General features: G+C 34.9%; 2 protein-coding genes across 3 annotated transcripts; both read right to left on the minus strand.

Annotated features, from left to right (window-relative positions):
• Nucleotides 1-423: 423 nt before the first annotated feature.
• Nucleotides 424-16,473, minus strand: Polr1f (RNA polymerase I subunit F). The gene is made up of 4 exons (XM_076835251.2): nucleotides 16,201-16,473; nucleotides 13,894-14,035; nucleotides 2,847-3,055; nucleotides 424-2,414 (listed from the first exon to the last, which is right to left on the minus strand). The coding sequence occupies exons 1-4, from the start codon at nucleotides 16,452-16,454 to the stop codon at nucleotides 2,006-2,008; spliced, it is 1,014 nt and encodes a 337-aa protein (XP_076691366.1). The 5' UTR covers nucleotides 16,455-16,473; the 3' UTR covers nucleotides 424-2,005.
• Nucleotides 16,474-36,839: 20,366 nt separating this feature from the next.
• Tmem196 (transmembrane protein 196) lies at nucleotides 36,840-98,606 on the minus strand. Of its 2 annotated transcripts, none has more exons than XM_076863265.2 (4): nucleotides 98,460-98,606; nucleotides 43,299-43,355; nucleotides 40,158-40,412; nucleotides 36,840-36,899 (listed from the first exon to the last, which is right to left on the minus strand). In XM_076863265.2, exons 1-4 carry the CDS (start codon nucleotides 98,604-98,606, stop codon nucleotides 36,840-36,842), a joined length of 519 nt encoding a protein of 172 aa, XP_076719380.1. The 2 variants fall into 2 exon arrangements, with proteins under 2 accessions (XP_076719380.1, XP_076719372.1); XM_076863257.2 differs by having other exon boundaries at nucleotides 98,442-98,606.
• Nucleotides 98,607-144,179: the final 45,573 nt, after the last annotated feature.

Below are 144,179 nucleotides of genomic sequence, written 5' to 3' on the forward strand. Positions count from 1 at the left end.
CTAGTGGAATTTTTGGATCTTCTAGGTATAGAATCGTGTCATCAGTAATATTTCTTTCTCTAATGTTCTGTAGTTTTCATTGTAGAGGTCTTTCACCTCTTTTGTTACATTGATTCCCATTATTTAATTAATTTATTTATTTACTTGAGGCTATTGTGATTGTGAATGGAGTAGTTTTCCTAATTTCTCTTCAGTGAATTCATCACTGATGTATAGGAATGCATTTGATTTATGGGTGTTGATTTTATATCCTGCTACTTTGCTGAATTCATTTATTAGTTTTAGAAGTTTTCTAGTGGAATTTTTGGATCTTCTAGGTATAGAATCATGTCATTCAACCAATATTTCCTTTTAAACAGTATTGTCCAAAACCAATGTGAGCCTCATGAGCAATCTTTGTAGAAAAATAAAATGCAAACAGGCTGAAATTAACATTTTATTTAACCCATTAAACCAAAAATATTTTAATTTTACTAATATAAAAATAGATATAGTTTACATCCCAATTTTGATGATATATATTTGATACTGATAATATATTTCAATTTGGATTAGTCACATTTCAAGGGCTAATGCATCTCAACTGTAATGAAAGACATTGTCTTGCACCTTTCCATTGTCTGGCACATCTACTTGTAGACAACATATTGTGAGCTGTCTGTTACTTGCCAAACTCTATCTTATTCTTATAGATTAGACAGTTCACTAGCAGAATTTACTCATTATCAGATATTAAATTGATAATTGTGAGCCTAGCACTATGTCCAGTACCAGAGGAATGGCAACAAAATGGCTGATATGGAGGAGTCAACTGAACCATTTGACTGTATGCAGATACTAACACAAGCAATAGGAGTGGTCAAGTTTTTGCTTCATAGCATTTGACACAATTAGTAATGTTCTGTATTTCCTTACTAATACTGTTTGTGTGCATCTGTTTCTCCTATGACATTCCATGAGGGAAGGAACTACATTTATTTACCTTGTTTTCCATTATAGCACTGGTAAAATAAATGCACAGACACATACTGATTATCAGCCTCAACCAGTTCTCATTTCATTACTGTTTTCCAGTAAGTCACAAAACATCAACATCTTCTTAATCTCCTCTTTAAAACAATTCTTATGGCCTACTCCAACAAATAAAAAGTAATCAAGAAATTTGCCAGTGGTCAGTATTGTATTTATCCTATCTTCATCTACTTTCTTCCTCCAACACAAGTGAGGCACAAATAAACAAGTACAAGGTAAGAGCACTTTCCATCAATTTTCAGAATTTAAAACACATATACCTCAAAGGAGAGTGTAGTAAATACTGTTATGTACCAGTCGACAGTGGCATGGTACTCAAGGGTTCTAGAGATTTCAGAAGCTCCTTTGGCAAATATTTTTTTTTAATTAAACAACAGAAATACTAACAGCTATGATTAAAGAAAACAAAATAAGCAAAATAGCATAAAATGACTAAAGGTGACACCTATTATCAGAGCAGGGGGAAATCCCAAACTTGTTCCTTAATGATAGCAATAACACTATACTATAGAGTACTTCTGCTAATCTTCAGCATGCAAAGAAAATTTTATGTGGAAAGTTAACATCTGGAAGAATGCAAGAGTTGAGAATGAGAGTAGCTCTTACCATTTTATTCTGTCTACAATAAAATGGCAATGTAATAACATGGGTCTTATCCAAATTAGCCAGTTAGCACAAAAACCCTCCAATTCCTAATCAAGTGTTCCCTGTTTTATAAATTACTGGTATCCATATGCCTTTTTATTTTATAGTACTGGGGATTAAACCCAGGAGCACTATCTAGCACTGAGCTACATCCCCAGCTCTTTTTGAGACAAAGTCTCACTAAGTTGCCCAGACTGACCTCTCAGCTTCCTGGGTAGTTGGGATTACAAATGTGTGCCACCACACCCAGCACAACATAAACATTTTTCAAAACATGTACTTATCTATTGTGTATAAGTCCTTTATCAACTATCCTATTTAAAATGCACTAATTACTTTTTTGTTTCTTCTTAGGTGAGCATTCCAGAACTGGTGTAAGTTCAGCCTCTTCACTATGTTTTCTTTTCTTTTTTTTCTTTTTATGGTCACTTTGGTAACCACTGGAGTCACTGCACTGAAAAATAGGATCCTGATCTTCCTGGTGCTTCTTCTTCTTCTTTTTCTTTTTCTTTGGCTCTTCCTCACAGAGGCCATTCATGTCATTACTAACCTGTAGCTCTTCCTCTTCCTTTGGAGTGATACCTGTAAAATCTGCTGGCTCTGTGGCACCATCATTTACTTCATAAATTTCTGGATTTTTCTTTTTCTTTTTCTTTTTCTTTGGAATTTTTTCAACAGATTCTTCAGTTAGAGTTTCTGTTACTTCTTCAGAAACATCAGGGTGCTTGGACTGCAAACTATAAATAAACATTAAAACAATAAATAGCACTAAGCAAAAATAAAGGAACAAAATGATATCAAGGATAGCTCAGTATGTAAAAATTTCCTAAATGAAAGCAGCATAGGATACATAACTATGGTGTAAATTTCATATATTCTCTTTTTTTATCCTGTAGCTTATTAAAACTTAAATTCAGTGCTGATAGCAATAATACTGTACTATAACTTCATAAATTTCATTATTTATTGTTTAATTCTTTGTTTCTATACTACTCCAGAAGTCAAAAACTGGCTTCCAAATTTTGGTTTGGTTCAGTTCAGAAAAATTAGGCCATTGAACATTAAACCCAGAATTGTCAAATCAAGGACAATAAAAGAAAAAAATACTTTCAATATATATCAAAGCAATAGAGTTTCCCACTTTAACTGTGTTTCAAATATGAACTTACCAGGCAATATTTATTTTTCCTCGAATGCAAAATACTCCAGCAGCATCTGAGTCTAAACGAAATACTTCAAATTCTAATTCATCACCCACGTTTATCTCCAGGGTTTGCCACTGCTCAACTGACATCTGTTCAGGTTTAGGGATTGAGGCATTAAAACACCCATGTACCAAACAGCCAATGTGGCTAGAAGACACTTTATTAACTGTACCCTGGGAAGAAGGAAGAAAGGACATAACATCAAGAAGACATCCAAAGAGTTAAAAGGTGAGTCAAAATTTCTAGGCTTTAAACTCACTTCAAAGAAAAAATATCAAATTGATGGTATAATTTAATATGGGAAGTTTACCTCAATTACAACTTACCATATGCCATACCAAAACAATATTAGAGGTTTTAGAAAGCAAAAATTACATGTCAATTGTCTAAAAGAATAAACAACTAATCAACTAATCCACCCAGCCTCCACTGCAGGATTCTCTACAGAGTAGATTTCTCTATAACCACATGAAAACCAAGCAGAAAATACTCCGATATGATGATGTATTTATGAAAAGATCTCAAGACAGGAATCATGTTTTTTATAAGTAGGATCGACATGATATTTCTGTGAACAGACTAAATTTCAAAGTGCACTCTTTAATGATTCAATTTAGCATGATACAAGCAGTTCTATTAGAAGAAAGTTTTCTCTCTATATGTAGATCTTGGGTATGGTTTTATTGGCTAAATCACAAAAATGTTTAACTTGTGTTATATGATTTTTGAGCTTTAAATTAAACTTCATAAAACATTTTCTTTTTTTTTAAATTTTTTTAGTTGCCAGTGGATTTTTTATTTTATTTATTTATATGTGGTGGTAAGGATCGAACCCAGGGCCTCACACATGCCAAAGCGCTCTACCACTGAGCCACAACCCCAGTCCCTCATACAATATTTTCTACTTTCCCCCAGGAATCAACATATACAAAGACTATGAATGAAAACCCTAAAAATATTTTTTAAAAATTCACATTTTCTAAGCTGGGCACTGTAGCGCATGTCTGTAATCCCAGCAGCTAGGGAGGTAGAGACAGGTTGATTACAAGTTCAAAGCCTCAGCAAAAGCGAGGTGCTAAGCAACTTAATGAGACCCTGTTTCTAAATAAAACACAGAATAGGGATGGGGATGTGGTCAAGTGCCCCTGAGTTCAATCCGTGGTAGAACTACCCCAAAATTCACAATCTCTGAAATACAGAACTGTAAATAATATGGCTATATATTCAACACCATTTAGCATCAAACTATGGTACATCCATAGAATGGAATATAGTCACATGCCATCCATGGGCTGTGTGTGAGCTGCTCTGCATCAAAGCATACTGAATAGGAGAATCTGGTGTCTGGGAATGACCAGTGGACATTTCCTCTGGTTGACTGTCCTCACTCACTGTGATCCCTATTCAAGCTCTGCCACAGGTCCCACACAGCCCCTCTGAGATAGATGTGACCTGCTGACTGCAAGACTCCACCCTTAAACCTTATCCCTGCCTTTGATGTACCCCCTTAAATAAACCACTGGAGCTATCTACTTTTCGTTGAGTTCTAGCTCCCCTACATGTGGACTAAATCTATCAGGGGCTCCATTTATGAAAATAAATTTCTGACTCTTTGTCTTTTGTTTTTCACTAATTATTCTAGACTTTAATTTCTGAGGTGGCTTATACCCTCCTCGGCAAGAAGTACAACCCCCCCACATTGAGATGCTGGCCATTACCCCTTAGAATATTATTCAACAATAAAAAGCAATGAGCTATCAAGTGAAAAACTGGAGAGGAAACTTACATGCATGTTGCTAAATGAAGAAGTCATTTTGAAAATTGTGATTCCAAATATATGACACTCTTGGAAAGGCAATGAGACAGTGGTTTCTGGGGAATAGTAGGGAGCATGGGAGAGGTAAACAAGGGAAGCCCAGGATTTCTAGGGCAGTGAAACTACCCTGTATGATACCAAATAAATACCAAAATACATCTGGCAAAACTTATGGTTTGTATAACATAAAAAGTGAACTCTACAGACTTTATTGGAGAGTAAGATCCTCTGGCAATTTCTCTCCATAGATGAACCAAGCTGAAAAGCTGTTCCTGAATCAAACTAAGTTCACAAGAGCTAGGGAAATCAGGCAACCATAGTGCCTGCTTTTAGTATAACAAAAATATATTGAAGAAGGTTGGAAGTTAAGAGTTGTATGAGAGAAGCCTCCCAGTGGGGGAGGGGGGGAGAATTAAGTGCACGTCTTAGTTGAAACCCAGTGCTGGCAAAGCCCCATGACCCCTACAGCCAGGCCAACACCTGTGGACTGAGCTACTGGAAGTGCCTTAGGCTGGTGGCAAAGAGACTGCCTCACCCCTAACATCCAAACTTGGATAGCACAGTGGGAAGCTGGGCAGAAAAGCTGGCACAAGGCTCTCTCTCAGTCCAGTGCCAGACCCAGTTCCATAAGAGGTCCAGTGCCAGGGGAAGACATGTGGTCCCCATTTATCAAACTTCTAGCAAGCATCACCACTGGTCCATTGAAGTAGCAAATGAAGATTGTGTTCACAGGGCAAAGCTCATAAAGCCCCTAAGCCAGCCCTCACATCAGGCAGAGATCTGTGTGCCAGTGGGACAGACTCAAATTTCAGCCACTTCAGCCTCATAGTGGACTTTGAGAATACCTACCCACCTCTAAAGACTGAAGAATCCCACGGCTGTGAGACACTGGTGACACAACTTAGCACCAACCTTGCTGTCTAGACTACCCATCTTTCATTGAAAACTTCCCAAACCTAGAAAAGGATAAACAATATCCAGGTATAGGAAGGTCAAAGGTTATTATTCAGATTTAACTCAGTAAGTCTAACTGAATAAGTCTACCCCCAAATATATTATAATCAACCCAACTATCATAGATAAGAAACAGAAAGATTCTCAAGGCTGCAAGAGAAAATGCCCATCACAGGGGTAAGGCAATTTGACAGCACACTTCTGAGCAGAAACCTTACAGGCTAGGAGACTGGCCCATGATTTTCACTAAACTGAAGGAGAACAAAAAGAACAAAAAACTGTCAACCAAGAATAGTGTATACCCAACAAAGGTACCCTTCAGAAATGAAGGACTCACTTATCCAAACAAAATTTGAGACAAAATATCTCCACCAGAACTGTTCTAAAATAAATATTCAAGTTCTTCAAATTGAAAGAAATATTGAAAAAACATAGGTTTTTTATGAGAATAAATATACAATAATATACAATAAATAAATATAGGATAAGTATAATGTATAAACCATTCTTTAGTACACAGATTAAAAAAATAACTAGTTTAAGTAACAGGCAATACAGAAAGATTAGATAGAATTCAACTGGACTGTGTTCTTATATCTTTTGTTTCTCATTCTTACTATCACATTAAGTTGCTATCATTTCGAAATAGCTTGGTATAAGCAAGATTTTTTTTTAATCAGCCTCATGGTAACACAAAACAAAAATTTAAAAGACAAAGCAAGGAATCCAAACACACTACTAAATTAATTCACTTAACCACCAAGCAAGACTATGAGAAGAACTATGACAAAAGTAGAAAATAAGGCATATAATAGCTTTTAGTAAGACATTACCTACCAAAAATTACCTTGAATGTAAATGAATTCCATTCCCCAATTAAAAGAGTGAGGAGGTTAAAAAATAAAATTGCCAATTGTGTGCTATTTATAACATTCACTTCAAATTCTAAGGACACACAAAAAGTGAAAAGATGGAAGATACCCACACAAATGGAGTCCCCCAAAAGTAGCCATACTAATATCCAATAAAATGACTTTAAATCAAAAACAATAAGGACAAGGAAAGTCACTGTATAATGATTAAGGGGTCAATTCAAACAGAAGAAATAATAATTCTAAATGTATTACATGAACACCCAAATATATGATGCAAGTATTAATATACCTAAAGGCAAAAGTATACTCCAAGAATTGTTGGGGACTTTTAATACCACACTTTCAGTAATGAACAGACAATCCTTACAGAAAAATAAACATCAATTACACTGTATCCTAGACTAAATGGATCTAACAGACATCTATAGAACACATCCATCTAACAGCTGCTGAATAAGTTTTTCTCATCAAACTTTCTCCAGGATAGATTACAATAGATCACAAAGCAAGACTCAATTTTTAAAAAACTGAAACATCCGAGTATCTTTTCTTACCAGAAAGCAATAAAGCTAGAAATTAACAATAAGCTTTAGAAAATATACAAATGCATGGATATAAAATAACCAATGGATCAAGTAAGAAATCCAGGAAATTTTAAAATTTCTTGAAACGAAAAGAAAATAGACAAACAGACCAAAACCTATGGAAATAAGCAGAACCAGTATTGAGAGAGAAGTTTATAGCAACTATCACGTAATCAAAAAGGCATAAAAATCTCAGTCTATTGCATTAAAAAGGAAGAGGAAAAATAACTAAACCCAAAATTAGAAGAAGAAAAGAAATAATAGAATAGAAATAAATGTAAGAGACCAAAACAAAACAAAATTTAAAAATCAAAAGATAAAGGAAACAGAGCTAGTTCTTTGAAAAGACAACCAAAATACACAAACCCAGAACTAGAAAAAGTAAAGAAAACGCATATAAATAAAATCAGATGAGGGCTGAGGATGTGGCTCAAGCGTGCGGCCCGGTTCGATCCTCAGCACCACAAACAAACAAAGATGTTGTGTCTGCCAAAAACTAAAACATAAATATTAAAATTCTCTCTCTCTCTCTAAAAAAAAACCAAAAACAGATGAAAAGGGACCCATTATAATTTATACCAAAGAAATACAAAAGATTTATGAACAACTATGTCAACAAATTTCATAAATTAAAAAGAAATGGATAAATTCCTAGACACACATTTCTAAGACTGAATTATGAAAAATAATATAAACAGCAAACCTAAATGGATCAGTAGCAAGCAATGAGATTCAATCAGTAAAAAATTTCCCATCAAAGAAAAGCCCAAGATCACATGGCTTCACTGCTGAATAAGTTACTCCAAAATATAGAAGAGAAAGGAATTCTTCTAAGAACATTAAATGAGGTTTAATGCTGATACCAAAACTGGATGAGGGGCCACACAAAAAATCTAAGGGCCAATATCCTTGATGGACACAGATGCAAAAATTTTCAGCTTAATACTAGCAAACCATTACAAGCAACGTTAAAAAGATTAGTTACTATAATCAAATGGGATTTATTAGGGATGCAAGAATGGTTCAATGTATGCAAATTGATAAATGTGATATATCATAACAAAATGAAGGACAAAAACCACATGGTCATCTCACTTGATAGAGAAAAGACATTCAACAAAATTCCATATCTCTTCATAATAAAAAATGCTGAAAAAATGAGAAAGATAAGGAATATCACCATACCATTTATAATAGGTCAACAGCTAACATCCTTAATGTGATAGAAACTGAAAATTTTCTCCTTAAAATCTGGAACAAGGTTAAGAATGCTCACTTTCACCACTTTTATTCAATACAGTGCTGGAAGTCCTAGCAATCTGATTAGGCCATGAGAAAGAAAAAAAAAAAAAGGCATCCAATTTGAAAATGAAGTCATTCAAATTGTAACTGCAGATGACATACTTATATAAAAACTCCCCAAAACTGCACACAACACAAAAAAACCCTCTAGAATTTTTTAAAGGAATTCAGCAAAAATGCAGGGCAGAAAATCAACATACAAAAGAGCAGTAACATTGTTATATGCTCATATTGAATTATCTAAACAGAAATCAAGTAAGCAATGCCATTTACAATAGTTACCAAGAGGTAAATAAAACAACTAAAGAGTTGAAAGACCTGCACAATATGAAAAAAAAATGAAAACTATAAAATACTAATGAATGAAATTTAAGAAGTAGAAAGACATCCTTTGTTCACAGAAGAATTAATAATTTTAACAAATGTCAAGTACCCAAAGTGATTAACAGACTCAATGTATTATGTATCAAATAACAATGGCACTCATCACAGAACTAGAACAAACAACTCTAAAATTTATATGGAACCACAAATTTCCTCAAATCGTCAAAGACATTGTGAGTAAAAAGAACAAAACAGGAAACGTTACACTACCTGATTTCAAAACTTACTACAAATCTATAATAATAAAAATGTTATGGTATTGGCATAAAAATAGACTAATGGAACAGAATGTATCCTAGAAGTAAACCCATGAACATATAGCCAATTGATTTTAAAACAAAAGTGCTAAGAACATGCACTGGAGAAAGGACAGGCTTTTCAATAAATGATATTGGGAAAATTGGGTAAAAAAAAAAAAAAATGAAGCTAGACATCTATCATTGGTTAAAAAGATCAAGTCAAAATAGATTAAAGACTTAAATGTAAGACAAAATTATTGAAACTACTAGAAAAGAGGAAATGCTTCAGGACATTGGATCATGAAGACCTCCCAAAGAACAGAAAATAAAAGTTAAAAGAGGCAAATGGGATTACATAAAACTAAAAGGCTTCTGCACAGCACTCAAGAGTCCTACAAAGTGGGAGAAAATATTTGCACTGTATACATCTCCCAGACTATATAAGTAAATCCAAAACCTCAATAGCAAGAAACCAAATAGCTCACTTTAAAAATGGGCAATAATCTAAAAACATTTCTCAAAGGAGGACCTACAATCTGCCAATGGGTACTTAAAAAAAAAAAAAGTCCAGCATTACCAATCATCATATAATTCAAACCAAAACAACACTGAGATATCACCTCACCCTAATATTGAAGCCTTAGTATCAAATACTAATTAGTGATGGAGAGGATGTGGAGAAAGATGCCTTGCATAATGTTGGTGCAAGGGTAAATTAGTATATCCACTATGGAAAACAGTATGAAGTGTCCTCAAAAACAGTAAGCAGAACAACTACCACATGATACAACAATCTCATTGTTGGGTATAAACCCAAAGAGAATAAAATCTGTATGCAGAAGAGACAAATGCACACTTATGTTCATTGCAGCACTATTCACAACAGACAAGAAATGGAAAACAAGTGTCCATTGGTGAAGGAATGGACAAAGAAACACAATATTTCAATGTGTACACAATGCAATACTATTCAGGCAAAACAATGACATCCTGTCATTTAGGACAATATGGATGGAACTGGAAATCAACATGTTAAATAAAAGTACGGAGACATCAAATGAAATCTAAAAAAAGTGATCTCATAGAACTTGAGAGTAGAATGCAGTTATCAGAGGTTAATCAAATGGGTATTTAGATATAGTTAGATAGGAGCAACATGTTCTGGGGTAAGACTGCATAGTATTTTGATTACAGATAACAATGTTTTGTGTATTTCATATGGTTAGAAAGGATTTTGAAAGTTTTTACTGCAAAGATAATAAATGAGGAGATAAGTATGTTTAACCCGATTTATGCATTTACATCATGCAATGTATTCAAGCATCGAATGTTGCCTGTCCTCAAAGACCACAGGAGTGACCAGGTGTGTACAGTTTCATAATGGTGACATAATGGCACCATTAATATGTGACTTTTATGTTTTTTTTAAAGTTTAAAATAATACAAAGTCTGGGAACTTCAGTTAGTAATAGTGTGTCAATACTGGCTAATAAACAACTATAACAAACACATTTCACTACTGCAAGATGATTTCAATAATAGGGGACACTGCCTGCTTGAGAGGCAGGGAATATATGGAAACTCTGCATCCACTCAATTGCTCTGTAAGGCTGAAAAAATATATTCTATCAATTTAAAAAAAGAAACATTTTAAATATGAGTCTGGAACAACTGAACAGCCACAGGAGGAAGAAAATAGATTTCAAGACCTATTTCACACTACATAGAAAGAAAAGCATAAGAAACTGATCACAGAGCTAACTATCAAAGCTAAAATTACAAAGCTTCCAGAAGTTTTTAAAAGAATATCTTCACAAATTAGAAATGGGTAGGTTTCTTTGATAAGACCCAGAAGCAATAACCACAAAAGTATAAAATGGACCTCATCAAAATTAAGTGCTTCTGTTCATCAAATGGTACCATTAAAATGAATACATAGGCACATCAACAGAGAACAAAGGTCTGAAAAAAAATTCTATCAATACTAAAAAGAGCTACAACTCAATAAAAACAGAAAAATCCAATTAAAAATAGGCAAAGGCATTTTCTTTTCTCACAGTTCCCTTCTCTGGTCTTCCATACTAGGTTCTGCTATCCCAAAATAGCAGTGTCCAAAGCACCCACCAGAATCCCAAAACAAAGAGGGGAGGAACAGAGTTAAAACAGGAGAGTTGCTCTATGTGTATAATTGAGGAATAGGAGGTTTCCTATTCTTTGTGATTCTCTATTCTTCCCCAACATCTCATCCCTGCAAAAACCTCCAGTACTATGATGAATAGAAATGGTAAAAATGAAGGGCTCTTCAAGATGGCCCAACAGAGGCACCTAGCACCCACCTGCTCTTCCAAAAAGAAACCAAAGCAACAGGTGTATAGTTACATATTGAGGTGACTAATTGTGACAGCAGTGGAAATGAATAGAGGAAAAACATACATGGTAAGATCCAGAGATGAAGAACAACAGCACAGTAAGAGAAAAAAGATATCTTGGAACAAGACATCCCTGCTCTATAGCTGGGGAGAGGTTTCTCTGCTCTGGAAGGGTAAAAGTGAAAGAGTCCCAGTATTCTATTAGCAAGGATAAGGGTAATCCTAGTTACTGGAAAATTTCACAACCCTAAGAGGTTTTCAGTTTACTAGATAAAAATGTTGATATATCTACACAGCAGTCTGGCTTTGAGAAAAAAATTCACATCTCCCAGTGAATCCCTAAAGTACAGTAGCCAGAAGTCATCTTGAGAAGGGACCTATTATCTGAATTTGCAGTGCTCTAGGAGTAAGAAATCCTTGCATAAAACCATCTCACAGATTTTCCACTTATGTGGCTCAGTAGGTAGGTGCTTCATGAGCCAAACCTGGCTTAGTACAGGGACACTGACAAACCTGCTAGGAGTTCTAAACCATGGAGGAATGGGCTGTTGTGACACAACATACAGGGAACAGAGGGTGCAATCATCAAGAACTGGGGTATCAGGGAGCCTGTCCTCAAAGACCACAGGTGTGACCAGGTATGTACAGTTTCATAATGGTGCCAGATCTAAAGGTAGTCACCCATGCAGTTCCAAACCCCTGTTTCTGTAGAGCAGTGCCTATAACTAACAAGGTAAGGAAAGAACTGTGGTTCCACTACTCCCCTGCCCAAAGAGGCCTGTTAGAGAAGTCCTGAGCAATGCCTCCATTCCTGTCACTTTGCCCCCAGGATGCATGGCCTAACAAGGTCTGCATGGTGCTGGATGCACTCTATTCCCTTGCAAACACACCAGCTGACAGATGTTTTGCCCAGCTCTAGTCTGCTTAATCTCTAGCAGGCATATAGTTGAAGGAAATAGGGGATAAAAAGAACCCTGACCTTTTCTCTGTACCTAGGACTGTAAAGCTTGGGGGAAGGGTTGGAAGTTTTGCAAATGGCTGGGCAAACCCACAGTAGCAGCAGCGAGGAACATCATAACTCCTTATACCAACACACCTACATGGATCCTCACCATAGGCTGTCCCTGCACCTTGTCTGCTCACATACTGTAAACAGGACTGTGTATGAGTGGCACAGGGGGTGCTGTGATTTCTCTTCTTCCCTCTGAAGTATGTGGGCCTGCACCACTGTCTAGTAGGAGGGCAAGTGCTTCAGGCCCTTAACAGTACTGGTGCAGCCAGTGCCAGAGACCCTTATAAGTAACAGAGCCAACGAACAGTTCCAGAGGATAGCCAGGTACAGTGGAGCATGCCTGTAACCCCAGCAGCTCGGGAGGCTGAGACAGGATGATAACAAGTTAAAAGCCAGCTTTAGCAATGGCAAGGTGCTAAGCAAGTCAGGAACATAAGGGTCCTTTCAAGGAGATGGAATATGTGAACGGATCAAAATTCACTGAACTGCACACTATGATTTGTGCATGTGATTATTATATGTAAATTATACCAAACTACAAATAAAAAATTAAAAACAAATGGTCAACAGTATTTGAAGACTGAATCTTATCTGTATAGAATAAAAGGGATACTTTCCCTTCACTTTCTGTACATTTTAAATGTTACTTCCATATACATGTTCATATTTATGATTATTTACACAAAGCAGATGGAAGCTTAGAATTAACATGTACAAATCTACTGCCAACTTTACAAGTATAAAGTCCAGGGTACCATTTCTAATGTTTTAATTGCTACTTAAAAAAAAAATTAAAAAATTCAAAGTCCTTGTAAATTCTGTCATAATGAAATCTAATCTGTATTTTTATTAACAGTACTGATGGTTAGTTAATAATTCTTATCTACTAGATATATAGATTCACGAATATAAATATACATAAACCAACAAATATACACAAACAGATCTGATGGTGGAAGAGCAAGTAAAAGGGATAAAAGATACATTTCAATAGATTTTACATCCATTTCTCCATTTCTACCTTCTAGAAAACTGGAAGATCTTCTACACAAAGCCTTCACTTTCTTGGCATGGACTGGCTGCCCTGTCCTGTTATTCATTCATTTTCATTACTTGCCTGACCCCACAGCCATATGAATATCTGTTTCTTATGAAAGTATACTGCCTGAATCCTTTATAAAAACAAGATATAGGGGTAGAATTGAGGGATTCTAAAGTACTGCTTTTTCCCTCCTCAAGATTATCATAAAGACTTTGCAAAAAAAAAAAAAAAAAGAAAAAAAATCAACTGGATAAGTCACATACTTTGCACCCATGTATTTCAAAAGGATGGAGTCTACTAACTTACCTCGACTGAAATGATAGAAAATATTTTACTTTTAAAATACTTTTTATTTATTTGAATTATTTAAGTCTCTTTAAAGTTTCCAAGTATAAAATTATTTCAAGAAAGCTAAGAAAAAATGATATACATACCATAAGCTTTTGCCCAGGTTCAGGGCTGAAAATAACAAAATCAGCTTCAATGTTAAGATGAATGTGTCCTTGATCATCATATATATCTCCCAGTTCACCCACAACTTTGATGTTATCATATGCAATAGGGACACCTAAAAGACTGTTTAAAAAAGAGAAGATGATGATACCTTTTATCCTGTTTTAAACTAGGTCATTATGATACTGATTACATAGTCTAAGAATCCGAAAAGTATTCAACTCCCAAATATATAACCCAGGTCAAAAATGTAACAGTATATGCTTAGTCTGTAACAACTTTGTAGCAGTTCCACTTCACCAAAAGGTTCCAATGTGCTCGCTAAGTTAAAATGATTAATAATGGAAACTGACAAGAAAAATGTGTATGCATTTTTTATTACTGAGTACAGGTAATATTGATATTGATACTCTCCATCTGCGCTTGATGGAATACAAGGAAACCTAAGGGCTAAAGCTGAAGCCCCTGAATACTCCAACAACTTAATACAAAAAAAAAAAAAAAAAAAAAATCTCAAAGTGCAACTGTTGCTAGTAAAAGGAAATTTTAAGACATACAACTACATCATTTATTAAGAATTGACTTTTGACACTGCTCATTTTAGAATCCGGATTAGTTGGCAACTATTATTTCAAAATATCATTTCTAACCTATGAAGGATAAAAACCTGGCAGCTTTTACTACCATACCCACTACTTGGAGGAAACTTCCCTAACTTTCCAAGGCAAACCTGAAATCACTCTTCTATTACATGTACAAATTTATCACTGTTCTAATTTTATTGAATCTATCTGTACATGTTTGGATTTCACACACACAAGCTGTAGACACCAGAAAGTTTTTTTTTTTTTTTTTTTTTTTTGTGGGAGGCAAATTCCAGCATGATTCACATAGAATAAGAGAAAAGAATTTATCCCTAATAGATTTTATTTTAGTAAAATAGCCACAACTCCCAAGAAAGGAACTATAGTAACTACCAAGTTAGCAAAGTCAAACTTAAGAGATTTCCTCAGGAATGCTCTTTTTAGTTATTACTTTATGCATGTATCTTTCCTCAGAAGGAACCAACTATTATCAACTCAGACTATCTTACAGACACTGAAAATAGCAGGAAGGAAAGAAAAATTGCCAAAACTGACAGAAAAAAAAAAAAATTTAGAACCTTGTTTCCTTTAATCAAAGCCTCCTCTCTCTACTATAGAATGATGTTCCCTAAAAGGAACTTGGGAATTTCTGGTACTATTCATGTTTGTTACAAACACTGCAAAAAAAAAAAAAAAAAAAAAAGGGCAGGAAGAAAGTCTGTTATGCACATGGCAGCCCTATAGAATGATTAAATATCCTTAGCTCTGCATTACTTTTGAGTAAAGAGATGAACTTGTTTATAAATAGCTGGGCACATAATCTAACTTTAAAAATAAATGTATCAACATCTTTGCATGGTTTCAATATATGTTAAATTTCTAGGAATGGAGTAATAAACAAATGGTATTTCCCTCATTTCCAATCAGGTAAAGAAGAGAATCGTGGGAAAACACCAAATCCAAAACAAACAAAAACTGACCATCGTGTTTTACAGAGAAACTGTTGTTTGTACAAATGTTTATGTGATCTTACATGGAAAGAGAGAGAATCTACTCAAGTACTAATACTAGGCTCTTCTAGAGTCAATAAAAGGGAGTAAGGAGTAGAAGGGTCCCTTCTAGAAACCAGATTCTCCTCTTGTGCCCTGAGACGTGATTTCCAATATTGAGGCATCTACTTTTGCTGTAGACTATTTTAAAATGACTTGTATAAGGAAAGGGAAGAATGTAATTAAATCTGTTGAAGAGTGAGCTATTTAAATCTCTTTAATAGGAAATCTGCTGAGCTTAGTCATGTTCTATGAGAGGCTGATAATCGAGACAGAAAAAACTGTTCATTGTCAAATGAGAAAACATTACCCCCGGAGGTGGGAAATGAAACGTTCAACGTCAAAGAAAAAAACAACTCCGTATACTGGGTCTCCAGACACCTGGTTATTCTCATCTCCACTCCCTCGGTCGACAGTTCACCTGTAAGTTTTCTTTACTGCTCATGAATGGACCTGGCAGAGATCCCGACCCGGTCGGTAGAGGCCTCGCTGAGCGGACCACAACTCTAGAACACCTCCGATTGCGAGGGGCGGTGCGACCTTTCCCACTTCTCCCCCTTTCGGCAGCACGCCCTCCCCACGCCCAAAAGAAGAGGCTGACATCTACGTTACGGCGCTGCTAGCTGGGAGAAGGACAAGACACACAGACCCGTACCTCTCAGAATAGCGCAGGAGCTCGGCATCCAGCTGCTCTCGGATACCGGTGCGTTTCCGGTTAAGGTAGCGGGGCGACAGGGCGATGTGCCGTCGGTGCGGCGCGGCCACCAGACAGGAGTAGCGGCTGTTCACCAGAGCACAAGCAGCTGCATAGGTGGGCAGCTCTAGGCAAGGCAGGACGCCGACTGTTCCTACCACCGGCGCCTCGGAGACCGCCTTCGGCCGCGGAGACTCTGAGCAACCAGCAGCCATGCGGCAGGTTAGGTCTCTCCCGGCGCGCACCACTGACGCTAGCACAACCGCCTTTCCTCCGACTCCGGGTTTCTGCGTCATCCACCAGCTACCACGCCCCTACAACTTTTATCTCCGTTCGCTGCACTATGCAGGTCTGACCAGCAGGGGGAAACCTTTTTTGTTTTTCCCAAATCCTCGCACTTGGAGGACGAAGCCTGGAGCCTGTGGTTGTCTGTAGAGAGCATGCGTCAAGTTTTCTCTTTTCCCCTAAGGCAGGCAAACGTGTTTCCACAAACTCCTCGATGGATTTAGTATATAGATTAATGGGACTGCCCACTTTGATCATTTGCAGTACTAACATGTTTGGGTAGAATGTTTCAAGCTTAAACTATTCAATATCAAAAAATATAATGGAGTAGATTTTATGCAGTGAACCCAGTCTTACACAGCAGCTCTCAGGCCTCAAACGCAGTATCTGAACAAGAACTCCCATTCTCTCTCCAATCCAACTTTACCTCTCATTCAGCAAATCACTTAATTAGAAAATCCTCCCACTTTTCCAGGTCTCCAAGCCCAGCTATGATCTTGGCGGCTCTCTTGTGTGCCCACACATCAAATCAGCCCAAAGTAAAAACCACAGCTGTATTCTTACAGCTCTGTGTTCACGCGGTCAAAACTACAAAACTCCTTTCCTGCCTATGGAAGGTCAACTTGATGATCAAAAGCATACCCAGAAACAGCCTGGTCTGTGAAACATCTATGGTGACCACGTGCCCTTTTTAAAGCCCTAGGTAGGGTCCTGGTTTTCCCTAGGCTAATGCAGACTTCCTTAATAGAGCTGATAAATTACTAGGCCATTTTATTATTTGCTCCTAGCTGCTTTCCTCACCATCATTCATCGCTCGCCCTATGTTAACAATATCTACTTGCCATCTCCGCTTATTGAGCCACTTTCAACTCTCTCCCTCTCCCCACTCCCTCCCGCCTCCCATTCTTCAGCCATTTCTTCCACCAAGTAGTTTCTCTCACGTGGGTAAATTCTATTTCTGTCAATTTTTAGTTTGGATTTTACATTCTCTTCCTCTGCAAATAGTTCTCTACCTCCTTATCTCCCTCTTTTCTCCTTAAGGATTAAGTAGTTCCCCATCTGTTTGTCACCACCACCACCATGAGCTTGTTTTTATTTTGAATTTGTTATAACTGGCTACTTGCCTGATGCATCACTAGATTCCTGTTTCACTGGGGGAAACACCATGAGGTTAGTCTTGTTCTCCAGAGAAGCCCCCCCAAACCAACCCTTCCTTCACCCCAAAAATAACCAATGCATCCTAAATGAATAATGTATGAATGAATTAATAAATTATATAACTACTGATAAAGGTTTCAGAGCCCAAATGAAAATGGGATTGTTGGGGCAGGCCCAAAATGGCTGTAGTTAGGCTCCCTCAAAGAAACTTCTGTGGGCTATGTTATTGTTAATGTGTAGCCAGGGCTGAAAATCAAATATGTTATGGTTAGTCAAGGCCAGAAACAGTGTGATTCAGTGCATATACTCAAGGTCATAAACATTAATTTGTGAGCATACGCCCCCTTATGTAACCTGTTGGTAGTGTGTCTTGTTTGGCCTCCATATAAAAAGGGTCTATGAAAAAGACTCAGGTGCTGATGGGGGCAAAACAAGAGCTAAAATGAAACTGGCTGGGGGCTAAGCTGAAGCTGGAGGCTGGAGGCTGTTACCACCTCTGAATAAAGCATGTCTACTATCCTGAGTCTTCTTCCACTTGCTGACTGCAAATCTGTTTCCTGGGTCAGAACCCCTGCATGACAGGGATTTAAACAAACATTTAGCGTAGGTTATAGTTTATAAGTTCCAAGAGAAAAGTACAGCAAGGAGTGGTTTGAATGCATCCCCCAATACTGCAAAATCCTTAAAACCCTGTTGTTTCACTTGCTGAATGGGGATAATAATGTGTATCCTGCCTACCTTTGAGAATTGATAGTAGGTTCAAATAAGAGAAATACAAAAAAAAAATTATTTTCTTTTATTTTTCTTTAACTTAGTACAAATTCAACATGGAATGAAATTTCTCTCAACATCCAGCAACCTTTACCTTCTATTAAAAAGTTCTGTAACACCTTTGTACAGGACCCTTTTGTTCAGTGTTCTCAACTTTGGCTGAACATTGAAATCACCAAAGGTTTAAAAACTCCTGATGTTGAAGAGGCATCTGTGAGGATGGCCTTAGGCCTAGCCTAAGCAACTCCAGTTTTAAAAACTCCAGTTTGAAACCTGCAGTCTCACCAAGCATGCCTAACAGAACCCTCCAGTATGACTCTCAGGCACAAACTAGTCACTTCTCCCCACTCTGATAAACTCAGAGTGAAGCTTCTTACAGGCTGTCCTCACCCAATAAGAGGAAAAGGTGAAAAGATCAGGGTGAGGACCACCAGACCAGATGTTTTAACCCCAGGGTAAATGACATAACTGAGAAATCCCGGCAACTGATAAGGATTAAAAGGGGAGTCAAAAGCCCCCAACCCCCAAATTTAGTATAAATAATAAATGAACATACATTCAGCCAGCCGTTACTGATGCCCTCACGCTGAGAGCCTGATGAGGACCTGGACTGACATCTCAATACTGTAATGCCAGATTCGTGGGACCCCAATAGGAGCCACGAATGAGATTCCTCTCCAGGAACCGAATCTGATGCAATCTCACAAGAGTCTTTATTGCAAGCTGGAGCCTGGACTTACAACCATTTCAGATGCAGCGGTCCCAGGGAATGATTCCTGGTCCTTTGTTCAGTGAGATTTTATAGTTTTGGGGGGATACTCTATGCGTCACAACATCACACAGCAAATCATTCCATACCTCTGCTGGAAAGTCAAACAACAACTCTTAACGTTGATTAGCAAATTCACTGGTGGGAACAAGTTGGGTAGGGGTGATTGGTTAGTACAAGAGGGGGATTCCTTTGAACTGATAGGTTTAGGCTATGAGGGGTGTAGTGCTAAACTACATGGTTTCCCAAATGTTATCAACCAACTTAAATTACTGGAGGGTCATCTGGCATCCCAGGTATTTCCTATCTCATGCTGATTGGTGGTGGCTAGGGGGGTCCCCACCGGTCCTCACCTAGCCTAACTGAGTCAGGGACACCTGGCATCACAGATCTCTCTTGATATTTGCAAACAAACAACTCAGAAGGGTGGGTATGTGCCTAGGAGTGCTCTATGGGTTTTTCCAACGACAAGGGTCACACCCCTTTCCTTAGACAGGCTTTGCTCTGAGGTAGAGGCTGGTTTCTCAAAAATGGAGTCACATCAGTTTCTCAATACTTTGCATCCTTTGCTGATGCTCTGCATCTTCCTCACCGTTCTCAAACTCTACAGCCACATCTTAACCCTAGTGAGAGCCATAACTTCTCCCTACAACCCTCTCCTCCACTGGCTGTCAGTTCCACCCCAGGAGAAGCCTGCCTTAGTTTCTGACCTAATCACTGCAGTCTGAGTGAGTGTGCATCTACTGGACTTAAAGCCTAAGGCTTGAAACTTTGGAACTGACACTTGAACTTAGCATGCAGAGGGGATGTCTGACATTAGCCTGTCTTGATTAAGTGTGTTTGCAGTGCTTAGAATTAATCTAGAATTGTTTGCTGTGAATTATGTCTATTGCAGGCCTAGCATTAAGGATTGATGTTTTCTTGATTAAGAACCTATAGAGTGAAATTGTATTATTGAGTGATTTGAATGAATAAAGCATTGAAAAGGGCAGAAGCGCTTACACATTCTTTATTTCTCCCCCTGGACTGCATAAGTCACACCTTTGGCCCATTACAACAGCATCCTAGGTCATTTAAATAAAACTTCTCCAAGTAATTGATTATAGTTTGTCATCAACATGCATCTGGATTGTCTGTAGTTATTTTTAAACTAAAAACGATTTGTCCGAAAAGTGAAAATTTTTTTAGTAAAAAAGAATCTGAACAATTCAACCAAATATCTACACACTTTACCTGAAATCAAGTATTCTAGCTATGATTTTGAACAATATTAAATGTGGTGCATCATGGAACAGTTTTGAAACCCTTTATGTATCCGTAATTATTTCTTTAACTCTGAAAATTATTAGAATGGAATTTTATGTAGAAATGGAATTGGACAGGATTTCCTTAAGCTATGTGTAACACTTTACATAAAAGGGTTTCCTATAAAGGGTATCCCAAAGATACCATTGACTTTTGCTTCATAATAAACTGTTTCTCAATTTAGTGGCTTTATACAATAGTCACAACTATTAATTGATCTCATAGATGTGGGCTGGGTTCAGTTGGGCTCACTAATGGCACCTGTGGGCAGATATGACTTCATGTGACCACCAGACTAGAATGAGCTTGCTTTCCTGTAACACTGTGAAGGTTTGCAAGGATGGGGCATGACTTCAGGTATGCATTAGAAGTCCTACATCAGGTATGCATTACAAGTCCCTAAATAAAGAGCCAAACCAGTGGAGACAGGAAGGTTGTCATCACTGCTTTAGGCTGATTTTATCAAGTTGGTTGAATGAATAATAATCATTTTGTTTACTAGCATTCCCTTCCTGCAACAAAATACCTGAGATAATCAATGTAGAAGGAGGAAAGATTTATTTGGCTTAACAGTTTTCGGGTTTTTAGTCCGTGGTCAGTTGGCTCCCTTGGTTAGGTCCTGTGGTTAGGCAGAACATCACAGTGGGGGGCCTGTGGTGAAACAGAGCTGCTCACCTCAGGGCAGCTGGGAAATAGAGAAAGAAAGGGGCAGGGGCCAACATCTGCTTCAAGAGAAGACCTCCAATGACCTAATTTCCCTACCTTGTAAAGGCTCTGATAGCACCAGTTACCAGTGAGGAGTCCTGCTCCCTCCCATGTTGAAATACGACATTAGAGAAGCACGCTGAGGCAAGCACATAAAGTAGGGTTTATTTAAAAAGGGGTAACATAGACTTCTCCTGGGAGGGAGAAGGGGGCCTTAGCTAGTATCCTGGTATTCCAAGAAACGAGGTGTTCTACCTTTTTATATGTCTTAGGCTTCCTTAGTTCTCCTGCCCTCTTCCCCTTATCTTTCTCCTTCCTAGGAGACTAGTAAGTGACTTGCCCCAGGAAAGGCTTGGTGGGATGGCCAACAGGTGGGCTGAAGGGGGGAAGGCAAGATGGACCGGCCCAGCACACATTCATTAACAACTTTTACAACTCAGTGTAGGGAGGGGCAATTCCTGGGTCAGGTTACCTTAGCAACAGTTTGGAGCAGAGGCAGGTTCTTTTTTTTTTTTAATTAATTTTTATTGTAGGTTGTTCAAAACATTACATATTTCTTGATATATCATAATTCACACTTTGATTCAAGTGGGATATGAACTCCCATTTTTACCCCATATACAGATTGCAGAATCACATCAGTTGCACATTGATTTACATATTGCCATTCTGGAGTCTAGGTTCTTGATAAGGGCTGAAGAAGGGCTCTGAAGGCATTTTAGTCCCTCAGGGGGCAGTTTCCAACTTAACCCTATTCACTTAAATTGGCTTTCTTGATCTGACCTGACTGGATTTACCTATCTACACTGACTGCTGTCTAATTCTGGCTTCAGTTCTACCACCTCCCAGTAGCACAACTGGCTGGTGACCAAGCCCTGAACACAAGACTTTGGGGAAAACATTTTAGATACAAACTATAACAATCGTTGTCACAAAGAGCAAGATAATCATCATCATCATAATCAGGGTCAAATTTTATTACAAACCTGCCAGGTCCAGTGCTAAGTGCCTTGTATAAATAACCAACTCAGAATCTGTATTTATTTAGCCTCTGCCTAAAAATGAAAATCAGACCAAAATAGTAAATATTGCCATTTTAAACAGGCTTGGGAAGGTGTGAGACAAGCATTGGTTTTAGCCAAATCATGAGTACTGGGTGGTCTTGTGACAAATAATTCAAGCAATATGTCCTATAGGAGCCAGATACTAAACTCAGGTCATAGAGGCGCAAATCCCAGCTGTCAACTTGGACAACTTGCTTAGTGTTTTTAACTTCAACTTCCTAAACTTTCCTGTAAAGGTGTGATGATATGGTCAGGTTTTGAGGATTTAACAAAATAACAAGGTGCAATACTAAATCCAGTGACTACCCCACAAGACCTGAAAATATGTTTCTGTGAATCCATGATCATAACTTGTCTATGATATGCTCATGATGAAGGCTGTACAGTTAAACTTGGGACCAGGAGAAAATGACCTTCTTGAATAATAAGGTCACCATAATGTAAGAGAAAAATGGGGATAAGAGTATGAATAAAAACTGGAGGATGTTTTGGCTCCTGTTCTCCAAAAATGATTTTTATTTTCTTGCTTTAGTGATAGTAACATGATTAATTTCAGATCCTTCTCACTATACTGTAATTATAAGCAAATTAATACATGAATATTTGATTCAGCTTAAACAACTTTGGATATAGTATCCCTTTAAAATATTTTATTGATGAAATTTACTCTAAATATCACATATATATGTATGTATATATATATAGAGAGAAAGAGAGATGTAAATTTGTGTATATATATATATTGAGATGTAAATTTGTATATATATACATATAGTATATGTATATATATATCGAGATGTAAATTTGTAGTGAAGCCAGAATTAGACAGGTAGTCAGTGTAGACAGGTAAATAGAGACAGGTTAGATCAAGGAGGCCAATTTTGAGTGATTCTGGGAAGATGGAGACTATTCCCTGAGGGATTGAAATGTTAATTCCTTCAGAGCCCTTCCTCCACCCTTATCAAGAACAGGTTTACCTGTTGCCAAGGTAACCTGTCCCAGGAATTGCCCCTCCTTGCAGGGTTGTTAATGTGTCCCTGTCTACTCCATCCTGCCCTTTCCTGTTCAGCCCACCTGTTTCTCACCTTTGGGCCATCCCACCAAGCCTTCCTGGGCCTAGTCACACATGCAGGAAGGAGAAAGATAAGGGGAAGAGGACAGGAGAAAAAAGGAAGCCTGGGACATATAAAAGGTAGAACACCTCGTTTCTTGGAATACCATGATACCAGCTATGGCCCCCTGCTCCCTCCCTGGAGAAGTCTATGTTACCCCTTTTTAAATAAACCCTGCTTTATATGCTTGCCTTGGTGTGCTTCTCTAATGTTCAAACTTCAACATATGGGGAAGCAGGACTGGTCACCAATAACTGGCAGTATCAGTAGTTTCAAGTGTAAGAATTGAAACAGGGGCTAGGGATATAGCTCAGTTGGTAGAGTGCTTGCTTGCCTTGCATGCACAAAGCCCTGGGTTCAATCCCTAGCACCAAAAAAAAAAAAAAAAAAAAAAGGAAAAAGAAAGAAAGAAAGAAAGAATTAAAACAGCTTCAATACAAATCAATCATTTCAAATCAATGCTAAAGAAATAGTTTTATTTGAGTAGTTAAAAAATTCATAACATGGTGCTTTTAGGGAAAATACATATTTAAAATTTGCCTAATGCGTTGTGGAAATAAAGAAACAACAACAAATCTGAACATCATATACATCAACTATTGATTGATAGAGACCCTTTGTAATTCACAAATATATCAGCAGATGGCAAACATGAGCTTTAAATTTGTTCTAATACACTAGCAATGGCAAAAAGCATGGCAGTTTTTTAATTGATGATTTCTTTTTTACATAAAACCTTTTTCCAAAAGGGACTTAGGATCAATTTTTGACTTGGAAATCTCCTATTTGCTTGTAATGCTGTTGTTACTATCTGAGGTAGACAGATAATATGTCTACAGAAGATGAGGGGGAAATAATAGCATATTACATTTTATTGAATATTACAGATTTCACTTCACAAGATATGGTTAATGCTATAAAACCATATACATGAATGACTTTGGTGAATCTAAGTTAAGATCCAATTTCTTTAAAAAGAGTGTTGTATGGGTCCTCAAATCAAGGTTCTGAACACATAGCATCAATATCATCTGGAAACTGCTTAGAAATCAAAATTTTTAGGCCCTCCTCAGGCTCACTCCATCTGGGGCTGGATCCCAGCATCTGTTTTAATAAGCTTTCCAGGTGAGTATAATATCTGTTGAACTCTGAGAGATTGTTGGTAGATTGCTGGTAGATTCTGGTAGATTGCTTCATTTGATTCAGTGTAAACACAGAAAAATAATAAATAATATACATAATATAAATAATATACATAAACAAGTATAAACTATACATAGATTCATACCATTACTAAATTTCCATCTGTTTCTTACATAATGAAGAATTTTAGTTATATGTTCTCCATGGATTATAGTGCAAAAGATAACATTGTCATAATTTTTGTAATTATAAGTAATGAAACAAATTATAATTAACTCAAAACCTGATTATATCCAAAGCATATAGAATGTTTTATAGGAAGAAAAAATAATTCTGCAAAAAGCATATGCTTTTCTTATTTCTATTAACACATGTATATTCTATTTTCTCCTAGGGATAGTCAAATCTCCTACAATTCTTCCAATCACTGAAATAGATATAAGCATTTTAAATGAACAACAAATACACTCAAGTTTTATTTTCATTTGTAAATAATGAAAGGCAAACAAAAATTATATGGTGATAATTTTATCCTAAGTACTACTTTGCTTCAATTATCTGAATATCTGTTGAATTTTACTTTATTAGTTCAGAATTTCTGAAAGAGCACCTAAGGTCCAATTCTTATGAAGAGGCAGTGTGTATTCCACTTCCTTAGTCTAGAGGCATGCTGTATCCTTGTCTGTAATGTATAAATACAGGTTTTATAGGTTTACAGTTTTAATAGCGATGATGTGTAAATCATATCAGGTACTTATTAGGGTAATAATGAGCAAAATTCTCCACATGGGGAAGGTGAGAGAGATACCTGGATTAAACCTGAATTTAAAAATATAGGCCTAAATACAATCATGCTAATTTTTTAGCTTCATTTACCTGAGGTTGTAAGTATGTATGTAGGTGTCTAGCAATCATTACTAGGTAATAAGACCTTTGGATGAAAGATGATAGCTTAAAAGTATTGATTAAAATAATAAAATTAATTTAAGGTCTGTGAGTGTGTGTGTATGTGTGCACGCACGCATGTTAAATGCACACATATTCAACTATGAATATAGATGATTATCTGCAGGGGTTTTGAAGGGTTGAAGATGGTACCTCAATGGAGTGGGGCTGCTTTAGAAAGACAGGATGCCATCTTTGTATAATTTGTTATTCTTTTATGAAAACTAAGGTTAGTATTTTTACTAAGGCCCTGTGTCCTCTTCAGTTGACCCTTACAACAACTATGTTTCAACACACTTCTCTAATGTCTTCCAATCCAAGGAATCTGGCTAATAAAATTAGCTATGGTGCTTGTAAGGGTGCCTGTGGAAATCTCATTTACTTCCATCTGTCTTCAGCTCATTGCAGAAACAAAATAGGAAACTGCACTTTTTTTTTTTTTTTTTAAGATTACCTTAAAGCTGTAGTTTAATAAGCCACCTGCTGGCTGCAGTTTATGTGGGTGTGAATTCAACAATTCAAAGATCCTGAATATTAAATATTTCAAAAGAAGGAGATATGGAAAGTTTGAGGGTGGAAAGTAGATTAAAAATGAAACTTAGACATGGTATTCTTTTACATATAAATACTTTACTCTGACATATAGACGAACCCCCTATTACTGTAGCATATCCTATAACCCCTTTATTGTTATTGTTGGGCTGTCTAGTTGGGGTCTAGGTCTTTGGTGTCCTATACAAAGAATTAAGCAAGACACACACAAGTTATAGGCAAAGTATTGATTTTTTTTTTTTTTTGAAAGTAGAAATGAGAGTAGCATTCTGCAAGGTAGGACAGAGTGGGCCAAGTGAGAAAGAGAGGCTCAAGGCCCCAGTGTCTGAAAATTAGTGTCTTACATGATGAGCTGTGAGTTGTTCTTCTTCTAATAAGGATTAGATTGAGACCACACCCATTTGTTCCCATTGGTTACTTATGATACCTGAGTAGAATACTGTCTAATTTTCCCCCTTTGGTTACTTTAGAAAACCTAATTATACCGTGAAAAGAGAGCCTACAGAGTGGGAGAATATCTTTACCACACGTGCCTCAGAAAGAGTATTAATGTCCAGGATATATAAAGAACTCAAAAAATTTAACACCAAAAAATGAATAACCCAATCAATAAGGATCTGAACAGACACTTCACAGAAAAAGAAATACAATCAATTAACAAATACATAAAAAAATGTTCAACATCTCTAGCAATTAAAGAAATGCAAATCAAAACTACACTGAGATTTCATCTCACTCCAGTAAGAATGGCAATTATCAAGTATACAAGTAACAATAAATGTTGGCGAGGATGTAGGGGAAAAAGGTACACTCCTACATTGCTGGTGAGGCTGCAAATTAGTATAACCACTATGGAAAGTTGTATGGAGATTCCTCAGAAAACTTGGGATGGAACCACTATTTGACCCAGTTATCCCACTCCTTGGCATATACCCAAAGGACTTAAAATCAGTGACATAGCCTCATGAATTTTCTAAGCAGCTAAATTCCCAATAGCTTAGCTATTGGGAATAAAACTAGGTGCCCTTAAACAGATGAATGGATAAAGAAACTGTGGCATATACACATAATGGAATATTACTCAGCCTTAAAGAAGTATGAAATTATGACATTTGCTGGTAAATGGATGGAGCTGAAGAATATCATGCTAAGTGAAATAAGCCAATGTCAAACAACCAAAGACTGAATGAGAGATAATTTGGATTAGATAGAGGGGAATGAAGGGAGTGGAGGGCATATAAGGTTTGGAAGGACAGTGGAACAAATCAGACATTATTACCCTACGTGCATGAATTAATTATGTGACTGGTATAATTGTACATCATGTGCAACCAGGAAAATGAGAATTTATACTCCATTTATGTAGGATATGTCAAAATGCATTCTATAATCATATATATCTAATTAGAACAAATTAGAAGGAGGAGGAGGAGGAGGAGGAGGAGGAGGAGGAGGAAAATTCTAGTTAGAAAACTTCCCACTTTACCCCTATTAGTCATTTAAAAATACTGAACCAGTGGTGAAGTTGTCATGGTGATAAGTCCTCAGTGGTGTCATGATAATGGGACTTATCATAAACACGAACATGACTTTGTCTCCCTGTTTTATCCTCTAGTGGCAATTTTCTTATACTCTGCCTCTACCATCTTGGCATCCCTGATCTCCTACCTAACATTATGGCCACCATATTAATACTTCTAATTTGGAAATGATTACAGTAATATACTTTTTTCTCCACTGGCAAAGTGGACTTTTCCAGTAGCAGAAGAATGGCCTTCAAAAATTTACAAGGGAAGGTGTTACCTAAGGGGCCCATTTGCTAATAATATATTTGGAACTTCAAGATCTGCACTGATAGGTGTATTTCTGTGTGAAGTAGACCAGTGACTAAATGAAAACAATTCATTGCTTTGTTTCTCACTTTCTCTTGATATTTTTTCTGGTGATTCCTGCTGTCTTATACCATATTGACAAGGGTGATACTGACAGTCTTAGCTCCACCTTGAATAAAACCAGTTGTAACATTCTGAGGAGGCTAAACTAGAGATTTTACAAAGCTGGAAAAAAACACCCAGAGAAATGAATATATCTGACATATGAGGGAAGCATTTTTTTTCTAAAACAAAATCAGTTTTCTCTATAGCTTATAGGTTCAATCCCATTACCTACAGAGCCCAGGAAGAAAAATGATCCTCTTTCATTTCTAACTTATAGTTCTCTGCCTATCTCTAATGACCTTCCAGATCTTCCAACTTCTTTATATCTAAGGAGTACAGATTTCATGTTTTCTTTCAATTTACTGAGTTTTTTTTTAATATTTATTTTTTAGGTGTAGATGGATACAACACAATGTCTTTGTTTTTATGTGGTGCTGAGAATTGAACCTGGGTCCCGCCCATACTAGGCACCCGCTCTACCGCTGAGCCAGAATCCCAGCCAGAGATTCTTCTTTTGAATTCCTTTTTCTAGGTTAAACACATGCCTGATGGCCAGGTCATGAATATTTTCCAAACGGCTTCTGTCACTAGCTGGTGCTGGCTCAATGACCTAGGTTAGTATTCACTGGCTGTTTCAGGAGTTGGTAGATTTGTTAAACAATCTTGAGTGCCTAAAGTGAAGGGGTAGCTGTAAAGCTTGACAATTGGAGAAAGGAAGATGAGGTCCAAGTGGAGTGGACAGAAACTGAAATCAAGGCAGCACTACAGAAGCAGAAATTTCGACATGCAATCAGAAGAGCAGATCAAATGAAGCAGCAATTTGAATATGAAGTCAGAAGAGTAGATCAAGTGAAGGAGAGAGAGGGAGAGGGAGAGGGAGAGGGAAAGGGAGAGAGAGAGGGAGAGGGAGAGGGAGAGGGAGGGAAAGGGAGGGAGAGGGAGAGGGAGAGAGAGAGGGAGAGTTAGTTGTGTGGCTTGTTTTATGGACCTAAGAGTATATATATATGCTACATGACTTGTGTGAATGGCTGAAGATTTGGAAGTATAGCCGGATATAATCTCACCTTTCAAGGGGAAATATTGAGATGTACTTGTTGAATGGTTTCCTTTCACCTGTTGTATGACTATCTTTTTTGCTGACATAGCAATAGATTAAAATTACTAGGGGTCAGGCTGTAGCTCAGTGACACATGTAAGGCACTGAGTTTGATCCTTAGTACTGCATAAAACAAGCAAATAAAATAAAGGCATTCTGTTCATCTACAACTACAAAAATATTTTAAAAAATTTACTAGTACTTCATGCTGTAACATGGAAATTTGACACTTTCTCTGGAGTTTCATTTTATTATAGAGGACAGAAACTTTGTTTTATTTTCTTACAGATTTAGTTAAGAATAAATAAAAACATATCTTAAACACAGAAAGACTGGATCTCAATAGACTTTGGGGATTGGAATGAGGGCAGTGGGTATGTAGGCAGCTGTCTAAACAGGGGCCTTGGAGCACATGTTTTAGAGAAGATTTCAGTTTCCTTATTCTGACTGATCAATGGTCCAGGATAAGGGAAAGTTTTTCAGTGGAAGAGCTTTTCTTTACTGGGCAGTGACCTTGGCAAACCCAAGGAATTTCCTTTTAATTTTCCCTTAGAGTGTTATGGAATAATGTTTGAGAACCACTGTCCTAATGATTAGGCAAACACTGGTACCCTGACTGATAAATAGCAAGGTTTGGTCCTAAGTCCTGATTTCTCATGGTTAATAATGGACATGGTTCTGCTTTGACAAGATTATAGATTTTTCTGTGATGTATCAGCCAAGTTCCAGAGCCTTCTTGGCAATTTTTAGTAACATAATAGATGTTGCCTTTGGAGAAAGGCTGTAATGTATTATGCAGTAAAGGAGTACAGCCTTTGTTTGTTAATGAAGAAAAACCTTCCAAATCAGTAGATTTTAGCTGATGTGAAGGAAAGTAAAGATGGTTCGTAGACCTTCAAGAATTCCAAATATATGAAATCTATCTGCCTAAAATGAAGGAGTGTCTTCCTTATAATTAGTTGATAATAGATAACATTAAACTGTTACACCATTGAAACAAAGCTTTAGCTCTATAGCTTGATATTTTAACAATATATTTCTTGGACGATGCATTCATAGTAAAGACTCTGGTATTCAATACATAGTTTTCCTGGCAAAGGGAGAAAAATATCCCTCCATATACTTTTACTAGGCATCCCATCAGAATTGGTTTCCTCTGCTATGAGTAACTGACAACTTGTGATTTATGGATTTAGAATAATTGAATTTCTTGGCTGTCATACACTTTGAGTAAGAAGTATTACATATGTTTCCAGAAAAAAAGTGGCTTAAAGAAGAAAAGAGTGAAGTGATGCCAAGTTTCAAAATTTTATTTGGAAACAGTGTTCTAACCAAACGGTACTTAAGATGCTCCCTCTAAGTTTCTGAAACATGTTTGCTAAATAATTTTTGAAAATGTAGTTTGGGACATAAGGTTTTACAATATGCCATTTTTTGAGCTAAATCAAAGAATAAAGTAGAAGGCAGCATATTGTTATTATCACCTTCCCAAGCACAGGAAATGTAGGTTTGTGCATTGAAACATGGCAATATGTGGAGTAAACTTCTCCCAAAATAGAAGTTACCCAACATTTCATTTTGCCTGTCAAGCATAGAATATTTGATGATTTAGTGGAATCTTTCTGTGAGCAGATTTTTGACATGAAATCTCTAAAACCATTTCTCAACATTACTATGTATTGACCTACTGCAAACTACAATCACCTACTTTTGCTACTTTTTACTAGTTTTGCACAATCTATGGAATTACTAGTCCATATATTTTCAAGTTCCATAGAGTGTTTACAAACTCTTGTCACACTTCCTATTTTAATGATTGGTCGACTGTAGAAGAACATTCACAAGAATTGAAAGAAAGGCAGGTAGTTCTTTGTGTGCTTTTGACCTATACTGTCCAATAGGACTTTCTGAGGTAATAAAAATATTCTGTCCTATTGTAGAATATTACAGAATATTTCTATTGATAGAAATATTCTGTACCTAAAAAACATACATGGTTTTTCAGCTCTTGGAATATGATTAGTTTGATGGAGATGGAATATGGAATTTTGTTTTAATTAAGGTTCATTTAACTTTAAATAGTCACAGGTGACTATGTCTATCATATTGAATAATACAGGGAGACTTTATGCATTAGAGACAAAATACCTGAGGCAATCAACTTATAGGAAGGATAGATTTATTTTGGCTCACAGATTTAGACATTTCAGTGCATGGTCAACTGGCTCTATTGTTTTAGGCCTGTGGCAAGGCAGAGCATCATAGTAGCAAATGTGGGGTGGCTAAGGCTACTTATATGATGGTTGCTGAGAAGCAAAGAGAGAAAGAGGAAGGGACTAGATTTTCAATATCCCGTTCAAAGGCACACACTCAAAACAGAACTTCCTTCCACTAAATCCTACCTCCTAAGGGTTACACCACCTTTAATAGCACCATCAGCTAGAGGCCAAATCTTTAACACATAAGCATTTTTGAGACATTTCAAATCCCAACCATAACATTCTGTCCCCAGCCCCCAAAGTCTCATGTCCATCTCACAATGCAAAATGCATTCAGTACATGTCAATAGTCCCCAAAGTATAAAATGTTCCAGCAATGCTCAAAAATGCAAGTCCAAAGTCTTGTGAGACTCAGTGAAAACTCTTTTTCTGTGAGCCCCTGTAAAAATCAAAACACAAATGACATACTTCCAAGATACAGGCATGAAGTAATAATTCCTATTCCCAAAGGAAAGAATAAGAAAATAGCAAGGAGGAATTGGAACAAAGCAAGACCAAAACCTTGAAGGCCGACATTAATTCTTCATGTCTGCCATACAGTGGTGTGATGTGACTTCCAAAAGGCTTGGGCAAAACAACCTCTGTGACCTTGCCAGTTGCAGTACAAATGGCCTCTTTTTTGGGATGGCTCTGCCACTGCCTCTCATTTCCCTTGGTAGATGTTTCACATCTTTGGCATCTCCAACTTCTTTAGCTTTCTCCATCCAGCTTCAGCTTTATTCTCACCCTCTAAGGGACTGCTTGCAGAATTTTAACCCTGCCACATACTGCCTGGCTTCCCAGTCTTTTGAAATCTTGGTGGAAGCCTTTATAACTCTACACCTTTTGCATTCTTTGTGCATACAAAACCAGAACCAGGAGAACAATGCCAAGGTCTTCCACTGGCTTGAGGGGCAGCTAGGCCCAATAAAACCGTGGTTGTAATGGTCTCTGAGTACCTGGAATGGGGTGAGGTGAATCCTGGGGAAACAATTCCCTATTAGGCCCTGTGCCAGCACTACATCCTGGGACTCCCTTTCAAACAAAATTCTTTGAGCCTTGCTGACTCTTGGGATGCCCTCAAGGTATCTTGCCCATTTTTATTGTGCAAAATACTTGATTTCCTTATAATGGCACCAACTTTTCAGCAACTGCATGTACCCACTTGGCTGCAACTTCAAACATGCTTCTTTTCTGACCAAACAGCAGGTTTTAAAAATTTTTCTGCTCTGCTTTTTGCTCCGTATTCTCACAGTAAATCTAGCTGAAAACAACAAGCAATAGCCATGACATTTTGTGAATGCTGTGCTGCCTAAAAATTTTCTTCACTAGGTTAATTATCCTGTCACCTTTAAACTCAGCTTCATACAAAGTCTCAGAGAATGGACAAAATGTAGACAGTTTGCCAGAATGCAACATGAATGGCCTTCATTACAGTTCCCAAAATAGATCTCATTTCCACCTGAAACTTTACTCTCTGTATTCCTATTAATATTCTGGTCTTCTAAGCCCCCTACCAAAAATCTCTTGTTAACCTCCACTTTTACTATTTTAGGCTTTTATTAACCCTCTTATCCAAACATTTTCAAATTCCTCCCACAAACTAATTCTGAAGGTTCTCATTACCATCATCAGGTATAATCAAAACAACGACCCTACTTCTTGGTACCTAATTTTTATGTTAGTCTATTCCTGTTACTGTGACAAATACTTGAAAAATATAAGGAAAAATTTATTTTGACTCACAGTTTCAATTTTCAGTCCATGGTCAGCTGGCTCTGTTGTTCTGGGCCTATGATGAGGCAGAACATCATGGTGAGGAGTGTGTGATAGATGAGGCTATCACATCGTGGCAGCCAGGAAGCAGAGAGAGGAATGGGCTGGGTTCCCAATATTTCCACCAAGAGTATGTCCCTAATGACCCAACTTCTTTCCACTAGGCCCCACTTCCAAAAACTTCTTACCTCCAACAGCACTATCAGGTTGAGACCAAGTCTTCACCACATGAAGATTTGAGGGATTTTAAGATCTACATCATAACAATTTTGGACTGTAAGTTTATAACCTTGAGCAATTCAGGTCTACACTTTTGGGTAGCATTAAAAGTGGCTGCCCTGAATCATGTTCAATGGTTTTCCTCAGTGGTTCTAAATTGGGCAATACTTCCCTACCATACAAACAGATGAAAATTTGTTAGGGCATCTTTGGTTGCTAGGGTGACTGGGTGTGTTCTTCTAGCATTTAATGAGTAGGGAACAGAAATGGCAAATGGCCTGAAATGCTAGAAAAGTCTCCACAATGAGTCATTGGCACCCAATTTGAAAAACGTAAGCAGAACATCAGAATTCTCTAAATGTTGTTGTTTTACTTGTGAGATTTGCAATCTTAGTCCTACCTCTAATTAGTTCTGTCCTCTATGATCTGTATCTCATGACCCCTGCTTCCCCAGGGATTTTATTTTCTTATAATCATTGTATTTTGTGTCCTCAACCCTCTCTCTCTTCATTTGAATGCATTCTAGTTTTTCCTGTATTAAGCAGTGTACTTTTAAAATTCCATATCCTCTGTGGCTGTTTCTTTTTCCTTATTCACAACAGTGTTTACATTGCCAATCAGAATAACACATTTATTTATTTGGCTTTCGGGATAACTATTTTTTGTATTATAAAGAAAACAAAGCTGAAACCATACAATGTTTCAAAGAATACCATTTTATTACATAGACATATCAGTGGAATCATTATACCACTTTCCACTTCAAAACCATTGTGTGTGAGCACACACACACATACATACACACACATATATGTATACAAATATGTTTTAAAATTTCTAAAGAGAGTCCACTTTTATTCTTTTAGGCTAATAATAACTCCACCAGTTTGTAGTTTGTCTCCAAACCACAGCTTTACACCATTTTTATATATTTTTTTCTAATTTAGGATCACATTACTTTCCCCCAAGATGGGCTCAGACTAAAACTATATTCACTTAAAAAACTAATTCATAGTCAGTGTATTGTCAAAATAAGTCTTCAATTATTTGAACAATGTCTTTTTAACCTTCCCCCTTATCCTAGGAATCATTATACATCCATAGTAAATTATTCTACAATGAGCCTTGAAAACATTGGGTTTAAATTAATGTTTTTAAAGATATAGCTATACTTGGTTAAACATAACACTGTACTATTTGGATAATTGTGATGACTGCAATTTTTTTTAACTATGTCAAAGCAGTGGTATGCTACTTTTGTCTTTTAATGTGTGGTTTTATGAAATAGTTTAAAGGTGTTAAAATATCTTACTTATGTATTATAATTCTGTATTGTACAAATGTGTCTACAGAGAAATGCCACCAAAAATTACAGTTGGTGGTTTATTTCTTTCAGTACAAAACTATATCTTTTCATAAATTCAGTAGAACTGCATCCTCACGAAATTTCTGCAATTTACAGTTTAGATTTTCAGTGACAAAATCATGACTGTTTGTGGCATCAAATGAACTGTGATGATGTTGGTTCACTATTTGAGGTTGTATTTATGGACCATGTGTATAATCTACTAGATATTGAGATTACCTGAATGAGTTGGGAAACTTTATAAACTATATTGAACAAGAGTCCAGTTATTACTATTGAATTGACAATCAGAATTTTTAAAGGAACTAATTTAAACAGGTTAAATGATAATCATGTTGCTATAAAACTAAAAGCCTTCAGGTTTCCATCAATTAAAATTATTGGTTTTTTTAGCACAATTAAAACCCATATCTTCCTTATAAATTATGGCATGTTCTCATAATGGATAGTAAAGGTTTTGATTTTACCTATGATTTAGTAAGTAATTCATAAAAAAATGACTTGAAAATTGACTCATGTTGGGAAGTAATAAAAAGCTACAATACAGTGTGTTATTATTTAAAAACATTAGATTTCTTCATTTTCTGTCAGAGGTTATATTCTCAAAGACCATGATATTTTCTTGCCCATATACAATATTGGTTGCTATTTTACCATTCCATTATGGAAGAGAGTATTGAATGTAGCTATATGAATGTCATTCATATTTTTATTTCCTTCTACAATAACTGTTTCAGTGCCTTTGGATATATGCCTTCCCAAACATGGTCTGTCCATATTATTTCATGTTAATTGTAAAGGAAAAGAGAAAAGGGCTGGGCATGTAGGTCAGTGGTAGAACATTTATTTGGTACACATGAAACCCTGGGTTCAATCCCCAGTACTGCAAAACAAACAAACAAACAAACAAATAAATGAAAAAGCAAACATCTTAATGAAGTATAGCAAAGCCAATTGTGATTTTGTTTTTAAAGGGAAGATTGGGATAGGGTACATCATCTGGTTTTGGTATAATTTAATTGGGCTGGAGTGTGTTTAAAATCTATCACAAAGGAATCATAAGTCAGAATGTCTTTGTTTATAATATGGAAGTATATGATTCAAAGTTATATTTAGAAATCAATCTCCATGATTATTAATACATAAATACTATAATCATAGTAAAATAGCCAAAAAACTAAGTAATCTATCTTTATAATGCTCTATTTAGATCACTCAGCTCCATCAATATCAGTCACAAAGATATGTATATAGAACAGATAAAGAAGAAAAATGGAAAATTTTAGTAGAAATTAAATTTGTGATTTTTGTGGGCATAGAAAAACCTTGAGCAATTGCCTTGCCATCTCTATTGAAATACCCCACAGCATCACAATTTCTTTTCTACTACCTATTTACATTCATGTAGCTATAAATATATGCTGTATATATGTTCTGTATTTATAGTATATACACACACACATACTATTTATTAACTCATTTGTGAACATGCAGATTAATCTGCACAGTATGATCAAAACATTTTTCTTAGATGGTATTCACTTACAACTTTTCAATCTTGTGCAAAAATGCAAAAATATCATACAGATTAATATTGTCTTTCTAAAAATTCTCTTTTTCATGTTTTTGGGTTTTTATAATTTACAAATGAATTATGAAACAGTTCATTCACAAATCGAAAATAATTACAATGTTTTTGTAACAAGGCATTGCTGAGGTTTTGATTTGTGGCATTCTTGAAGCCATGGTCTTTCAAAACAAAGACATCAATAAGTTATTGTTATTTTTTGTTATTTGCACTTTTAATTGCTCAATATGAAACATGTAATTACAAATCTAATACTCATGCTAGTCAAATGTTTGTGTAGAATATGAATTTTATTTCTGTTTTATTTATTTATTTCTATTGAAAATTCTTCTTCAAAACAATCTGTAAAGTCTGTTGAAATGACCAAACTAGAGCATTTCTAGAAAGGTTTTCGCTGCATAAAAAAGGCTGGAGAATAAGTGAGACAAAATTGATGAAGAATAATTTTAGTGGATGCTCAGGAGAAAGAAAAGCAAATGCAAAAACGGTTTTAATCTTATCTCCTAGTCCCTTGATATGTCCTTGCCTCATGAACATCCTAAAAACATTGATTATACTCTTCCATTAAATATCAGTGGTGGTCCTCCATTGCTCATGTTGTCTGTCACTTCCTGTTAGGAAAATAACATGAATTAATTAAAATTCACTTACAGAGTAAGACATTGATCTGGTTAACAGGGTAGAAAACAGAAATTTCAAGCCATTGAAAAACTTTTAGGGGGAAGGACAAGAGTTGATATTGTTGCTCCATTTGAGGAAATAAAATTTAATGGGATTTTGAAGCACATAAAAATGCTAAAGGGACAGTCTTGTAGACCAAAGTCTTCTACCCACAAAATCAGTTCACTCTCCCTACTTTCCTTGTTTTCCCTCAACTTTATTTTGGAAGGACCTTACCTAGAAAGAAAATGATCAAGGGCCCAAGTTTTCCCACAGGCTGCTCTGTTATACTAGCACACTGCCTGGATTACCTTCATTCTATAGAAAATGCAGCCTTTTGACTACAAACTAAAAAGGCCCACAAAGCAGTCATTTACTCGTAACTATGGATCACTAAAAAATTATAGGAGGAAAGATTTTTTTTTAATGATACTATCATCTTTTACAGAAAAAAGCAAAACAATGAAATTACTGAACATGTCTTTAAGGACCCAGTTACTAAGAAATTAGGCAATGAAAATATAGATGTAAAGAATCACACAAAAAAGTTCAATTTGTAATTATAGAATTTATTAATTTAAGAAAAATTTAGTTGTTTTGAATTCATATATCTTATTAAATATTAAACCCTTCCTTACAAAAGAAAAGATGATGAAATGTGAGGCCCACTTACTTTTATTATGGTTAGTGCACCATATTATAAATAATATATCAGCAAAATTATCTAAAAATAGATTGATGACATCCATATTCAAACAAGCCTATTTGCAAAAGAGCAGGAATAAAAAAGACCTTCAAGTGAAATTATTTTCTCAATTATCTAATTTCTATCTAGTTTCTGTTTTGAGAAAGTGCTTGATTTCTTTGGAGGATCTGCTAGAGATTCACATTGTGAAAGTGGTCTGAAAATACACTCATGTTGTTGTACTAGTATTAATCTGATTTGAGGCTTCATTTAATAATTCACTATTAATGGCAAGATTAATAGAAAGCTTGCCCCAAAATGATAGTCAACAAAATTTATTCAAAATTTTTTTTCTTATTCATCCTGCCAGAAGTAGAAGAATTTTATTAATGGATTTATAGAAATAAGAATCTTATTTGTCTTTCCTTTTCAGATAAGTATTTGCATTAATAAAACTGCTTTAAAATAATAAAAAACTAAAGTATCTGTCTTTTATTGCAAATTTAAAGATTTTTTTTAAAAAGTTTTATGAAATAAGAGAATTGTTTTAATTAAATTCACCCCATAAGGACACAGTTAAATTATTCACAGGAAATAACAGTAAAAATTAGTTTTGAAATGGATGAGTCTTATCAACTTATTTGCAAATAGGAATGTCCAATTAAACAAGATGTTTCTATTAGAAATTTGGGTAGGGCCAAATGTGGATATTTGCAAATGGACATACTTTCTGCAAATGGGTCACTATATCATTTTCTGTATTTCCAATTATACTGTTAAAATAAATTAAGAACTTTATTTTCAGCAATTGGAAATATGGAAAATAAATTGGAAAAATGTTATATTGGATAATTTTTCCAGAAAACCTTTTTTTTCAGAATTTGTTCTATATTAGTGTCAAACTTTGGCTCTCCGTTCATGCAATTTTGGCAAGCTGGAGATACAGTTTGTAGACTCATCTATTATTGAAAGCAAAACTGGTCTGTGAATGATGATATTGAGTCAGAATCATGATGTAGCAGATAATAAAAGGAATTATGAATCATCCAAGCAGAAACGTGTTTGGATGCTTAAAGGCAGGCTGAATATTTTAAATACTCAACCAACTTTCAAGCTGCAAGACATTGCCATGTAGGTTTATGTCAACTCCTCGAAGCAGCCCTTATGAAAGTGATACTTTGAGGAACAACATTACAGCATCAGTCCAAACTGATCTGCTGACATCATGGCTTCCAGAAAGAAGCAGTGCTTCCTGCAGCAACGTTACAACATGGCAACTCCCTGGAAATCAGCGTACCTTGTAGGTAACTCTGGTGTCGGGGGCACCACCGGGCAGCTGGGCAAGTCGGTTATTTCAATAGCCCTCAATCTCTAATGTAAATATAACAATTATACAATAAATATTGCACAAACATACAAAAAAGGTGAAAGCACACTAGAATAGAAATAGAGCACAAAAAATTCACTATCCAAATATATAATGATCATCTATTTTTAATGACCGAATATTTCTTTAAATTATCAGTCCTGCTACTTATACTATTAATTATTTTGAAGGATATGCAGACATCTGTCTAAAATTGCTTTCTTGGGACAATTTAAGAGCATCTTCTTTCTGTTTGTATGGATCATATACAAAATGAAAATATATCAACTGTAAAATAAATATTTAACTTCAAGGGAACATTATAAAGAAAAATGCAGTAACTCTTGCCACTATTTCTTTTTCTCTGTGGTTGTACAATTTCATTTCCATGACACAAAGCAAAATATGATTTGGTCATTGTCTTAGTGAGTTTATTTTACAGATGTTTATCTTAATAGATCCAGTAGCAGGAACTGAATTAAGAAATGTGTGCAAAATGTAGCAGAAACACAGACAGATCTCTATATTAATTCTTCTTTTATGCAATTAATATAACTTTCTGTTTGAATAGGTTTCATGAAACAATTGTGCAAGGACCATTGTTTAAAATACAGGCAAAGCTATCCAAATATGCATCAAATTAAGATGAGAATTAAATGAAGCTTTATATGGATTGTAAAATATGCACTGATAGATGAAGCATTTTGTCACCTTCTTCAAAAGCCCCTTTATGCTTGATGATCTAATTTACATAATCAAATGCAACTACTTACAAAAACAAGGGATGAGCTAGATAGAAAAGGGAATTCATGCGATTTCTAAAACTGGCACTATTGAATGGAGACTGTTTTGAGTTTATGTGTTTTTCCTCAGTATAATACATAAAAATTCATATTTATAAGGTATTCAATATTTTATGAAGTGCTATTTCAGGAAATGTGTTTTGAATACACAGGCTAAAAAATTATGTTGAAAATAGGTGTAACCATAAATTGCAGAGAGAAAATAATTTAAAAATTCCCATACTTAATCCAATAGGGCCAAACTTATAAAATATGACCCCTCATATTGTCATCTAGGGTTGCAAGTTGATTCACCCAGAGCAGACTGCAGTCTTCATCACATGACAGCAGTAGGAGGCAAAGGTATAAAACTCACTTTCTCAGCCATTTCATGAGAGTGATGCAGGGAATGCTCCCTTTCGGAGAACATCCTTCTCTGCTCATAGCTGGCTAGTCGGCAAGTAAGCCAGGAAGACAGGGTGCAGCCCCCAATCCCAATGCACGCCAGGGACATGGAGGCAAGATGCAGAGGATACAGGGAAGAGGTCTTCTTTGTGACTGCCCGAAGGAACTGAAAATTCAGGATGCCCCCAATGAGCCCACAGATACAGCAGGCTGAGAAGAGGATCATCTGACAAGGAAAAGAAAAAAGGGTTAAACTTGAAGACACAAAACTGCCCGGAACACAGGCTGTTGCATGTCCAGAATGGCTGACTTTGAAGGTGCTAATAGAGGACAGAAACTAGCCTTTCAGTAGGGATTCTACTTGGTCTGACTTATTGCAGAGGAAGTACACCACAGTGTCTCAGAAATAGAAATCAAGGATATATCTGATGAGAATTCTGAAGTAAGCATTGTCTTTCAGCTAGATACAGATTCAAACAATATTTATTTAATACCTATTGTGGGCCACTATGCTAGAAATAGCAATAGATGTCATCTCAATTAGCCTTGCCAGCAGTTCACTGAAAGACATACTAATGCACATTTTGGAAAAATGAATGGTGATTAGAATAAACTCAAATTTAGGTACTTAGATTTTCTAGCTTAAATCCAGTTTCACTATGTCAGTCCTCTCAAAGTGTCAAAATATCTATTGAATTTTCATTACTTCCACTTAACTTCAAATATTTGTGCCTCCTATGTATATGAACTTAGGGAATTTAATTAAGTCCTTTTTACTTTCAGTAAGTCTTTTATTGCTTGTGTATCTTTTTCCTCAACAGGTAGATTAAGGAATTCCCATGAACAGGCCCTCTACCTTACAAATCTTTTGTTTACTCTGGTGGCACTACAATGAAATACAAATAATAGGTGTTCCAAAAATACTGTTTGATTATGGCTTAGCTTTCAAACTTATTATTGGTTTGATCTGGGTCTCTACTCATAGGAGGGGGCAGTAATCAATCTAAATATCATCCCAGAAGATGAAGTGCAATGCCTTCTATAGCAATGTTTTCTGAATATTTAAGAAACTTAATTTACTATTTCAAGAAATTTAATAATTTTACTTTGTTTTTGCATCTGGTATAAATTATCCTGTGGGCTTTCCTGGTATTTGATAATATGATACTAATTTAATTATCCAAACTTATTTCCATTCTTCTCTGGAACATAGTATTCAATCACTCCACCCCCACGCCCACTGGGCTAGGGATGGAACCCAACTTCTCAAGCTCCAAGTCCAGCACTGATCTACACCCCAGCCCAGATTTTCTTGTCCATTAATGGAGCTTGCTCATTTACATCTCAAGGATATTTTTAGTTTCCTGGAAATGTTTTTGCTTTTTCCTTGTGTTCCTAAATGAAAGGCACAAATCAAGTCTTAACTTTTCAGAATGCCTTCCTGGATTTATTGACCCCCTCCTTTGCTATAATTCTCCAGAGCAAGCAGCTTTATAACTTACTTTAGCATTTAGTTTTACATGAACAGGTATTATTTGCTTTCCACAAGTAGTTAAGTTTAGCAGCATTAAGGAGTACCTAGCACCTGTGAGATCCCAAGTGAGGCAGCTGGCACTACCAAGAATAGCTCATAGTTATTCTCCTTGAGATCTTGTGAAAGAGAAGATTCAATTCCTCAAGGTGATGTGATAAATATTAAGAGGAAAAGATGAATTGTTGCTCTAGGAGTAGTAGGAAAAAGGGGAGGTTAGAGTTTAGCCAGTGATGGTTGTTGGAAGCTTCCAGGATAACATGCCATCTTAGCGAAGTGCATCTAGGTGCCGACAGAAGGCCCAGCCATGGGTGGGTCAAGCACAATTAAAAAAATGTTCAGATCTTATGACTTTTTTTCTTTTATACTTTATAAGAGACTTAGAAAGACAGGAAACAGACACTAATGTCTTTTTAAAAAGTTCTTCCTTCCTTCTTCCCTCCATCCGTTTTTCCCTTCTGTCCTTCCTTGCTTTTTTCTCCCAATAAGTTGTTCTTACACAGCCATAGAGAGCCTTGGTAGAGGAAAGGTGTAGAAGAATGAAGGCCATGTCTAAAGAATGATGGAAGAATCATAGGTGCCAATTCCATGTATCCAAGAAAACACTTTTTTCCTCTCAAAGATTTCTTTTTCCCCCTTTATATAATTTTTAAATATTACAGCTCACATGTCTACAGCAGTGAGTATGTAATCGTTTTTGTCACAATGGAAGTTATCATAGAAAAAGGCATAATCAGAAAAAGGGACAAAATGAAGATAGCTGCAATTCTATACATTTCTGGTCCTGCTCAGACACCTGGCCTCTCCTTGTAGAACTGCAGGCTCAAAGGCCACTTCCTAGAGTTGTTGTGCAGCATTGATTTTGCCATTTGGCAAAGGTTTATGATTTTTCCTTTTGTATTCAATAAAATAAGACATACTTTTTCTTTCTCTTCAAACTTTCATAAAATCACATGGAAGGCAAGAGGAGGATTCACATTTCAGCATGTGGTGTTCTCCTCCAGCCCAATGTCAGAGTCAACCAGGAGCATGTTCCCTACCCCAGAACCTAAGATAGAACCATTAAACATCTGAAAACACTTACATGTGCATTTATAGTAATAAAATAAATCTTTAAGAATTGTCTGTAACCATAACAACACAGCTGTCTTGCTGCTTTGTAAAATTAGTTTCATAAAGCCAGTAATTCTTAGGCCCAGATCCATATTCGACTAGTTAAATTTCCCAAAGACTCAAGCTTTATTGTTTTTTAGCTCATGGAAGGTTTCAGGTGATTGCCCAGGAGTCTCTAAGTGGAAAACTGGAGGCTGTCATCCCTAGCAGACATTAACGCTTGCATATTTATGTATTAGGAGAGCATATCAAAGCTTTTTTGTGCTGGTGTTTTGTCATTGTCTCTACTACTCTTGATGATTTTCTTTGAAACAAGAAAGTCAGGATTTATTTGTCAGATTTCTCAGTCTCATTTTTATCCTAGCTAGTAACATTTAGTATATGGAAGTTGGCTAGTCATCTTTTCTGGTTTTGAATTCTTATATTTTAAACACTTCAATGCATAGTACAAACAAGGAAAAAACTTACGACAAGTCCTGATTTTTTTTTGGCGCACAATATCCCACATATGCCACAGAGAAGAAACTGCAAAGGAAAAGAAGTAAAATTATTCCATTTTCAAAGACAGAGAACACCTAGCTTTTAGCTTATTACAGTTCACTCACGACACTTGCTCCAGGGAAGTGTAAAAGTTTTAAATTCTCATCAAAATCTAGAAAGAAAAATACCTGATTATAGAATAGTGAAGGCTAAAAATGTACACTCTAATTAAAATTTATTTTTTGAAAGGTGATAAGAGTAATAGTGAGGTTGAAGCCCAAATTAACCAGGTTCACACCAGGCAAAATTATGAAGTAATTGAATTTAGAGTTCTGTTCCTCTTGTTTCCTATTACATCTTATCCCTTTCTACTTTCTCAGGAAGAAAAGTGGTGTGATACATTCATTCATACTAAACAACTAGCAATAGGATTTTACTTCAAGTAGGGGTTTAGTACAAAGGAAAAAATAAGGCATCAGTCAGGGACATATTTCTCTATAAAGACATTATTTGTACCTGTGGAATTGGTACAATGGCTACCTCATTCCATCAGAATTGAGAATGCTGCCCTTGTGGAAACATCAAAAGAACACAAGGGAATGAAGTGACTAGAGGCATATAATTTCATGTAAATAAGAACACTGGTGACATAATTGCTTTGCAAAAGCAATTACATTAAATCATCTATCAACAACACATTATTAGACATTTTGATTATCATGAAACGGTAAATAGTTAAGTTTGGATATAAACATTTAAGGTCATTTCAATCCAAATTGGCAAATACTTCAGACTGGAACTATTATATAAATAGATTAACTCACTAACAAGTGAACAAGCCCTCTAAAGTCTTTCAGATTTGCAAAAAGAAACTCGTTTCCATTTTACTTTTTAAAATTTTGCTTTCCCAAATGAAAACTAAAACACAACTGATTTAAACTATGTATCTCACACCTGGACAGATTTTAAAAGTATGTATCAAAATATCCTAAGGATTATCTGAAATAGTAGGCATGTAAGAAGTACAAATAAACTTGTTGGAAAATAATGGGTAAAGGAAATTGTTGCCAGGGAACTTCCCACATAATGGAGCAGAATGATTTTATAATCACCTGCTTTATAGCAGGCAGTGGTACAGGAGGACAGATCTGGGGACATGAGGGTACATAATTTAGATGACATTTCAAATAATGAGAAAAGGATCAGGATTATTTGTTCAATAAATGAAATTACAAAATTTGTTGACCTTCCCCTAACATCATACACCATAATTAATATAAAGTGCTTTGAGTTTTAGAGGCATAAAAATTTATAAATGTGTTAGGATATGATAAAGTTACAAATGTGTAATTTTAAAGAAGTGAGGAGGATTATCTAAATATGACCTTGAAGTCCATAGATCAAGGTAGGAAACACTTATAAGTTGAGGAGAAAAATTATGATTTTATGAATCAAAAATATTGAAACTCAAAGGTAAAAAAATAACTTTAGGATCATATTCACAAAATATATTATGGGTAAAGGGTTAAAACACTCTAATCTCACAAAATATTTATAGTACTAATAAAATCAGGAGAAGATAGAAACTCAGAACCTTACAAGACTTGAATACTTACATAATTTTCAAAAATCTTAAAAAGTGATTTCTGAGTAACTGCTTCTTACAGCCCTCTGTGCCCTAATTTAGACCTCCTGTCCTTGTGTGGAGTCCTTCTAACTGATTCTATCTAGCATATTTTAAGACTGTGCTGAAGCAATTTCAGTTTGGACCAATCCTGTACCTCTTCATGCTTTAAACCTCAAAGCCAAGCACATCTTTCTCCTTAACTAATTCTAACTCGACCTGAAAATCCGTTCACCCGGAATTCATTCTTGAAATAATTTGAAAGCTGTGTAGTTTTATGTTCTTTGGATCTGTTTTGAAATCTATAAATATCATCATTATTTATTTACTGTAGACTCATGGGACCTCAGGAGCATAAGCGGAGGTCACTACCCCAGCCACTTTGTTGGAACATCTAGTTGGAAGTGAAATTGCTACATCTAGGTAGCAATTTGTCCCAGTTCACTTGAATGGAGCTAAGAAATGGGAGTTCAGGGCTGGGGAGGGGGAAGGTAGAGGAGGGAAATTAAGCAATGTTTTTCCATTCTCTCTCATCTCTGCAGTGTAAATAGTCTCTAATAGTTACTTCTGTATCCAAAATCCACATTCCTTAGAGGAAACCTGTAATCCAAGAAGAAAATATAGATGCATGCAATGGGAAGTATATAAAATTATGGAATTTTTGAGAAGGAACGGGGAGATCTTGACTTAAGTTTAGTCATTTTAATTTACAGAGAAGAGAAAAATCTCCTGCCCCCAACATACCTACCAAGCTGTAAATTAACCTTTTATTCCAGTGGCTGTCTTTAACCCAAGTAATACCACTGGAAGAGAGCTTGAGTTATGATTTAAGTAGTCCTCATAATTTATACATGGGGACCTGGGAAACTAGATGTCCAGGCAGGTTTAGTGTCTTGCTAAAGGTCACACATATAATTTAATGTTTTACTAAGTGTCTAAATTAATTTGTTTCTACTAATATAATGGAAATGCTTTTGAAAATAATTTTTTAATGTGAGTACAGTGTACATTAAACTAGTAAATCCAATGGAAGTGTTTAGTGAACACCTATCCACCTATGACTGCTGTCTCTGCTCTTGCCATAGTTGATTTTCGTTGTAATTAAAATAATTAGATCAGAATTTCTCTGAGATTTTATCTCACTCCTGTCAGAATGGCAACCATCAAGAATATAGGCAACAATAAATGTTGGCGAGGATGTGGGGAAAAAGGTACATTCATACATTGTTGTGGGACTGCAAATTAGTGCAACCACTATGGAAAGCAGTATGGAGATTCCTCGGAAAATTTGGAATGGAACCACCATTTGACCCAGCTATCCCACTTCTTGGTTTATACCCAAATGACTTAAAATCAGCATATTATTGTGACACAGCCACATCAGTGTTTATAGAAGCTCAATTCACAATAGCTAGACTATGGAACTAACCTAGATGTCCCTCAATAGATGAATGGGTAAAGAAAATGTGGTATATATGCTCAATGGAATATTACTCAACTTTAAAGAAGAGTAAAATTATGGCATTTGCTAGTAAATGGTTGGAGTTGGAGAATATCATGCTAAGTGAAATAAGCCAATCCCACAAAACCAAAGGCCAAATGTTTTTTCTAATATGCAGATGCTAATTCACCATAAGGCGGAGGGGAGGCACTAGGGAATAGCGTTATCTTAGATTAAGTAGAAGGAAGATATGGGGGGGATGTGGGGATAGGAAAGATAGTAGAATGAAACAAACATTTATATATATATATATATATATATATATATATATATATATATGACTGAATGATCAATATGATTCTGCAACATGTACTCTCAGAAAAATATCCCATCTATGTATGATATATCAAAGTGCATAAATGCATTCTACTGTCATACATAATTAATTAAAACAAGTAAAAAATGTAAATAATTAGGAAATGTGTCATGGTGTTATGGTCTAAAATTACTTGTACCTTATTTTATAGGGAAACCTGCTATAATAATTTAAAGGTTCTTATTTTTCTCAACATGACTTTATGCAGGATGGAAAGAACTTATCCACATTGTGGAAATTATTAAGCAATTATAAAATAAACTAGCTGAAACTGATGGCTTGTCGTGTGTGTGTGTGTGTGAGAGAGAGAGAGAGAGAGAGAGAGAGTAGAGATGTATGTGAAACCCTGCTCCTTCCTTAGTTTTTCCCTTTTTAACAAATAATAGCCTTAAGACTTCGGCAGGCAGGAGAAAAGCCTTTTATTTTATTTCAAGGGCATATGCAAGTTTAGATGGCCATTATAATTAGAGGAAAAGTAGAAGAAAATTTGTTTACATAGGAAGAGAGGCAGGAATTCATTGGGGATCTAATATCCTATGCCTATACTTAATGAGAATCATCAACCACTGGAGAAGAGGTGGGAGCCCACTACTTAAGACCAATCACAGATACAAGGCAGAATTTGGCTTGTCACAAAGAGGATGGTACCGAATGCCAAGAAAGTACCACCCCTAGGCCAGGTACACAGGACCTTTCCAAGCTGAGATGGGCCTAAAACAACAAAGAACCTTCTCCTGGATCCCACCTGCCCTTAACTGTGAGCCTAGCACATGGAAGTAACAAGTAACAGGAAGTTTCCACTAAGGGGAGGCAAGAACATAGGAGAAGACCCCTCTGGTAGAGGTGAGCAGGGGCTCAAGCTGAGGGTGGGACATTAATACTGGAGAATATGTTTTTGCACTCAAGTTCCTTCCTGGGGCACAAGATGACCATAGTGCACCACTAGAAGAATTTGAAGACTATTGTTCACCAAAGATAATTATAGTAACAACAAAATTTAATTCTTCCTTAGAATGACACTATCTCTAACACTGATAGTCTAAAAGAAGATAGAGAGATAAACTACAATATTCTGAAAAAAAAAAAAGACTTTGAAATTGGAGCTATACCATCAATCTAAACTCTTACTCAAAGAAGAAATTATAAGAAAGCCATGCACATGTGGCTAAGGACATGGTGGTAGAACGAATTATGGCCCCACATGTTCTAATCCCAAGAACTTTGAATGTCACCTTATTTGGTTAAAAAGGGGGGGGGCATATGTGATTAAATTAAGGGTCTTGATATGGGGAGATTATTGTAGATTTTCCAGAGATACCCTAAAAATATAACCACAGGGGTCTATTAATGGGGGGAGCAACATCAAAAGGAACAGAAAGAGGAATCCAAGATGGTGGCCAGAGGGAGGCAGTATTCTGTGTATCTCTGTGACTTGGTCTCAACTAGTGGGAATACTGCTTCTCTGAGAGTGAGAGAGGACCCCTACACAGCTGCTCTCATGCATAAATCACCACGGCTGTGCCCCTACTCAGGGCTCTGGGCCTCAGTGTTAGAGCAAGACTCCTGACTCCTGTCATGCAACCCCTGACTACAAGCCCACACAGGGCTCCTGAGAGCCTCAGCAGAATCACTACATCAGCACTGCTGCAGAACTCCCAGACCCTGCTCTGCTCCCATGCAGGATACTGAGTTGCTACCTACCCACAGGAACTCTGACCGCCACTCTCCTGTGGACCCCCATCTACCAACAGAGGCTCCCCTGGTCACCTCCATCTTGTGATTCGACTTAGCAGCTACAGCCATAATCCCTTACATGGTAATCTGCCCACACCAGGGGACTTCTCACAGGCTCTGAAGTCAGACAAAAGCTGCAGTACTGAACATCACAGAGCTCATCTCTGAACACACTGCACAACACCATCACCCGACTCCGCCCACCCCACCTGACACCCCAGTGGTGGAAGCAGACTGCCTCCATCTTGGGTCATCTTCCTCACCATATTTGGTCGGGGCAGCTCCCAGATTGGAATTCCAGCTGGCCGGATACTTGGTTTCCACCCATCCCACTCCCCAGCAGCGGTAACCAGGCACAGTAGCTGCCCAACACAAAACATCTTTCAATGAGATGGGGTGCGCAGACCAGGGTGCTGCCTATGGGAGCCCTGCAGAGAGAGGTACCTTAATTGGGAACAGCTAAGGGAGAGGGAGACGATGAAAATGTTTTGAGACTAACAGAGAGACCAGGAACTGGGAAATCTTTAGGCAAGATACCGAGACAGGACCAGGTGCTCAAGTCATACGAGCAGACCCAAAAAGAGACCTTTGAGGTGCAGTCTACCTGCAGGGACTGGCAGGTGCCACACATCACTTCCAGGCACCCTGCACCAGGACCAGCCTTCCCACCCTGGTTACCTTCATTATCCTGAGGGTGGAGGTACCAGCTAACAACAGGCAACCTCACCTATTAATTGAGAAGGGAAGCAAGAAAGAAACGGATCTCCAAAACAATCAACAATTCTGGTTTCTTCCTTTGAGAATTTGTTTTTCTTTTTTCTCTTTTTCTTCTCCCACTCTATCCTCCAACCCTTCCCTCCCCAACCTTTGTGAAACCAAGTACTTTTCATGAATTAGGATTTTGATGACTGGGATGTCTGAATAATATATTAGAGGTGTGTTGTATATGCTTTTATGTTTTTTCTTTTTCACCACCAATTTTTACTATTTTAATATCCTTTATTTTTCTGAACACATATATATGTTTGTTTTATGTACTCTACTGTCTTCCCACATACTTGTCTACCCCAAATTACTTCCTGATTATTCTCCTGCTAATATAATAGCCTTCTTCATTAGAGTTCTCTTTCACACTTCCTAAGATATATTAACTCTATACCTTCACATCCTGCCTCTTTAGCATATCATCCTATGCCTCACCCCCTGTTCATTGTCCACCATCAGAAACTGTAAACCCTTTTATAAACCTAATGATTACATTATAGATAATAATTGAATTCAACATTTGTGTATATTGTGACCAAACTGTAAATGTCTTAATAGTAATGAATTGTTTATAGGTGTTATATTGCTGATATTGGGATCTGTTAACATTGTCCTTCCTCCCAAAGGAGAGGTATTTGAACCCTACAGGAGCACTATAAGCCTACATGGTAAAAACAATAACACATTGGACCCATAATGCTAGAAGGGAAGACACACAAAAAACATGAAAAGGCAAGGGAAAAAGTGCCCCAAACAAATCAAGATACCACATTATTAGACTCCATGGCCAGCACAGCAGAAGAAATGACAGAGAAGGAGTTCAGGATATACATGATTAAAATGTTCTGTGAATTAAAGGATGATATAAGAGAGCAAATACAGGAAGCAAAAAATCATTTCAACAAAGAGCTACATAAACAAATACAGGAAGCAAAAGATTACAAAAGATTACTTCAATAGGGAGATAGATAGTGGTTCTAAAAAAACCCCCAGAAATCCTTGAAATGAAAGAAACAATAAACCAAATTAAAAGTTCAATTGAAAGCATCACCAACAGAGTAGACCACTTGGAAGTATGGACATCAGACAATGAAGACATATATATATAATATTGAAAAGAATGTAGACCACACAGTGAAAATGGTAATAAACCATGAGAACATTCAAAAAATAAGGGATAGCATGCAAAGACCAAATTTAAGAGTTTTTGGGATAGAGGAAGGCATAGAGTTCCATACCAAAGGAATGAACAATATATTCAGTGAAATAATATCAGAAAAATTTTCTAGACATGAAGAATAAATTGGATACCAAATGTTCAAAATCACAATAGATCCACACCGAGGCACATTACAATGAAAATGCCCAACATATAGAATAAGGAGACAATATTAAAAGCCACGAGAGAAAGGAATCAGATTACATATAGGGGGAAACCAATTAGGATAATGGCAGATTTTTCAACACAGACAGCTAGAAGATCCTGGAAAAACATACATCAAGCTTTGAAAGAAAATGGATGCCAACCAAGAATCTTGTATCCAGCAAAATTCAGCTTTAGATTCAATGATGAAATAATAACCTTCCATGATAAACAAAAGTTAAAAAAAATTAAAGCTAAAAAATTGGCACTACAAAACATCTTCGGCAAAATATGTTTTTGTTTCCATGAAGAGAAAAAAAAAAAGCAATAAAAATTTGCAGAGGGAGGTATTATCCTAAAGGAAAAACTAATCAAAGGAGAAAACAAATCAAGTTAAATAATAAAAATAAACAAATATGGCTGGGAATACAAATCATGTCTCAATAATAACCCTGAATGTTAATGGCCTAAATCCAGCAATCAAAAGACATAGGCTAGCAGATTAGATTTTTTTTTTAAAAGACCCAACAATATGCTGCCTCCAGGAGACTCATCTGATAGGAAAAGACATACACAGACTGAAGGTGAAAGGTTGAAAAAAATCACACCACTCTCATGGACTGTGGAAGCAAGCAGGGGTTTCCATCCTTGTATCAAATAAAGTAGACTTCAAACTAAAGTTAATCAAAAGGGATAAAGAAGGTCATTTCCTACTGCTCAAGAGAATGATACACCAACAAGACATAACAACTATAAATATATATACCTCAAACAATGGAGCATCAGTATTCATCAAACAAATCCTCCTCAAGTTCAAGAGTCAAATTGACAACAGCACAATAATCTTGGGTGACTTTAACACACCTCTTTCTCCACTGGATAGGTCTCCCAAACAAAAGTTGAATAAAAAAATAAAACTATAGAATGCAATAATACAATCAATAATGTAGACTTGACTGATACATAGAATATTTCATTCTTTAACAAGCAAATACACTTTCTTCTCAGCAGCACATGGATCCTTCTCTAAAATAGACCATATAATATGCCACAAAGAAACTTTTAGAAAATACAAAAGAGTAGAGATACTACCCCTTATTTTATCAGATCTTAATGGAATGAAATTATAAATCAATGACAAAATAAAAAATAAAAATTACCCCAACACCTGGAGACTAAACAATATGCTACTGAATGAACAATGAGTTTCAAAAGACATCAATGAGGACATTCTTAGAGGTACATGAGAACATTGACAAAAAATAAGAAGAAAGTTCATTGCATGGAGTTCATTCCTTAAAAGAAGCAAAAGTCAGCAAATAAATGACCTAACATTACATCTCAAACCCCTAGAAAAAGAAGAACAAATCAACACCAAAATTAGAAAAAGGCAGGAAATAATTAAAATTTGAGGTTAAATCAATAAAATTGAAACAAAAGAAAGAATTGAAAAAATTGACAAAACAAAAAGTTGGTTCTTTGAAAAAATAAATAAAATTGACAGACCCTTAGCTATGCTAACGAAGAGAAGGGGACAGAAAACTCAAATTACTAACATACATGATGAAAAAGGTAATATCACAACAGAAAGTACAGAAATACAGAGGATAATTAGAAATTATTTTGAAAACTTGCACTCCAATAAAATAGAAGATACTGAAGGCACTGACAAATTTCTTAAGTCATATGACTTACCCAAATTGAGTTAGGATGATATACACAATTTAAACAGACCAATATCAAGCTATGAAATAGAAGATGCCATCAGAAGCCTTCCAACCAAGAAAAGCCCAGGAACAGATGGATCCACAGCCAAGTTCTACAGACATTTAAAGAAGAACTAATACCAATACTCTTCAATTTATTTCAGGAAATAGAAAAAGAGCACTTCCAAACTCATTCTATGAGGCCAGTATCATCCTGATTCCAAAACCAGGCAAAGACACATCAAAGAAAGAAAACTTCAGACCAATATCTCTAATGAATATAGATGCAAAAATTCTCAATAAAATTCTGGCAAATCAAATAAAAAAATGTATCAAAAAGATAGCGCACCTTGATTAAGTGGGATTCATCCCAGGGATGCAAGGTTGGTTCAACATATGAAAATTAATAAATGTAATTTATCATGTCAATAAACTCAAAGATAAGAATCATATAATCATCTTAATAGATGCAGAGAAAGCATTTGACAAAATACAGCACCTCTTCATGTTCAAAATACTAGAAAAATTAGGGATAACAGAAACTTATCTCAACACTAATCTCTAGGGTATATAAAGAACTCAAGAAGCTAAACACCACAAAAAACAAATAATCCAATCAATAAATGGGCTTGAACAGATACTTCTCAGAAGAGGATGTACAATCAATCAACAAATATATGAAAAAAAATGTTCATCATCTCTAGCAATTAGAAAGAATGCAAATCAAAACTTCTGTAAGATTTCATCTCACTCCTGTCAGAATGGCAGCTATTATGAAGATAAACAACAATAAGTGTTGATGAGGATGCGGGGAAAAATGTACACTCATACATTCCTGGTGAGACTGCAAATTGGTACAGCCCATATGGAAAGAAGTATGGAGATTCCTTGGGAAACTGGGAATGGAACCACCATTTGACTCGGCTATCCCTCTCCTTGGTTTATACGCAAAGGACTTAAAAACAGTATACTACAGGGACACAGCCATATCAACGTTTATGGCAACACAATTCACAATAGCTAAACCAACCTAGATGCCCTTCAGTAGACAAATGGATAAAAAACAATGTGGTATATATATATATATATATATATATATATATATATATATATATATATACACAATGGAATATTACTCAACAATAAAAGAGAATAAAATCATGGCATTTTCAGGTAAATGGATGGAGTTGAAGAAGAAAATGCTAAGTGAAGTTAGCCAAAACAAAACAAAACAACAACAACAAAACAAATGCTGAATGCTTTCTTTGATATAAGGAGACTGATTCATAGTGGGGTTGGGAGAGGTAGTATGGGAGGAATAGAGGAACTCTAGATAGGGCAGAGGGGTGGGGGGGTGGGGAGGGGGCAGGTGATTAGAAATGATGATGGAATGTGATAGACATAATTATCCAAAGTACATGTATGAAGATACAAATTGCTGTGAATATATTTTGTATATAACCAGAGATATGAAAAATGGCATTCTATATGTGCAATATAAATTGTAATGCTTTCTGCTGTCATATATATATATATATATATATATATATATATATATATATATATATATATATATATGGTGGGGAAGCACAGAATAAAACAAAATAGCAAATCTTTTAAGTAGGAAAATATTGATTCAAAAAGTTAGTACATAGTTAGAATAGATATCCCAGGTGATAGTGGCATGAGATAAGCTGTAAGCAAAGTTTTGTTTGTTCTTGTATCATTTAGCAGAATAATAGAGATCCTAACTCATTGTCAATATTATTAGCAAAGAAGAACTTTAAATTTGTGCATTTAATTATAGAGAACCAGAAAAATAAAAAGGAAATACAAAGTAATAATCACAAAGATTTCAGGAAAGTTAAAAAAAATCAACAGATTTTAGGAAAGTTTAAAAAAAACAGTGAAAAGAAAGAAAGTGAAACTATAAGACAAGTATGCACATGAATAATTCTCATAATGAAAGCAATTGGACTAATTATGAATGTGTTCAATTTTCCTAACAAAGGATTTTGTTAACATGAATGAAAACCTGTCCTTTTCTTGTCCCTCTTCTGTCTATCTCTAAGAATAAAACATACTAAGACAGGCTATTTGGAATTTCCCGGTTTGTGTTGTATAATAAAGGATCTGGAACGATGATTACTGTGGAAACAGATAAAAGCAGTGGTTCTTCAACCAGTCTAGAGCATGTGAGACTGGAATGATGGGACTATGAAAGATGATGAGCCAATCTTGTTTCAAGACAGCATAGTAACATTTTTTTCCCACCTTTCATTTAACCACTTCAGATGAAATGCTTTTCTAAGAAATTCTGTAACTATTACAGAAGATGCATTCATTAGAAATAGAAACAGTTTTAGTTGTTTTCCCCTTAAGATCATGAGCTGATCTGCAGATAGAATAAAATACTTTAAGACCACTCACAGTTTACATACTTTTATGAAAATTAGTCAGTTTTAAAATGTATTGAAAAATTATCAGGAAAACACACAAACATTACATGTAAAATTGATCTAATATTATCTATTTGACTTAAATAATATATTCTGTAGCTGGAATAAAAGTTGTATAATTTGTTTTGCTACTAGAAGTTCTTGAATATTTTTTATTCTGTGTAAGCGTTGTATCTCAAATTTGGCTGCTTCTCAGTTTAAAATTCCTGATGCCTTGAAGCAGTTAGAATCTCCAAGAAAGTGTCTGTGAATTTAAATCTTCCCAGGTGATTACATTGTGTAATCAGGGTCCAAGAGCCACAGACCATAAGAATCACACACATGCTCAACATTATCTTACCTGCAGACCCTCACTTCAGGGTTTTCCACAGAAGCACTGGTACTGCCCTTAATTCCTTTAGTGAATTATGGACAAACATGAAGACTCGAAAAGTGCACTTTAGGGAGAAGCACCAAGTCTATGTTTATAATATAAGGTCAGAGAGTCAGAGCTGTTTAGTCCTAATGGCTCTTAGAAATTGAGACGTTATATCATCAGTGTTTAGTTTTATTCTACCTAGTGCCTTTCATCATTGCTAATATGTTTTTCCCCCCGACCTTCTGATCTTTTGTAAACTTTCTTCAAGTTTTCTATTTTGCTTTCCTTTACTAGATCTAGAGCTAACCATGGTACACTATTATCAGGAAGAATCACAGTATGTTTGTTGAGAAAATGGGTATAAGAAAAAAAACCTATACAAATAATCATCATTGTAAGAAAAGTATTGAAAAGGAATAGATTAAAATTAAGTGAGAGAAACAACAAGAAAACAAACAATTGAATTAAAATATGGGCAAAATATTTGAACAGACACCTGAACAAAAAAAGACATACTTGCCAACTAAGCATTTGAAAAGATAGTCAACATTATTTATCATTAAGAAATTTATATTTAAACTACAACTAAACACCAATACACATCTATTAAAATGGGTAAAACGCAAAACACAAGCCTGATGATACTAATTATTGTGATGTGGAGCAACAGGAATTTTCATTCATTGCTTATATAAATGGAAAAGGAAACAGCTGTTTTGGAAATAGTGTGGCAGTTTCTTATAACGCTAAATATAGTCTTCCCTTATGCCCTGATTGTGCTTTAGGTATCTGTCCACAAATCTGAAATGTTATGGCTTTATTCATCATTGACAAAAAATTGGAAGAAGTGAAGTTGTTCTTTACTAGATAATGGATAAAGTGTGGTACAACCTTGCAAAACAATATAATTCAATGATTAAAAAATGTGATTTCAAATAACTCAAAGACACAGAATTTAAATGCATATTGACAAATGAAAAAAGCTAGTCTGTGTACAGTACAAGTCTAATTATAGGGCATTTTGAAAAAAGTGAACAAAAGATATAGCCAACAACAACAATAAAATGAGTAGTTGGCATTTAGGTGAGAGAGAGAGGGGGTAGAATATGTGAAACAGATATTTTCAAAGCAGTAAAATTACTCTATGTGATATTGTAATAGTGGATATATGTTATTTGAATTTGTTAAAACTTTTTTTTTTTTAACCACAGAATTACCTGGGGAGTTTTTTTCTAATATTTATTTTTTTAGTTTTAGGTGGACATAATATCTTTATTTTTATGTGATGCTGAAGATTGAACCCAGATCTTCATGCATGCTAGGCAAGCACTCTACCACTGAGCCACAACCACAGCCCAGAATTTGCTAAAACTTTACAGCACAAAAAACCTTAGTGTATGCAGAATTTAAAAAAATGAAAAATCAGCCAGGACTCAAAAGAATAGAATACAGAATGTTACCAAACAATATAACTATTACAAATGTGTAAGATGATTTTACTGAAAGTGGCCAAATAAAGACTCTGACATAGGTAACTTTGGAAACAGTAGAACAGAACATTAAAAGAAAAAAAAAAAGAAAATCTGTACCTATGCACTGTATTTGACAAAATTGTTTCCTGCAGGGTAATTGGTTAGCAGTTCTGATAGAAATATAGATGTACCTTGGAACTGAACAATTCAGTTAATATGTGGTGGTGGGGGAAGCCAGATTTCTTACTGTTGGAATATGAATTTATAGATAATCAAGGGGAAGAGGTTAGAATAATCTATATGGTAAGTGATTAGAATGAAAGATATCAGTATTAACCAATTGTATAATTAACATAGATACAGATGGTTAAATATAGAAATATTTATAGATATGACCATATTCACATTAGTATTCATTCATATTCCATTGCTTTGTCAGCTGATAAGGCCTATATACAACAAAATCTCAGTAACATTGAGCATACCTGTCACCCAGATCTTGGTTTTTAATATCATTCTCCATAAAAGGAGCTGTGTCTCCCTGAAGAAATGGCTGATTCTAGATTAGGGCAGGAAATACACATGGTGAGCTTAGAGTATATTATAGTACCAGAAAGTAATTAGATACTTAAAAAACAAATAAACAAACAGAACACAGTGATGAAGTTTGTCAAAAGCAAAAAGGAACCAATTGAAAAAGCTTCCAATGACAACTTGAGCAATATACATTGGATTGTGACCCTCTATGCACAATAAATATCCATAAGATCATAAAAATAAAAACAAATGACCAAAAAAATCAATAAATGGGAAAAAGAAAAAAATATCCTATGCAAAAAATTCTGAATAACTTATGTAGACACTTTGCTCTTAAGTTGACAAAGCATAAATCCTTCTCCCTAAGTGTTGGTCACACATAATGATTTACTTCTAAAAGTATCATGTGTAAAGGGGATAAAGAATAAACTTAAGGTAGAGAAATGGAACAAAAGCTACCTCAAGTCAGGGGACAAAGGTCAATACCAAGAGTGATGACATGTTGATCTTACATGTACCTGATATGATATGACAAAAATGGTAAGGATGTCTACTATAATCAATTATGTTAAACATTGAAATGGAAGTGCTTAACGTTTGAATTAGACAACAGAAAGAAATTGATACATTAAAATTGGAAAGGTAGAGGCAAACTATCATTGTTTGCAGACAATATGATTAATTAGTGAAATTCCCAAAAGAATAAACTCCAGAATTTGCTACAAAAAGTAAAGTAATTTAGTAAGGTAGAAAGGCATAAATTAATATATGGAGATTAATAATATTTATGTATAAAGCATTGTATTAGAAAGTGCAATGGGAGAAATCCCATTTTTAATACAAAAGGATGGACTTCCTAAAAAATTATTTTATAATTTATGTGTAAATCAATAAGTAGAAAACTTGAAAACATGAATGACCAAAATAATCATAGATTTGTACAATCGAAAAATATATAACATGATGGCTATCTATGTAAATTTTGGAATGGGATTAGTGCTATAAAGGAGACCTGAGGAAACTTGTTCCTCCCTTTAGCTGTGTGGTACACTAGAAGGTGCAATCTTTAAAGGAGAGTGAGTTCTCCCCAGATGCTAACTCCAATGGTGAACTATCTTGTACTTCCCAGCCTCCAGAGCTGTGGGCAATACATTTATGCTTTTTATCAATTATTCAGTCTAAGGCATTCTGTTATAGCAACCTAAACTGACTAATACAGTGATCTTAGATAGAAAGGTTTAATAGTAAAGATTGCTAATAGTTTTAATTTAATTTGCTAATTTAACACAATTCAATAAAACACCAAAAGATTTATTCTTTTAAATTAGAAGGCTGATTTTAAAATTAATATGAAAGCATAAATATCTTTCAGGAGAAATACCAGAGGAAAACTGGTAAAGATGAGCTATGAAGTTGTTAAATGTTAATATCAGATATCAAAACATATTGTAAAAACCTCAGTAATTTAAAAAGATGGCATTTGAAAATGAATAGAAAATTGAACTAAGTAATAGAATTATAAAGTCTAGAAATAGCCAAATGTATATGAAATTCATTTTATAATAAAATGGTATTTTTAAGCAGTTATAAAAAGATAGCTTTCACAAATGATATTTGAGCATCTCTGTATCCATCTGGAGGATAAAATGAAATTACATCTATAATTTATATCATCTCAGGGTAATAGCCAAATGGACTAAAGATTTCACTTGCAAACAAAAACCATGAAAGTACTTGAAGAAAATAGAAGTTCTTTATTACTTTGAAGTGGCAAGAATCTTTCCATCTATGACTAATAATCCAAAAAAGACAGGCATATTAAAAAACTAAGAGCTAAAAAATTAAACAAAAACTGGCACAAAACAACAACAACTATGAGTAAGTTTAAAATAACATACTGGTGACAGTATTTGCAATTATTAAAAAGTCTAATCTTCCCAATGTAAAATGAACTCCTAGGAGTCAATAAAACTAACAATCCAATAAAAATATAGACAAAAGATATGAGCAGATACTTCTTTGTAATACAAATGACTTTCAAACACGAATAAGCTTAACTTCAACCGTAATGAGAGAAATGCAATTTCAAATTAACTTGGTGATGCTTTTTCCAACTATCTGATTGGCAGAAGCCTTAAAGTTTAATAAGAAGTTTGCCAGTCTTGGCAAAGATAACCAGATAGCCATATATAGTTTTTAGAAAAATTAATTGATACAATCACTACCAAGAGGAATTTGGCAGTAATTATCAAAGTTATATAATACATGTATTTACACTCACCAGTCCCATTTTTGAGAATTTAGCCAACATCATGTAACTGCAAGTACACAGAGTGATTTATGTGCCACAAGAAGGGCAATCCCAAATGTCAGTCAGTAGGGAATTGGCTAAATTCAATGGAATTGTCTTTAAAAAATATGAGAAAACACTACACATTGATATGGAAAGTTCTCCTAAATATAATGAAAAAAGCAGAGCTCAGGATCATGTATTATATAATACATTAATTTTTGTGCAGATAGGCAAGAAATCCATACTACTATGGATACAATTTTCACATACATATATAAAGTAATTCTGTCAAAAACATAAAAAACAAATGGCTGTGGTTACCAGCAGGAGTAAGGGGAGAGGAGTGATGGGAAACTTGCAAAGGGGGATGGATTTTTCATTGAATATTTTTGGTTTTATTTATTACTGAGCCATTTGTAGGTGTTGCCTATTTGGAAAGTTATATAAGTAACCTCCTATTTGCTCAAGTCAAAACTATTATGTTGCTATCAGAAAAAAAACTAGCCCATTAAGATTCATCCTTACAAGTGAATGACTCACCTGAGATTCATGCTTCCTCTGGGTATTTAGAAAAAAAACAATAAAACCCTCCCAATCTGTACATTATCAGAATGTATATTTAGGAAGAGGAATTGCCAGAAATATTGAGGGTCAAGGAGCTCTGCTATTGTGTCTTCAGTCAAACCTGAAGGTCACCATTTTGCCTTCCTATTTGCAAGGCTGATTTTCCATGTTGAATTAAACTGAGGTAAGAATTTCCTAGGGTAAGACCTTTCAGGCACAAACCCAAAAGTGCCACAGAGTAGTTACAAGAAGTGAGCACAGTTCTTAAAATAAAATGAAGCCTATCATGGAGAACAGAGGTGAAAGGCTGAGTGAGATTTTCTTCTTTAGTTAAATATAGTGAGACATAAATCACTACATATTATAGTAGGACTGACTTCACCTTCAATGACCATTGTATTTCATCTTTATTTAGAAAGGTTTTTTTTTTTTTTTTTTTAGTTCCATCTACTCACAATAGAAGTTGAAATAGTTTTTATTTTGAAAAGTATTCTGATTGTCTCTCAATCCTCTAGGGAAAAAATGGGTTGAAAAGGCAGTTTTGCTCCATCATGGGTAAGTTGATAAAAATAAATTAGGGAGCAAAGAAACAGTCTTGAAGCTCATAGGAACCTCATATATAAAAATGGAATTCAGTGTATCATTTCATTTGCCATTGCTGGTATTATTCAGATGACAGGTTTTGTTTGTTATACCTAGCTCTGCCACAGCTTCTCCTATGAAGCTGTAATATTGGAATAAAATTTCTAGGTGGCATAATGTAACTTCAAACTGAATGGATGAAACACCACATGACTGGATGATTGTATTTATAGTATGCAGGGGGACAGGCAAAATTTAATCAATTTCAGACAATTCTAAAACCTATAAATGGGTGCAATCCTTTTTTGTGGAATAAAATTTAATTAAACTCATTTTTTGAAATATCCACAACTAGATTGATTTATTCTCTTCTCAATGAAAGTAGTTGAAAATAATTTGGATGGTATTGACTTTTTAAGTATCCTAGTTTTGTTTTATGGGTTCCAGAAGGTTCCCTCTCAATCCTCAGATGCTGTTAAGATGTCAACAAAAAGACTTTTCCAGGTCAAAGTCAATGGAAAGAATTTTAGCTTGGCACTGAGTGATGATTGCAGAAGATTCTTATTTAGTGGTGCAAAAGACTTCCCAAACTGGAAAAGGTTGTATTCTCATGAGACAGAAAATGATTCAGGAAAGCTACCTATGAGCATTTGTCCCAGTGTTGTTGATTCACTTTCTCTTGGAATAAGTTTGACATAGGATAGGTTTTCTCCTTTGATAAAACTAAAATGCTGGGCAATATCACAGCACTCTCATCTGACTGCTATCATCTACTATAATCTGGCATACTTCTGTGAGTTCAACCCCCTCTGTACTTCCTCCTCTAACCTTAATACACAAGCAATCCCAATTCCATTGCAAAATTTGCTTCAGGAAGAAATCAGATACTTTTCATTTACTTGAGATCAAATAATTTAAAAGCAATCAAAAGATATCAGAAAAAGCTTCAGTACATGAAAATGTCAGAATAAAAAAAAAATAGGTTCAACTGTTTTGCCACTTTGTGGTTCTTTTAATCCATCAGATATTATTCCTGGCAAGCCATGCCTGTCTAAAAGCAGACTTTTAAAGGCAGAAAGAGGTACACCACATTTTCTGATTATGATCAATGGCTCATCTTAAAAGCACGATGACTAAATCTAAACCTTTGCCATCTTTGTTGGGTATATTTCTGGGAAAAAAAAGACAATTCTTTTACAGAATGTTTAGGGCTACCTAAGAACAACTTCATCAAATCTTAGGGCTTCTGTTATATTAATAACAATTTTGACTTTACATACCCAACTTGAACTTTTGTATGTGATCTCATTCAAAGTGAAGGAATATCTGTTTGAGAAATGTTCTTTACAAAGAAGGTAACCAGCTTGCAGCATGGAAGGGAGCAGCAATGGTAATCTAATATTAAGTCACAGACTCCCTAGGCTTATATCATGAACCAATGTGTCCTTCTTTAAAGGTCTATACTTTTTCTAGAAACTTCATCTCTCCATTTCTAGGTGTTAAGCAGTTTTCTAAATGATTCAAGTTTTATGTGGTTTATCTTTTATTGGCTGATACATCATCAAAGAATTGTTGGGTTGGGTTTGGTGGTGCATACCAGTAATCCCAGAGATTTCAGAGGCTGAGGCAGGAGGATTGCAACTCTAAGGCCAGCCTTAGCAAAAAATGTTGGGAAAGTATCTCAGTAATAAACTACCCCTGGTTCAATTCCCCAATTCTAGGGAGAGGGAATTGGTGATATGGTTGAAATTTGAAGTTCTTTTAAGCTTTACTTGCTTCTCTGTTTCCCATAATGAGGAATCATTTCTGGAAATCAGAACACCTATATTGAAAGGAAGGTGGGGCTATCAATATTCCAAACTATGCCTTGAAGGAATGAGAGAATTGCTTTGTTTTTCCTCCAATACTGGGAATTGAACCCACAACCTGGTGCATGCTAGGCAAGTGCCCTACCACTGAACTACATCCACAGCCATTTTTAATCTTATTTTTGAGACAAGGTATCTAAATTGACAAGAATGGTCTTGAACTTATGAACCTCCTACCTCACCCTCCCAACTGGCATTACAGGAGTGAACCACTTGTGCCTGGCTTGGAATTGCCTTTTTAAGGGGCATTAACAAAGTGAAAGTTTTCTTACACTACTTATGTCCCTATCTTTCTCTGCCTCCCTCTCTCTTTTAAAGGAGTCTGGAGCAGTTGATCAGAGGTCTGTGAAAGAAACACAGATAAGAATTTTTATTATCACTCTGCTACAATTCTATAATCATATTTTGCATCAGGCATAAAATTATGATTTTCTTCTTGAATTTATTTATGCCAGAGCTCATCGGTAAACATACTTGGACTGTGAAAATTAAGGGATTGAAAAAAGTAAACTAGAATGAAGTACTTCCAAACTCCATTAAAAACCAATGAGTTGCAGAGCACTATTTACAATTCACTTGAAATTCCCTGAGAGGAGAGCATCTCTTCTCTCCACGCGAATATCCAGTTAATTTCAAACTGGTTTTAAAGGGCAGAAAACGTGTGTGGCATCTTTCCAGTACTTAGTTCAATTTGTCTTCCAGAAAGACCCCAAACCCTCATAAGGTTAATAAGGAGACTTGAAAATCTAATCTCAAAAGGGGACTTTAGAGAATTACACAATTGAAAAGAGATTATACATTTCTCATTGCCTCAAATAGTCTAAAATAAGACTTTACAGGAACACGAATTAGGCTGTTAAAACTATCAGATTCTGGGAAGTGAATCTGGAGGGTGAGGTTTTTAAGAACTGGATTTTGGAAGGAAGCATTGTAATTGAAGTGTAAATACAACGCAAATGATTTATGAACTTAAGGACCCAGAAAAGACGCTGGATTTCTGAACTTTATAAGAATAGCTCTGAATGGTGGTTTTTGTGCCTCATTGATTTATGTTATTAATCTTATAGCTTCCAGCTTCCTCTGGATAAAGAAGAATGTCATAAAATCATTTTAAACCCTTCTTCTAGCCTTTCACTAGTTCATTTCTTCATGACTTAGCAATCTACTACTCCAGCAAAGATGAGCAGACGACTTTCCACTTATCATATTATAACTTGATGGTACAGTGAAGCAAAACCAATTTATAATCCCACAGAACCAGACAATGGTTCTGGCTCATAAAAAAGCAAGAAGATTAAGCCTGACAGATTTTCTATTTCCTAGAGTTAAGGTGTGTGTTTACCCAGAAGCCCACAAAAGTTACAGAAGGAAATAGCAATGTGGTACAAAAAAACTGTGGGGTCATTAAAAAAAAAAAAAAAAAAACACTTGAGTTACGGGCTTTGAGGAAAATACTAAACACTGATCTGTTCATTGATGCCCTTTTTTTTTGTTGAGGGAAATCTCTCTCTCTCCAGAAAGGCAGCCATGGAAGTAGCCTGTCACCTCAGTGTTGACCTTCCCATTGAGTTTTTATTTTTTTCCTCCATACTCACAATCATATTTAACCTTAGGTTTCTGCTGTATCTCTTGCCCAGTTATGAGTAAAACTTAACATAAAAAATAAATCTCTTTCCATTTATCCCGTAACATAAACAAAATAAGCTGATATTTTCAATGTAACTGGAAAACAAAGTGAGTTCAAAAAGAAAATGAGCTAAGAAACTGTAAAATGAGTCTCCTTCTTGGGACATAATCCATCTAATTCTCAGGACCTGCTCCATCTAAGGGACCTTCTGAGGGTCCAGAAAGGATAACAAACCTTAAGAGATGAAAGGTCAGAGGCCACTTCTGTGTTCATCTGCTTACAATTGAAATTATCCTTTGATGCATTCTGTGGTTCATTTTTATAAAAAAAAGATTTTTTTGGTGTATTTCATTCTGATTTCTATTCAGATGTTTTTTAGTCAAACAAGTCAGAGGACCTATGTTTTATTTATTTATGTGCTGAAGCTATAAAAATTCCTGTGTATGAAATTACATGATTGCTTAAAGATAAGCTATGCAGAACAGGTACATTTATGTTTGTGCTGCAGGATGGGTATATTCATAGGTTTAAGCTGCTATGATCCAAAATTCAGTTCTTTGGTCTAAGAACTGAGGTGTCTAAAATATAGTCTGCTATTTTCTCACTTTCAACAAGAATGGAAAGGTGTTATGAGGAAGAAGATTTCAACTCACTACCAGGAAAAATTTTCTAACAAACAGACTTGTCATAACATCAATGAGGATCCTTTAACTGGAAATGTTTGGGGAGTAATGAATAGCTACCTGTTAGGAGTGCATAGGACCAAGTTGAAATAATTCTGATAAGGGGCAGAAGAATATTTCCTATGAAATATACTGATATTCTATTTAACAGCAATATACCACATGGCTAAATGCTCAAATAATTCAATTTTAGTGACATACATGTGATACTGTAGAGTTTATCTCTGATGAGAAAGAAGACATTTTAGGCTCCTTCAGTGTCCTGAGCTATTTATTATCATGAAAATATATTAGTCAATTTACAAATGTAAAGATGTGCTGGTTCATTGAGACTACTGACTATAGGATATGGGATAATAGTTCAGTGTAACTGAAGAAATCATCACACTATTTTTACCCTTACTTTTACTTAAGATTAATAATAGATGACTCTTTATATTTATTATTGTATGAAATTATAACTGGTATCCACATATAAATTTTACATTTTAGGCCACTTATTATAAGCACTCATTGATTCATATTCTTTATAATACTGTGGGAGTTGGGAGAACTAAAAATAGGCTTAATTGCCTTGCACAGTTCCTTAGCAAGGAGAAGCCATGAGTGCCTGATCTATATGAAGAGCTCAGAGGGTTTCTTCATTTCTATCTTTACACTCTCTTCAGAACCAAGGAAATAATAAAACATCCTATAATGATTGTCCATGTATTGTTATAGTGGTTTCACCTTCTTAGCTTGCACAGTTTTATGGTTGAGTTTATATATCAGTAATAATTGTAATGACATGAAACATTTAGGTTTGGGGAAGGGAAAATCGTCATTATAATAAAAAAAAGACTGGGTAACATTTACTGAGCAAGCACCAGACTCTGGACTAAACTTTTTGCACATATCACCTAAATTTGTCCCCATATCTCAACAGAGAAAACATCCTAGATAACATTTTGTTCATATTCTAGAGCAGATAAGTGGTAGAACTGGTATCTGAACACCAGAATTTCTATCTCTAGAGGCTGAACTAGTTTATAATTTCCTGAGAATGATTTTAAATCAACTCTTAGCATTCATCTCAGTTTTGGTGCAATTTTCTGTTATTTGAGGAAGCTCCAGAGACAGAGGTTAAAATAAACCCATAAATTTTATATTTGGACAGGATAATATTTTTAAAAAATATTTTTGTAGTTGTAGATGGACACAGTACCTTTATTTTATTTGTTTATTGTATGTGGTGCCAGGGATCAAACCCAGAGCCTCATGCATGCTAGGCAAGTGCTCTACCACTGAGCCACAGCCCCGGCTCCTGGACAGGATAATATTTTGATAGTGTGCATATAGAAAGCAAATCCATCTTACCATTTTATGAAGATCAAATCCTGGATGGTTATTGATGCAAAAGAACCGGTATTTGGGTCCAAGTATAATGGGGGCTTTTGCTCCTAAAAGTTACTGCATTCTCTTTTCCAAGGAAGTATTTTGCCACCACTTGGTGGCAGCAGCTACCAATTAATTAACAGGTCTGTTTTCCAATTTATAGCTAAAAATATTGTCTTTATCTGTAGGTGAAGTGGATGAAGTATTTTTTTTAAAATAAAGATCTATCCTCTCAATTAATTAAACTTTCAATGTGATCAATTTATTTCCATGGGTTTCTCCCATGATGATGATAATGATAATGATGATGATCATGATGATTATCTTGGACATCATTCAGCAATGTCTTCCTGCCTTTCCTAAGTTAAGATTCTGTGTTGTGCTTTATAATAAAAGCCATAAACAATGACAACAGAATAGTTTCCTTCACTCAATCTTATAGCTTCAGAGGTATAAGCTGACCAAAATAGAGTGATGACATAGCTTGGAAGGAATGAGGGCTTATGAAATCAGAACTGGAAAACAACTTATAATCTTCAAGAAATAACATTATTATTATGGATTTGCACCTAATCAAGGAACTTCAAGCACATTGTCTCAATCCATTTGACCAGTCCATTTTACAGAAGAGGAAAAAATTTAGAACAACTTCAGGGATTTTTGTCTAAGATACACTTGGACAATGTACACAGCTAACAAATAGCAGATGTGAGATTCAAATTCACAACTGTATAACTCAAAGCATGTACCCTCTCCAACATCTCCATGCTGTCTCTGTGATGATGGTATTGCCATGCCAATGGAAAGAAACAATTAAGCAAGACTTTTAATTTTCAGTTTAAAAGAGGGGTATAAAATTGACAATTCTCCAATGTAGAGAGAGGTAGTAGAAATACATTTATAAAGAGTATAGAAAGACTATATTTTGGTTAGCTTTAAAGATAGATGGAAATTGCATTTTATCTGATCATAATGGAATGAAATTGGAAATCAATAATAAAATAAGAAAGAAAAAATCCTACATCACATGGAGAATAAACAATATGCTACTGAATGAACAAAGGGTTACAGAAGACATCAAAGAGGAAATTAAAAAATTCTTAGAGGCAAATGAAAACTCAGACATAACATATCGAAATCTCTGGGACACTATGAAAGCAGTACTAAGAGGAAAATTCATTTCATGAAGTTCATTCCTTAAAAGAAGGAAAAGCCAACAAATAAATGACCTCACACTACACCTCGAAGCCTTAGAAAAAGAAGAACAAATCAGCTGCAAGTACAGTAGAAGGCAAGAAATAATTAAAATCAGAGCTGAAATCAATGAAATCGAAACAAAAGAAACAATCGAAAAAATTGACAAAACTAAAGGTTGGTTCTTTGAAAAAATAAATAAGATTGATAGACCACTAGCCACACTAACAAAGAGAAGAAGAGAGAGACCCCAAATTACTAGCTTATGGGATGAAAAAGGCAACATCACAACAGACAATTCAGAAATACAGAAGATAATTAGAAATTATTTTGAAACACTATACTCTAATAAAATAGAGGATAGTGAAGGCTTTGATAAATTCCTTAAGGCATATGAGCTACCCAGATTGAGTCAGGATGAAATAAACAACCTAAACAGACCAATATCAAGTGAGGAAATAGAAGAAGCCATCAAAAGACTACCAACCAAGAAAAGCCCAGGACCAGACGGATATACAGCAGAGTTTTACAAGAACTTTAAAGAAGAACTAATACCAATACTCTACAATCTATTTCAGGAGATAGAAAAAGAGGGAGTACTTCCAAATTCATTCTATGAGGCCAATATCACCCTGATTCCCAAACCAGATAAAGACACCTCAAAGAAAGAAAACTACAGACCAATATCCCTAATGAATTTAGATGCAAAAATCCTCAATAAAATTCTGGCAAATTGGATACAAAAACATATCAAAAAGATCGTGCACCATGACCAAGTGGGATTCATCCCTGGGATGTAAGGCTGGTTCAATATACGGAAATCAATAAATGTTATTCACCACATCAATAGACTTAAAGATAAGAACCATATGATCATCTGATAGATGTTGAAAAAGCATTCTACAAAATGCAGCACCCCTTTATGTTCAAAACTGTAGAAAAATTAGGTATAACAGGAAATTACCTCAAAATGGTAAAAGCTATATACACTAAGCCTCAGGCCAGCATCATTCTAAATGGAGAAAAATTGAAGGCATTCCCTTTAAAATCTGGAACAACACAGGGATGCCCTCTCTCACCACTTCTATTCAACATAGTTCTTGAAACACTAGCCAGAGCAATTAGACAGACAAAAGAAATTAAAGGCATAAATATAGGAAAAGAAGAACTTAAATTAGCACTATTTGCTGATGACATGATCCTATACCTAGGAGACCCAAAAAATTCAACCAAGAAACTTCTAGAACTAGTAAATAAATTCAGCAAAGTGGCAGGATATAAAATCAATACCAATAAATCAAAGGCATTCCTGTATATCAGTGACAAATTCTCTGAAATGGAAATGAGGACAACTACTCCATTCACAATATCCTCAAAAAATAAAATAAAATACCTGGGAATCAACTTAACAAAAGAGGTGAAAGAGCTATACAATGAAAACTACAGAACCCTGAAGAAAGAAATAGGAGAAGACCACAGAAGATGGAAGGATTTACCTTGCTCATGGATTGGTAGAATTAATATTGTTAAGATGGTCATATCACCAAAAGCACTTTACAGATCAATGCAATTCCCATCAAAATCCCAATGACATTCCTTGCAGAAATAGAAAAAGCAATCATGAAATTCATCTGGAAAAACAAGAGACCTAGAATAGCTGAAGTAATTCTAAGCAGGAAGAGTGAAATTGGTGGTATCGTGATTCCAGATTTTAAACTATACTATAGAGCAATAGTAACAAAAACAGCATGGTACTGGCACCAAAACAGGCTGGTAGACCAGTGGTACAAAATAGAGAACACAGAGATAAATCCACAAAATTACAACTCCCTTATATTAGACAAAGGTGCTAAAAGCATGCAATGGAGAAAGGATAGCATCTTCAACAAATGGTGCTGGGAGAACTGGAAATCCATATGCAACAAAATGAAATTGAATCCCTTTCTCTCACCATGCACAAAAGTTAATTCAAAATGGATCAAGGAGCTAGGAATCAGACCAGAGACTCTGCGTCTAATAGATGATAAAATTGGTCATAATCTTTATCAAGTGGGGGAAGGCCCCATATTTCTTAATAAGATACCTATAGCACAAGAGTTAAAACCAAGGATCAACAAATGGGACGAATTCAAACTAAAAAGTTTTTTCTCAGCAAGAGAAATAATATTCAAGGTGAATAGGGAGCCTACATCCTGGGAACAAATTTTTAGCCCTCAAACATCAGATAGAGCTCTAATCTCTAGAGTATACTAAGAACTCAAAAAGTTAAACAACAAAAAAGCAAATAACCCAATCAACAAATGGGCCAAGGACTTGAACAGAAACTTCTCAGAAGAGGATATATAATCTTTTAACAAATACATGAAAAAATGCTCACCATCTCTAGCAATCAGAGAAATGCAAATTAAAACTACTCTAAGATACCATCTCACTCCAATAAGAATGGCAGCCATTATGAAGTCAAACAACAATAAGTGCTGGTGAGGATGCAGGGAAAAAGATACACTCATACATTGCTGGTGGGACTGCAAATTGGTGAAGCCAATTTGGAGGGCAGTATGGAGATTCCTTGGAAAGCTGGGAATGGAACCACCATTTGACCCAGCTAGTCCCCTTCTCATACTATACCCAAAAGACCTAACAAGAGTATACTACAGGGACACAGCCACATCAATGTTTATAGCAGCACAATTCACAATAGCTAGAATGTGAAACCAACCTAGATGCCCTTCAATAGATGAATGGATTAAAAAAATGTGGAATTTATACACAATGGAATATTACTCAGCACTAAAAAATAATAAAATCATGGCATTTGCAGGCAAATGGATGGCATTAGAGCAGATTATGCTAAGTGAAGTTAGCCAATCCCTAAAAAACAAAAGCCGTATGTCTTCTCTGATATAAGGGGGTGACTCAAAATGGGATAGGGAGGAAGAGCATGAGGAGAAGACTACCACTAAATAGGGAAGAGAGGTGGGAGGGAAAAAGAGGGAGAAGGGTAGTTGCACAGAAGATGGAAGGAGAACCTCATTGTTATATAGAATACTTATATGATGTTGTGATGAGAAAAAGAAAAAAAAAGTGTGTCACATTAGATTGGACAGAGAGAAAGGATGGGAGAGGAGGGGAGGAGTAGGGAGGATAGGAAGGGCAGCAGAATAGAACAGACAATATGATTGATGTATGTACATTCCATGTATGTATTATATATATCAAAATGCATTCTACTGTCATGTATGACTAAAGAAAAGTAAATAAAAATTTTAAAAAAGATGGAAATTTGGAGTGGTCTACTAAAATTAGCTAAGGAAAAATATTTTGGGGGAGCTATAAATAATCTATCTTAAATAATTATGTGGAACTATCTGAAAGCAGAAGATAAGAATACTGAATCACTAAAATTTGGCCCTAACAACAAGGCTTTCTTGAATTCTGTTAGGTCAAAATTTAATACCTGGAGACTATTTAAAGATGACAGCTGAATAAGAGTCTCCGATGATTGTCTCCTCATATATACACCAATTTGAACAGTTACTCATGCATCAAACTACCTTTACTATAGCTAAGGAAGCCAGGTGAGAAAACACAGTGTTTGGTTATAGTATCATAGTAATAAAAGATGTACTGAAGAAGATGGAAAGGAGATTCTCACGTATCCCTCTCTCAACTCCAAGAGAGATGCCTCCTACTTGGTAGAGGGCAAAGATATTAATTTCAGGGCTTAGACATGAAACCCAGTTAGCAGGCCCTCCATGGTGAAACTCAATGTTGGGAAGAGCCCTAAAACCGTGCCCCCAGACTGGCACCAGCAGACTGAGGTACAAGAACTGTATTGGTAGCTAGCTAAGTGACTGCCTCCATCACCCTTTCCCCTACCTTGGGCAGCCAGAGGAAGAACATGATTCCATGTTCTAGGTAATAAGAGAATGAAAGCTAGCACAGAACTTTGCCTGAAAGCGCAATGACAGTCCCATTATGGTAAGATCCAGCACCAGGAAGAAACCAAACATCCTTATACTCAGGCCAGAGCTCTCAGAAAGATTCTTTAGATCTTCTCTGGGTCGATACAGAGACATCTGCCCTGGTGGAGCTGCAGTGGTTCTGGGTGTAACCCTAAGACTGTGCAGGTTTTTGTGACCATTAGCATCAGATGTTACCCAGCTAGTTGTCAGCTTTGGTCGCTAAGACCAACTTCACTACTATTCCCACATTCAGTATGGAGTAAGACTCTATTTGCTAAGGTTAGGACAAGATGGTGAGAATAAGACATTGCTGTAGAACCCAATGAAACTCAGCACTGGGCAGATCCTAATGACCCCCATTCCCAGATCAGTGACCACAGATAGAACCTCTGAAAGTGGTAAAATCCCAGTGTAAGATAGAACCTCTGAAAGTGGTAAAATCCCAGTGTAAGGTGGACACATGGAGCCACAGTATATGGACTGAACTCCTATTCCTGCCAGCGTCATCTCTGACTGGCTGCAGCAGTCTTGGGCCCCAAGGAACAAAGCCCTCTGTAGTAGGAAGCTCATGTGGGCTTTGTTCCCATCACAGTGCTGTGCTGATTTCAGTAGGCTATGAGCTCAGGATGTAACATAGCACTATAGCATTGGTGGCCACAAGTGTGGCATAGGAACCTGGGGCAGCTCCCTCTGTGATGACTCTTCCCACAGCCAGGCAAAACCTTGTTGTGCACAAACACACGTTGGTAACTGTGGATGAGGCAACTGGACCTACCTTAGCCCCAGGGACAGACTCACAGGGACAGCTCTTTTTAGATACTCTCTCAGTTCAAACTTAACAACACACTAAATGTAGATGTGGGACAGACCTGGGCTTGCTTGGTTCATTCTCTAGTGCTGAGAGAGTGACAACATCCTAAAAGCAAACTTGTGGCAAACCTGCACTTAAGGCCCATCTAGTGCTCAAATAATGCTAGTGACTACATACTCCGAGAAACTAAGCAGGTTGCTTATGATTTCTAAAAAGATAGTCACAAACCTAGATCACAAAAACTGAAATAAAGAACTATTTCTTTGATGCTCAGATGACATTGCACATCAACAAGTATCAAGAATCTGGGAGGAGCCATGACCTCTGTATCAGTCCAAATAAGGTACTAGAAATTAAACACAGAATAAACAATATGGATGAACTCTTAGATGGAAGATTATTAGAAAATTGAACAAATTCTTGAGCTGAAAATACAGTAAGTGAAATTAAAAAACATGATAGAAGAAATCAATAGCAGAGTAGATCAAACAGATGAAAGAATTAGCAGGTAGAAGACAGGCTGCTGGAAAATACATAGAGGGAGGAGAAAAAGAAAAAAAATAATGAAGAGGAATGAAAAAAGCTTTGGGAACTTTGGGACAGCATTAAAAGAGAAAACAATCAGGTTATTTGGGTCCAAGAGGAACTTGATAGTGACAAAGATGTAGAAAGCTTATGCAAAGAGATAATAACAAAATGTTCCCAAAGCTTGAGAAGGGTACAAATATTCAGGTACAGGAAGGTTAAATGTTGCTATGTCCAAAATACCCAACAAGAACAACTTAAAGGAGGAATTGTTTATTTGAATTCATGGTTTCAGAGGTCTCATTCCATAGATGTACAAATCCACTACTGTGAGTGCAAGGCGAGGCAGCCCATCATGGGGTAAAGGGTCCAGCAGAGCAAAGCAGCTCAGCACATGGTGGGCGCAGGAAGGAGAGGGGTAGGGGGAAGGGACCACAGGACAGAAGCACCCTTCCAGGGCAGTGACCCACCTCCTCCAACCATGGTCCACCTGCCTAAAGTTACCACCCAGTCAGCCCATACAAGCTAGGATGGACCTATTAGGTAAACCGCTCTTAATTTAATCACTTTACCTCTGATTATATTAACAGGAGTTTGGGGGCATATCTCATATCCAAATCATAATAGTCATCATTAATATTTGAATCAATTAAGTCTTCTTCAACACACACATATATATAATCAAGCTCTCCAAGGAGAACAGTAAAGTGGATTTTCTCAAGGCTTCAAGAGAAAAGAAAAAAAAAAAAACATATAAGGGTATTCCAATTAATCTGACAGCAGAAAGCTTACAGGCCAGGAGATAGTGGCATGAATTTTTCATTGTACTGAAGAAAAAAAAAAAAAACCTTGTCAACTGAGGATTTTCTACTCAGCAGCAGCCTATCATTTAGAAATGAAGGAGAGTTAACAGTCCCAAACCAGAGCTAAAAGGATATATTTCCACCACACCTGTCCTACAAGAAATGTTAAAGTGATTTCTTCAAAGTGAAAGAAATACAAAAAAATGAATAAGGAAAATATGGGAACGTATAAAATCCACTGGTAAGTATAATTATACAAATTCAAGTATGCTATAATATTGTAAGCATGGTATGGAAACCATTCATATTGTTATTATGGAGGATTAAAAACAACTGAAAATAAAAAGATTCCAATAATATATTAAGAGATAGGCAACATAGAAAGATGTAAAATGGGACACAAAAATTCAAATGTGGGGAGGAATTGAGTACAAGTTGGAGTTTTTATTAGTACATTTTCTATTTTCCTTTCTGAATATGTTATATTGCTATCATTCCCAAATAGCTTACAGTCAAAAGATGTTTTTTGTAAGTTTTATGATAATCAAAAAGGAAAAATCAATAATAGACAAACCAAAAAACATAAGCAAGACATCAAAACACTATTAGAACAAATCCCTTAATCACAAGAACCATCAAATAATACAACAATCTCACTCTTGGCTAAATAGCCAAAGGAAATAAATTCAGCATTTGAAGAGACATCTTCAGTTCCACTTTCATTTCAGCAGTATTCACAAAGGCCAAGAAGGGAAAACACCCTAAGTATCCATTAACAAATGAATGAAGAAAATGTGCTAAACATAACAATGGAATATTATTCAGCCCCACAAAGAATGAAATTCTGTCATTTGTGACAACATCCTGGAACTGCAGATTGTTTCGTTAAGTGAAATAAACCAGGCACGCTCATGTGGAATATGAAAAGGTTGATCTTATAGAAGTTGAAAGTTTTTGGTTACCAGTGGCTCCAGAGATGCTAATCAATGTTATTAAATTACAGTTAGGCAGGAAAAAAGAAGTTCTGGTGTGCTATTGCTCAGTGAGGTGACTATATATAGCAATTGTATATTTCAAAAAAACTAGAAGAAATTACTTCTTAATGTTTTCCACAAAGAAAGGATAAATGAGTCAGATATATTTATCCTGATTTAAATATTATGCAACACATAAAGGTATGTAAATATCACAAGGTAATACACATATATAATTTTTATGTTTTATATATCAGAAAAATTTAAGACTATTGTCAATGTAAGGACATGAAATTTATGCAACTTTGTTCTTATAATATGAAAATTGTTATTATTTTCATACTTATGAAGCTAAGGTAATATATCACAATCTTCAAAGGATATCTATTTAAAATCTGATCCATAACTTGGGTTAGATTTGCACATGCAAAATTAGAAACCACATGGTAAAAACACCATCTTGTTTATTACTGTGTCAGCAACCCTTCATAATAATCGAGAGTTGTGCTAAATGTCTGGGAGAGTTATGTTTTCTTTTTTAAATGAATTTTATTGTGCATACTTAAAGTATATAATATGACATTATATAACAGATAGATAGATAGATAGATAGATAGATAGATGATAGATAAATAGTTACTTCAGCAAAGCAAGTTAATGTATTTACCATCTTTCAATGAAAGGAAGGTCAAGTCTTTGAGTTAGTCTTGTACTGATTAAGAGTGCCTCTAGATTTTTCTCTTCTATTTGTCTTTCTTTTCTCTACTTCTCTTGCTACCTCTGCATAAGCAACAATCAACAATTCTCCTACTTACTTGGACTCGGCTCAATCTGATGCAGTGGAAACTAGGGTGTTAGTGAATCAGACCTGCTACTTGTCCAACATCACTATATTTCTGGGATGCCTTGCTTGACAAGTTTTTACAGTTTAAGATCAACCTCCTCCATGAACAAAGGCATTTATAAAAAAAAATCCCTGTGTAACTCTGATTGTCAATAAGCTTTCTTTCATTAAGCCTAAAGCATTTATCCTTCTCCACAAGTTAAGGTGAGTCCACCATTAATCCTGTATCTTCTCTAGAAGAAACACACTCTAGTTTCCTGGCCATTTTTGCAACCACTCTTTCCTGAGTTGTTTTTATTTCTCTCTCTTTAAGAAACTTATCAGCAGCCTCTTTCCATGCTCCAAAAAGTACAGATTTAAATGTTTACACCACAAAAACATAAGACTGTGAGGTGATCAATGTTATTTAGCTTGATTTAATCACTTCAGAATATAAATATATATAAACACCATATTGAACTCTATAAATAAACACAATTATTATTTGTCAGTCAAAAATAAAAGAAAAATTAACAAGTGTCAGCCATGAAATTGCTTGGAAAGCAAATCAATACACTGACAAGGTTTCTTCTTTTAGTTAAGACAGGATTTTTTTTTCTAGCAAATTTTCAAATAGCTGATGTTTCTAATCATCCTTTTGTCTGGTCCACATTCTCCTGGCAGCTCTGCATTTCAGAAACACCTCCTAATATGTATCAGTTTTAAACTGTTAGAAAATTGCTTTGGGGCTGTGATTACTTTAAAGCAGTGGATCTCTGGTGTTCTTTGTCTATTCCAGGCCCTTTTCTACTCCTTAAACACAACCATGGAGTTTAAAATATATGGGTTTCCAATGTTTAGAATTGTATAAGCAAACACTATCCATCCATTATCCAATTCTTTTCCTCTAGAGGAACTCCTATACTTTACACAACTCAATCAAAATAGCATCATCCTTCTATAAACAGAATTGTATTCAATTTACACCAAAAACACAGCTTCAAAATCTCTGAACTGGAGGACAATCACATGCCTTTTAAGTATCTGCTTTAAAGTTTTCAATTTCCCAATGCTCATTTCCTTGAACAGTGTTTTGTTTCCAAAGGTGTCTGAGAAGACTAACTGTAATACTCAAATCAAGTTAAGAGGAATGGATAAAGATGTAATGCATTTGAAGTTTTCTTCTTGTCTCCAAGGGAAAAAGCAGGGAGAGTATCTGACTCGAGGAAAATTATATTATAGTTATTATTATTTTTTAGTATAGAACTAGGAAGACGTGGGCTGGCATGGTTTTTCTGCTAGACCATTCGAAGAAGAAATAAAAAGTTTGGAAAGGAAAATAATCCCATTCCCTTGACAAGATAAGTGCTGTGGTGGTTGTGCATTGGCTAGAAGGAAGGGCTCACAGGTGAAAGGAAGGTGTCTATAAAGACTTTTTAGGTTGAGCTGCTGGTTTCTGAAGCACTAGAGGAGCTATATTGATGCTTCAGAACACTTTTCATTCTGAGAAAATGTTAATTTTGGGGTGGTATTCAGAAAGGTCAGGGATGTAGAATTAACACTGCTCTTAGAGAAAGAACTTTGAAAAATTAATTGGAGAGCTTAAGAGTACATTCTTTGAAGTCAAGGAGACATGAGTCTTAAATTTGACTGTACTACATAGCAGTAGGACTTAGAGAAGCTACCTAAACTCTAACAATCCCAATTTCTCTATCATTAAAATGAATACAAGTATGCAAACATTCATCTTACATCTCCACTAAAAGAATTACTGAGATAATGTTTCTTATGTTTTGGGTATATTTCTAGTTTATAATAAACCACAAAATAATGGAGTTATTTAATAATAATCATTAAAATTGTATAATATTTTTGAATATCTGATAAGTCAGACCAGTGCCTGAATTCCTGATATAATTTATACATTCTTTTTTTTTCTTATTTATACAATCTTGCCTAATATCAAACATGTGTGTAAATTTGCTTCAAAGTATTCTTTTTCTTTCCTCTTTGGAGATAGGTTTTCCTATATCACATCATATGGACTTGGGATCTAAACACCATCATTTTCTCCAACCTCTGACTCTAATATGATGAGCTGCAATTAGGAAGACTTTGTGCCTTGTAAGTAGACTACCTTCTAGAAAATAATTATCAAATTATTAATTTCTATTTAATGCAAGAGTAGTGTTCTAAAAGTAGCCAAGAATACCTGCCTCTGAATGTGATATTTCAAAGTAAATGCCAGGTCTAAAGTGTGTCTATGCTCCAGGAGACCAGAGAATAGCACAGGATGCTGGTCATCTTGACAGCTTTGCCTATTTTTAGCTCAGTCTGCAATCATATTGCAATTTAGTGTGTGTGCATCCAGATGTAAAACAGTCAATGAAAGCAATCCAGCAGGGATGTTCACAGCTTCAAAAACTCACAAAATGAATCTTAATCCTGTTTCTACCCCATCCTTTTTATGCCTATCAATCTTTCTACCATTCTCCCCAAATTAAGAGACCCTAATGAGTTTTTCCTCCTCTTCTCATAATTTCCATCAAATCAATTACTCTATGCCACACATTCTACCTCAACAATGATCTTCTTACTTTATTCAAGGGCTCACCAACCCTCACCACAATTATCTAAGAGCCTTCAAGAAAATCTTCCTCCCTTGTGTTTCTATAATAGCATTTAAGTTTACCTAAGCATGATTTTTTAGCACCTAATCTCTTTGTCCAATCTTTTTTCAGTGCCTCTCCAAACTTCTTGGCCTGGCATCAGAACTCAGATGGACAGTTCCAACCCAGCTTGACAACTGGTCCCCTGCTAATCTTCTATGGCCAGAGTGATTTATGTAATTCCATGTACCCTAAATTTATCATTTTTTCTCATCCTACTTCTCCACTTAAAAAGTTTTATTCTTATTATTACCTATTCTCTAGTGTCCATTTCAAATTCTCTGATCAGATATGATGGCATCTATTTTTTTTAATCCTCATAGTACTCTTTATGGGTCATCTTACATTTTTTACTATTATTATTTATGTTCTTATTACTTATATCAGTAGAAGTTAAGCTCTTTAAAGAAGGAAAGCATTCTTTATTCATCTTTATAACTACCACTGATCTCAGTAATTGCTTCACGCTATTCCCACTAGAAATACTTAGCAGGGTCCCTGGCTTTGAACAGGCACTTGCTAAAATGCTGTAATGGAAGGGTAAGCTCTGTGGTTATAGTACTTAACAATCAATGGATTCACAATACACGTTGAATAAATAAAACAGTAGTTTTAATTCCCACATTCCACTAAATCGTCCTTTCAAAAATTATCAGTGAGGGCTGGGGTTGCGATTCAGTGTTGGAGCGCTCACCTAGAACGTGCAAGGCCCTGGGTTTGATCCTTAGTACCACATAAAAATAAGTAAATAAAATCAAGGTATTGCACCCAGCTACAACAAAAAAATAAAACTTAATTTAAAAAATTATCAATGACATTCCCTTATTTTTCAAATATTCTCCTTGCTAGCTTCAATGGTGTTCTCCTGACTGAACTCTGAATTTCTTCCCATCACTCCCCTTCTCTGTTATGGATTCTTTCCCCCTACTTATCCTTTAAGCAGGTATCCATAAAATTTAAGTTTTCCTCTTCTCACTCATGCACTTTATGTCTTTAGCTGTTACTTCTCTCCCAACGACTTTTCACATCCACACATTGAGTGTGGACCTCAATCTGAACTCAGCCTTCCAACCGTCTTTTCTACAACAATGCCTATGCTTCAAATTATACATTTCTCATTTTGAAAAACTACTTTGATGATATCAATTACTCTGTGTGGTTGTAGAAAGCTGTAATTTTGCTTCTCAGAATTTATTTATCCATCTCTTTTCACTTCAGCTTCATTTTTTCTGCTGAGGAAACTCTCAGTTGTAGGCTTCTTATCTAGATGAGGTCTAATGCATCAGAATCTTTTAACCACCGATCTCAGTAATTGCTACAGACACGACACAATAAAGTCTGAGGAAAAGGGAACCAATTATAGAAATTTTGTTTTATCAGTCAGGGAAGCAGCTTCTCTCTTCTGCTGGCCGTAGGTATGGTGATGACATGACAAGATGGTAAGGGGAACAACGTGAAGACTAAGAACAAAGCCAACCACAAGAATCAGGCACCAAGATGCCTCAAAAAGATCTTTTATACTCAGGGTGTACTAATCACTGTCATCTTCTCCTGGAAACAGTTTCCTCCTCCAATATTTCTCACTTCTGGAAATAGAACAACTATCCATTCTGCTCTCATGCTTGACATCTTGGACACATTGACATCCCCTTCATACCTTCGCATACTAGATTCAGTGAACCACACGCTATTGTTCTTTTGGTCTTCAGAAAGTTTCTGAAACATATCCATATCTCTTTGCTTCCATTACTTCAGCTTATTCCCTGCCACTATCATCTCTCCTCTGTTTCACAGCAAAAGCTTTCAAGTTGTTCTTTCCACCCTTGCCTTTGTGAAAACCACTTTCTTCTGAACTTGTTTCTTCCACGTTTAAAAATCTTTCCCAGTATTATTCCAAGTGTTTACCTGATCTATGAAGTGTTCCATGATGTGCCTTCTTCTCTAGCCTCAGCCTTCCTTGACTTCTCCCTTAACTTCTTGAAGCTCATTAAATTCTTTCTACCTCAAGGACTAGGCCTATGCTATTTCTTTTTCTTGAAATGTTTCTATCCTTTTCTACCTGGCTAATTCCTATTCAGGATTAAACTCTTTGCCTAAGTTCATTTCTTCCTGGAAGACCTTGTTAACTTTCTGAATTGAGTCCCCATGTTAAATTTTTATGGCACCCTCGATTTTTTCTTTGAGATGTTGTAATTTAATAGTTATTTGCACAATTATTTGTTTAATGTTCTGCTCTCCATAGAATATGAATGTCAGGAAAAGGTAGGGACTTTATAGTCTGATTCTTTTTTTTTTTTTTAAAAGCAGGCCACAAAGCAAGCACAGATTTTTTTTTTTTTTAAAGAGTGAGAGAGAGGGAGAGAGAGAGAGAGAATTTTAATATTTATTTTTTAGTATTTGGCGAACACAACATCTTTGTCTGCATGTGGTGCTGAGGATCGAACCCGGGCCGCACGCATGCCAGGCGAGCGCGCTACCGCTTGAGCCACATCCCCAGCCCCCTATAGTCTGATTCTTTATTGCATCCCTAGATCAATACATGGCAGAGTGTCAGATGCTCATATAATGTAGGATATTTTTTGCAGGGGATACCAGAGATTGAACTCGGGGGCACTCGGCCACTGAGCCACGTCCCCAGTCCGATTTTGTATCTTATTTAGAGACAGGGTCTCACTGAATTGCTTAGCACCTCACTTTTGCTGAGTCTAGCTTTGAACTTGTGATCCTCCCTTCTCAGCCTCCTGAGCTGCTGGGATTACAGGAATGCACCACAGCACCCGGCTAATGTATGAATATTTTATGAAAAAAAAACAAAAACAGAGGCACAATTTGTTTAAAATTAATTCATTATTTTTGCTCCCCCCAACATGGTTCCATTTTAGTTAGCTGCATTTTTCATAGCCTGTGTCCCTTTACTTCTTATTGAATCTGCCTCCATAAGGTTTCTCACATGAACACCTTGTTGTTGTTGTTGTTTTATCCTTTCCACTGGTAAGCCTTTTATTCTGACAATTTTAATGTTAAAGATGTGCATAATCTCTTTGACTCTAATTCTTCACATTGCTTCCTGGGTGATTATTCTGACTGACTACAGTCATTCTTAATCTCAAAACCTTTAAAACGTTTTTAGTAGTTGTTCATTTCCAAACAAAATATACAATTAAAATCCCATTGTAGAGTACTCTAGTTTCTTACAGATAGGCCAAGCCTACTTTTGGGGGGGTCCTCTCTTTTCTGTGCTCTGAAATCAACCTTCTCTTTGCAATTTTTAAGCTTTCACGGGCCAGGCCTCACCAGCCTCTCTTCCTTCTCCTCCACCTCTCCCTACTTGCCACCAAAGGCATATCCTTCATGAAGTTATATATCTCCTTCTTCACTTTCCTTTTTACATCCACAGGAATTGCATGCACCTCATTCTTTACTGAAATATAGTTATTGGATTTAATAGAAGGCAATAAAGCTTAGTGATTAAGAGTCACTGCTTTTGAGTAAAATTCAATATGTTGAAGCCTGGCTTTGCCCCCATTTTCCAGTATGTGGCATTGCAAAAACTACTTAAATTATTTTTTTTTTCAGTTTCTTCTTTAGCTAGATGTGTAATCATGCATACCTCATGGAAAAATGAAAATATTAAATAAAATCATGAATCTAAATCAGTTAGAAGAATTCAACTGCTCAATATCTTAGTGTTTTCAGGTTTATTTCTCCCACCAACTTGAATCCAGGGGCCACTATATGTGTCATCTATGTTGCCTTATTTTTAGCAGATATTTGTCTAGTATCCACCATGACATAAGTCACAGCTCTCTGAAATTAAACATATCATTTATAATAAAATTATATTCTCCATTCTTTTAATAAGAATGAGTAGACTGCTGTTATAATAACATATGATTATAGAATTTAAAAGGAAAATTCTTGTGAGAGTACTTAACCTTGTCTATGGGACATGGCAGATGTCAATAAATGTTTATTTTCTCTATATGAGAAATTCCTTCTTAAATATCAGAATCAGTATAAATATTAAATGTATTTGTCAAGTTCTCTTCAATCCCTGTAGACAGTCCTAATCAAAACCTAATAAAATGTATTATATTGATGCCTATGATAACACTGATGTGCAGATCATATTTTATGGAAATTATTTATTATATATGTCATTCTAAAAGGTTTGACATGTTTATAATCAGGTAGTGTTTTTTTTTTTTTAATTTTTCAAACTTTAACATTATCATAAGATTTGGCACACACAAAAATTTCAATGAATATTTGTTGGTAAATGGTAAGTAAATGGATTTCAGGTTTGGGGGAGAAGTGGAAAATAACCTCTTCTTACCTCCCACTTTTGATACTTGCCAGATAATATTTGAAATCCCTTTAATAAAATGACACACAGAAACTTTGATTGCAAATCAAAGTAAAGGTTGAAAGGCCTGCATCATGGGAGTAGGCAACTTAGGCGCCCATTTTGGGGAATTGTATGCTGTAACACTCAGCTGTCTCTGGTGTCTATACCAACCAACTAATTTTGCTTTCCCAGTGAACTAATTAATATCTCAAATTGTCTTCAAGGATTTCCTCATCTTTGTTCATATCTTAGCAAAACAATACAGAAAAGTTTTCTGACAAGATAATCACTTCTTTTCATCAAAAATGTATCCAGACAAGAGCTGTGCAATAGAAATAGGATATAACCCACAAATACAAATGACATATATTTTCTCATACTCACATTAAAATAAAAAGGTGGAATTAATTCTAATAATATATAATATATAATATAATATATAATAATATAGAATAACATAAAAAATTTATGAAATCAACATAAAAACATGGGACATTTTACATTTTTTACACTTAATCTTTGAAATCCAGTGTGTATTAATTATATTTATAGCACATCTTAATTTAGACTAGCCACATTTAAAGTGCTTAATAGTCACATATGGCTAGTGGCAGCTCTCTTCGACTATGATAATATGGATGACATCAACTTCTATTAATAATCACAAGTCAAAGGAGAACATGTTTTCTCAAAATATCTTATCACCCAAGGAGATATAGTGCTTTCCCTAATTTAATTTTTATGTGAGAGTTTTAGTTTTAGTTTTATGCCACGTTTCCTGATAACTTGTTAATATAATGTCTCCAAACTTGCATATTTTAACAGAGAAGATACTTTCATCTTACTATTAAATAAATGTTCTGAAGGTCTGAGAACCTTTGTCTAGACCTGAGAAGATCATTCTTTCTGCCATGTAACTATTTCTTGGAGAAATTATTTTTTGCTCTAATTATAAGTAATTGGCATGTCAAGGTGGTGTATAATGCTTTTCATAATGATATTTTAATTTCTTAACTTTATACACGAAAACTCAGCTTACCCTGTAAATAGTAAGTATGCTACTATACTACTATGGCCATGATAAAAAATAAATTTAATTAAGCCATATATACTGGTTGCAAATTAGTAATGTAAGCTACTTGGGAGGCTGAGGCATAAGGATCAAAAGTTCAACACCAGCCTCAGCAAATTAGCAAGAGACCTGTTTCAAAAAAATAAAATAAAATAAAAAAGGAGGGGACTGGGGTTTAGTCAATGGATGATAGAGTACCCTTGGGTTCTACCCCCAGTACCAGAAAAAAAGCTATGAAAAATAAATTTGATTAAAAGGAGAACTTTCTTAATGTGTTACTATTAAAAGTAACACATTTGTTTGTATAAAATATTTTTAAAACCATTGAAGACATAATATTCATATACATATTTGCCCCTAAACACCTCAGGTGAATCATATAGATTTTTTTCATCTTGATTTCTATATATTTGAATTAAAAAGAAAACACACAGCAAATATTCATTGCTATACTTTGACTTCCAGTATTCATAGCTATAGGACTTTGACTTCTAGTCCAACTTCTTTGAATGTCCAGAGTTTGATAAATGAACTTTGGAATCTGCTTTTAAAGCCTCTTGAAAGCAATTCATTTTACTTATCTAAACTGATCTATAGCTCCTGTGGGTTTGAAATTATTAGCTAAGTTCTAAAAATTAGCTTCCATTCCAGTTGGTGTGGAAAACCACCATGGAGTACTTGCCAAAGATTCGGCAGAAAGCTGTTTCTTTGGAGACTGAAGTGGATGGAAACCCCTGAAATCTGTTGAAATACTTATTATATTTTCATAATAGTTTAGCTGTTGCAATAATTTGAGATCATTCCTGGTCAGCCAACATTTTCCTTTCGGTAGAGAACATATTTTAAAGATTCTTAATATACTGAGGCAACTGTGGAAATAGTGTTAGACTAAGAATTAGGTGTCTTGCATTCTTTTCCAAGTTCTGTAGCTAGCCAGCTATACTAATTTTCTGGGCATTAGTTTACTTATGTGTAATACGATGAATTTAGAATAATTTATTTCTAAGTCTCTATGCATTTTACATTGTGTGACTTAATTATAAATCTCACCATCAGGGAGAGAAAACATTTATGATATTTTTTAATGTACTTCAAACTATAATTCTATCCTTTCCTTACTCTCAGTTATTAAATACTTAAGTCTCAGACTAGATTAAAACAACAACAGCAACAACAACAACATAACAGAAGGCATCTGAGACTTCCTTCACTATTGGCCATTAAATGTACCAAACTCTCTGTATCTTCACTCAGACTCATGTTGTTTTCTCTGTTTTTGTAAATTCACAAAAATAAAACTTAATAAAACCTTCCCACTTCAGCTCTAAGCCCAATCATCCTTTACCTACTCAAAGACTTTTTCTATATACTTATATTTTTCTTTTCTATTTCATTATTCACATTGGCATGCAAAGGTCTTCCAAAATCTCCTTTAAAAATTAAAAAAATAGTCCTTGACTCCAGATCCTTTATAACTATTTCTCTCCCTCTCTACACACAGCCCATCTCCCTTCCTAGGGTTCTATACTTACTATTTCCATATTCTCCCTTCTGCACACTTTGCACTGACTTATATTCCTATTGCTTTACTTTGACTACTTTTGCTAAGTAAACAATGACCACCACATCTCAGTCCTTCTTTCCCAAGGAAGGCCTCTCCTTTAGGGATTTTCTGACATCACACTGTCCTGGTCTTCAGCATATTGTCTGGCCACGACTCTCAGTCTCTTTTTTCCTTGCTCCTCGCAACTATCACACCGCTGAATTTTATAGTAATAGAAGACTTTGTTTGAATGCTTGCGACAAATTATATGGCTTTGAATACCTTGTATTTTCAGATTAATTCCCCATTTAAATGTCTGGCATGGATATTTCTTCTGAACTCTAGATCCAACTATATAACAATTTACATGCTTTCTCCATTTTGATATGTCACATATAACGCTAATATAACAGGCAGTAAATAAATTCTTTTTTAATTTGTGCATTATAATTATACCTAATAGTTGAATTCATTATGCCATATTCATATATGCACATAATTGGATCAATTTCATTTCCCAGAACCTTCCCTTTCCCTACCTTCCTCTCTCTCCCAATCCACTTGCTCCATTATCTCCTTTCTTCAAATATATTCTTGATGTCTCCCCACTTACCTCCCCCCGACACAGAGTATTTCCCTCTTCTAATCATCTACTTCTCAGAACACTAAATGGAAACTCTATTCAATTAGTTGTTTGATCTCAACATCTGGGAATCATTCTTAATATTTTTCTCTATGATGGTGTATAATTAAACACATCTTGTCATTCTATACCTTAAATATGTTTCCTCTATTTTTACCACCTCCACTATGATTCTAGTAATCATATTATACATCCTAGTATTTATCTGATTCCAATAATGTTTTCTAAACTATAGCCCAGAATGAGCTTCTTTCAATACAAGTATAAATTTGTCCTTTTTCTGCTTAAAAGTTTTTTGTTGGTTCCTCTTAAAAATTAGTAGGAAATAAAATCTGTATCATTTTGACAAAGTTTCAAAAAATGGGCTGGGGATGTGGCTCAGTGGTAGAGCACAGCATGCACGAGGCCATGGGTTCAATTCCCACCACCACACACACATGAATAAATGAATAAAGAAGCCTTAAACAATTTTCACCTCTGTTTGCCTCTCTACCTCACTCAGTACCTTCTACCTCCTCATTCTCAATTGCCACAGTCCAGTCACCCAGGTCTTTATTCAATTTCTGAAAGAGACCAACGTTTTTCTATGTAAGGGTCTTTACCCACACTGTTGTCAACTTAAAAAAATGTTAATCACCATCTTCTCTGAGTAATGCCTTATTATCCTTCAGAAGAAAGTTACATTATGGTAAAACTAATCAATAGAAAGTTATAATAGTTACATTCTAGACAGCAGATTTCAGAATTAGAAAAATATGAATAGAGTCATTCACACACACACACACACACACACACACACACACACACACACACACAAAATACTGATTCTTTTGAGATGCTTTTACTGGTTCCTCCATTGCTAAGAAAGTTCATTTGTATTTTCCAGAAAGCTGTATCTTTTCCTGTCCACAAAGTACAATCTATAATTTTAATTTATGCATTATTTATTCATTGTCTACCTTCATTTTTAAATTATGCTTCAGAAGTTCAGGGATCATGCTTATTTTATTCACTGCTAGATCCTGATGACCTAATTCAAAATATTGAATTTTGTAGCTCTGGCATCAATATTTGTTGACTAAATCTAATAGGAGAAGGAACTGATAGAGTGAGCAGCTGTATTGTGAGAGTCAGAACAGTAGCCCACCCTTCCTGGCTCCCAACAGAGCTCTTCCTCCACACACCACTGTTATTTCTCTCCATGACTCATTCCAACCCAGTGCAGACCATGGAGTGCAGGCCCACTGAGTCTCCTTGCCACCAAACTCAGCACTGATTTGGCCCCATCTCTGTAAGCCTAACCCTGGAAGGTGCCAGGCCCTGAGTCATGCTATCTCACAATCCAGTTTTCTGGGGTTTTTCTGCCTGTCTTAGGTGGCCTTGGCCTTCCCCTCTTCCAGTTCTTCAACATTTTAAACATATTGTTCATCTTCTAAAGAAGCCACTTTTCTGCTTTCCTATTTATATTCCTTTCTTTTCTTAGTCCATGGAAAACCTTGCTAATTATGCAGTGTTCTTTCTCCCCCTAAAGCTTAAACTAATTTCTTATTTTCCATCACTGAATGATGTGCTGACAGTTGCATATATCAGTTTTCTTCTGCTAACCACTGACATGCACAATCAGTTTTACCAGAAAAAGGTGAATTAACATCTTTATCAACAAAGACATGACCTCTCATAAATATAATTAACTATGCAGAATAATAAAATACCTAGAGGACAAAATGTACAACAAATATATTCATGTGATAAGCTGCCTTCAAGTACTGCCAAGCCATCTTGGTGATTTGGCAGACCAGGTGAGATAGGAGGCAATTATAGCAAATGGAGAAATTTTAAAAAGAAAAAGAAAACACAAACCACTCAAGGGAGAAATGGAAAGAATGACCTCTCAGCGTTACATGAAGATGCACAGCAGGTAGTGGGGAAAACTTCTTCAGAGACTACAGAGTAACTGAGTGAATAGTGAACACAAGAATGAATTTCCAAAGAAATTATCAGACATAGCATATAGCTAATAGGCATGCCAAACACTTCTAAATAAATCCAAGTTCAAAAACTATCTCAGAAACTTCCCACTGGCCTGGGATTCAAATCTTTCAGTGCAGGGAGTTGTGGCTCACTGGTGGGACACTTGCCTGGCATGTGAGAGGCAATAGGTTCGATTCTCAGCATCACATATAAATAAATGAATAAACTAAAGGTCCATCAACATCTAAAAAATATATTTAAAAAAATCTTTCAGTGCAAAGAACAAATCAGACTTGATTCTCAGAATGTCATTTTCCACATCTCCCCCTCCGTGCTCACGTAATGTGATCTTTCTTGATTTTAATGCACAATGCATTGTTATGTTCTAACTCTGTTTTGGGGTGGCTTTTCTCATTGAAAAAATAATCTATTGAATATTTTGAACATTCTAAATAAATGAGGTTTTTGATCTTAGAGCTGTTTCTTCTGTAGCTATAGCAAGGAAAATTATAACTAAATTCAGAAACTTAGTTATAAATTTATGAATTTTGTGTGAGAGGGAATTTAAATTTTGCAGTATCTTACATATCAATTGTTTGAATAAATATTTATGGCCACTATTCACATTAGTCCTGATAACAGAACAATACAAAACCAATCTCATAGACAGCAATAACAAAACCAGAGGAATTTATCTCCTGAATTCAATTTTTTTATGTTAGTCAAATATAATATAAACTTTAAAATTAAATCTACATAAATATTTAAGATAATGAATATTTCTGGAGGGAATTAAAGGGGAAAATGGTCAATATTAAATATTGAGTATAGGTATTGTTACCAATAACATTCTTTTTACTAAGGTAATTTAAAATTTAGATATATATTATATAGAACTTGTATATGTAATTACATAAAGTTATATTATGTAATTCATGATACTTTAATAATTATATTTACATGTAATTTAATTAGTCATGTAGGCTATCCTAATTTGGATGATTTTTGCCTATATTTCTATATTTAAGATTTATTTTATTGAATATAAGATGAGCTTAGATTTTTTAATATAGTAGAAGAACATACATATATAATGCTCACAACTTGATACATATGGAAACTATAACAGCGTAAAATGTTAAAATGATAGATGTATTGATGGAGAGAGAATAAAAATTACTCCCCTGGGGATGTGCCAGCTTTGAGTCTGATTTATGATCTGTTCTTACAGTTGAAAATAGCCAGGGACTCTAGAGGATTAAAGCATTGAAATTTTGCTCTTCCCAAGAATCTTCAACACAACAGCCATGCAATACGTGTGGCAGTTTCTGAAAGCCAGTTAGTTATAGAAATTAATTGCAGCTTCAAAGAGGGTCCCAACATTATGAATTTGTCCCCAAATCAGAGGCATTAAAGGCCTAAAAGCAGAATATACTGCATATCAGTGACAGTTATCAATTTTTCCTATAATCACTCATCTTTCCACCTGCCCTGTACAAGAGTGTGCACATCTACATCTACACATTATTTTTTTTCTTTATGTGACTTAAATTTTAGATTTTATCTTACTCTTGTTACTGATTTCACTTTTTGGTATTAATCACTAAATTCTAAATCATTTAATTTCTCATCCCTTTAGTTAAAGAATTTGTTGAGATAAAAGATAATGAAGGGTCAGAGATATAGTTCAATGGTAAAGCACTTGTCTAGCATGTGTGAGGTACTGGGTTCAATCCTCAGCACTGCATTAAAAAATAAATAAACAAAGTAAAGGTTGATTGACAACTTCAACTAAAAATATTTTTTTAAAAAAGCATAATGAAGCCATTGGAATTCTTAGACAATGTAATGTATTACAAGCATAGACTGCCACTGAAAATGTCATTAATGTCATCTTTATTTTAATGCCTCAGAATAATCCACATAGGAAAATAATTGGCAAAAAACAAGTTGAGAATAAAACGAATTCCAACAACCTAGTCAAAAATAATGAGAAAATAAAAACATCACTATATGGTAAAATAAGTAAATGCATGCCTACTTTGCCCAACATTTACCTAACATAACTATTTCTGGGAACCTGGAATATGCTCACTAAATCACAACTAATTTTTACCAATGTCTAAAATTGGTTATAAAGATAACACATTTATCTAAGAGGGGCTGTGCAACTTAAATGTTAGAAAACCTAAAGTCCAACCAAGATCAACTTCATCAATGATCTTACAATAAGATCCTTTTCAGAAATGTAAAATGATAAAAAGTCTCTATAATACACAGAAACCCATAGAGAATATGTATTTTTGCAGAAAAATGGCAAAACATGCAGTCATTGTTGTGGGTTTACATTGGTTATTGAATATCCAACAGGTATATGGAATGCTTTTATATAAATATTACATTCAATTTTTAGGATAAGTTTGCAATAAGCTGTATTGCTATTTTTGAGATCAGTTAGCTGATTGATCAGCAAGATAATATAACTCACTTAAAGTTTAATCAGAAAATGATAAGCTAGAATTTGAACTCAAACTTAATAACTTCCAGGTCTTTTATCCTTTCTTAGTATTATACTGATATCCTCAAATGTACAAATTCCTATTTTTGTATGCCAGGCAGCTATGAGAATATTGAACACAAGGAACTTATGTGCTTACAAATCCACCATTAAAAGGAATATACTAAAATATGTGATTATATTTGTGGAGATGAATTTACACTTCCCTCATATTTTCCTTCAAACCAAGATGCACATCTTGGGACCTGGGTTTCCTGTTTGACTTGAAAGTAGGCAGTAATTCCTGAACACACTAACAACTTGGTCTTGTGATAATCAAGTTCTAGCTCTTCAAGCCTAGCTGAGAACCAAGACTACTGCCAAGTAGTCTTGTCGTTCTTTCAGAACTCTTTTTAAAGCTACTCCCATCTTAATTAGATGAGGTAGATCTTCATTTAGCAGTTCAGACCATGAACACACTAGACTAGTCTCCTCAATATCCCCAGAACACTCCATTGCGTTCCACACCTCCATGAATTTAAACATGCACAGCTTTGCTTAGCAAATCTTCTCTCCTTAGCCCATGGGAAATCTGCTTCACTTCCAAACCCAGATGAAGTTCCTCTTGCATGAGAAAACCATTTTGACCCTTCACTGTTGTTTCTTATTTTGAACACTTTAAATTTGTGGTCTTTCATCTTTCTGACTTTCCCTCATAATATTTAAGAATCATTTGAAATGAATAATTTGGTTTAGCTTTTATTCAAAGTTAAGGTTTAAGCTTTAAGAGCAGGAAAAACTTAAGTCAATATCAATTCTGATAACATGTGGGTTGTGCTTGTTGATTGACTGACTCTGCCAGTATCTTCTGGAAAGTTAGAAAGAGAGAAAGATCAGAACCTGGCCTTAAGCCATCCTCCCTGACTCATATATATTCAGGTGCTGAGGAGCAAATAATGAGGTCAAGCCTCAATAACATTTTTAATGAAAATTTCCAATGTTCCACACAATGTGATGGAAAAAGTACAGATTTTGAAATAAGACTGACTGCTCTGGCTTTAAATACTGCCTAACTCATCTACTGCCTCTCTGATTAAATAACTGCAGACTCTAGGTAAGTTACATTTTCACTTAAACTTTATAAAATAACACATTCTTTACAAAGCGATTAAAATTAGAAATAATAAAGTACATGATGGCATCTTGGAATTAGTTGATAAGTAATAACAATAAATCAATAATAGTATTATTTCTACAAGATGAAAAGATCAAGGCACTGTGACTGCTAAGGTTATTTATTTAACCGTTAATATTTTTACTTTGCATGGGCCACAAAATTTTGTCCATTATTTAACAATGGATCATAAACTAATGGAACTTAGAACTGATTCTCAGCTTCTCAGGAGTCTTAATGCTGGTGCTAAAACATCAGGGGCATTAATTAAGATTATAATGGTTATATGTAAAATCTAGATATTTAATTGATGCTTCTGTGAAGTATACAAAGAATAATAAGCATTGCTTCAAGAGCTACTTGGGCTGTCCAAAGAAAACTACAATTGTCCAAGATATTAAGTATTTTTGTCAGAGATAGTAACTAGTACTTCTCTTTTGACTTTCTGAGAAATACTTGAAATTTCGAGTTCTAAATGTATTTTTGAGGGCTGTTTTATAGCATAAATAGTAGTCACCATCTCTCCCTTTGTGTAGCATAATTTATATAATATCTTATATTAATATCTTATGATAGAGTTTTTGCTGCCATCTCTTACTCCAACAGGAAAACAAAGGAGCCTGGCAATGGTGATGTGTGCCTATAGTTTCAGCTACTCAGGAGGTTGAGGCAGGAGGATTCACTTGAGCATGGAAATTTGAGTCCAGCCTTGGAAACAATAATGAGAATCTGTCTCCAAAAAGGAAGCATCACCATCACCACCAACAACAACAACAAAAAGGAAAACAAAGGGAGAGGTGCTTTGTAGATACCACTGTTTCCTCATCCAGTTATAGGATAAATATTTTCATGATCTCTAAATTGCAGATATTTGGTACATTTTCGAAGTTGCTAAAGTCTATATACCTGAATTAAACCAAAAGCTAATTAGACACATACTATATGTGAATAACAACAAGAAGAAAGAGTCAAACTAGAGTTGGTTAGGGATGCTGGTGAAATGTTGAAAGCCAGTACACCCCTTAGGACCTTAGGCAGTCATGAAACAGCAGAAGGGTAGCAGAGGGAAGGCACTGATTGTCACTGAACACCTGCTTTGTACCGGCTCAGTATTAACAGTTAATAAACATTGTCTTCTGAGTTCCACAACAGCTCCATGAAACTAGGATGTTCCTGCTTTTACAAATTCAGAAACCATGAATTAGTGGAGAAGCATAACTCATCTACTGCCATAGTTATATTGAGAGAGATGTATAAATTCAGTCTGTCATTCAACTTGAATAACTTTCAATTTGCATATAAGGAGAAGGGCTGCATTACTTGGTACATCACAGAGGGAAGTAATTGCACAATTTCTTTCTCTCTTTCTTAGAAATATGCTCAATAAGAGTTTATATGCTGCCATCTACTTATCTGCATATTGTCCATTTGGCATTTTGAAACACCTAAATGTAGAGTAATTTCACTAAACCCCCCAAACAAAAAAAAAAATCAAATATTTTCACCAACCCTGGGTCTAGTTCCTTAGCATTTGTAATCTGAAAGTCTGAAATCTGAAATGCTCCAAACTCCCCAAATTTTGAGTGCTGACATATCGCTGCAAAAAGAAAATTTCACATCTGATCCTACATAATAGGCTGGAGCTAAATGACAGGTACATTAAAGTACATTAAGCATATTGTATAAAATTACCTTCAGCCTACGTGTATATATAAGGTGTATTTGAAACATCAATTAACTTTATGTTTAAATTTGGGTCCGATGGAAGATCATCTTATTATTTAGATGCAACTATTTCAAAATCCAGAAATCATGAAATTTGATACATATGTTGTTCCAAGCATTTCAGGGAAGGATTACTCAACTGTTTATATATGTATGTGTATGTATATATGTGTGGGGGCAGTGGGGTGTTGATAATTCATTTTATTCAATAGCGCAATTAAATTTGGTACTTCACAGGTGAAATGATTGTGACCCAACATACCTTGAACATGAAGCTGTTGTGACTCCTTCCCTTTTGCCTGTATATGTGTATGGGGAGTGTATGAGTGTGGGAGTATGCATGCACATGCGTGAGCATACACAACAAAAGCCACTATAGTTTTTATTGAGATGAAAGATGGGCATTTTGCTTTGGATAATTGGGGTTCACTTTCTGTCTATTGAAAGAATTTATTGTTAGCCAAGACTAAGTGAATATATAAAAACAATAGTTTGGTTACATTGGAAGTATAATTGAATAGTCTAGCTAATAATTAAGCCCATATAAAGAGCCAACTCAAACATTTTAGGCAAAAGGATCCAAATTCAAAATTTGATTTGGTTCAAATCATGATTATATCAAGTAAAACATCAACAAGTAAGGTTACTGTTATATATATTATCAATTATGCCCTAAAGATCCCAGGGCAAAGACTTCAAGGTAAGCTATGTTCCCCAGTCAGGGCCATAATTAAAAAGTCGATTTTGTCTTGGACTGAATAGAAATTTCAAAACATACTATTTTAGTGTGATTAAAATTTAAACAAAAAAAATTCATCAGCTAATGACAAAACCATTACCTTCTCCATAACATCATTATTGGTCAGCACCAGAAATGGACATGTATTTATGCCTTCTTAGATATATGATATGGTCCCTTCAATAATAATTACACTTCTGAGTAGTTTGGCTTGCTCTACTTATCTAAATTTGAGAATGAGAGTATGAGTCATACATGAGATTCTTCACCTGGGCTTCAAAGGATTCATGAATGACTTGTCTTCTATCTAAAATCTTGATCACACATTGGGCTTCATATCCCAGAGAAAACTATTTATGCACGGAGAAATGTTGAAGATTTTTAGATAATTTTGACTGCTTTTGATAAAGTGATAAGGAAGAAAATGACAGTTTTAATTATTTTTATAAAAATGTTTTGAAATGTCTTCTTCATAAATTACTTATAACATTTAAATTACTTTTAGATTGAGAGATAAATATACATTTGTAATTTTTTTTCCTTAGGATACAGGCAGTGTTTACATCTCATTATAAAGAGAATGAATCTCCTATTTTATGTGTTCTGACAGTATAGAAAAGTGGCATATTCTCTAGACAGAGATATGCTAGCTTCAGATTGTATGCATTTGAAGTAACTGGGGACCTTCTTTCATGTTTTGGTTTTAATTAAAATTTAAATTAAAAGCTCTGTATATAAAATAATATTTTTGAACACATATAATTTGTATATAGTACCTCATTTGTGATGCTATGTTATCAGAATTTATAGATGAACATCTTAACTAAGTCTTCAATTTGGCTGAATTGTTGCCATGGTGAACCAGGAGTCTACAGAATAGGTATATTTGCACTGATTATGCTATAAATTTCATCCAGTCAAAACATCATATTTATTAAGCAGAAAATTATGATATATAAATCAAGTATAATCCTAAAAGATAAGTAATAAAATCACTCAAATTTTTAAATGATTTGGATAAGGGAACTTCTGAATATTTTAAAAGACTGCAATTTTGGTTTACATGTGGGAAACCTAAGTTTAGAAAAATTATTTTAATAAATTAAAATTTACAGAAGATTATCAGATATAGATGGGTGGGATTATAGTATGATGTATATCAAATACAAATCAGCAACAGACTATATTCTGAACATCAACATCTGAATCTTTGGATTTCAAATGCCAACCTAAGGCAACAATATAAAGTTCTTTGGGATTCATGGATATCCATGAATATCATTAAACCTCATCCATCTACATTATAGATGATGCACTAAGGGTGACTTTTGCACAGCAACTTGGAAACACAACTCTGTCTACTTAACTCCTTGTCAAATTTTGCCTATCAATTCTATATCCTATGACATTATCTTTTCCAAAGCAGTCAACTCAATGGACCATTCACTGTCACTTAAAGGAAATACTTTCTGATTTTGTAGTTTCATTTTAAGTGACCATAACAAAGAATCAAGAAAAAACAAAAAGGCTATAAAGACATCTATAAAATTATAGTTAGATGATTTGTTTTCCTTCTAACTACCCACAATTTTTTTAGGCTAATCACAGGAAGTACCTTGTCTGATTGTGAAACAGTGACTGTAACTATCTTTGTAAGCATCCCTCTCATTTATTTTAGATCCTTTATCTAGATACTACTTTATTTTTAAGCCATTTTAAAAAATATTCATGTTGGGGTCAAATAACCAAACTAACTGCCTAAAACCTTAATAACCTTGTCCTAGACTAAAGATTATGATTTCAGTAATCCTTTATTGTGTAGCTTTTATTTCCACTAACTTTAAATTTAATTCAGAAACCTTGTAATAATGATATTAATGTTTTGAAAAAAGCTTCATGACATCAATCAAAACACAGTCAGCTTTATACTGTATATATTCTGACAGGTTAATTATTTAAAGATCTCATTTGGTATTCATAAATGATACCGTTTTTAATTCATAAATTACCAAAGAGATGAATAGTTTTTTAAATCTAGTTTCCCTTTGCACCTTCCTCAAATCTCTTTGGGAATTAAGAATTGGTGTTAATATTATTAAAAGTATAAGGGAATGAATCTATTGCCTCAAATGGGCACACAGCCTCTTATGATCTGGCCACAAACCCTCTGTCTATCCTTATCTTCCTCTCCAACAACTAAACCCTAGAAAAATATGAAGAGCCAGTTCCTGGAACACAACCTTCCCTATCCCTGTTCTTTGCCTTCATCCATGCTGCCTGAAAGGATCTCACTTCTCACCCCATATACTGCAAGTTTGTGTGTCCAGTGTTTGCTATTTCTATTAACTCAATGCTCACTGCATGCCAGGCTCTTTACTTAGAGCATTATTTAATCTGTGCCTTGTACCAGTCCTGTTTTACACATGAGGAAACTTTGCCTCGTCACTCATCTAGTAGTGACAGATCTGAGATTTTTTAACCAAGTAGTCTGACTGCAGATCCTTACACAGTGATACATGAATACTGTGATAACTTGATTCCATGTCTCAATAAATTTTCAAGTTCAAGAATAAAATAATATTTCTTCCATGCATATTTCATTGACCATGCCAACCTTTCTCTCCCTGTTTGTCCTTGTACCCCTCTGACGTCACACTAACTTTTTACCACTAACCAAGTTAGTGATGTGCACATATTGTTTTCTTTGCCAGCAGTAGCCTTTTGAGGGTGATGCTCTGATTCATTTTGCTACTCTCTGTAGTAAATAATAAAGTGGTTTTCACACGGTCAACTCTGTATTCTTACTTGTTATATGAATTCACCAGTGAAGGAATTAAGAGGTAGTTCAGATTGTTTCACAAATGACTTACCACAAATAATTTAAATAGTCTACATAGCCAGCCAATAAAATGATAAGCATAAAGATCCTAATTGAGTATTTACTTCTTCACAAATTTGAATTTTCTAAGTTGGGTTTATGGCAGTGAACAATGGTATTGGGCTCTTTAGTTTCAAACACATTCATTCAGTCAAATGTATTATTTGATTTTACTGAACTAGACTATATAATTAAAAATTATTGTTCCTGGAATCTAGGTGAATTTGGCTCACTCTGAACAACAAACTAAAAATGGAAGAAATTCTTTGTAATAGTGACTTTATGGATACGAGTATTACATTTTACATGACACCAAACTAATTAGTCATTTAAAATTTTTGAATATAAAGTGGATATGTTCATATTTAGAGACACTTATGCTTATTCATTCAATTTCTTGAATTTTAGGAGGGTAGGAAATGACTTGAAGAGTATTTGAGTCTTATCATTTTTAAGCCATAAAAAGATGGCATTTTCTCCCCCTTTCTCTACATGTTGGCATTACACTTTCTTTGACAGTTGTACAATAGAAGTTTTAAAGTATTATTTCTGTTTATATAATAACAACAATAACCACAACTCTCAAAAATATTTATAACCACATATAAGATGTAGAATTATCAGATTTAAGATGTGCCTTTTATCTGTTCAAACTCAAATTTAATATGTACCTTCACAAAAATTACATAATTAAGAACAAGATAGCTATTTGGAGGTTAATAGTAGCTAATTATTGATTTCAGAACAAGTATTATTAGGAGATTTCAATACCATTTTTTCTTTCAAGTTCTGTAATATAAGTATATTTATCTCACCTGGAAAAAATTAAATACAAAAACTAATTACCCAAAGCACAATTTTATCAGTTTTAAGCATGCCAGAGCATTTTTTAAAAAATGAATTACTTTGGAATGATTTTTCATGGACTCCTAAATGATCATTTTCTCCTAGTGTCTTAAAGCTCAATAATGAAGCCATGGTTGTTAAATACATTATGGATTATCAGTGACAGAATACTTATTTAATGGATTATATAGAATAGTGGGAACAAGCTGGAGACTCAGAGGCCTGACAGCCATATAATTTAAAGCAGAGTTTTTGTTTTTTTTTTTAAACAATTTGGTCCACACTAAGAATAGTGCTAAATTATTTTATTTATTCTTGTTGGAAGAAATGGGCCTCTAAAGCTTTCTTTAAGATTCACTCAAGTAACTAACCAAGAAGCTTGTAGGGTCTGCCACCTTACCTAGAAAAATTATGACATTTTCTATGAGAGATGGGTTATTCTCCAATTAGAATGCTGTTGCATTCCTTACCATTATTGATAAACTTACCATTCTTACTAAACTTATTGCCTCCAACTTACAAAAGAGTTTTAAAAGGTAAAGTATCAGGAAGATAGCAAAGAAAAATTAAGAGTGGTGTTTTCTGGGATGAAATGCACTCATATGCTCCTTTCACAAACACACCACAATTGTTTTTTCTTTCTTTCTTTTTGTCATTGTCATATTGTTGTTGACTTTTGTATACCCTGGGCATTGTTGCCCAGAGATAAATGCATAACTATCCCTGCTTGTTTCTGACACAAGAAAATGATGTAACACTCTCATTTTTATCTTCCTTATAAAAGGAACAAAAGACTGAGTCTACCCTTGACAGATGTGACTCCCAAATCATTAACACTGGCCAGCCCTTTTGTAGAATCAGCCAGTGGAATTGAACACAGTCCCCCCAACTTTAAACAAAGCCATTTAATTTGGTCTTGGTAAAAGAAAAAAAAAAAAACCAAATAAATAAAAGGACAATATAAAGAAGCATAGTTTGCCGATTCGAACCTACATGCAAGCCAAAGGAGATTTATGATTTTGTTTCCCGGGGAGAGGGTGACTAACGCACGCACACTGACCATCACCGCAAAGAGGTAAAGAGAGAGTGAAATGGCTCAACGTACACACACCCCGCTCCATACCGGGGACGAGTCTCCGAGCTGCGGCTTGTGCTCTCGGAGGGCCAGGCTGAAGCTGACCGCCCCCACGGCCACGCTGGATACCCCCAACCCTATCTCCAGCACGGAAAGCACCAAGAGGCTCCCAATAATCTGGCCGCTGGTGCACATCCTTCCTGGGTCATCATTCCTTTCAGATCACAGAGGAAAACCAACCATCCACCTTCTTTCTTCCACGATCCTCCTCACCCCTTCCACCCCCTACCAGATCCTAAAACTTTTCTTTCTTCAGCAGCGAAACATTATCCACAAGGACTGGATTTCCAGAACTGGAGACCCTCCTCCCTGGCCCGGTCAGAGGCAAAGAGCTGCTCCACCCACTGGCACGCTCAGACAGGGATCGTGGACAGATCTTCCTGGGCTTGATAAGAGTCCAGAAGAGATCACAGCGGTAGCAGGGCTTTCAAAGAGCCTGAGACCCGGGAGACCTGGGAGCCAGAGCCGTGCTCAAGAGGCGCTGTCCAGAGTTCTGCCGTGTCCCAATCTCCGCAGGGAAACCCGATTCCTTCCTCAGCCTCCAGGACCTTTCAGGGTCCGTTTTCTTTCCTGCCGGAGGAGAATGAGCTCAGCTTCCCGGAGAGCCAAGGGGAACTGCTCAGAGCTTCTCTGTGCCTCTTCCTCTTGCCTCCTCTCCTTTGTTTTCGTGGTAATGCAAAGTGCTTCTGCAAGTCTCTAGGTCCCCTGGCGGAGTCGGCGAATGGTATTCAGCACCACGCTCCTCGCAGTCTCCGTGTCGCCAGAAAATGCGACCTTGTCTGATGGCCTCTTTCCATCTGGGTTTCTTCTCCCTCGTCGTCGTCCTCTTCCTCCCCCTCTCTCTTGATCCGATTCTCTCTCATTGCTATGACCTCATTGGAATTTAGGAGGTTGACGGAGGAGGGAAAAGCCTGATGTATTTGTGGGTCTAGGACCAGTTCTCTTGGCTAGCCCTTGATCTGCCCCGCCCGGGGACCCTAACCACAGGAATCCAAGAGATGCCGACCTCCGCATCTCCCCCATTCACTCCCTTCTGGGCTTCCATCCAGCGGGGAGAAGAGGCGATGCCTACGTCAACGCGGGGCTCATTCTGTGTAAAACTTTCTTCTTCTGCGTATACGCGGGGTGGTGGTGGCGGGGGCAGGGGCGGGGGAGCAGCGAGCCAGGAAAGGCAGAGAGAGGAAAAGCCAAAAGCTGGGGAAAAGCCAAACACTAATTTCACTAGACTCCGAAGGACCCTCACGGAGGAACTCCTCTGTCCAGATGGGCTAGACTCAAGCCTGCTTATAAAGAACGTCCACTCCGGGCCATTAGGACCTGTCAAGTTCCATATCCGAGGGAGAAGCAGCAGTTGGCTGGAGCCTCACTTCCGTGAGGATGGGGCAACAATTCTCTCTAGATCCCTGCTTCCCCCTAGGCGCACCGCGAGTCCTGGGATGTGTAGCCAGACTTGGCCTAGCTGGTAACCCCGAGTTACCACTGAAATTCAAGGACTACATTGAAACAGACATTAAAAAAAAAAAAAAAAAAAAAAAAAAAAAAAAAAAAAAAGAAAGAAAGAAAGAAAGAAAGAAAGAAAGAAAGAAAAGAAAAAATCGTCTGCCTTAAAGCACAACCGTTTTGACTGTCAACCTTAGCCAGAAACATCAGGGCACAGACCAAGCTTGGCCTGGGTATTTTTGTTTTGTCATCTTTGACGCATATGGATCTCCAGATGTGTGGGAATCGCTATATTTGAATTTTGTTTCCATTTCTCTGGTCTTGCCCCATGAAAGATCTCAAGGTATGTTATTAAGGATATCCAGAGAGTAGGGGAATGAGAAAAGGTTTTGAGCTATGGATCATCTTTCTCAAAAACTGGGTTCTGCAGGTAGAGATGGACTGAAGGAAAACAGAGTAAAAGAGAATTGAGTAGGGGTACAATAACATAAGGTTAGGCATCCTGACCTCTATATACCTGCAGACAAGTGCACAGTGCAGGCACCTCGGTTACTGGAGGCTTCTGTTTTTAAAGCCACAATATTGAGAACACAAAATCTGAGTGACCCATTGCCTAAATTCTGTAGCCTAAGTGCTGCTGCCAGTGTTCTTAAATTTGATTTGGGGCTTGTTTCACAGTTTAAATTCAATTCTACAGAATAACTTATTTCTTTATGGCATATTTTTTCTGCAATTTAAAAACTTGAGTCTTTCCTTAAAAATAAAAAAGAAAGAAAGAACAATTACATGTTATTTGGTCTCAAAGAGTTGTCAGTTATTGTAAAGTTAGAGAACAATTTAAACATTTATATTGAATGATGATTAGTGAGTTCACTTGCTACTTCTTAAAACTTGGCCCATCACATAGCCATTTGCTAAAATCCCTCAAACAATTTTTGCCTAGTGAACTATAGTTTACTGTATTTAAATATTGTAAATGTCATCTAAATTATCCAATCTACACATAGAAATAATGAAGGATCTCTGTTGCCTAATCTTTGGTTTGAATTTAGTCATTATGGTTCTTTTTGTATTTTCTTCTTCCTCTTTCATAAAAGAATAATTAGTTGTTTAATTAGTATTTATTAAAATAAATTAATTGATGCAGACATGGAGAAAAGAGAATAGTTTATTGGAAGAGAACTTAATATCTGTAGAGAACATAATGCTGGAATAAACAATAAATGAATTTCAAAGAGAAATGAACAAATATTGTCTTATGGCTGAATTTCTACTTTTGACAAATGTGATGGCAAGAAATAAGCTTACTTAAATACTTTAAAACCTAATCAGATGTTCAAATATAACCAATCTTGATTTATTCTGGGACACTGGTACAGAATCTAGAACTTTGAAAATGAAAATTTATATAGAACAAATTAAACTTCTCTTTACTTTTGAGTAACTACCAATAAGTCACAATACACGAGAAATATTCTCAGGACTAAAGTTAAAACAATCACTATCCACAAATGAAATTACATATTATGTGTTTAAAATCATGTCTGTCAATGTCAGAATTTTCAATAGATTCTTACATTACTTTTTCTGACACAGAATGTATTTTGCATACCTGGTAAATTGGTGTTAAATATTCTCCCAAAATAAACACAAATGCATCTAAAACTTCATAATTGCAGAAACTAAGAACAAAAAATGGATTAAACTGAAAAAATGATTTATTATTATCATTATCCCTAAAAATTATTTGTTAGAAAAAAAATTATAGGATTTAAACTTAAATAGAGAAAAACTACACAAACTATATTGCTATTCAAACTCTAGTGGCTCCACAATTTGAAAATTTAGTCTTCTTATGTCATGGTGTATCAAAAGTGTTACTCATGAGATCCATTGAAACTTGGTTCAATATTTCTACCTCTTCAATAAAAGCAACAACATAAAAACAACAACAACAAAAATCTCAAGCTTGCCACCTGCTGGCTTGAATGTGACACAAGTAGATGTGTAAGTAGCCGCAAAATAATTCTTATAAAGCTCCATCTCTAATAAAAAATTCTTCATTGTTGTTCTCTTTAATGACCCAAGTTTTGCTAGTAAGTATTCAAGATTTCTGAGGTATTCATATACGCATTTACATAAATTACGTTAATAGATATTTAGTTGTATAAAGAAATATCTAGGAATTAGAAAACAAATATCCCCTGCTATGATCTGAAGAAGAGTCCACTGAAGGCAGGTATATTAAAAGCTGGGTCCCCAACCTGTAATGCTATTGGAAGATTGTAGACCTTTAAGAGGTGGGGCCGAGTGTAAGGTAATTAGATCACTGGGAGGACAGGCTTTTGGGAGGACCCCATCCCTCTTCTTTCTCCTTGATTTCTGGCTGCCATGAGTTGAGAATCTTGTTCCCCCATGTGGTTCCTGCCATGATGTACTGTAGACTTACCACAGGTTCAAAAGTGATAGGGCCAACCAGTCATGAATTGGAATATGTAAAATTGTGAGCCCAAATAAACCTTTCTTTCTTTCAAATATATTATTTCACATATTTTCTTATAGTAACAGGAAGCTGATTAATACATGTCCTGTTTTAATGTAATAAAGTACACTGACAAAAAGACCACTGTACTCATTACTGTAGAGTTAGTTTTTGAGAAACCCTCAGATTTTAAATGATTACTTTTCATAATTATGATCATCATGCTCTGATTTTCAGAATCTAAGCTTTAGTTATAAACAAAAACTGATGATCACCATGTGCACTGGACTGAATAGCCAATGTAGTAAAACACAATTAAGGAAAAGAAAAATCACAAAATTATTTCAAACCACTTGACAGTTTTGAAGTGCTCGATATACATTTTGAAGATCTATATGTCTACTTTAATACATACATACATACACACACACACATACATATATATCCCATACCAATGAGATAATATGGTAACAAAATGATTTATTATTATATATATATATAATGATAATAATAAATCATTTTGTCATATATATGCCTAATTATTTCTCAATAAAATATATATGTATATTTAAGTGAACATAACTCAGTACTTTATTTTTTTTGTAATAATACAAAAGGAAGTTTAAAACTGGATCACTTGGCCCTTTCTCTTATCTCCTCTTAGTTCAAAATGCTTGTATCTCTAAATAGCCAGTATTCTCTTGGATTTTCAACACACTCAAACCTCAGTGGAATCATCTTTGTAATTGTAGCCAAACTGGCTTAGTCTTGCCACCATGTCCAGCCACTGTGCTTCCTGTCATAATGCCACTTTACCTGTGCAGACAGTGAACACTTACCTTTCTTGCACTGTGTTACTTTGTGGGGTTGGTGCTTGCCACACTTCTTACAGAAAGTCTGGCAAGTTTAAGAACAATCACCATATTTATAGGAGTGCTACTGGCACAGAAAGAAGTTCATTTGATAGTCTAATGCTCTTATCATTGTGGCTAGAAAAAATTGTACCTAAATATTTATGTAGGATTGAGGAAGTGGTTCTGCTAAAAAAGGAAAAAAATAAAGCAGCATTTGGAGGTTTGTTTTTTTTTTTAAATTTTCTCATTTAGAAATCAACAAGCAAAACTAATCACATCAGAATTTATTTTTTGCCTGTTGCCTTTTAGTGATAATGTAGCTCAGAAGGCATTATCCAAGAGTAACTTCAGAGAAAATGTTTCTTAATCAGAGAAAATACAGTATTTAATATTTAGATCAATCTTCCATTTATGTCTGAAATATCACCCATTATTGACCTTTACACACACACACACTCACACACACACACATACACACACACATACACACACAGCAATTACTAATTTTTCACTCTTGGCCATTATGAATACAGGGGGCATGAATTTACTCTCCAAATATACATAAAATATACCTACAGTTAACTGATAAGGTACAACAGGCAGCTCAGATCTGTGAACTCTGTAGAAGAGAAATAAAATTTTCTGTCTTGGTTTCTTAATTACAGGTATTCACAGACAATTTTATCAAAAAAGGGGTCATAGGCAGATAATGGTGGTCTCATAAAATTTAGGAGGTAAACAGCAGAATTCTTTAGGACTGATTTTGTGTTTGTGATCCCCAAGATTCCTATTTTGAATACCATTCCTATTTTGAATACCAATGGAATGGTATTAAGAATTGAGGCTTTCGGGGGAAGTAATTAGGCTTAGAAAAAGTCATGAGGGTGTAGCTTCCATGGTGATATTTGTATCCTTTTTGTTATTGTTTAAATTTTAAAAAAATCAAATCTATTGCATTTCATGGAAATTTTAAAATTCCCTTCTTTAAGAGATATGTTTAGAAAAATGAAGACAAGTCACAGTTTAGGAGGAAACAAATGCAATCTGTGTATCTGACAAAGAACCCAGGGATTCTGCTTCAAAATAAATGAAAATGTATCTTCAAAAAGACTTGCCTACACATGCTCAGATCAGCCCCACACCCACCTGTGTGGGGGATTGAACTCAATGCTTCATGCAAGCCACTGAGCTACACCCCAGCTCAGTTAGCAGCCTTCTTCTTTATGGCCATCTGACAATTTTGGAAGAATGAGTAGTGAGTCTTCCAATCTATAAATGTGGAGTCTTTCCATTTATTTTTAAATGCATTTTTATTGATTCTTTTTAGTTATACCTAACAGTAGATTCCATTTTGATATAATTATACAATCATGGAGTGTATCTATTCTAATTAGGACCACATTCTTGTGGATGTACACAATGGAGGAATTCACTGTGTTGTATTCGTATATGTACATAGGAAAATTGTGTCATATATATCCTTTTTAAAAGTGAAAGAAGAGTTCCCACACTCTATTATGAGAGGATATAACAAGAAGACTGTCATTGGCAAACCAGTAGGAGGGACCTCACCAGACAGTGACTTCAATTTGTCAGCACCTTGATTTTGGTCTTCTCAGCTTCCAGCATTGTGAGAAGAAATTCTTGTTATTTAAGTCACCCAGTCTATGGTATGTTGTTATAGTAGCCCAAATTGACTAAGGCACAGAGGTGGTCAAATTTTTCAGGGTTTTTTACTGATCAAGAGGGAGTGTTTTGGAGAAAAAAAAATCCATACATGTTCATAGGAAATCCCTGAATCTATCCTTTAAATCTAAGCTCCCTACTTATAGGGTGTAGTTCTGCAAGGTTATTTGAAAGTTTGAAGGAATAATGGTCATTTATTTATTTATTTATTTATTTGCCAAATTGAGTGAAAACTACAAATTTACACATCCAAGAAGCTAAAGAAACTGCAAGTAAGATAAACAAAGTAACTGCATGTAGGATAAATATACCAAGGCACATCTCAGTCAAGTTGCTGGAAACTAGTAATGAAGACTAAAACTTAAAAACAGTCAGAAAAAGAAGGACACATAAAGAAAAAGGGCAAGAATTTGAGACTTCTCATCTAATGTTATTAAAGCTAGGGGGTAAGTGAATGACATTTTAAGGTACTAAAATTTAAAGATAAATATAAAGACAAAAATATAGAATTATATACTGAGCAAAAATATCCAAAAATAAAGGGAACCAGACTTTCAGGCCAGTAAAAGCTAAGAGAATTTACGAAAATGATATCTACATCACAAATGATATTAAAAGAAATATGCTTTAAACAGAATTAAAATATATCAGAAATAAACGTGGACCTACAAATAGGTATACTGAGCATCAAAATGGTAAATATATGGGGAAATTGAAAACAATACTTTTTTCAGTTATGATCTTTCAAAAAGGAAAAATAATGTGTTTTTAATTTGTGATAGGTGTACAGCTAGAAACATATGACACCAATAGCACAATCGAAGGGAAACACTAAATGAAAAAATATTGTCTTAAGGTTCTTAATATGTGTAGTAGTACAATGTTATTTGAAAATACTTGTTACAAATAAAAGATGAAATTATAATCTGTTAGCTAGAGCAACTACTAAGCAAATTTGATAAAAAATAGCAAATTGGCAATAATGGAGATAAATGCTACATATTAACATGTGATCTAAGAGAAAGAAGGAAAAGATAATACATAAGAAACAAGTGAAACAAATGACAAAATGTCTGATAAAACAATCCTGATCATACTGATAATTATAATGAATTAAGAGGTTTGACTACTTCAATTAAACAGCAGTAATAGTAAGACTGGATAATAATAACAGTAATAATCTTCATCATAAAATGACAAACGTTATATGCTATCTTGCTATCTTTAGGAAGCCTAGTTTAAATGCAAAAGAACGGGAATTCCTGTTCTGAATATAATGTTTATCATATCCTTCTAGTTGTATTTTCTTCAGAAAAACACCGTGAAATTCAAATATCATGTAAAAAGCAACCACCTAAGGGTGTGGAACAGTGAACAGAAGTAGGCAGACTCTGATTATGTGTGAATGCTCAGTTAAAGAGAGATGAGGAGCTACACAAGTAAGTCCTCAATTCTACATCTTTTAGCCTGTGGCAAAGTGCAGGCTATGTGATGCATCCGACCATGGCAGGGCCACAGCATGGAGAAACCTGTGGTCTTCCTGATCTTGGAAACAAGAAAAATGAAGCTAGAAAATTGTCAATGTGACTGAGAGTATGGAACACCTGAAAAAAAAAGAAGCCATAGGGTGGGTCCCAATTTTTGATAGATCCCTGTACAACACATGTAAAACAAGATGAAAGACTTGACCTGAGACCAAAACTTTAAGGCAAGAGAAAGTGTGCAATTCGTGCATAGCCAAGAAAATTGACAGCAAAAACAAAGGAAACTATGTTTACAAAGAAAAATGACAGACTTAGAATCTTCACAACTTATAGACATAATATGCAGATATAACTTAAAAATTGCACTATTCCCACTAGAGGAAAAAACCCAGCCTGATCATAAAATAAATCAGATATTGTAACTGACAGATATAAGTTTTAGGATAGTAATTATAACTACCTCAATGAATTAAAGCAGAATATTTTTCAACTAATAAACATTTCAGTAGAGAAATTGGAAATTATAGTAAAGAACAAAATCAATAAAGAAAAGAACCAAATGAAAATTCTAGAAGTTAAAAAAATAATTGAAAATTATAAAAAAGACAATGGAGGGACTTAGCAGCTGAAAGGCCACAACAAAGGCATAAGTAAATTTGAAGATATATCGATAGATATGAACAATTATAGTAAGAAAGATAAAGATGAAGCCTCATTTAAAATGATGAAGCCTCAAGGACTTGTTAAATGAAACCAAATGGTAAGTACAAGTACAATTGGAATAGATGATGAAAGAGGAGAGAAATAGACAGAAAAACACTTGAGAGTATATAATGGCCAAAATTTTTGCAAAACTGATAACAGAAAGGAATCCACGTATTGGAGATTCTAAATGAGCACCGAACAGAGAAAATGTAAAGAAGCTAACAAGGCACATCTAGCAAAGCTAAATTATTATAATCCAAAGACAAATTATATCTTAAAAGCAACAAGAGAAAAATGGCATATTACATGCAGAACTAAATAACTTTTAATTGGAAATCATGGAAAAAAGAAAAAAAAAGAGAGAATGTCATACTAAGTGCTTAAAGAAAAAATAAATTCAACCCAGAAATCTATATACATCTAAGATAACCTTGAAAAATAATGGCCAAGTAAAAACACTTTTATGTAAAATAAGAAGAATTCATATCCATCAGACCTGAACTACAAAAAATCATGTTTTCAAATTGAGCAAAATGATACCCAGATCCTAAGAAAAAATATAAAAATCATCAGAAATTACTTATAACTGGGTTAATGCAAAAGACCATGTTTTGTTTTGTTTTTTTTTTTTACAATTTCCTTATAAACCAGATAACTGTTTAAAGCCAAAATTGTAACATTGTTTTGTGGGTTTTTTAATAAATGTAGACATTTGTGTAAAGAGAACATGGATTTACTATATGGGGGATATAAAAAGTTAAGAATGTTGTGTAATTCCTAAGGTAAAAAAGAAAAATTTAAAATATAAAAATAAGACCAGAAATATAGTTAAAAAACTAACTAAAATGTTAACTAAAATTCTAAAATTCTAAATAAAAGACAGAAAAGTATAAACACAGGAACAAAACACATAGGATACAAGTAGAAGTCAAAAAGTGAAGTGATATACAAATAGTGAACCCAAGGCTATGCAACAATAAACAAATAATATCAATAATTGCATTTTTAAAAATATTTATTTTTTAGCTTTAGGTGGACACAATATCTTTATTTTATTTTTATGTGGTGCTGAGGATCGAACCCAGTGCCTCACGCATGCCAGGCGAGTGCGCTACGACTTGAGCCATATCCCCAGTCCCAATAATTGCATTTAAATATATAAACTATCAATGAGATAAACATTACAACTAAAAGGAAAAAAATTATCAAAAGAAAAGGGGCAAAAAGACACAAGTATATGTTGTGTATGAAACAAACATTTTAAATAAAAAGATATCCCTTTCAAACAGTGGTTATATTAACAATAGACATAATATCTTTCAACACAAATTTATTACCAAAAGTATAAATAAATATAATTAAAGGATAAATGGGTTAGTTAAAAAGATAGAATATAGTTAGCTTCTGACCTGTCTTCCAGTTATCTCTGCCTCCTGGAATTCATGTCCTTATGTAATGCCCTCCCTTTCAATGTGGATTGGACATAGCAACCTATTTGTAATTAACAGAATATGGCAAAAATAATGGAGTGTAACCTCTATGATTAGGTGAAAAAAGACTCTGACTGCTGACTTTTGGTTGTCTGTATTCCTTCTCTACTTGTGTGTTTTCAGAGAACATACTATTGTGCTGGAGAGGCCCATAAGACAAATAATTGAAGGTAGACTCAGATTACCAGCCAGTTAGAAATTAGTACCCTTGGTTCAGAATCTGAAGAGGGACTAAATCCTGCCAACAACCAAGTGAGTGGTTTTGGAATTAGATCCTTCATTGGTCAAATATTGAGATGACTTTAGACCTAGCCAAAACCTTGATTGCAAAAGGCCCTCCTAATCCACACACTCAGATTTCTAATCTTTAGAACCTGTGATAAGGAATGTTGTTGTTTCAAACCATTTACTTTGGAGTAATAGTTTGCAGAATATTAGACTAATACAAAGACATAGAGGCTGGGGATGTAGCTCAGAGGTAAGAGCCCTTGCTTAGCATGTGCGTAGCTGCCGCAGTCCGGCTGCAGCAAAATAACGGGGGGGAGGGGTGACGAACAACTTGTATACATTGATACAGCAGGAGTGGGAGCCGTTTATTGTAGGACAGGAGCGGTATTTATACATTCCACACAGCTTATCTAGTTAACATAAACTTGATACAGCAGTCAACCAATAAGGAAGCTCCACACTTAATGGCTCTGTGGCGTTACTTCACAAACCTCTCCCCCTGGCAAAATACCAGGCGCCATCCTGACTTGTTTACAGACTCTAACATGTAGCTGTGGGTTCAATTCCCAGCAACACACACACACACACACACACACACACACACACGCACACAGGCACTAACAATCATAAATGTGAAAATCCATGATAACAGAACTTCTAATACATGAGGAAAAAGTTGATAGAATTAAAAAGATAAATGGAAAATTCTACAGTTTATATTTGGAGATTTTATTATCAATTGGTAGAACAAGTAAAGAAAGATCAGCAAAGAAGAAAGACTGAAAATAATATCAACCAACTATCATAATTTGTCTAACATGATAATAATATTTGCCCTTTCTATCTTAATGAGAATCAGATGTCTGGCTATTGAGGTTCATTCAAGTGAAGTGTTCTGCCCAAATTCTTGTAGCCAGAAAGAGACAGATTTCATATATTTTTCTAATTTCTGATACTCTCTTGATCACTCTAAAGATTGAGTGTTAAGATATTTAATAATCATTAAATCATTATGTACATATTAACTGAGAAACCATTTACATAATTATTTAAAGAGAAAGAAATTGATGAGAACAAGTTATTAGGTTACATTAACAAAACTGAGAAGTAGATTAATACAGATGGTAGAATGTAAAAGACTATAGGAAAATCTTTCTTCTTAGATTTAACCCTGTATTTAATCCTTTCTAAAACATTTCTGATCTCTTCAACTCTTCTAGTGGCCAGAAACAGTGCATTAAGAAAATGTTTAAATATTAAGCAGACATCTTTATTTTTATAAATTTTATCCACTGCTTTCTTATATATTCTGAAGCACAGAGCACAAGCAAAAACAATTTTATTTTGATAGTTATCCAAACATTTTATGAATGTCATTCCTTTTTAACATATTTATAGGAGAAATTTCCAAGTCCCTTCAAGAAATTGTACAAAATGGTCCTTAGCACTAGTAAGTCTTAACTTGTACCTGTCTCTCTAAAGGAGAAAACAAAAACAAAAACAAAAACACCACAACAGACATGTTCTGAAAATAAATAAATAAAGTACAACAGATATGTTCTGATAAAGAGCAGGTAGTGAGGATAATTATCTCAGAAATTCTGCATTTCTGTAAGTGATTCCTGTAGTCATTGTGGTCATTTTTGGTCACACCATCAACCATTGATTCATACTGAGTTTTTAATTGATGTAAACCTTAGAACATTTTTCTGTATACTGTCATGTTTCCTCAATCTGGTATTTTTATAGTTGTTGTTCTTTTAACTGAAGGGCAGGTTGATTCATTTGTCACTACTTAATTTCATCTTGTTATCTTGGCCCTTCATTATTTCCTGTTGAGATCTTTTTGAATCCTCTCTCTGTCATCCCATGCATTAGCTCTTTCTTCCAGAATTATGTCATATGCCCCCAAGCAGTGGGCTTATTCTGGCCTCATTCTTCTTGTTCTAAACATTTCTAAAAATGTCACTTTTATTATTTGAGGCATTTTTAACAAGCTTCTGCTTATTTATGCCTCTTGCTTTTCTGTCTCTATATTTCCAGATTCTTGCTACTTCAGGGTTTATCATTGTTGATTATATCCTCTAACTCTCAGCTTTTCATATTTCTTTCAAAATATATGCTTATCCTAGTATTTCCTAGGCAGGCATAAGTTTTTCTTCATTTCATTGTCCCTCAAACAGAGACAATTATAACTGAAGTATATGATTAGGGACTCACATATTCTGGAGACTCAAAAGTATATCTCACTATGTCAGTATTCCTTACTCCTCTTATTTAGAATTTTAAGATGATACCAATTTACAAAATCACTGAACAAATGCTTAATAAGTCTTCATTGAATGAATACATGGAAATAAAAGGAAAGAAGAGTTCATTATTAACTGATAGACATTGTGTTAATAGCTTTCCATCATTATAATAAATACCTGAGATAAGCAAATTGTAAGGAGAAAAGGTTCATTCTGGTTCACAGTGTTGGAAGTCATGGTTAAGTATGTGGTAGAGAAAAATTGTTCACTTTATGGTGAGGAATGGAAAAGAAAGAGGAAGATACCAGGGTTGAAAAATCCACTAAAAGGGCATACCACCAATGAGCTAAGGTCTCCCACTAGGGTCCACCTTTTAAAATTTTCACTACCTCTAAATAGCACCAAGGTGGGAACCAAGCCTTTCTTTAATTTTAATTCATGGGATTCTTGAAAACATTTAAAATCCAAACTATAGTAGATAGTTTTACAATACTTCATCTACTTAACTTCATCAATTACTGATATATATAATATATATATATTATATATTATATATATATATTTATATTAAATTAAATAAGCAAGGTGATTTCTTTACTTACTTCCTCCACCAATTGATTTAAAGACAGATTAAAAAAGGAAAATCATAACCTAGAAAAATGTGAAACATTCATGACAAAGTTTTATTTTTACAGATAAGTAGCTCTTTCCAATTCAACCTGATAGAAAAGCTCACAATATAATGAATAGGCAATTTTCTTACCCTAATTAAATTTTACAAGGAGCTAGCTAACATGTTTTTAAAAAGTTAGACTCAGTAGTAAACAAAAAGTATAATTAGGCACCAAAAATGCAATCAGTCACTACTTCTTCTATTGGAGCAGAAAATGTTTACTTGAAAATGATAATCAGCATCATTAGGAGGAAATAAAATAGTTATTCTCACAAATGATGTTGGAAATGTAAATGCATAGGATACTTACAATGTGTATTTAGTAATAATTATCAATAATATAAAAATGCTTATTCCTTTTGAATCAGTAATTTAGCTTCTGTATTTTTACTCTAATAAAATGTTTATTAATAACCCAAAAATTTACATAAAGTAATCTTTATAAGGGAATTATTTTTAGAAAAAAAATTTAAATCTGCCCAGTATTCTAGTTAAATGCTAATGGTGAAACACAGAATGGTAAAACTAAAAATACAACAATTTATGGTCATTAAAATTATACTTCAAAATCCTGTATTATTTAGGTATAAATACAACTTGAAATTGTACTTTAAAATCATGCAAATAACAAAAAACAGATTTTCTTTAAAAATATGAATGCAAAAAAATACTGTAAAGAAGTCATAATTATTAGTGTTTAGGTAGTGATCATGGGTTATTTTTCTCTTTCATAATTTCTGTATTTTTCAATTTGTCACAAAAATGTATATTAATTTGTAATTAGAAAAGTCATACCAAAAAAAGTAACTAAAAACACAGCAGTATGGGATCATTTAATGTTGATGGAATAATGCCTATGAATCTCAATACCTCCAGAAGACATCATTAAGTCAAAATTTAATTTACAAATATAAGTTAGGAATAATAATGCTTGAAAATTTAAGTTATATTACCTTTAATACCCCTGTTTAAGAAGCCAGGGAAATAAATCACAAGTTTTAAAATATAGTTTGTTAATCCACAATCTTGAAGATTTAAAATGTATTCTTCAGATCTTAAGAAATGATAAGGGAATGTAGTAAATCCAGTAATGTGAAAGGTTCATTCTTATACTAATAGGCTACAATGGTATTATATCATGTGCTGTAATGATTGAATAAAGATAAAGTTTCTGTAGATTTCAAAGAAAGAATTTTGGGTCAGTCAGTTGTACATTCTCCTAGTAAATATACAAATTGCTAGATGTAAAAAGAAACACCAGAAGTTCTGTTAACTTTCTTTAGGCCATTGGGATATGAATAAAATTTGAATTTATTTCACTTCCTACATCTTCAAAAATATCAAACTAAAGTTTGATTAAAATCATTTTTCTTCTGAGCTATTCTAATTAGTTTGCCCCTACCCACACACTGATCTTAATGGGATGCTGTGTGTGAGCTCAGATCTTGAAAAGATATTCTGAGCAGGAGTTCAAGGAAAGAATGAATCATGAGATAATATTGAACATGAATAATACTGAATATTTATGGAATGCTTACATGTACCAGACACTATTCTAGCCATGAAGGATAACATAAATAAGATGGAATATTTGCCCTAATGTAGTTTACATCATGTGGGGGATGTTTATAGAAAACAAATAAGAAATAATTTTTAATATAATTTAGATAGCATACTAGATTAAATCAAGATGTGAGAATAAAAAAATGATAGATGAATATTTTAGATAGAGCTTCAATAGATGACACATTATCAGAAAAACCTAAATGAGTATGAGTGTATAAATCTCAGGAAGAACTGTGGAAAGAGGATATCCAGCAAAGGACAGAAAGGACCACTGAGTATGTCCAAAATACTGTCATTGCAATGAGCTAGGAGTTATTTGAAAATGAGATTGAATAAGTAACTGTGGACTATATTATTTAAGGCTACTTGTTAATGCTAATGTTTTATGCTTAATTCTAAGTGGATAGATTAGAAGGTTTTGAAATGGGACATAGCACGATAGGATTTAATATTTTAATAAGATCAGCCTGTTAGTCTGCTGGTTATAGTAATAATTGACTGAGAAATGGATTAGAGAAAAGCAATCTAAGAGTCTGCTGCAATTGTTTTGAAGGCTTGGACTAGAGAAATAGTTTTAGAGGTAGTGAAAAGTGCATTTTGACAACATAATGCAATGGAGAAATCTGAATTTTTTTTAAAAAGAAGAGCATTGAACTGCAATCTTATTATATTGTGCTTGTTTGAGAAACTGAAACCAGGCCAAGAAACCAAAGAGGAGAAAATTAGGAAGAGTGGTTCCTGTAAAATTGACTAAGGCAGAGATTGGTTCTAGTATGCAATGACTTTGCAGGATGCTAAAAGTCTTAAACATTTGCTAGGAAATCTTTGTTTTCTCAGTTTTTAGCATGGGTTGTGGGGTGGATGAGAGGGTGAATGGAGAGCTTCCACCATTTCCTCATCACTTTTTTCATGTCCATTGCTAGATACTTCTCACTGTTATATGTTAATCTGCTGTCATTACAGTTTCATCTAGGATTGCAAATATATTGTGTGATACTGAGTATCCTCCATCTTTTGGAAATCCACTATAGTAAGCACATGCATACATACTAAATTGAACTTCAATCTCAACTGCAGATCCTGAAGTATCTCTGTGATCTGGCTCTAGCTCCAATTTACTATGATCTCTGACCTTTGACTCCTTACCCTGCCCCCAAGGAAATGATGGCAGCTTATTAGGAATCCAATGAGAGGTAGGCCTATCTCTGTTCCTAGTAATAAGCCACAGAGAGACTGTGGACAAAGAAGTGGTCCCATGATCTTGCTTCAGCTTCACCTGACTGTTATACTAGAGGCAGTATCATCAGTTTACGAAGTTGGCAGGAAAAAACCCTCACGTGCCAAAACCAGTCTGTAAAGACAAAGAAAGGTATGTGCTTTTTCAAAGACAGACATCAACATAATGCTGCAAATATCATGAAGGATCAGATGATATAAGACAAAGCATGAATGAAAACTAATAAAACTGACTCCAAAGAATGGAGATTTATGAATTATCTGACAAATATTCAAAATGATTATTTTAAAGAAGCTCAATGAGTTACAGGAGAACACAGATAATGAAATCAAGAAAACAAAACAAGAACAAAATATGAAGGTCAGCAAAGAGGTAAAAGTCATTAAAAAAAATCTGGAAACATGAGACCTGAAGAATACAATGAATGAAATGAAAATTGCAAAAGAGAGTTTCAATAGCTGATTCAATCAAGCAGAGAAAAGAATCTGAATTTAATGATTGGTCACTCAAAGTTATCTCATCAGTAAAGAAAACAAGAGTAAATTCCCAAAACACCATCAAGTGAATCAATATATTCATTGTATGAGTTAGAGAAGTAGAAGAGAAATAGAGCAAGGCTAAAATCTTACTTAACAATATGACAGAAAATTTTCCATATATTGGGAGGAATATGACTAAGTTCCTAAAAATCAAAATTTATAAAGTACTATTTATTCAAAGAAGATAACACTGAAACACATTATTATTAAGTTACCAAAGTTAAAGACAAAGATATTTTTAAAACCAGGAAGAGAAAAAGCAATTCATCATAAATAAGAAAACTCCGCAAGGCTATCTGCAAATTTCTCAGCAGCAATTTTGCAGGCCAAGAAAGAGTGAGATGGTATATTCAGTGTTCTGAAAGAGAAAAATAATTTCCCATCAACAAAAATAGTCTATTTGGCAAAACTGTCCTTGAGAAATGAGGAAGAGAAAAAGACAAAAGTTGAGGAAGCTCCTTACCATGAGATCTGCCTTGCAAGAAAAATTAAAGGATGTTTATCAAATTGAAATTAATTATTACCAATTAGAAACATGAAAACATATAAAAGTATAAAACTCACCAATAAAAGTGAATTTACAGTCAAATTTAGTATAGTCTAACATTGTAATAGTGATACATAACTTTCTTTCAAACTCTAGGATAGAAGTCAAAAGTATTAAAAGTTATTATAATAAAATAATTTGTTAATGGACAATCTATATAAAAATCCAGATGGCATCAATCAAATAAAATGTGGGTAAGAGGTACTGGGTAAAAGTGCTGAAATTTTGTATGGAATTAGTTTTAAGCTCAACTATTCTAAATATGAGATATTTTACATAAGCCTCATGATAATCACAAAGAAAAAAACTTGTAGTAAATACACACGCACACACACACACACACACACACACACACACCAAAAGAGAATGGAATCAAAACATATCATACAAACATTACATCACAAAATAAGGCAGCAAGAGAGGAGGAAAATAAAAAAGACCTATAAAATAGAGAAAAATTGACAAAATTACAGAGAAATTCTTATGTATCAACAATCCTCCTAAATACAAATAAATCCCCCAATTAAAAGACATAGAGTAGCTGAATAAATTTTTAAAAAGAAAAATAAGTTCAATCATATACTCTCTATAAGAGACTCACTTTAATTTTAGAAAGACACATAGAATGAAAGTAAAGGTATAGGAAAAGTTATTCCAAGTAAATGTCAATCAAGAGAGATCAAGGGTAGTCATGAGTATATAAGATATAATAGGATTGAGATAAAAACTGAAATAAAAGGCAAAGAAGGCCATTCCATAATGATAAAAGGGTAATTTCAACAAGAAGATATAACAAATATAAATATATATGCACCCAATATCAAAGCATCTAAATACATAAAGCAAGCATTGACCACTGAGCTGAAAGGAGAAATAGCAATATAATAATAATAGGACACTTCAACAGCCTGCTCTTTGTAATGGATAGAGAATGTATGCAGAAAATTGATAAGGAAACTGCAAAAATGAACACATTATTATACTAATGAGACCTAATAGAAATGCACAGAACTTTCTATTCAACAGCAAACGAGGGAGCTCCATACCACTACATCTGCCTTGCAAGAAACATATTCTTCCCAAATAAACATATACCATTTTCCAAATAGATCACAATTTACATTTTAAAAAAGATTTTTAAAAAATTTCCAGAAATTCTAAGTTATTCCAAATATATTTTCTGACCACAAAGGAAAAACCTAGAAATCAATAACAGTTAAGAAAATGGACAAATAAAAAGCAAGAACATTAAACACACACTTGAACAAATAATTGATGAAATAGGAAGTCAAAAGGAATTTAAAAATCATCTCAAGACAAATGAAAATGAAAATATATACCAAAACTTATTGGGGTACAGCAAAAGTAGTTCTACAAGGAAAGTTTAGTGCAATAAATTATTGATGTTGAAAACAAAGATCTCAAATAAATGAGATAACTTTATTCCTCAAAGAAATAGTAAAAGAAGAAACTAAGATCAAGGTTACCAAGAGAAAGGAAATAGTATAGATTATTACATATAAATTGGAAAACTGTTAGAAAATATACAGATAATTAAGATTTTATATTTCAAAAAGATAAAACAACAAACCCATAACTAGGCTAAGAAAATAAAGAAGTTTCAAATTTAAAAATGTTATAAGTGAAATACACATTACAATAGAAGACTTAGAAATTAAAAAGATCATAGGAGACTTCAGTAAACCATGAAATACCAAGAAATTAAGCATTATAGAAGAAAAAAATTGAGAAACATATAGTCTGTCAAAATTGAATAGACTGGACTGGGGGGTAAGTGTAGGCAGGTAGGACATGGCTGGAGGAGATGGATCACTGAGGGTGTGCTCTGGGAGGGTGCATATGCCTTTAGTGCCCCACCCCCCACTGCTTCCTGACCTCACCATGAGCTAAGAAGTTTTCTTCCTCTGGTCTCTGCCCCAATGATGTGCCATCTCACTTTGGGTCCATAGCAATGGAGCTGGTTGTCTATGGATTGAGACCTCTAAAACCTTGAGCCCCAAATGAACTTTTTCTTCTTTGAATTGTTCTTGTTGGATATATTGGTCACAGTGACTCAAAAGCTGATATATCTTTTTGCAACTTTCCCCCTGGAAAGTCCCTAGTTATATAACTACAAGATAGTTGGCTGATTCTGACTGAGCTTAAGTTTTCTTTATCTAATACAAGCATTTATAAGAGAGGGACCTATTTAAACTATATTTATGTTTGTGCTTTATAAAGGTTGAGGTTAAGTAGAAATCAATAACAGTTATTGGCTTTGTCTGCCCTGGAGATTTTTCTAGGCCTGGTCTCCATTTTAATTTGCTCAAACATGCCATATTAACAATATGAATGGAAAAAATCAACACAAAATGCCACGTCTCAATAGATAAAGAAAAAAATTAACAAAGTTAAAAATTGATTAATAATTAAAACATTCAATGAAATGGGTATAGAAAAATTTTTCCTAGACACAATAAAGGCTACATGTGAAAATACCACAGCTAACAACATAGTCAATGAGTGAAACATAAAATTAAGCTTTCTCTTTTTTGATGGGATAACAAAATATCAGACTGGGTAATATATAATCAATAAAAAATTATTTCTCAAAATACCACAGACTGGGTAATTTATTAACAATGGAAATTTACTTCTTATGCTTTTGAAGCCTAGGAAGTCCATAATCAAGACAAAAGCAGAATTAGTGTTTAGTAAGAGCTGTTCTAAGCTTCTTAAAGGGTTCCTCATTGCTGTGTTCTCCAAAGGGAAGAAACACTGTCCTTATATAGCAGAAGGTATAGAAAGGTAAGAAGATGCTCCCTTCAACCTGTGCATGTTCTAATCCCATTCATGAGGGCATAGCCACTATGACTTAATTACTTCTCAAAGGCCATACCTCTCAATATTCTTATTTTGGGGATTAAATTTCAACATGAATTTTAAAGGGAACATCATTATTCAATCTATGTAACTTCCATCTGTAATCCAATTCAAGGCAAGGATATACAGACTCAGTATTGCTATTCAACACTATATTGGAAGTCCTAATGAATGGATACCAGGAGTAGTCAAAGGAATAGGCTTTGTACTACATGGGTTTAAACCACCTATTCTAACCATAATTGGGCAAGATAATTAAATTCCACAGGAGATGATTTTGCCCATTCACCTAGGGACTGATTATAGGCAGTAGCACTATAGAAGAAAAGCTAGTTGATTGTATACCTGGAATGCCTTAGGACTTTAAATCTTCTGGCTTCAATCTGGAATGTCCCCCTCAAATTCACATGTTGAAATGTGTGGTCCCTGGTGTAGCAGTGTTCAGAGGTGGATCTATCAGGAAGACGACTGGCTCATGAGGGGTCTAACCTCATTCAGTGGATTAATCCATTGATGGATTCATAATTTGTAATCTGAAAGACAGCAAAAGAGATGCTTTTGAAGCCAGAATTAAAAGAGGCAGTCAGTATAGACAGGTAAATCAGGTCAGATCAGATCAAGGAGGCCAATTTGTGTCTGGGAAGTGGGAGGGGATTGAAATATGAATGCCTTCAGAGCCCTTCCACCACCCTTACCAAGAGAACCTGCTCCTGTTCCAAACTCTTGCTACGGTTATCTGTCCCAGGGATTGCGCTCCCTACAGGGAGTTATAAAAGTTGTTAATCAATGCAGCTGGGGCCCCCTTCTTGTCTGGATGACTCTGTCCATTGGCTTCTCACCTTGGCCATCCCACCAGAGCATCTCCTGGGCCTAGTCACACATGTATGTGGGAAGAAGAGAGATCAGGGGAGGAGAGCAGGAGGACAAAGGAAGCCTTGGAAATATTAAAAAGTCAGAATACTTTCACTTCTTGGGATACCAGAATACCAGCTGTGGGCCTCATCTCCCTCCCGGGAGAAGTCTATGTTACCCCTTTTTAAACAGACCCTGCTTTATATTCTTGCCTCAGCGTGCTTCACTAATGTTATGCCTTAGTGAAGGAAGCAGAACTAGTCACCAGTAACTGCCAGTCTCACTGTCACGAAAATTTAGTTCTTAACTAAGGTAAAATAGGTCTTTAATGGAATGTGCTTCATTCATAAATCATACCTCGTGTTACATGTATGACATTCACTAACAAAAGAAAATTCAAGAAGAACCCGGTGAAATAGATTTCCTCTTTGAGGGAAAGCAGTATCTCAGCAAAATGTCCACCTGTTCGTTTTATCTAGCACGGTATCGCCTATGTTTCTATATAGTCAGTGATATTTACAAAAGTTTGGTAGTTAAAGATAAGCATAATCTAAAATTCTTAGTGTAATTTCATTTCTACATAGAAAATTTAATTTTATACTGTTCTCAAAGGAACTTCAAAAGGTTTTGAGAAATAAGAAAAAAAAGATATAAGAAACAAGAAAATAATTGATTTTCAGACATTCAAGATTGAATTTACTTCAGCACTTAATACCTTAACAAAAGTTGGGACACAACGTGGTGCAGAAAACTTGGCATGGCAGAATAAATTGTTCATTTTATACTTAAATACACAGCAGGATTCCTGTGTATGTTTTTAAAAGTTGATTATTTTCATCATTTATGTACAAAGTATTTATTGCCCACCAATAAATACCATGCACTTTTTTATAAACTGGAAACAGAATGGAAAAGCCTAGTTTAAAAACAAAAACAAAAAATCTTTAAAATTCCTTTAGCTCAAATGACACTATAGGAACACATTAAAATCTTCCACAGAACAGATATTTTATCTTTTTATTCAGTCACTTAGAAACAAACAAGATAAATTAAAGTCTCAATAAATAAACCCAAATTACCTCAAATTAAGTATTTCTTGTACATATCTTAAATGAGAACAGTTTAATATATTGGGTGCTCAACCAAACCAACAATTTCTCAACAGAGAATTCCTCCCTCACCCTCTGTCCTGCTTCCTTTGCCCTGTCTTGAGAAATTGGACTCACATCATCTCCCCTAAACAAGCATTCCATAGTTGAGTGGTTGTCTCTCTGGGGAACTTTTCTTCATGGTGTTTAGCTTAAACTGCTATTTTACAAATTTATATTCTGGGTCAAATTGTGGTTCCATTTCCACCCCTAAATCTATACCCAAAGGACTTAAAATCAGCATACTACAGTGATACAGCCACATCACTGTTTAGAACAGCTCTATTCACAGTAGCTAAACTGTGGAACCAACCTAGATGTCTCTCAATAGATGAATGGAAAAAGAAATTGTGGTATATATACACAATGGAATATTACTCAGCCTTAAAGAATGTAATGGTGTTTACAGGTAAATGGAGTTGGAGAATATTATGCTAATTAAACTAATCCAATCCCCCCAAATCCAAAGACCAAATATTTTCTCTGATAAATGAATGCTGATCCATAATGCAGTGTGGGATGGGGGGATGGAGGAACTTTGGATTGTGCAGAGGGGAATGAGGGCAGAGGAGGGAGTATGTGGGGGTGAAGATGGTGTAATGAGAAGGACATTATTACCCTGTGTACCTGTATGATTACAGGAATGATGTGACTCTACATCATGTGCAACCAAAGAATGAAAAGTTATGCTCCATTTGTGTACAATGAGTTAAAATGCATTCTGCTATCATGTATAACTAATTAGAACAGATAAAAAATAAAATTAAAAAAATCATTTTTTAGCATATGGGAGACCCTGGATTCAATCCTTAGCTCCATAAAAAAATCATATTCTACTTCTCATACATATATCTTCTCCAATTGATATGGTTGTTTATCTTTCTCTTATTTTAGAACCTATACTTACTGATGGTTATGGGCTGTTGTATTTATTCTCCCTGACAAAGCAAAACCAAGTGCATTTTTAACCTATCATTCTTCCTTTTTATTCTTACAGGCATGGAGCTTCAAAGAATATTTTTTTGTACCGCATCTTAGGCCTCCTACCAGTTAATCTACTGCTGGAGGCTCCTGAGCTGCCAACAATTTTTTTTTTTTTTTAAAACACAAACTTTATCCAGGTGCAATCTTCACACAGTCATCTTGATGGTGATAATAATCCTCTCACCATGACACACTGCCCAAAATAGCACTGGCATTCTTTGACACTGTGAGGAAGCAACTTTTTCAAATCTTATTTCAGTTCATATCCACTTGGCAGTCATGCCATGTGGCACAAGTTCATAAATACAGAATCCCCTTGATGACTGAGCTTGAGAAATCATTCTCGATAAAGAACACAGAAAGTAATTGAAAATGAATAATACATCATTCATTTCTCTCCATTGATGATACTGACAGTTCAGCAATCTGAAACCCATTACATAGGTAGTCACAGTTAATATTGATTATTTTTTATGTTTTCACATATTTTGATTTTCTTTAATTCTTATAAAAACCCTGAGGTATACTGTCAATGTGGAAACTCAGTTTTAGTATTTAAACATTGCTCGATCTTACAGCTAATAACCGACATCTTCCATAACTGCAGTGTCCTTTACATGACAATGTAGTATCTCTACATATTTTTGCCTTTTTTTGAAGTACAATACATACATAAAAATGCACATAAAGGTACAGATTTATGGAGTTTTTTCAAATGGTGCACCAGCACCCAGAATAAGAGCTACAGAAGCTCTACCTGTATACTCTTCTACTTCTACTCATCCCAACAGCTTCAAGAGTAACACGAATTTTGAATTCAAGCAGCACACATTTCCTCCTGTGTTTGTACTATGTTTGTATCAATGGAATCATATAAGATATTCTCCTTTATATTTACTTCTTTAACTTGACATTATGTTTGTGAAATTCTTTCATATTTTTTCAAGTAGTTGGAAATTGCGAATATACGAGAATTTATCCACTCTATTGTTTAAAGACATTTGGGTGTTTGTATTTTAGGTCTATTGTGAACAGTATTATTTTGAATATTCTGATCCATTTAATGAAATGTATATGTGTTTGAAGATTACCTATCTATATTTAGGTATGCCAGGGAATATATATGTGGAAATCAGATAGCTAAGGCAAGTTATAGAAATATTCAGCTGTGGTAGATATGGTTAGATTTCCAGAGTGCTTCTACCAGTGTCTATTTCATTCTAATTCTTAAATAATTACATTAATGATTACATTTTCAATTGTGACTCCTGCCCTCACCCATAGAAGTTTTTGAGTAACTATTATGAGCAGACACATACACAAACATTCACAAATAATCACCTTACACCTCCTAAATACAATACAGTTATACTTTGAGGGTAGTATATCTGTATAAATTCTTTGGAATTCTCCACATAAGCTTTATCTCTTCTCCTTATATACATTTCCTTGATTTTTATATGTAAGCATTATTTTGGGGTATTTTTTATATTTTGAATTATATTACAATATCAATTAATAATACGGTTTGAATTGTTCTAGATTTTGTTATTGAGCGCTCTTTTGGTGGTCCTGCTCCAATCTTAGAATAAACCCTTTATCCAAGGAGCTTTAGTTTCCTTTATGGAATATGGTATTAGGAAGGAAATTCTGGGTGCTTGGTGTGCTAGTTGCCATGGGGTGTCATTATCTGCAGATCCTCTTAGCTGATACAGCATGTAAGTACATACATGTATACCAACTTGTATAAAAATGTCTACAAATATAACTATGCATAACCTCCTCTATATTAACATAAACATGAATTTACAATGGCATATATGCTAATTCATTACCATGTGAATTAGTCTGGCCTCCTTCCTGTATTTATTTGTAAATTACTGTATAATAGTGAAAATTATAACTCCACATATATAATAAGTTAATTTATTATATATGTGCAGCAGTATCAGAATTGCTAACCAGGACTGCTGTGTAAACCATTTTTATCACCTAAAGTGCTCAAATGATGTTATTTTGCCTTTAGACTCCAGAAGATTTCAGATTTCAGAAGTTACTTAAGTCAGCACCTTGTTCAGTGAGGTTGTTTCCTACATTTGTAATATATTTAGATTCTCTGATTCCAATTTGCATTCCTTCCTGGTATCCCCAACCTCTTAAATGTTTTTTAATAAAAGTTACAAACATTAAGGTTAACACTATGCTATCAAGTTCTATGGATATTATACAGAATAGTTTCATTGTTCCCAATAAAGCACCATGCTTCATTGATTCAAATTTTATTTGGGACCCAGAGCTTCCACTGACCTATTTACCATCTATATAATCTTGCCTTTGCTACAATGGCACCTAATTATAATTGTATAGTATGTTGCCTTTCAGAATAGCTTCTTTCATTTAGTAATATGCATATAAAATTCACCCATGTATTTTCTCAGCTTGATAGCGCATTTTTAAAACTGCAGATATGTTCATTTTCCTTCAAAATCCATATACTGAAACCTAACCACCAATGCATTAGTATTAAATGGCTAAACGTTCATAAGGTGATTAAGTCATGAGGTTTTGTCCTCATGAATGGGATTAGTGCCCTTATGAAACAGGCTGAAGGGAACTGCTTCACTGTTTCTGCCAAGTGAGAATGTAGCAACAAAGCACTATTTATTCAGCAGAGCGTGAACCCTTACCAGACATAATTTGCTCTTGTCTTGATCTTGGACTTCCTAGCCTCAAGAACTGTGAGAAGTAAATTTCTTTAATTTATAAATCATCCAGTACAAAATATTTTTATAGTAACCAAATGCACCTCAACAAACAATTATATTCCATTGTATGCAGGTACCACAATTTTGTATCCATTCATGTATTGAATATTGCTTTTATCTTTTGCAATTATAAACAAAGCTATTATAAACCTTCATGTGCAGATTTTTGTGTTGATATGTTATTTCAAATCAGTTTCAATTTGGTCTCTCAGTTCATGATAATAGAATATCTTTTTATTTATTTATATCTGTGAGTTTTTCTTCTTACAGTTGCATAGTTCTCTGCATATAGACCTACTATATATTTTATTAGATTTATACCTAAGTATTGCATTCTGGAGGTGCTATTTTAAAAGATACATATAGTATGAAATTTCCAATTCCAACTGTTCACTGGTAGATGACATATAGGAAAGCAACAAACTTTTGAATACCTCGTTTCTTGTATCTTTGCCATACTATCTTCTTCACAAAGGAGATTTCTGTTGATTTTAAAATTTTTCTGCAAAGAAAACCAAATAATATGTGAACAAAACAATTTTGTTCTTTCCGTTCCAATCTGTAAACCTTTTGTTTCTCTCTTCTCTCCTTTTCCTTCTTGTCTCATTCTAGCTAGAACTTCTGGTATGACACTGGGTAGGATTGGTGATTGAAGACATCTTTGCCTTGATTCTGAACTTAAAGGAAAAGCATTCATTTGCTAAGAATTGTGTATTAGATCAGCTGAAAGATGTTTGTAGATGTTCTTTATCAAATTGAGGAAGTTCCATATTTTCCTAATTTGCTGAGAATTTTTCTCTTGAATGAGGGTTTGGATATTACTTCATGTTTTTTCTGCATTAATATATATGAACATATTTTTTTTCCTTTGGCTGTTAATATGTTGGATCATACTGATTGATTTTTCTAACATTGAATCAGGTTTATATTCATGTAATAAATTTTACCTGGTCATGCTGTACATCTTGTATCACTTTTGAATTTGACTCGGTAGTATTTTGCTGAAGGTTTTTGTATTTAAGTCATGAGAGAAATTGTTATTTGTTTTCTCTTCTTGTAAAATCTTTTTATGATTTTGGTAGTGGGGTAGTATTGACTTAGTAAGTTAGTAAGCATTCCCTCTGCTTCTAATTTCTGAAATGGATTTTGTAGAACAAGTATCATTTTCCCCCTTAAATGCTTCATTGAATTCACATGGAAACTATCTGCATTTAGTGATTTATTTTTTGGTAGGTTACTAATCATTGATTTAATACATTTAATATATACAGGTCTATAAAGTGACTTGTTTTTCCTTGTGTAAGTTAGTAATGCTTGATGTCTTCCAAGGAAGTGGTTTGTTTTATCTAACGCATGGAATTTATGAGTAAGAGTTGTTTGTGGTAGAGGACCAATAGTGATGACTCCTCTTTTATTTATGATATTGATATTTGTACCTTCTGTCTTCTATTTATTGGTTAGTTTAGAGATTTATCAATTTTATTGATATTTCCAAAGAGGCAAATTTGATTTCATTGATATTCTGTATTGTGTGCCTCTTTTTAATTTTATCAATACATGCTGTAATAGATACTATTTCAGTAAGCTGCTTTTCTTCTTATAATACCCATTAATGATGTGGAAAGTAGTTGAAAAGCCAGGAAGAGAGAAACTACTAGGATTTAGAAAAGACAAACATTTTAAGTAATCTTACAGGACAAAGAAGTCAAAAACTGGAATTTAAGACTGCAAAATCTTCCACTATTTAAGAATGCACAATCCCTGAGAAAAGAGAGGAACAGGAAAGTCACAGTCATTCTCAACCTCAGTTTTCCCCTGGGTGTATATGTTGATTAATTTCTGTGGGATAAGTGAAGCCCTGTAGAAAGAAGCCAGATAGCAGAGCCATGTTTTAGTTACCTTAAGGTTTTGGGGTCATGCCCTGATCTTCTATTTGGAAACTCAAAGTATTAATACTCAGTGGTGTAGCAAGCTAAAGGTGGACTAAAACAGATTGTAAATCAGTTTTGAGTCATTAAGTCTGGTATGAATTGAAATAATTTGTTTTTCTGTTTGGTGACAGAGAAAAGGGAAGAGCATCATAAAGAGAAAACATACAACACTTGATGTATGATAAGGTAAAGTGGGTTAAGAAAGTTATTTTAAATAAAAGGCATTGGGTCTATTGGATATCTATAGAAAATTTGATGCATCTTGACCCAAATGCAAATAGTTGCATTATAAAAAGAAATTTTCAAGACAGCTCCTAGAATGGTAAAGTAACCATGGAGAAGAGTCTAGTACACAACCAATGGACAGGGTACAGCCAGAAAAACATTGACCAAGTATGGTTAATCACAGGTAGAAATATGTAATAAATTTTCTAGAAAATTTGTAGCAATCTGCCACCAGGAAAAGGTGAACATTTTCAGAATAATACCAAAAGGCCCTAATAAACACATCACTGTACATTTAAAACTATGTTAACAATCTGTTGCTGTAATTCACCTGCATATGAATTGCTGAGTCAGTATTAAACAACACAGTTCAGTTCTGCTGGGAATTCTAGTTATCTTTTAGAGTGGTTAAAAAAAAAACAATCTTGAAATTGGTAGTTCTGCAGTAAGAAAATGAATAGGATTTCTTTTGAGATTGTAAATGATGGAAACCCAACCTAAACTAGCTTAATCAAAATAATTGATTAAGTTAGTTGTCTCTTTTAATTAAGGAAGCAGGTATGCTGCAAATTTTAGTCACAGGTATACTAAGGAACTCAGCAATGATTTCAGGAAACATCTCTATGTTTGGGTCTTTTCTCAGATTGTCTCTCTACATGTAATTGTCTTGTAAAATTCCAACTTATTTTCTGGAAATTTAGCAGGAGAAAAAGATGCTATTTTTAAGGAGTGAAATTCTAGGGTAAGATTCCTGGACCCATATTATATCTTGTGCTTAATCTTAACCAACACAAGTTATTCTGATTGACCCATGAATCTCAGAGATGGAGTTAGTCCCAAATAGAGAACATAAAATGAAAGTAGAAAAGCCCGGTTCTACAAATTACACTTGAAGTTCTCTTACTAGAAATGGGGTAGGAGATTATTACTGCTAGTTAGGTAAGAGTTTTTCTCAGTGGGGGAGTTTGACATCTAGCCTACTCTAAATCTTTTTTTTATTTTTTTTTTTTAATTTTTTTTTTTTTTATTTTTTAAAGAGAGAGTGGAGAGAGAGAGAGAGAGAGAGAGAGAGAGAGAGAGAGAGAGAGAGAGAGAATGAATTTTTTAATATTTATTTTTTAGTTTTTCGGCAGGCACAACATCTTTGTTTGTATGTGGTGCTGAAGATCGAACCCGGGCCGCACGCATGCCAGGCAAGCGCGCTACCGCTTGAGCCACATCCCCAGCCCTACTCTAAATCTTTTAAACAAGACTTCTGTAAGATATTCTTTATTTGAAAGAAATATGGATGAGTAGTAACTCAGTCATAAATAGTTTCCTCAATGTAGTAGAAGACAGTCAATTAATATCAAAGTAGTAGTACTTCATATTAAGATAGTAGAGAGAGATGAATCAGATATACTCTACCAAATGAGTGAGTTTACTTTAGAAATATCAATACAAACATTTTCTGTGTGTGGTAGACTCCCTTGGGCATAATCAAAGTCAACAGAGAAGGAAGAACACATTTAAAAATATTTTTCATAAAATATGAATTAGTGAAAAGAAGAAATAGAGCATTATTTGGTGTGCTAAGATATGCATGGTAAACATTTCATTCCTCATTTTATTCCCTTCACTCTCATTGAGCTCCTCCAATGTCCTTAGGAAGGAGAACACACTGAACTTGCTATTTTTATAACAGTCCAGAAAGCAATAAGCAGGTTACAGAACACTTTACAAATCAGTACAGATTCAAAAAGGAACATTCACATTATATTTTCCCTTGGCATTATTTCAACTCTTTATCCATGCTGATATTTAATGTTTAGAAAAATAATAATAACATATTATGTCAGATGCAAAGAATGGAGAGGTGGATCTTTTATTCCATGAAATATTCTTTCTTGGAGTCAGGTTTAAGCCTTTATGCAAATCACCATTCTATTCTGTTTATTAACAAAGCAGCTTCTTTCCATTGCCTGGAGAGCCACATTTCTAGTAGGTCAGTATTTCCAAAGCTGTGTGTCATCTCCAGATCCTGCCAGGGTTTTGCTCTCAGCCTCTTGTTGATTATGGTCTCTTTTAATACTAAACCCAAGGCACTTTTTGGTGAGAGGATCCAATAAAAAATAGCCCAAATAGGGAAAGTACTTAGAGGGAGTGCTTAGGGAAGAGAGGATGTATTTTACTTTTTACCAAATCATCCAAATCTTTGGTGATTTGAGGCATCTCATCTCACTGATGCTGATTTTCAGTGAAATCTTGCATCATTAAATCCTTGCTTCACTCTTCACTCCATTAATGGATGCTTAATGATGCAACAGGAAGAATGATTAATATATTAATATATGAAAACCTGAAGTGAAAAGTTTGTATACATGTTTCCTCAAAGGAGATTGTTTACTGTATCCAATAATTTGTCATCTCAGCATTCATCTCTTCTCACTTGTTTAACTCAATGAACGATTGTTAATCATGGAATAGGTGGAAGACACTGCAAACATGTGATCCCTTCAGTTACAATCTTCAGCAAGAAAGTTGATGTGCATAATATTAATTATAGCACAAGATAGAACAGAGTACTGCATAATTTACAAAATAGTTTCACATATTTGTCTAGGTAAAGCCTCACAAAATTATTATGTTAAAGAGAGAAAATATAAAGCTAGTCATTTTCATTGATTCCTTCTTTTTCCTGTAGGAGCGTAGTGACCAAGTCTGTCTTTGCTTCCTATTTTCCTCAATGTTACTGGGACATACTAGCCACTCAGGGAATATTCATTTAATAATTTAATGAGTGAATGTGTAAGTTAATTAACCCATAAGGGGTTAATAGGCTAGATCTTATATGGAGATAGAAGTGGTGAGACATAGAGGAATCTCCACGTTTCTGGTTTAGATAACTAACAAGGTGTTAATAGAAGGATTTGGAGATGATACACAGCTTTGAAAATGTGGAATGATTGAAGAAATAATTCTGATGAGACATTTAGGCTGAGATAATTAGTAAAAAGAAAAGTGTGGATCTCAGTAGGAGAACGCATGATATAGATGTAGACTAGGGAGACATTGCTTGAAATCAGGGATGTGAATAAGAGTATGAAGCAAAGATAAGTCCTTTGGGAATGAACTTTTAAAGACTGAGCATTACAAGAAAAATGAAAAGGGCTTTCAATGGAATCTCACTGTAGATTTGATTTTATAGTCAAAGGGTCCTGAAGAGGACTCTTTAAGAGATTTGGGTCAGACATTTTTCCTGCAGTTTTCTATAGAAGTATGATGAAAATCTGCAATAAGTACAAAGTTAAGACAAGGAGGGCAGAAAAATAGCCATTAGAATAGGGTTAGTAATTTAAAAAAAAAGATTTGCTAAGAGAACATATTACATATCTGTTTACTTTGTCTTTGGAATGTTCCTTAGAGAAGGACCATCAAGTAGAGACTTGAGAAAGAGAAAGATGGGAAGCCTTGCAGGGGCCAGGAGGAGTGAACAATTCAAATGGGATCCATCCTGCTCTGAGTTACTCACAGTGAGAACCTAGATGCACTGAACTAGTCCTTACAAGCATCTCAAAAGTTGGTATTATGATCTCTGTTTCCAGACTCTGAGAGAGTGGTGATTTCTGAGAATCTCAACTAATCTGGGAGCATCAAGCCTATGTGACACGGAATTCCCAACTTCTCCCATTGCTCCTTGAATAAATACTTGAAGAGTCAAGATTTGTTATAATAATTTAAGACATACAAGATGAGAGATGCTGTCCACGAAGAATTGTTGTACAATGTTGTACATCAATTTCAATGGGGTATAGGCAAGAAATATATTTCAGGGGTATGTGTCAAGGCAGCCACTGTTTATGGCTAGACCTGATTGCTTTGTGGAGTGTTTTGATTTATTGTTGCCCTGCAACACCATTGTTTAATATTTTGAATATTTCCACTAGGAACCAAGAATATCATAAAAGGTATTGAGTCTGGAGCATTTCATCTTGATAAATGTAGAAAAGAGCTATATTACATCTAAGGCATAAAGGGAAAAAGAAATTTTGTCTAAGTCTCTATAAGGAAAACCAGATGACAGAATTAATGGGAAAATAAAATCTAGACTTATAGACTTAATGAGATTTTTATCCAAGAAAGGCAAGAGGTTGAATTTATTGAATTTTTAGTATGATAGTGGATTGTTTTTATTTTTAAATCAAAGTAATGGGTTCATATCACATCCTCCATTTTGCAATGTGTGAAATTAGTATAATAATACTATACTTGTCAAGAAAATTATGAAAATTAAAAGATACATACATTGATGGACTCATCATAGTGTCTGGTATATTGCAGATATTCAATGTACTGCATATTTATTATATTATTATTAAGAAATTGTTCAATCTTTGTACTGGAGATTGAATTCTGGGGCACTGGACTACTTAGCCACATCCCCAGCCCTATTTTGTATTTTAGTTAGAGATGGTCTCACTAAGTTGCTCAGCACCTCGCCCTTGCTGAGGCTCACTTTGAACTTGTGATCCTTTTGCCTCAGCCACTGGGGTTAGAGGTGTATGCCACTATGCCCAGCATACATTTTTTTATGGAATAATAAATGTCAAATAATTGAAAGTGATATATTCTTATTTTAGTAAACTAAGAGGAAATGGAAATTAGAATAAAGCATCATGTAAATATTCCAGGTCCTTTTCTAATTTGGTATAAGAAACATAATTTGGACCTCCTCTGAAGAGAACTGCTACATCATACTAGAGCACTTACTTATTTAAGTAAGTTTCATGATCCACAATATTGTATTCTTAATGGTGGCTCCTAGTTAAATTCCTTAGTTGAATTTTATCTACTGTTCCTGAATAAGGAACTACACACAATACACTCTTTAAAGTTCTCTGAAGGCTGGCCTGGATCTGTATTTCTACTGTGGATTTTCAGTCATTTTTTTTTGCTCTAAATCAATTAAACTGTTCCTTTGTGTTTACATTTATATCTTATACTTTACCATTTTTAGTCGTTCTCCTTTGCTAAAGTTGTTGCCATTTGTTAATGTAACATTCTCATTCTCTACAGCTATCTCTATTTCCTCATACCTAAAAGCCCTGTTCAGGAACCTGATCCATAAAGAATCCCTAAAAGAGAAGTGACCCTCTCTAATTATTCCAATGCCTTCCCTTTACATCTCTGATGGTATTTGTCACACGTCATCAGATTTTTTTCAAGTATTCTTAGCTTCTTAAGACTGTTAGCACCATGAGAATAATTATACCGGATTCACTTTTTCCCCCCAAAATACCTGGCACAGTAGCTGTATGCCGCTTAATGAACATTAAATGGAAGAAACAATTTATTTAGTTTTTATTATGTATAGTGTTTCCATTGCTAGTTTAACTTTATTTCTAGGAATTTAAGGCTGCTGTTTTTCCTCAGGATATCCAACAAATGTAGATACTGTCCTTTGGGAGATAGTATAAAATTTCTATTTTCTAGAATCTTATAGAGACACCATGACTTCTTAGTTATCACCCTAGGTAAACAGAAGGCAAGGAATTTCCAAGTCGGATTACTTTGGTTATTATCTTAAGGTTCTCTGAGGTTTGGTTCCCTCTTTTGTAATATTGGGAGTAAGATCTTTTCCATTATGAGAGGAGTTAACTTATAATTATGGAAATTATGTTTTTTAAAATTTTTTTCTTTCAAGTTTAAAAATTTTATGTGCTGCTTTCTTTGAATCACATACGTTTTGTGTACTTGTAAAATAAAAATCAGATGTTTGAGTATGTCATAGAGGTATTTAAAGATAATCCTTATGAATTTCGAGTGAACTAGTGCTGCATTATCTTTCTATTGCAATATAATTGTACTTTTACATTTGATGTGTCAACCAAAAAATTCATTAAGAATATAAAATATAGTATCCAACCTACTTTGCACTGAATAGCATTTCTTTTTTTTCATTTATTTGTAATTTTAGTCTCATTTAAGACAATTGTATTTTTTTTCTATTTATATGTTGTGTATAAAACTGAGCGGTGTTATAAGAGACAACTTTTATAAACTGGAAAGTGATATTTAAAATGAACTACTGAGTTTAAAAAGTAGACTTTAAATACATATTATATGTGCATTACAGTGCCTGAATACATTATAATGAACCTCACAAATATAGTTCCTCACCCTCTTGAAAGTTGTAATCTATGATTAAATAATGAGAAAATCCATAGCAATTTTTAAGTGCATAGGATGCTGTTAAATCAGAGAAAGTCAATGTCTAGAAGAAACAATGTCTAAGCTCTAGATGATAAGCTAGGCAAAGGAAAGTTCTAGATGAAAAGCTAGCTTCAATGGTGTCCCAGCAACAAGTAAAGTATATGTAAAGTGCTGAGGAAAAGAGAATGGGACCCTACTGAAAATATAAATGTGCTCTGCAGATAGACACTGAAGAGTGAAATAAGAAGTGAGGTTACTCAAGGTTGGAGAAATAGGTAAAAATGAGAACATAAAAGACCTTGCACCTCTAGACTCTATTCTAAGGTGGTTAAAGAGACTCAAGAACAAGAGCAACAGGATGTAATTTCCATTTTAGAGAGATTATAGTATAATTTTAAAGAGGTAAAACTGGATGAAGGAGCTCATTTAAGAGGACACTGTGGCAATCTTGTGGATAAAATGGTTGTCTGAAACTGGATCTTTGAGAATAAAAAGGGCAAAGGATGCTTATAACATTTCAGAGTAAGAATCAATGGACTTTGAAACTAATTGATGGGGTGGGTGAAGGAGGGAAATAATTGAGTAAAATTCCTATGTCAGTGCTTTAATTACTGAACATAGGAGAATAGGAGAGGCTCTTTTGGGACATGCTGAACTTGAGTTGATGTGAAACATTCAAGTAAATTTAAGAGTATACAGTGGTCTTCAGACCAACACTTGGGGTGGAAATTTTGATTGGGGAATCAGATTGATGGCAATTGAAGACTTCTAAAAAAATGGATGAAGTCAGGCACAGTGGTGCATTCCTATAATCCCAGTGGCTCCAGAGGCTGAGTCAGGAGAATCTGAGTTTGAAGCCAGTCTCAGCAAAAGCAAGGCACTAAGCAACTCAGTGAGATCCTGTCTCTAAATAAAACACAAAATAGGGCAGGGCATGTGGCTCAGTGGCCAAGCGCCCCTGAGTTTAATTGCTAGTAGAAAGAAAGAAAGAAAGAAAGAAAGAAAGAAAGAAAGAAAGAAAGAAAGGAAGGAAGAAAGAAAGAAAGAAGATGAATGAAATACCCATTGAAGGCTCTGGGCACAAAGATGACAACATGTCATCATTTGGCAGAGGAAGTAGTGATTAGAATGAAGACTCCACAGTTGTAGCCAGGAAATTGAAAGGAAACTGGGGCAGGGCAGGAGGACAGATATGTCTTGAGCAACTAATAAAAAAAAGAAAACAGGATAAAAGGGAATTTTCAGTAGGATAAAGTGAACAATAGTTAGATAAAATGTGTTCTTCAAGGTATATATTATGTTTTGTACCTTGTTTATTAAAATCTACCTTGAGCAAGAACACTGATGATTTTAGTAATGGTACATTATTATCGGTCTTATTTTTGTAATCAATATCATTATGTTATTATTAAGTCTTCTCTAGAAATCATGCTATTTTTAACTACATTTTTATAATTTCAATTGTATATTTTTGTCCACATATCTCTTTGAAATAGAATGAATGCTGTTTATAATTGAGCTAACACTGACAGTTATGCACACTGCAAAATCCAAGATATGATAACCAGACACATCTATGGTGATGCTTTAATTTTTAGATTTTAATAGCTGTTGTTCTAGAATTTAATTAGCTGATGTTCTTGGAATATTTGTATTGTCTGTGCTGCAATTCATTTAAAAATGCTTTAGAATAACAGTGTGCTAGACGCATATGATTTATTTTATTCCAAACTGGAGGAGAAGAGCTTTTTAGCATCTAAATTACCCTAATTGGGAACCAATGCTCTGAGAGTGGCTCAGAAATACTATAAATATAATTATCAAAATTGCTATCAGAAATATATTAATTGGAAGATAAGATGCTAGAAATAATTCAAGATGTGCAGCTAGGTGAAAATTTCTTGAAATAGAGAAGTATTATTTTCAAAATTAGGAAATGGGATGAGCTGTAATGTTTTCCTATAAAAGTTGATATTCTAAACACATCTGAAAATCTAAAAAATTCTTATTTTCCAATAAAAAAATACAAATATTTTAGGGATCATTTTTGGAAGGAAGGAACTAAACATCTAATTAAACATTTCTAACTTTGACTTGGTTGGATCCAGTGATACTGGAATTTAAGTGATAAATTACCCATTTAAAAAACTACAGTAAGTGTTTACCAGAGGATAAGGAGAATAGGGGAAAAGTTTGTCAACATTACCAAGTTATTGTTTGAAGAAATGAGTTTTGGTTGTCTATTGCACAGTAGGGTGATTATAGATAATGAAGATATGTATATATTTTAAAATAGCTAGAATAAAGTAACCTGAATAATTTCTCCACAAAGAAATGATAAATGTTTGAGGTAGTGAATATACTTGTCCTGATTTGAGCATTGCACAGTAAATATATGTGTAGTGCAAACCATCATGTGGTACCCCATGTATATGTACAATTCTTATATGTCAATTGAAAAAAAAAATTAAAGGAGCAATACATCAAAAAGAAGTGAGAGAAAGGCTGGGGTTGTGGCTCAGTGGTAGAGTGCTCGCCTAGCATATGTGAGGCTCTGGGTTCGATCCTCAGCACCACATAAAAATAAATAAATAAAGGTATTATGTCCAACTACAATTATTTTTTAAAAAAAGAAGTGAGAACTTTTTTTCCAACTGAACACAGCACTGTTTATATTTTATATTGTGCACCAAACTATTTTTAACCCTGAAGATCAATGGGAATGTCTGACACAAATTTGAAGTTGAGAAAACATAATCCTTCAGCCCGTGCCTCTTCCCATATCCTTTACTCTTCTAATAAGAAATCTAAAGACATTCAGCCTTTATGGATAAGCAAGAGAGATCCACATGGAAGGAATCATTCCCAGTTGTTAAAGTAAATGAGCAGAAGAAAACATAACTGTCACAAACTCTAATTTATCTCCCTGACTTTCCAGTAAATTTCATGGCAAATATTCTAAAGACATTCAGAGAAAGCAATTACGTTTTCAGTATATTATAATCATGTCAAAAGTTTTTTCTTTACACATTTAATGCATATACTTAATGACAAAATCATTAGACCTATATTCTCTTTCTCCAAATGCAGGCAATGTGGTTATACTCAGGAAGGTGGCATATGCTTGGGTACAATTATGTAGTTGCTCCCCACCTTCTTATTCAAGAGCTGGCAGATTTTCTTCATAATAGTCAAACTCTAAGACTAGCTAGGAAACTCCAAGGCAGGAGAACAATCAATCACTCCTTCGTAGCTGAGAAAGAAGGCAGTACAGAGGCTGGGTAGCAAAATCACATGAGACAGCAGTCCAGGAAGGGAACGAGGGCATGCCAGGTCCAAGAGGTTTGCTGGCAGCAAGGAAAGAGGCAATGACCACACAAGACAGGGACAGAATAACTATGAAGGTAACATAAGTGATAACACGGGGTTTCTTAGAAAGATAAATTGCTAACAATTTGTAAGTTCAAGAAAGTTTGTCTGGGAAGGTTATTAAGTGGGGACACTAGGTACTTATTGGTATATTGGTGTCATTGCCCCTAACCATTTTGGAATGCTTTTAAAATGACTTCAGAGACTGTTACGCTCATCTAGCTTTTTTTCAATGAAGCAAATTTTCATCACTCAGTGGAAGAACCCAGCAAGTCAAATCCTGATCTCATTGAAGCTCGCTCATGAAGGAATATTGGCTTCATATTTAGCTTGGTGTCTCTCCTTTCCCCACCCAAGTGTGGAACTAGCTGAAATCCTGATATTGATTTTGTTTTGTTTAGCAAGCTAGAAGCATGAAAATCTCCCAATCAGGAGCCAGGCCTTGCAGGACACCAAAAAGGAGCCTGAGAAGGAAGCCAGGTCACCATCCTGCAAACCACAAACACTCTCCAGCATACCTGACAGGTTTATTTGGAGGAATTCTGGCTAAAATAAACAGGAAGAGACTGTGGAATAAAGAATACCTTCAGGTTTCTAAGCAGCCAAACCCAGAGACCTGATGGGAGGATGTTAGGTGGAATTAGCCATTCCATTTGCAGGCTTCAGACATAGCCTTTGCCTTAAACCCTGTAGACTAATCCAGAGAAGAGAACTCAAGAAATGTTTGCAGTTCTCAGTGGATTGAAGAGGAAGGAAGGAAAGAAGGAAGGAAGAAAGAAAGGAAGGACATGGAACCTCATAAATGATTTCAGAGTCTTCTAACATACCTAGAAAATCTGAATTCTTCAGGTTAAGTCCAAGTGTTCTCTCTCTCTCTCTCTCTCTCTCTCTCTCTCTCTCTCTCTCTCTCTCTCTCTCTGTGTGTGTGTGTGTGTCTATGTTTAAAACATGATTTGGTAAATATATATTACGCTATAGGACTAAGTTCAACGGCTTTGCAGAGTTAATACAGACTGTATTAGTAAGGTTTCCATTGCTGCAATAAAATACCTGAGATAACCAGTTTATTAATGGAAAAAGGTTTATTTTGGCTCACTTCAATGTGTGATTGCTTGGCCATGTAGCTTAGGGTCTGTGTTGGCACATTACATCATGACAGAGTGCATGGACGAGAAAGCCTATTCCACTCAGGGTCACCAGAAAGTGAAAAAGTAAGTGAGGAAGGTGTCAGAATCCCCATATCCCCTTCAAGGACGAGTCCCCAGAGATCTAACTTCTTTCTCTTAGACCTCACCTTCTAAAGATTCTGCCACCTCCCAGTAGCACCAATCCAGGGGCCAAACCTTCAACACAAGGGCCTTTGGGGAACATTTCAGATCTTAACTATTCCATGGACCATAATTGTGGATGACCTTTAAGGAAAGAGATGAAGTTTTTTTTTCCTGCTGGTCAATTGCATTAGACCTTTCTGTATTAACATTACTAAATATTGTGACCAACATTTTAATGGTAATATATACATTATAGTGTTTTGGAAAACTTTGAAAGCCTTGAAAAAATAAAAAATGTAATATGTCTATTAAAAAGAAGCAGCATTTAAGAATAGTCATATGTTGTAGTAAATCAATTTAAACCTTTGTCTGCACATTATTATAATATGAATATTATTCCCCAGGAGATTTTAATGTACCCTCCTATGAAGAGGGGCATGTTGTGTTGAACATTACTATCTGCTTTCATTCAAAAGAGCAATAATTGCTTTTCTTTTCACAAAATTATAAAAGTTCAATTAGAATGTACTTTACCAAACAGTTTATTCCTGCTCTCCTTCAAGATTCTGATACCTCCCCAGTGGGAATAATTTTTTCCCACTGATTGAGAACTCTGTCAGACAGAGCATGGGAGGGAAACTGGAAAATTTGCTAATTTATATGAGTTCTATTTTTTCCAGGTAAGTATTAGTAGTAAACATCAATCAAGAAAAATGTTCCTGTGTTATTCAGCTAGAATTTTCCATGCCTATTTTAAACAGTTTCATAAGGTGATTATTTAATTTTCTTTTCAATGTTTTAAAGACTGTTAGTGGTTGAATCTACCTCCTCCTGCTGAATTTAAAGTACTGGCAGTAGAACAGTGACTATACACAATATTATTTGGTTTGGTTTGGTATGTTTCTTATGTGAAAAGATAGTGGTGTATATTTAGAGAGAGCCATTTCCAAAATTTACTCTTTCAGCAATGTTGTCCCAGGTGGCTCTTAAATCTTTTGAGCGTCCAAGTTCAGCACTGGTTCCCTTTTGGCATAAATAATAATGTGAAATTTAATGACATCCAGGTGTGGAGATGGTTGCTACCCTCTTGAGAGTTGGAAATCTGCTTGGCAAATCTGAAAATTAGTTTTTGTGTTCCACATATTTGCTGTCCCTCCTTTATATTCAGCACAACACTTCTGCTGTACTAGAAACCTTTGCTAACATCTATTTTAGGAAGCGTTGGTGAATGGTATACACAGAATGGGTAAGATAAATTAAAACCTTTTAATAGGATAACAGCCAGAGCTCAGACAGAAGGTTTGATGAATACTTCAAGATCCCTAACTTAGATGCTTGGGCAAAAGTCTTATACATGAACTTGGAAACCACAGAATCACATTTGCTTCATCAAGATCTGACTAACTTAGCTGCACTTTGAGCATATTAATGAAATTTTTTAGTTTTTCAATTCAGTCTTTGACATCCTAGCTATTTTGTACTGATTGTTTTCAATTCTCTCTACACACATTTTATAATAAATTCTTCTAGTCATTTCCAAGTAAGGTGGCAATTTCTAAGTTATATTTGGTTTGTTTTTGTGGGCTTAAGAATTAAATTATATATTGGGATAGGAAGAATCAAAATAAGGCATAGTCTTTTTTTTCCAATAAAAAGTTATCCACAATCCCTCTTCCAAAAAACAAACAACAAAACAAAAAACAAAGGAGAGAAACATAAGCCATAAATGAAAGTATCCTTGCTCTGCATGAGGTTTGTGATGATTGATTAATCTGTGTGTCAACTTGACTGAGTTAAGGAATGTCTAGATAGCTGATATGCATTATTTCCAGGTATGATTGTAAGGGTATTTCTGGAGATAAGTATTTGAATCAGTAGACTAAATAAAGAAGATCTGCCTTCCACCAATGTGAGTGGCCATCTTCCATTCTCTTGAGGGTCTGAATAGAACCAAAAGGTAGAGGAAAGGCAAATTATCTCTCTCTTCTTAAGCTGGGGGTGTACCTCTTTCCTACTCCGAAATATCAGAACCTGTTTTCACACAGTTATACCATCCTGGTTTTCAGGCCTTCAGACTTGGACTGAATTATGCTACTGGATTTTGTGTTCTCTATTTGTAGACTTCATTCCAGAATTTCTCAGCCTCATAATCACCTGAGCCAATTACCAGAATCCATCTCTATCTATATTTCCTATTGTTTCAGTTTTTTAAGAGAACCTGATTAACACAAGTCTTCAATTGTAAGTTCAGAAAACATGCTTTTAAATAATGGCAGTGGCTAATGTCATGGAGTTTGTTTGCATTTGATAGGAGACAAGCAAGGAATAGGGAATAAAAACTCCCAAGTCTCTAGCTGGGGTTTCAGGGTCCCTAATATCTTAGTATTTGTGTTCTTGTTTTCTCAGATGGTAAATGTTTGGGAATCATCACATGACTTATAGGGTACAGGAATTCTGGTTGTATAGTGTGAAAAAACACTTTGATCCTTTCTTGTTTCTGATAATCTAAATGGGAAACCTTTAAGGGCAAAAAAGGAGAATAACGACTTCTTTCATTCAGAAGGGAATGGGGTTCAAGTCTCCTTTAGGTATTACATAGCCCTATACCATGAGACTATCATCCACCTGCCTGATTTGGCTATGCCATTGAGTGTGAATGACACATGGCTTTGTTCTCTTGCCAAACAACTGGTAAATAATGCTCTCACTACCATTGGAGATGCATTTCATTCTGTTTGAAGGCTCAGTTATTATTGTGGCATTTATTTATTGAGAATAGAAAAGGCTTAAAATTTATTAAATCTCTTAAAGTAAAACACCAAGTTTGTATATTTTGCTCACTGAAGTTTTCCAGATAATGTATTTCTGACCTGATATCAGGATTTTCACTACTATGACATCCAAACATCTTCTCCAAATGTGTTGTCAGAAAGACCTAGCTAGACCACAACTCTGAATCATCAGGAAATGCCTTTTTTCTCTTTCTTTAAGGCCAATGCATCCTCAGCTCTTTTTGTGTTATGATGTCTGATATAAGTGACCTGGAATTACTCTTTCCCCAGGCATCTGGAAGAAGAATAACATTGTGAAAATGTTGAATAGACAACCAAGAGGCTGAAGAGCTTCAACATTAGACCCTTGGCCCAGGTGCTCTCATTCTTTGAAAAAAAAAATTACCACCAGTATATTGTTTTTGTTAATGGGTCCATTAAGATTGCAGTGTTATTGATTTTTTATCTGCTGCAAAGTGTTGCAAATCTGGGAGATTAAATATTGCAGGTGTGCATGTGTGTTCAATATGTTAGGAAAATAAAATTTTGTATAGTGTGATATCAAAAATATTTGCAAATCATATATCTGATAAAGTAACTTTATCCAAAAATACACAAAGAACTCTCATAGTTAAACCATGGGAAAACAACACACTAAATAAATTGACAAATGATATACATGGACAGCTCACCTAATAAGACAGACAGATGGCAAATAAACACATGAAAACATGCTCAAAATCACCTGCCTATAAGGAAAGTAAGTTAAAACAACAATGACATGTCTGAGAACAAAGAGAACTAATGGATCTACTCTGAAAGCTGGCAGGTGCTAGAACAAAGAGCCAGTGTTTCAGTTGGAATCTGAAGGCTTGAAAAAAGTGAACCCCAGTTCAAAGAAATCAGTAAGAACTCTCTCCTACTGAAGCAAGGGTTAGAATTTTAGTTCTAGTTACCCCTTCAACTCATTGGATAAGGGTCACCCACATTAAAAATACTCTGCTTTACTCAGTCTCCTGATTAAAATGTTAATGTCTGCTGAAAATACTCTCATAGGCACACCCAATTTAATTTTGACCAAATATTTGGGCACCTCAAAACCCATTCAAATTGACACATAAATCTAACCATCACAGCTATCCAGTCTCAATGAAACTTAAATCCATATTCTAAGTGAAACAGAAAAGTCTATATCAGATTACAATTTAGTAGTGTTTTGAAAAAGGTGAAACCATACAGACAGTAGAAAGAATAGTGAAGGGGTAAGGGTTTAAAAGACAAAACATGGAGGGTGGTGAAAGAATTTGGATCATACTGTGGTGTTTGATACATGATAGTTTGAATCTTTCAAAGCTCATATAATTGCTAGCACCAAAAACATACCTTGATGTATACAATTTTTTAAAATTATTTTTTTAAGTTGTAGATGGTCATAATGCCTTTACTTTATTTATTTATTTTTATGTGGTGCTGAGGATCAAACCCAGTGCCTCACATATGCCAGATGAGCACATTACCTCTGAGCCACAACCCCAGCCCCTGATGTATACATTTTTAAAAACAAAAATCATTTAGGAGTTCAGGGAATTTCAGGACAGAAGACAGATTGCAACAGATGTCTAATCAGATTAAAATTATAGGACATCATCTCACTGAAAGATTGGTCTAATATATGCTGACTTAAGTGAGTTTGAAATAAATGAGGACTATATGACTATATTCTAGTTGACAAAATTTTTTTTCCCATGGAGAACAAATGCTAACAAATATGGAACAATTCAGAGACATCCAGTTCCCAAATCTTCTCATCTCCCTGCCATCTGCATTTTCCCCAAAACATACACAATCTTCTAATTCACTGGATGACCTATTTATTTATTATGTTTATACTTCATTACTTTTGTTATAATGTGATCTTTGTAGGATTAGACAACTTGAGCCAAGATCATGGTATATTTTTCCATAATTTTTGTTAAATAATTTTGAATCTAATTGAACATACTTTGTTAAAGATCCATCTAAAGTCCACTGTAGATAGTATAGGAAAAAAAATGTTTAATGTGGAGGCATCAGAGCCAGCCTCAACTAGTGTTGAGTCTACACATACCTGCTTTATAATCTTGGGAGAATTACTTAAATTAGCCTGGGAAACTGCCAAGGTATTGGTTAAGAAGTACATTCAAAGCATTCCCTAAGCTACCCTCATATCCTTAAATTTCTTCTGCAACTAAGACTGGAAGATTTTCTGTCTTCCATTAATTTTAGTGCTACTAAAGCCAAGAATGAGTCAGGGGAAAAACAGCTCTATCATGGACTTAACAAGATATATCTCTAGAGAAATAAAAATTCATTTTATTTACAAAAAAGTATGTGAACAACCTGTAGTCTTTAAAGGTGAAGGAAACAATGTCTTAGACTTACCTACATCTGAGTTTAGTTATAGCAATAAATCTGCAAAAGTTGTGCAATTATCAGACCAGTCAGTAGAGCTATTTGTTGAATACACTTCCAAATTGAGATTTTTGGTTTTCTGATTTAGCATACACAGTGCATACAAACAGTATTGTGGAAATAATGGGTTGATCTCTAAATTGGGCTCAGCTGGTCATGATTATCATAGATTAAAATAAAGGGAATCATATGTTCAATTCTAATGAGTGAAGTATTAGCAGAAAATGATTGGCTCTCTACTAACCACCAAATACCAAAGATGAAAGTCAAAGATCTTATCTAATGTATTTAAACTAACTATTCCTCTTAAAATCTTAAAAAATAAACCTGAAAAGAGAACCACAACTATTTCAAAACAGTAGAAAAACTTGTCTAAATATTTTCTAAACATTGAATACATTGAATCATATTAAACACTGAGTAGCTAAAAATGCTGAATTGAAAAAAGAAAAAAAGAAATATCTATTTCCAAGACCTGAATGGCACAATAACCACAACCAAGGCATCAGGAAAAGAATTAAGCCTATGAACACAGGACTGAAAACAGATTCACTGAATCCAACAATCCAAATGAAATGATACAAAGAGAAATGCAGCAAATTAATTCATAATTAGATTATTATATTTTCTTGCAAAAGTGGGTCAACTCAATGTTGCTGGCTATCATGCACAGAAACTAAGTGGTCTTGCCATCACCCATTTGTCTTTTTTTTTAGCTTTCCAAGATGCTGGCATTCTCTGACCAGCCCAATGGCAGTGTTAGTTTAGTACAAGATAATTCTGAAGAAAACTTAGAACATAGAAGATTGTAATCCTAATTGTTTGGGGTTTCAGTTGAATGAGCCATAATGCCATCATCCCCTTGAGAGTTCTGTTTACAACAGTGTCCACCAAGGTTCTACCTTACTGTGTAAGTGTTCCATGGACACTGAAACAGAAATTGAAGATACAAAAGTGGTTATGCTATCCTATCCACCTTGGGGTTTCCTGAGTCTGGGAGGGAAATAAACATGTTTACATCACCATGTGTTCATATCAAACCATATGTGTGTTTTACAGCAACAGAACTGTGAATAATAACTGTTATAAATTTATAAACTGTTGTAAATGGAGAAAATCATGAAATCTTCAGGATAAACTCAAATTTATGTACTTTAATTAGTTACATAAGTCTTATAGATAACAAAGTGAGATGATGCATTTCAGAGAATATTTATTCTGAGAAGGAATAGAAGATATATTCAAGGAATTACCAGTGTTTTGACATTTCTGCAACAAAAGGTTAATACTCTGTCACTCTGTGCCCCCCCAAAAAAAATGCCCACCTCTTTGGAAATTATTCACTGAAAGTGACTGATCCTGTGTGGAAGAGAAGATTTTGATCAGAGAAATATTTCAGAATGTTCTGGCAGCAGTGTGAATGATATACTCTAGGAAAGTAAGATGGGAAGCATGTGCTTTAGTGTTAGATGCAACGGGACAGTGACAGATGGCAAGAGAACTAAAGCAATGACAGTGGTCATAGACAGGAGATTTGAAATCAATTTAAGAAGTCAAACTGACAGGACTTGGTTATTAATTGGTTACTGGGGTGGTTGGAAAGCAGAAAGAAATTCTTGAGGGACTCTAGAAGCCTTGTTTGTGTATCATATCAGTAAGAAATTGCCTTCTTCTAGAAAGAGG

This window comes from Callospermophilus lateralis, chromosome 1 (genome assembly GCF_048772815.1).
Source record: "Callospermophilus lateralis isolate mCalLat2 chromosome 1, mCalLat2.hap1, whole genome shotgun sequence".
NCBI lineage: Eukaryota > Metazoa > Chordata > Mammalia > Rodentia > Sciuridae > Callospermophilus > Callospermophilus lateralis.

Bases quoted from the DNA above. Each gene is read 5' to 3' on its own strand.
- Polr1f (XM_076835251.2), bottom strand. From the start codon at position 16,454: ATGGCTGCTGGTTGCTCAGAGTCTCCGCGGCCGAAGGCGGTCTCCGAG. The intron at 14,036-16,200 runs GTACGGGTCTGT...TTTTTTAAACAG, and splicing joins CTCCTGCGCTATTCTGAGAG to TCTTTTAGGTGTCCCTATTG. The intron at 3,056-13,893 runs GTATGTATATCA...CCTTCTTCCCAG, and splicing joins AACCTGGGCAAAAGCTTATG to GGTACAGTTAATAAAGTGTC.
- Tmem196 (XM_076863257.2), bottom strand. From the start codon at position 98,606: ATGTGCACCAGCGGCCAGATTATTGGGAGCCTCTTGGTGCTTTCCGTG. The intron at 40,413-43,298 runs GTAAGTTTTTTC...TTTCCTTGTCAG, and splicing joins AAAAAAAATCAGGACTTGTC to ATGATCCTCTTCTCAGCCTG. The intron at 36,900-40,157 runs GTGAGTTTTATA...TTTTCCTAACAG, and splicing joins CTCATGAAATGGCTGAGAAA to GAAGTGACAGACAACATGAG.